Below are 144,179 nucleotides of genomic sequence, written 5' to 3' on the forward strand. Positions count from 1 at the left end.
AGTTTATGAGTTCTTTCTCATAAGGAAAATATTCAACACCTCGACCTAAGGCTTGATCGACCTTTCTGTCCTCGGACGTAAACCAAGATGAACGGCTTTGGCTCGATGAACGGCTTTGGCTCTAACCAAAGAGTTGTGAGCCATGGAGAACAATCGGCACGCGTCGCTAAGGATTGACAGCCCCAACAACTTACATTTCTGGCAATCCGCAGTCGCGATGACATCACATCCTGCGCCCCACTAGCGCACTTTGCAGCATACATGAATTAATACCCACGCCGCGGCCATACCACTGACCATTGTCTGGCCTTCATTGTTGGGAATTATGTCCTAAAGCCAATTTTTTAATTGTAAGAAATTGGTGTATGTATATGTTTTATTAAAATGAATAAAAATTTATTCTGGCATTTTTCTATTCATCACAAGTGTTACATCTTCAAATTGAACTCCTGTGCATTGTGATGAAGTTCTTAGGACTAATTTAGTGGATAAATGAGGTTTTATCGTTTAGTCCTTAAACCAGTTCGCAACTAAATGATGAGCTGTCAATTGGACGCTAGCTATGTTAAGTATAGATCGTTATGTGCCATTTAGTTGTTTGTCCTTTTAAACCAAGGAGTGTGGAGACACTATATGGCATACAGATGAGATGTAGGAGTACATCGTCACTGAACAGTGACTCATCTGCGTAGCACTCCACTGTCGGGAGTTAGCTAGCAAAACGTATGGGCATAAGTACCCCTTAGACCTGAGACTGTCACGATGACTTGCAAGCAACTCACTGTACTTTGGCACTAGACGACCTAAATTTCTAATTCAGAGATCGGAAGGATGCTGGGTGCAATCAAGTACTCGCGAAGTCTGTGTATGAGTCAAGATGGGATTGACCGCTCCAAATTATAAAAGTTGATGTCTGGCTGTATTTCAATTCAGTAAAACCTTGGCCAGGGTAAACCAAGTGATAGGTCACTTGATTTAATTATTTGAAATACACTATGGATGACCGGACCCAGAGTTTGACAGTCCACTCTGAGGTCATCTTGAGCATCGATGGTCATAGGGATGAATTATGCAATAACCATACGTCTAGATTCTTAAATGTTGCTTTGCATATTCAACCTATCCAGATGTCGGGTATCATTGCTAGATGGTCACCTCGATTAGTGCATGGAGTAGTCCATGTACTACCGGCTTAGTATTCGAATCTATCGGAGTCACGCACATTAGTCAAGCTAAGTAGGAAGGTCTTGACCCAATTTAATTAAGAATTAAATTGTGGGTCATTTGGAATTTGGTTCTATCTATATTCAGCTAGCACTGAACATGAGGTACATGCTAAATTTTATGGATGAACAACTAATTAAGTCTGTATACAGGGTCAATCAAGTTTCATTTAATGTAATTGAACTTGATCAGGACTCAATTATTGAAATTGGGTTTGATTGGGTCTCAATTAGAGTAATTGGGCTCGATCATGATTTAATTGGAATTTAATTTCGTATTTGTTTTGATCTAAGTCGGACTTCGATCGAGCCGAGACTGGACCCAATTGAACCTCCCATGAGTCGGACTCATGTGGAATTTTTTTTGGTCAAAAATCATTCAATTAGGCTATCACTTTGGTTTAAAACCAAGTAGGCTAACCCAATTGATTGAACTGCTGACCCAATCCCAATTTAAATAACCCATGGACCCGTGGACCCTTAAGCTCCCATGGACCCTTAAGCATCCCCTATGAGCCGGATAAAAGCTATGGACCCTTAAGAAGTGTCCTCTGAGCCGCGATGAGAGAAAGCCTGGCAGAAAATAGAGGACTTTCCGCCGATGCTTCAAAGCCACGCCATGTCTCCATCCGGACTCCATTTGGATTGCCGTTTGGACTAGAATGTCTGGTTTTGAACTGGCTACATTCTAGTTCAATTTGATTTTTGAAATACGACAGTTATTGGCAATAATCACTGTTTTTTTCCTACGGTTGTTTTTGAAACAAACGTTATGAAATTCATTCATATTAGAAAATGAATGAATACAATAACGCTCGGTCATTTATGCCTCTTAACTCCTCTCAACATTGGCCTATTTGTAGGCCACCATTTCCTCAAAGAAGGAGAAGAAGAGAGAATTTTTTTTCTTGGGAAGAAAACTCAGACAGAGAGAGGTAGTCTTGATTCAGTGAAGAAGAAGAAGAGACAGGAAGAAGTTCTCTCTCTGGTGGTACGGAGTCTGGCTCAAATCCGGCATTCTCTCCTTCCTTCCCTCTTCCTCTGTGGTTGGGATCAAACTCAGGCGTCACTGCTCTCGGGCGTGCCGCGAAGAAACGGGAGAGAAAAGAAAACAGTGATTTGCTGTTAGGGAAAAGAAAATGAAAGAGAAGAAAAGAAAAAGGGAGTTTCTTTTCTTCTAGGGTCCTTTTTGCAAAAGGTGTTTTGCACGAATATCAAAGTCATCCTACCTTCCTACGAAGCTCGACGTGCGTGCGAAGTAGAAGGCCTGCAGATCCAGGCCTCGCAGAGCTACCTTCAGGGATCCAGATCCAGATCCGGCATACCTCATCCAACTTCCGCTGCGGGATCGAGGTATGTTTTACATATTAGTATATTTAATATTTATAATTGTTATAAATAAAAATTTTAAAACTAATTTTTCATGCCCGAAATCCAATTTTATCGGACAACTCGAAAAATTCTCCCTTCATTCATTGCACGCCATGTTGGCTTAGGTAATGACAAATTGGCTTCCTTATATAAGGAGAGCAATCCGAGGGACCTTAAATGCGCAATAACATGCAATACGCTACTCTTCTCTTCGAGCCCTCACTCTACTCAAATCTCTTCATTTCATACTATTGCCTTGTTATTTTGACTTAGGCATTAGAAGGTCCCCTGCTAAAAATCCTTTTGCAAGTAGTCTTCTAGAAAGCCACCCAACAGAGGAGTCCAACGTCGAATGCCTTAACCAGCCTGTCTAACCCGTCTTCAGTCGACCGCAAGGTCGTCCGAGTTTCGCTCCTAACTTGGTCTGAATACGGTGACAATTGATTGGCACTAAAGGAAGGGCCCAACCCCTAGCTACATCAACCTCAATCGAAGGGAGAGACGACCAACATGAAGTAGCGAGGAACCCGTGGCATGTCACATGCTTCGCAACGCAGCGCTCTAACTTTCCGAAGGTCATTACAGAGCTTCGAACCTGCTCCATCGAAACAGACTCCCAAATTTGTTCCACTTGAATAGCCAATTGTGCCTGTAGACAAGGAGCAGTTCGACCTGTTCACTCAGTAAGTAGGAGAATTGCCCACAATGGTCCAATTCCTATAGCAGGTAGTAGCACAACCGAGGCTGGCCCAACTAGAATTCGACTAGCCCAACCCCCACTCTCATTCACCGACGCGCCACACACGTCCGGTCAGCCTTCGCCCCCCAAGATCGGGATCCTGAGTAGTCACATCAGAGTCGACACTCTTGTCGGAGCGCCCCCAACCGGAATGGGAGACAATGCACTCCAAGTCCTCATTCCGGCAGGGATTCCATCCAGGGCCTCTCGCCTGTTCAACTTGCGAAGCTCCCGCCCGAGCAGAGAGTTGACCTCAATAGAAAAACCGAGGAAATGAGCCAGCAAACTCAGCCCCTCAAAGGACATGCTTCAAGGGTGAGCAACGATCTCAACTTCTCCTTGGAGCTCCCTTCTCCTAGCAGATCATGCTCAAGTAGAGTCATATGAAGGCACCTCAGATCCCTAGGACCACCTTGAGAGCTTCAAAGCTCTCATGATGCTACACAGGGCTACCGACGTCGTGCTCTACAAGGTGTTCCCTGCGAACCTTTGCAAAGTGACTCGGTTCTGGTTCTCCAGGCTTTAGCCCGAGTCTATCCACTCTTTTCGGGCAACTCACTCAGCTCTTTGCGGCACACTTCATCTCCGGGCAAAGACGACGTCGCGGCTCGGACACACTGCTCAACATCAAGCAAAGGGAAAGAAAATCCCTCAAAGAATATGTCATCTGCTTTAATACGGTGACGCTGGAGGTTCACGACCTAGATCAGTCGCTCGCGATGTCTACAATGAAAAACGGCCTGCGGCCATCGAGCTTCCTCTTCTTTCGGGAGAAGCACTTTTTTGTTGACTTCACCGAAATATTGGCATGAGCTGACAAGTATGTCAACGTTGAGGAAGCCATGGCCTCCCGCCTCGAATCTACTGGTGAGAGACTCCCTTAGGGAATCAAAAGGGGACGCAAAGAGTGAAAAGAGCCGAGGAGTGTCTTGCCTTGACACGAGAGGAGCATGCAATGGCTCAAGAGCCCTCCTCGAAAGTTCGAGAGGTCCACCCCTCTCACCGCCCTGAGAACACAAGTCTTCATGGAAATTGAAGGCCAAGGCTACCTATACCCTCTCGTTCAATAAACCACTAGGACCATGACCATGACACTGAGAGTTTCTCTGGATTAGAGACGAGATTGAGCTACTCATCCAATGCAGGCAATTGCATCAGTACATCCATACTTGGCATGATCGAGAAGCATCTGCTTCCACTGGTCTGCCACCCTCGAAGCCAATCAATAATCGTTCGACAACAGACATCATCAACACCATCGTAGGTGGGCTTACGAAGACCCCCAAGTGCCTCAGATAGCCGAACTCCTAAAAAAAAAAGACGACCATAGAGCCGCCATAAATCGTGCGCGTAGATAGGTCATTCAGCCTTAGGGGCAGCAAAGTTGATCCCATGCTCAACGACCCTAGTGAGTATTCCCCCTGGTTCGAATCATCCGCCCTGAGTAGTGAAGCTAAGTATAAGGCGCTCATCATCAGACTCAAACCTTTGAAGAATCTTGAAATCCGACAATTGAGCATCTTCGGCATACAGGACTACGATGACCTCCGCGCCAGTTATTAGTAAGGCTCATTAAAGTTCGAACTTATTTTTAATAAAAATTCTCTCATTATGTTTATCTTTCAGATCGGACGACTATGCTAATTATACTCGACTTGGGACACCTTGGAGATTCTCGAACTCCAATAAAAGAGACACCCCGGGGACTTTTGGGGACTCCTTAAATCGAGCTCTCTCGAAATCCCTCCAAGACCCCAATCCAGAGAGGAAAGGAGGCATTGACCTCTCAAAGACTGAGCCACTCGGATTTTCTCTGGTAGTTAACCCCAGATATATCTCAGGGAGCATACTCTCGAGAAAATAAGACCGAGACCACTCGAATTTTCTCTAGTAGCCAACCCGAGAGATGCCTTGGGGAGCATACACCCGAGATGAGAAAATCGAGACTACTCGGATTTTTTCTAGTAGCCAACTCTAGAAATGCCTCGAAGAGCATACTCCAAAGATGAGAAGATCAAGCCCACTCGAATTTTCTCTGGTACTCAAACCCAAAGATGCCTTCGAGAGCGTACTCCGGAGACGTGCCAACCTTTCAAAGACTGAGCCCACTCAAATTTTCTCTAGAAGCCAAATCTAGAGATGCCTCGAAAAACATACTCCCGAGATAGGAAGACCGGTCATCGTGCCGTAGGCTCGGCAAGCGGCCTCCTCATGTCTATAATGACTTAAGCAGAAGAACTTGCGATCGCAAAATAGTGAAATGTGATCGTTTCAATTAGTTTGCTCTGGCAACTAAAATAATAAGCCCCAATTTTGGTTTCCGATAAGGTTAAAGTAAAGAAGAGGGACTGGAGGGACTCCTTTAAAGTGCAACCGATGGTAAGATATTTAGTATGCAGCATACTTACAATAAATAAATGATACAAGAAAGGGGGAGGGTTTTTATATTAAAAATACTTGTAAAACTTATAGGCACATATCAATATAGTTATGTTTGATGAAAAGATCAAGTGTGTCAACATATTAAAATAACTATAATGTACTACAGCCGAAAAAATAATTTATTGAGAAAAAGTATTTATAGAACTTATAGGCTTTTATTTTACTTTATTTTTTTTAATACAACAGTAGCTTACACTAATCTTGTATGAGTACAGTCAAGAAAGTCAAAAAAAAATTGACGAAGAGGAAAAAGAGCAGTCTCGTGATTCTCCCTAAGAATCCCATCCCAATGCTGAGCAACAAAAAAAAAGTGACCCAGTCAACCCTGTTCGGCTTCCAGTAGACATGAGTAGACCGAAAGGTGCTACAACCTCTCAATAACCTGTGTAAGTCCTGCAGCAGCAGTTGTCCAATGTAAGTCCTGTGCTAGCTTTGGATCCACTCGAACATGGCAGAATCCCTTTCAAAGTAGATGCCATCCACATCTAGGACTTTTATCAACATAGTTATATTCTTTAAACAGATCAAATTGACCGACGCTATTAAAACAATCATAAGGTCGATGATATTTTTTCTTTTTTCTCTTTCTAGAGATATCCAATATAATTAAAAATGTTTATGATTTTATACCTCCTAGTTATAATGTATGTGCAGACGCACATAGGTGTTAAAAATTTTAGATTTGGGATATATTAATTGAATCTTTATTTTATTAGTTCATATTTAATCATTTAAACATGTTATATTTTATATTTGTCTCTTGTCCGGAAGCGTCTCTCTTCTTCCTCCTTTGAAATTTTTTAAAGTTCAAATATCCTAATATACCTTTTCTAGAAGTTTATGAGTTCTTTCTCATGAGAAAAATATTGGATACCCCAACCTAAGGCTTGATCGACCTTCCTGTCCTCGGACGTAAACCCAAGCGATCGGCTTCGGCTCGATGAATGCCTTTGGCTCTGACTGAGGAGTCGTGAGCTGTGGAGAACAATCGACATGCGTCGCCAAGGGTTGACAGCCCCAACAACTCACATTTCTGGCAGTCCGCAGTCGTGACGACATCACATACTGCACCCTACTGGCGCACTTTACAGCACTCGTGAACTGACACCCATGCCGCAGCCGTACCACCGACCATTGTCTGGCCTTCATTGCATGCCATGTTGGCCTAGGTAATGACAAATTGGCTTCCTTATATAAGAAGAGCAATCTGGAGGACCTCAAGTATTCAATAAACATGCAATACGCTACTCTTCTTATAGAGCCCTCACTCTGCTCAAATCTCTCTATTTCATACTATTGTCTTCTTATTTTGACTTGGGCATTGGAGGGTCCCCCACCAGAAATCCTCCTGCAAGTAGACTTCTTTCAGACCACCCAACGGAGGAGTCCAGCATCGAATGCCTTAACCAGTCTGCTTAACCCGTCTGTAACCGACCTTAGGGTCGTCCGAGCTTCGCTCCTACCTCAGTCCGAATACGGTGGCAACTGATTGGCACTAAAGAAAGAGCCCAACCCCAAGCTACATCAACCTCAATCGAAGGGAGAGACGACTAGCATGAAGAAGCGGCATGTCAGGTGCTTCGCAACGCAACGCTCTGACTTTTTGAGGGTCATTACAGAGCTCCGAGCCTGTTCCATCGGAACAAGCTCCCAAACTTGTTCCACTGAAATAGCCCATTGCGTCTGTCGACAAGGAGCAGTTTGACCTGCTCACTCAGCAAGTAGGAGAATTGACCACAACGGTCCAAGTCTTATAGCAGATAGTAGTACAATCGAGGCCGGCCTGACTAGAATCTAGCTAGCCTAACTCCTACTCTCAGTCACCGACGCGCCACATACGTCCAGTCAACCTTCACCCCCAAGACTAGGATCATGAGCAGTAGCATCAAAGTTGACACTCTCGGTGGAGCACCCCTGATCGGAATAGGAGACCACACACTCCAAGTCCTCATTTTGGAGGGGATTCCATCCAGAGCCTCTCGCCTGTTCACCTTGCAAAGCCCCCGCTCGAGCGGAGAGTCGACCTCAATAGAAAAATTAAGGAAATGAGCCGGCAAACTCAGCCCCTCAAAGGACAGGCTTCAAGGGCGAGTAACGACCTCAACTTCTCTTCGAAGCCCCCTTCTTCCGGCAGATTATGGAGGAATCGATCCCATATCGGTTCAAGATGCCTCAAGTGGAGCCATATGACGACACCTCAGATCCCTTGGACCACCTCACGATGCTGTACGGAGCTACCAACATCGTGCTCTACAAGGCGTTCTCTGCGAACCTTTGCAAGGTGGCTCAGTTCTAGTTCTCCAAGCTTCGGCCCAAGTCTATCCACTCTTTTAGGCAGCTCACTTGTCTCTTTGCGACAAACTTCATCTCCAGCCAAAGACGACGTCGTGGCTCGGACACGTGGCTCAGACATGCTGCTAGGCATCAGGCAAAGAGAGAGAAAATTCCTTAGAGAATATGTCATCCTCTTTAATACGGCGACACTGGAGGTCCACGACCTGGATCAGTCAATTGCGATGTCTGCAATGAAAAGTGGCCTACGACCATTGAGCTTTCTCTTCTTCTTGGAGAAACGCTTTTTTTGTCGACTTCACCAAAATGCTAGCATGAGCCAACAAGTATGTCAATGCTGAGAAAGCCATAGCCTCCCGCCTTGAATTTACTAACGGGAGACTCCCCTAGGAACCAAAAGGACACGCGAAGAGCAAAAAGAGCCGAAGAGTGTCTTGCCTCGACATAAGAGGAGCATGCAATGGCTCAAGAGCCCTTTCCGAAAGTTCGAGAGATACACCTCTCTCACCGCCCCGAGGACACAAGTCCTCATGGAAATTGAAGTCCAAGGCTACCTACACCCTCTTGTTGGATAAACACTATGGCACTCAATAGGGACAAGAAGAAGTACTATCATTTTCACTAGGACCACGACCATGACACTGAGAGTGTTTCCGGCTCAGAGACAAGATTAAGGCACTCATCCAACACAGGCGATTGCGTCAGTATGACCATACTTGGCATGATCGAGAAACATCTGCTTCCTCTAGTCTGTCAACCCCGGAGCCGATCGATAATTGCCCGACAACAGACATCATCAACACCATCATAGATGGGCTTGTCGAGGCCCCTAAGTGCTTTAGTTAGCCGAACTCTTAAAAAAAAAAAAGACGACCATAGAGCCACCATAAATCATGCGCACAGATAGGTCATCGAGCTTTGGGGGCAGCAAAGCCGATACCATGCTCACCGACCCTGGTGAGTATGCCCTCTGGTTCGAATCATCTACCCTAAGTGGCAAAACTAAGTACAAGGTGCTCATCATCAGGCTCAAACCTTTGAAGAATCTCGAAATATGGTAATTGAGAATCTTCAGCATATAGGTTGGGAGACCTTGACAGCACCCCGATCCCATGGGCTTAGGACTACAATAACCTTCGCACCAATTATTAGTAAGGCTCATTAAATTCTGAACTTATTTTTAATAAAAATCCTCTTGTTGTGTTCATCTTTCAGATCGGACGACTATGCCAATTATACTTGACTTGGGACACCCCGGAGATTCTTGGGGACCAATAAAGAAGACACCCCGAGGATGCTTGGGGACTTCTTAAACCGAGCTCTCTCAGAATCCCTCCGAGACCCTAATCCGGAGAGGAAAGGAGGCGCCGACCTCCCAAAGACCGAGCCACTTGGATTTTTTCTAGTAGCCAACCACAGATATATCTCAGGGAGCATACTCTCGAGAAGAGAAAACTGAGACCACTCGAATTTTTTTTAGTAGCCAACCTTAGAGATGCTTTGGAAAGCATACTCCTGAGATGAAAAGACCGAGACTACTCGGATTTTCTTTAGTAGCCAACCCTAGAGATGCCTCAGAGAGCATACTCCAAAGATGATAAATCGAGCCCACTCAAATTTTCTCTGGTAGCCATATTCAAAGATGCCTCCGAAAGCATACTCCAGAGACGTGTCGACCTTCCGAAGATTGAGCCTACTCAAATTTTCTCTGGTAGCCAAACCTACAGATGCCTCGAGGACTCCCGAGATAGAAAGACCGGTCGCCGTGTCGTAGGCTTGGCGAGTCAATCGGACTCTTCATATCCATAATAACTCGAGCAGAAGAACCGGCGGCCGCGCTGAAGACTCGGCGAGTTAAGCAACCTCTTCAAGTCTATAATGATCCGAGTAGGAGAACTAACCGCTGCGTCAAAGGCTCGGCGAGTCAAACAACCTCTTTAGATCTATAATGGCCCAAGTAGGAGAACCAACTGCCACGCCGAAGACTCGGCGAGTCGAGCAACCTCTTCAAGTCCATAATGGCCCGAGCAAGAGAACTAGCCACCGTGTCGAAGGCTCGTCGAGTCAAGCGACCTCTTCAAGTCCATAATGGCTTGAGCAGGAGAATCGACTACCACGTCGAAAGCTCAACAAGTCAAACGACCTCTTCAAGTCTATAATGACCCGAGAAGGAGAATCGGCTGCCACGCTGAAAACTTGGTGAGTCTGCTGGCCTCTTTAGGTTGGCAATGGCTCAAGTAGGAGATCGGCCACCATGCTGGAGGCTCGACAACAAGCAAAAATCAAAGCCAGGTACTTTGAAAAAATTTTCTACTTTTATTATCTTCAGGTTTGTTTAGTAACGTTGGCAGAAATCGAGCAAAAAGAGTTACAGCAAAAGGTCGAAGCTAGGAACGACGACCTAGACTCAAACAAAGAGTAAATAATGACACAACGAATATCAAGACTAAGTCAGGTACTTAGAAAATCCTCGCTTTTTTAACTTGTATCCTTCTTCACTGACCCAACAGAGGCCAAACAAAAAGAAGGCACATCAAGCTCGGCTCACTCGAGCAAAAAGAAAAACAAGCAAAAATAATGAGGCGGAAGACTTCATTCTCACCCTCGCCCCCATTGGCGCCTTCATTATGGCAAACATCCCCTATGCCATCAGGGTCGCTGCCTTCACCGGCGTCGCCATCATTGACATCGAGGATGGAGAAGTCCATCCTCAGAAAAAGCTACTGAGCTTGAGGTCGGCATGCAGTCTCCAAAGGCGTCAGCCGCAGTCTCCAAGGTCTTCTCTCAGAACTCCTCTTAGATGCGGTACTCTTCGGTTGCTCCCACAACCTTTGCCTCAACGTGAAAGGCCTACTCCCTAGCCTTGGCAACCCGTCGGTCAGCCTTATTGGCTCGCTTCTCGGCCTCCTCGACCCATTGGCTGACCAGCTCGTTGCTCGGCTTCAGCATCTTAGGCCCTCTATTCAGCTTGGGCTAGCTTCGCGGAAAGGTCTACCGCTCTCTGATTAGCAGCTTTGAGCGCCTTTTTAGTTGCAGACAGCTAGGCTCCTTCGCCCCACGGTGTGAGGAGAGGCCTATTCTCATTAATGAGCAAGATGATGAAGCTCTAGTTGCTGGAGGCAGAGGATGAGTGGAGGTGTCTTGTTTAGTTTGTTTGGCCGTCGATTAGCCGCCTAGGTCTACGTAGTCGAAGCACCAACTTCCGCCGACTTGGACTCATCCTTAATCGGCTTGGCCTTCACCTCAGCTGTCATGGTCTTCGTCTCTCACAGCTCGACTCGCTCAAATGCCACTTTCCATTTCCTCTCGAGCGTTCAGATATGCTTCGTGAGCCTCTCGGCCAGCCACTCTGTCTCGTTGACCACATGGGCATGTTAAAAAGGGAAATAAGAGTCGGTAACCAAAGTGAGGAACCACACGAAGGTCTCGCCCTCGATTGAGGTAACTACTTAACTTTCATTGCCCAAACTAGAGTACTGTTTGGCCTCGGAAGTGGGGGGAGGGGGGGGCAAGTGATGAGAGAAAGACTAGATACCTCGACCTCGAGCCTGACCAACCTTCTTGTCCTCGAACATAAACTGAGGCGAATGACTTCGGTTCGATGAACGACTTCGGCTCCGACCGAAGTGTCGCTAGCCGTAGAAAACTATCGGTACACGTCGACAACAACCGACAGCCCTAACATCCGACAGCCCTGGCATTCTGCAATCGCAGCGGCATCACATTCTATAACCCACTAGCGCACTCTGCCGCCCACATGAACTGGCACCACTGCTGCGACCGTACCACCAGCTACTGTTTGGCCACCCTTACATGCCACATCGGCTTAAGTAATGACAAACTGACTTTCCTATATAAGAGAAGCAACTCAGGCCACCTCAAGTCGCAATATACACGTAATACACTACCCTTCTCATAGAGCCTGTACTCTACTGAAATATCTTCCTTCTATACAATTATCTTGTTTTTTTAACTTAAGCATCGGAGGATCCCCGCCAGAAATCTTCTGGCAAATAGACTTTTTACAAGCCACCCAGTGGAGGAGTCCAGCACCAAACATCTAAACCAGCCTGCTCAGTCCGTCTCTAGCCGACCTCAGGATCGTCCGAGCTGCGCTCCAACCTCAATGACGACGCTTTCGTTCTTCCAAAATCGGATTTTTCTATTTGTGGACTTTCGGTTGAAGTCGTACGTGATAAAGGACATCTACCAGAAGATCGATGAAATGGAGGAAAAAGCTTATCTTTCGTACGTGATACAGCTTTGTTCCCTTTGCCTTCTCCCTTTTTTTGTAATACTCATTAAATTTTAAATTGTAGCAAATGAAATATCCCACCATTTGATTCCAACAATTCAAAAACTGGTAAGAACATAGCCGGCATACCAGCAAGCAATTGCCTTCTCCTTTTCTTGTTGGTAGCGAGGGCGTGGCCATGGTGGTCATGGCCCTATTGGTGAACTATGAAGAAAGGGAAGAAAGGAGCCTCCATCAGGAGGGGGTGATAAGTTTCTTAATGTGTTTATGGTCAAAAATTTTGAAACCAACCCTGTTGTGGGGAGGGGAGGGGGCCTTGAATTTAGTCCCACATCGGCTAGTAGCGGAAAGGTTCCATGCCTTAAATGGGGGGTGGAAATCCTTTCCTCTCGAGGCGCCTTTTGAAGGGCAAACCCGTGAGGGCACCAATCTCCCCCCGTCAGCGCTGGACGCGCGGGCCGGAGCGCCCAAAGCGGACAATACCTCGGGAGGAACGTGGTCCTCTTTCTCTGCTAGCTTAATGTGGGCTATGCTGTTGCGCGAGGCTCCGGCAAAAGCGCCGTCCCCGCAACAGATGGCGCGCCAGGTAGGGGCGCCTCCTCCCTCCATTGACTACCCTTTAGGACTGTGGGGGCCCCCGACATTAAAAACCGGCAAGGAACCTTCCCGCTGGGGGGGCTATGTTGTGGGGAGGGGAGGGGGCCTTGAATTTAGTCCCACATCGGCTAGTAGCGGAAAGGTTCCATGCCTTAAATGGGGGGTGGAAATCCTTTCCTCTCGAGGCGTCTTTTGAAGGGCAAACCCGTGAGGGCACCAATCTCCCCCCGTCAGCGCTGGACGCGCGGGCCGGAGCACCCAAAGCGGACAATACCTCGGGAGGAACGTGGTCCTCTTTCTCTGCTAGCTTAATGTGGGCTATGCTGTTGCGCGAGGCTCCGGCCAAAGCACCGTCCCCGCAACAAACCCAATTTTCTATTATCTTAAGTTATAAAACCTCCCATTAATAGTTTCTTGAGCCAAATCGGATCGGTTTATTGTTCGTCAGGTTGAACTGATTCTATTTTTTCTTAATTAATCCTATTCAACAGATCCATAGTTGTTTCTATTCTGATTGGATATGATCCTAGATCATTGTTCATAACTTGCTGATATTGGTTGTTCCAGATCTCCTCTTTAGAGGGTGGCTCAAGTGGACCAATTTGACATGATCATTAAATCAAATTGGACTAATTTGATATAACATATTGCTACAAGGACCTACAATTAATTTTCATTATACTGAAACGACCTGTTTGTAATGTTTTCTATTTTCTGCATTTAAGCTTATTTAGGATATCATGTTATTTATTTTATCTCTCTCGTATTTTATGTTAGCTTTTCATCCAATTTAAGCCATTTAAAAGCTATAAGTTATAAAAAGGATTACCTAATATTTGTTAATGCTTAAATATCCCAGTGATATCCACTTGATTTTGTTCACTAGTCAATCAAAAATAATATTCAACCCACAAAAATAGAATATAATTATTAGGACTTTCACCATTAGAGCTAGTCCGCTGCGTCATATGCAGACCAATAAATGTTAAAGGCACACCGCACACCATAGTGCGACCTATTTCACCACATTTACAGATGATTATGCGTGATATGGTTATATCTACTTGCTTTTGCATAAGTCAGAAGAAGCATTTGATTACTTTAGATACTTTCTAGTAGAGGTTGAGAAATGAAAAAGGAGAAAATTGAAAGCTCTAAGCAGGGGCGGCTCAATGCATTTGGAGGCCTAAGGCGAACTTGCTAAAAAAGACCTTTTTTTATTTTTTATTTTAAATAATAATAAAAAATTAATAAGTGCAATATATTTTAGGAACCGTCTATTTACCAACCATTTGAAGTTACTAAGAAGGGTAGAAACTTATTTTTCTAATAAAAGCTTATGCTGTCACTAGTGTTGGCGCCATCCTCACTTCACACCTCAACTCCCACATACAGGCACAGAACAAAAAAATAACAGCAGCAGCAAGGACAATAATCTTCAATTAATAAGCTATCAGAGAAAATACATACCTTATCCTGTGCAAGCAAAGGAAGATGTAGAAGAATTTCAAGTGGCTCTGAATGCAATAAGCCAATAACAACAATATGACATATGAAAGAAACCCTATTTATATATAATTGTTCGGTAATCACAGATTCACTGAACTATTAGAAAATAAAAACAACAATCAACAAATACTTTCATGAAATAATTAGTGAATAGTGAATAGTGAATAGTGATTAGTCAATATAAAATATTAAAACTTACCCTTAGCCTAAGCCTGGGATTTGATTTTGGCTGCCTTTGCCCTTTGGGATTTGGGATTTGGGAATAGCCGAGCTGCCGAATGATGCTCCACTCCGAGTGGAGGACGGGAGTCGGGAGGTGCCGACGAGGCGACAAGGCCGGAGCCGCGGAGCGGCGGAGCCCGGAGGGCCGGAGGTCGGAGGAGCCGGAGGCCCGGAGCCGAGGACAGAGCCGAGGAGCTGGAGCCCGGAGGAGCCGAGGACGGCGAGCAGAGCTGGAGAGGAGATCCGGACTCCGGAGTCTGAAGCAGGGGCGGTCGAGGCGTCGAGCCTCAAGCCGTCGACGGTCGAGCCTCCCGGCTGTCGGTAAAGAAGGAAACTAGGGATTAGGGAAGGGCCGAACTGCCGAAGAACTGAAGTGAAGAAGCACTGAGGCCTGAGAGGAGATCGGGAGAGCCGGAGAGGAGAACGGAAGTCGGAAGGTACGCTCTGTTTTTTTTTTTTGTGTGCTTTGAAGGGTTCTGCGGCTTCTGGCTTCTACCGACTGCTTTGAGAGGAGAACGGAAGGTACGCCGTACGCCCCGGCGCCCCGCCCCACTCTGCCTGTCTCAGGAGTCAGGCCCCTAACGGATCATAGGCTCGTAGCCTGTCTCAGGCTCTCAGGAGGCAGCAGCAGAGGCATAGCCGTCGGCCCGCGCCCGTCGCCTCGTCGGAAAGATAGGGACTGTAGCAGGCCGCCGTCGCCCGTCAACCCTGCAGCCAGCTTTCGGATAGGACTCAAAAAAAAAAAAAAAAGACTCTTCACGAGTCGGGCGGGGGGCCTTCCATGAGCCGGGGGCCTTAGGCGACCGCCTCGGTCGCCTAAGGCTCGAGCCGGCACTGGCTCTAAACATTGATTATGGGTGCAAGAATTTGTTTGAGTAGTTTTAAGATGCTCTGTGAAAAAAAGGGTATTGAAAAGTATCCAAGATAACCCCAAGATCTCCCGTCTCTGGCTTTCGACCGCGTCGACCTGCGTTTGGCTCAACATCTCTCGCCCAGGACCCAGGTTTTATGGCTTGGCCAGGCCGGGATTGGGATAGAAATGGGTTAGCCCACGCTGCCAATAGTATGGCCAAGGCCCACGAGGGCCCAGCATGGCCTAGCTTCTTTAGCATATGAGACAAATATGAATTTCATTTAAATCCAGGGTTTGACATGAGGAAGAACAACACCCAAAGGCCTGTTTGGATAATCTAACAAAATTTGGAATGTGTTTTATGCTAGAATCATGAATTGCAAAATCCATTTGAGTATATAGCCCGTATCAACCCAACATTCCCCAATCCGGATTTTGTGAGAAGAAAAAAAAAATCACTTTATATCACAGCATAAGTTTTGAAATTCTTGTATTTTTGCGTGGAAGCTTGGTTTGTGAGAGATTTTTGTTCCCCATGTAAACATTGGTATTCGTGACAAAAGTTTCTACTTGGCCATCATTGAAATTCAATGCTTAATGTACAGCAAAAAAAATTGCTGTTGAAGCATTTTATTTATTAGATTATTATGTTGAGCATGCACGATATTACTAATACTATTATTAATGGCGGAAGTTTTTGTTAAAACCTCAATTTATGCAGAATTGAATTTCTATTCAGAAATTATTAAAATTCATTACTTAGTGTGCAATAAAAAATGGACTATTATAGCTTTTCATTCATTAATTCTTCACTATTTTGTCCCTGTGGACCTATGCACAATGCAAAAGCTTGTGCAATCCAAAATAGTCGCCCCATCAAAGACGAACGTCTATCTCTCATCTATGGCACGCAATGTTTGGCACTAAACATAATTCTATTTAGATTTTTGAGATAAACAACAGTCATTCATCTTTAAAATGGATAACATGATGGGTATTCAAGGTTGGACAGCCTTGTGCAAGGCAAAACACAAATCATAGATAATCCAAACTCACGGGCGATCACTTGCTCAAGCATAAATTCTTAAGCGTCACTCTTGTTAGGAAAAAAAGCACAATACCGCATATTGCTTTTTTTTGGTGTGGGCATGTAAAATATTAATCTTAGATAATGAACAAAAGCATTTATGATTTTATCTATCCAGCCACTTAAAGAAACCGCTAATTGCAATACTAAGGCCCCATTTGGGAGAGCTTTTGGAGGACTAAAAAGTACTTTCTAAACTTCCAAAAGTACTTTTGGATGAAAAAGGGTGTTTGGTAAAAATTCCGAAAAGCTGTTTTAGCTTTTCTAGAAAGTTAAAAACAGCTTCTTGGGAGAAGCTCAATTTTGAAGTTTTCCGAAAAAGTTGTTTTCAGCTTTATCGGAAAGCTATTTTTTACCAAAATACTCCTATTTAAAAGTTTTTTCTCCCAAAATACTCCATCCCCTCGCCTAATCCTCTTCCACCCATCCCCCTCCCTCCCTCTCTTCAATGCCAAAGTAATCCCTCCTCTCCCTCTCCCCGCCGCCACCCCCTGCCGCTCCCTCAGCTGCTCGAAGTCAAAGAGGCCATGAGAGTCGAGGGAAAGGACCGGCTCGCCCAATCCCTTCAAGCGGACCTTGATCTCGAAGGGGCCGTGGATGAGGATGGCCTCGAAGCTGTCGGACATGCAGAAGGAGGAGGAGGATCCGGTTGCGGAAGAGGAGAGGTGGAGGAGCCAGAGGCAGCGGATGTCGAGGTCGGGGAGGAGAACGTCGGAGACCTGGAATTGACAGCGGGGGGCGGAGGGGTCCTCATCGATCTGCAGGCAGAGGACGCCGCCCGGGTAGACGGATAGACAGAGGAGGGGACAGGGGGATCGCGGTCGAACTCGGGGTCGTCGCTAGTGGTGGTCTGGCGAAGGGGCTCGGATGGGAGGAGGGGAGCGGCCGTAGGCTCGGCTGCGGGCATCTCGCGACACCGCCGGCCTCGGCTAGCTTCTCCCGGCGTGTGTCTCCTCCGAGGAAAGGAAGGGGCCGGCCACGCTCGGGCCGGGCCCCTCCCGAGCTCCGATCGCCTCCTTGCCTCGTAGGAGAAGAGGGGAAAGGGAGAAAGAGTCGAGAGAAGAGAAAGAGGAGAAGGAAGGGAAGGTTCAGAAAGAAGAGAAGAAAAAGAAAAGAAAAAAAAAGAAAAGAAAGAAAAAGAAAAAAAGAAAAAAATAATTTGAGAAACGGTTCAAGAAACCTGAAAACATATTGTCTCTAAGTTTCAAGGAACATTCTTTCCAACAAAGATGACTATTCCATCAGTATGCCATAACTTGCACCAGAAGAACCAAATTTAAGAATTTCCAGCTATAATTTTCAAATATCAATAGTATTTGAACACACAAAAAATAACTGTAGTTTTCAACACCATGCAAGTGACATTCACACTCCAAATGACTTTGCCTTTTATGTTATATTATAAAAAATTAATTAACGCTAATAATTATAATATTTTATATATTTATTATTGTATTATACTATATATAATATTATATTACATTATATCATAATACATTAATATATTATGTTAAATAATTTAATATTATGTTATATTATGAAAAATTAATTTATACTAATAATTATAATATTTTATATCTTTATTATTGTATTATACTATAAATATAATATTATATTACATTATATTATAATACATTGATATGTTAAGTTAAATAATTTATTATTATATTTGTTGTGGTTCAAATTTGGCCCGAGGGTGACCACGCCGATGGAGTCGAGGGAGCTGCTATTAATTGGAAGGAGAGGATGCGAGCCACCTCCTACGCGACAGCCATAGACCTGCACAAAGCCTCACCGGGGTTTCCCTCTGACGATCAAATTAGAGTGCGATCAATTTGGTCCGGCCAAAAGGAGAGGTCCCTTAGAAGTTACCTGACCGAGCTATATATAGTCTCGGTGGAGTAGCTCAGGTGGCAGAGGCACTGTCAGCCCTCATTATGAGGAGGTGTGGCTCTGAGTCGGATGACACGCAGCTTAGACTGGCTGGTGGCATGTAGTACGGCCCATTCTTGAGAACGGTAGGGTGTTGGCAGTCACAACAGGGCATAGCCGAAGTAGTCAAGGTGTCGTCTGACTGTTGAAGGCCGGCTATGGAGACGTGGCATTGTAGTGTTGTAATGTACGGCCACGTAGGTGGATGTAGGCCCGCACAAGGGTGCGGTCGTTGGCTAGGCCTAACTCGTTGAGAGGTCACATCATGCGTTTGGCGAGGTCGGGTGTTGAAAGTAGCTCGACTTTCCGAGTTCATAAGTGTGCTCGGTGGAGCGCCCCGAGCTCGAAGGTCGGGGCGTACTGCTGAGGTAGGCGCCAAGAGCTTGGCCGGGGCGGGTCGGCGAATGTTTGGGGCACCTCGAGCTTGGTCGAGGGAGTCGGTGAATATCTGAAGATACCCCGAGCTTGGTCGAAGGAGTCGGCGAATATTTGAAGTTGGTGGAGCTTTTGATGAAGTTCCGAAGTCGAGCTAACTCTGGGCCGAAGTGAAGATTCAACCAATTGGCGTTGACGTTTACTGGGCTGCAACCGGGCGATTTTTTAGTTGTGGGCTGGACTATCCATTTTTCCCCCTATCAATATTAAATTATTATCCTATAGTGTACAATGTTATAGTACAATATTATAATAATATTATATTACATTACAATAATATTATACTATATTATATATTTATGTATTAATATATATTATATTTTATTATGTTCTATTGTATGATACTATGTAATGTCCTTTATGGCCATTTTGTATACAAAAGTATTTTCTCAGTTTATTTACGACATATGTTAAAGTGCCACAACTAGGGGTGGCAAACTATGACTCGACCCGCCAACCCGACCCGTGTTCCACCCGCCATAAACAGATTTGGGTTTGGCCTAAACAGGTTCGGGTCGTAAACAGGTTGACCCGTTTAACCTGTTTATTAATTGGGTCGGATACGGTCTGACCCATTTAACCCGTTTAACTCTTGGGCTGATAGAAGATAAAGGCCACAACCCACAAGCCCAGAGCCGGCCCAACTCCCCTCGGCCCGATTTCTCTACCTCGGCCCGATTTGGTTTTCTTTTTCAATTGCTCAGCCGCTCACCACGATTTGGCCATTTGGGGCTCTTAGGGACTAGGGTTTGTAACACACGCCGCCCGAGTTCTCTACTCTCTCGTCTCCCCTCTCCTCTCCTCCGCCCCCGCCCTAGCTCCCCCTTGCCGACTACTTCTACCTCCCAGTCGACGACCGCGACTACATCATGCCCCCCGATCGGCCGATCCCACTCTCACCTGGGACGAGATCATCGCGGTTACATCACCCCGTCGACGCCCCCCTCCTTCTTCCTCCTCGGCTAGGGTTTTCAGAACCCACAACTGGTGCCACCGGAAAGAATAGCTGCAGCTTCTTCCCAGAGCGAGGTAAACCGTAAACCCTAACCCCTGTTTCCTTTTACCCCATGATAACAAAATAAAAGAAAAGAAGAAGAGGAAGAAAAAGGGGGGAAGGAACCTACCTAGGGTCTCCGGCTGTGGATCCGGCGCCGCGCTTGATCACCGCCGTGGCCACAGTTGTCGACGGCCGCGCTAGGATTCTTCCTTCTCTCCTCTAAAAGGTTCTTTTCCTTCCCCTGTTGCGGGTAGGCAAGGCAGAGAGGGCTCTTCCTCCCCCCTCTGCTGAGGCCGTGAGTCACAAAATGTTGGCCCGTGACTTGGTCACAGATGGAGCCGCCGCAATGAGGTCCGGTAGAGGAGCCGTCAGCCCCTCCTAAACCTCATCAGATCTTCGGACACCAATTTCTGAACATCAAGGAGACTTCTCTCTCTCTCTCTCTCTCCGTCGAACCCCCTACCTCTCTCTCTCTCTTGCCGGAAGCAACCCCACCCAGCCACAGAGCCACTTTCCCATCCCTCTCTCTCCATTTGGTTAAACGGATCAGAGCAGCAAACCTGCCCTATTTAATCGACCAATTTATTAAACAGGTTAAACGGATCGGATCGGATTACCTGTTTAATAAACAGGTCGGATTCAAGTTGTAATTTCTAACATGTTTATTAAACAGGTCAGATTCAGATTAATACTTTTCTGATCTATTTAACATCTGACCCGACCCATTTCTGTCTGATCCGACTCAATTACCATCCCTATCCACAATACTTTAGAAATATAGTTACCAAAGAACAAACAGCTTTTTGCTTCCCCAAATGGAGCTTAAATTAGTAATCCAATCCAACCACAAAACAACACATATAAAAGCGCGAATATTGCATTCTTTTTTGATTTGCCTATCCTTATGCACGTTGCGCCATTAGTCTACCAACTAAACGGTAGATCTGATCCAACCAAAATCACACCTCATTGCCTAGCTTCGGTCCATCCATCATTGTCAATTAATGTTACTCTAGATATCCAAAAATCTCCCTCAGCTTACCGGCCCAAACCGGATGATCCGAATTTTGTCTTCCGCCTTAAACTTTCTAGATCAAACTCTTCTGCAATATTCTCTCCCAATTTTGATTTACCAGCTCTACTTTGTTCTCCAATTAATATTAAGACCCACCATTATATCAACAGATCGCCCGTCTACGCCATCCCATTCGAAATGGATGTCACTCTCTACAAAGCGACCGTCCACCCAGATGACTGGTCTTTAACCAAAGAATCCCATCCATAATCTTCCGCCAATATTCAAGCAAGTCCCTCTCCAACACTTCATAATCTAGCTTTCGCAGCGAAGTCTCATCCACATGCTCAACCTTTGTAATAATTTCCACAGAAGGAAAACGGCTTCCGCTATCAAACAACTTGAATCTGAAACCTAAATCTAACAATCCATGCACCCCATTCAGCTAAAATATTTTCCAAAATTCGGTGGCCTAACGCTAGTTCCAGCAACTATTATTAAACCATTAGTAGCCCCAACCAAACACATCGAAGACCCCGTCCATCCTACAAACAGACCCCACTCTTATCCACCACCACAACAAGAAACAAACTTGCAAATGAAAAGGAAAAGCAAAGAAAAGAAAATTTTTCCCCCACAATTTCTTTACATCACGCGTCTTCCGCGCCAGCCGTCGTCATCAAACTCCACATTCCAAGCCACCGCCGTTTGGCCTCACTCCGCCGGCGACGCCGGCGCCTCGTTCCGGAAGACCTTGGCGATCCTCTCAGTTGGGACCAGCGGCATGTACTGCGCCACCGAGTAACCCCGCTCCGCCGCGCACCCCACCGCCCGGTTGTACTTCTCCGACCAGTACGCCGCCGTGGGGACCACAATCTGCGCCACCTGGGGGAACAGCGGAAGCCGGTTCAGCGACAGCCACGCCGCCACCGCGTACCCCTCCGCTACCGGCTCGCACTTCTTGTACACCTCCCGGGCCGCCGGCTCGTAGCGCTTGCACGCCGCCCTCGCGATGCCGGCCGCCGTCGCCAGCACCCCGGACCGCTGGACCTCGCCGACTACGGAACGTGCCACAGCGGGGGCCTTCTGCGCCGCCGTGTACGCCGACTTCACCCGCGATGGCACGTGCCGCTCTAGCTCCTGCACCGAGACGTCCACCTGTCACGTGACAGCACGAACAAATATTAGACCGATGTCCTCACAGGAACATTCCGGAAAGCCCCCCCCGCTAACTGGCGCCGGCCGGATCCGAGGCGGCGGGCGATCGCCGCAGATCGGCGGATTTGGGTCACCGGAAGCTGCCGGGCGACGTATAATAGGGATCAAAAGAAACTGATATAGCTAACGTACGCCGGGAGAGGGAAAGAGGGAGTGGGATTTTGCTGACCTTGCGATCGACGAACTTGAGGAGCTCGACGGGGACGTCATGGAACTTATGGTAGACGGGACCGATGACGGTCTTGACGGTGCCCTCCACGGTCTGGACGCCGGGCTTCAGCGGGCCGGAGTTCTCCTTGGCGAAGTCGTAGAGGCTCGCCAAGTACATCACCGCCTGCATCGCCGCCACGTGCACGAAATCCAGGTACTTGAACTTGGGCTCCTCATGCTCCTGGCTCTGCATCACAAAACCCACCATGAAAACCCTAACCCTGACCGCCTCCAAGAAGATCCAAAGCTCAATTTCTCCAAAAAGAAAGCAAGCAACACTATAATTTGTGAGATCAGGGAAGAATTCCTTACGATCTCATCGGATTGGTGGCTGGCATCGGCCATCTTCCAGCGACTCGATCGATCCGGAAAGAAGAACCCTTGCTCCAAAACCTAGCGAGATAGAGAGAGACCAGCGAGAAATGGAGACGCGAATCGAAACGGAATCCACAAAATAGAAGGGTTGGTCGGGCAGTGATGCCCGACGGGAACCCCTTCTTATAGACGACGCTCTCTTTCTGACCGTTCGATCTACATCCCATCGGACGGCTGTGGATGGAAACCTCGTGCCAGCGACGTCGGTTGTTTCGAGAAAGTGACTTTATTTTGGGACTATCCGACGTGGCATAGTTTCAAGCCTCCAAGTTCGTCTAGGTCGAGGGTGGAGGACAGAATCAGGTAGTGCGCTAAAAGGGTCTGGAGTGCCCGGTCGTTCACACGTGTGGGGCTGAACCGTGTCGGTCACGTGAAGAGGCACCTGGTGGGCACACCGATTTAGGTGCCACGTCATTGCAGATCAGAGTGTTGTGGTGGGCCCACGTTGCCGTTGATCGTCGTGAAAACCTCTCGGGGAGCAAAACCGTGGGTTGGGAGAGAAGTTTCGCGAATGGCTTCTCTAGATATTTTCCTCTGAGCCGGCCTTGTGCACGGATGCCCTTACCTATTATATTATTACATTTACGTCCTCGACCACTAATACTAGGGACTGGCGCATCCGATCCATTTGCATGGTCCAACTCCTGTGAAGTCAGGAGGGAAAATATTCATTCACTTTAATAGTTCCAATCTGTTAAATATATTTTGATAATATTTTAGCAATAGGATTTCTTGCATGCATACCTTCTTACATATTCAAATTTATATTAATTTTTTTGAAAATTTGTATTTGTATTAATTTCTTCAAGTTGTCATTGAGGTGTAACTCTTAAGTCAAAAGGTGGTGGAGTGAACTTCGACGGTAGCGTCTTAGCAAGCGAAGATAGAAAAGGGACAAGATTTGTGATTCGGGACTACAGTTCCAGATTGATTGCAGCAGGCGAGCAGTGCACCAGCGATATAACTGCTATTGAAGCTGAGCTCAGGGCAGCATGAAAGGAGATTACCTATGCGAGGAGCGTCTTAGAGGCTGATTACATTATCCTGGAGGGAGACTTTTCGATGGTGATTGAGTGGATCCGGCAGGCTAAGCGGTAGGGCGGTGACCACCCATTATTCAGGGATATCTGGAGATTGATATCCGGTTGCATTTCTATTCAGGCTGCTCATGTGTATCGGGATGCGAACATGGCAGCTGACTAGGTTGCCTTCTTTGCTGCTCATCATTTGGGAGAGGTCTTGTGGACAGGGTCTAACTCTGTTCCTACACCTTTGTATCATTTTATTTCTCTTAATATTGCTGGTTGTATGGGAGGTCTGCAAAGAAAGGAATGGGCTTGAAGGCACGATGAAGAGACAGGGCAAAGAAGGAGAAAGGGAGGGGTCTCCCGAGGCAGCAAGGTGAGGGAGGGTGGAGTAAATATGGGACGTGGGGAGGAGAATAAAAAGAAGAGGGATTGCAGAGTAGGTGGCTTTTGGTGCGGAAGGGGGAGAGATGGTGAGCAATTTGGCCTACGGCTCGGCTCGTCAGTGGTCATTTTAGCCGCTAGTCGACTTGCAGCATTTTAAGTTTGATCTACAGATAAAGGTTCAGCTCTACCTGCAAACCTGTGATTAAGCTGCAGGCCTTTCAAAATAGCCCTGTTAGCTTGCACCATCGCTAGATCTTCAGAACATGTCGAATTGCTGCATAGCATACAACCTTATAATTTGAATTTTATTATGAGGGCAGAATTATTCTGTTTTTTTTTTTTATGTTTTAAAGAATGGTAACGGAAAAAGGTAATTGAGAGAAATGACTTCTCCTGCCATATGGTAGAATTCTATTCGATAGAAAAGGTGGAATAAAATTGTATCCTATCCCTCCTACTTATCCTATAACAAAGCGTAAGGCCAGATTGGGGTTGCCTCTAAAAGCACTTTAAGTACTACCAAATAATATATGAATATTTGGTTAAAATTTGAAACAATTTTTTAGTCTTCCTAATTTGGAGCTTCTCCCCGCAATATTTTTGAAGTCCATCGAAAAGCTATTTATTTGACCAATATACCTCCTAAATAAAAAATAATTAAATTGTTATTATTATGTGCAGATTAAAATAGAAATATAAGTTATAGCTAACAATACTTAGCAATATTATAATACAATACTATTATAATATTATACTAAAATAATAATATCACAATCATATATTATAGTATTATTATTTGAAGTAATATATTAATATAATTTATATTATAATATACTATCAAAATATTTCATTATTATTATAATATAATTTATACTATACTATAAATATTATATTACTTGTAATATAATAAAAAATAATCTACTAATATAATGCTAGTCCTACATATTTGTCATTAGTAATATAATATTATTATATTTCTATAATATTATACTTTTTTATTCATAATATTATACTATTTAAAATAAATAATTTGTATATTAAAAGTAATTTATAATAATATTTTTTAATAGTATAAAGAGTTAAAAAATGAAAGTACTTCACAAAATTTTTTATTATCATTTTCTCATATAAAAACTACTTTCTCAATTTAAATATCAAATAAATATTAAAATTTCCCAATTAAAAATATAGTTATCCAATACCGATCTATGTTATTACTCTCAAATGCAGCTCCGACCCCACATTTCCAGTACCAATCATACTAAAATTCAAACCTGTGGCATAAAAAGTCCCGCTCCTGGCAAAATCCATGAAGTAGCTTTCATAGTACGGCATAAAATAAAACGAAATGCTGATTTTTATTCCCAAAAAAGGGATGCTGCGTTGCTATGTAAATGAAAGTATTCTAATCTTTTTAACTGGTGCCTCTTGCTGATAACAATAGACCAAATAAGAGCGGCACTGAAGAGGTATAACAATATACCAATTTGTTCAAGTATGACCGTTTTGCCCATGTGTCTAGCTGGCAGCATTTTGTTTTCTTTTATTTTGAAAACGATGGTGGAAGTACCACGTCCAAATAGAACTCGGAACCCGCCCGAGAGGTGCATCAAAGCCCCATTAGCTGGTCTAACTATTCAACAATCAAGCCAAACAATAGAAAAACACAAGTTGCAGCACCTACTCTTCGGGTGGTTCAATTGCATGCAGAGAAACAAACCCCACATGCACTAATAACATGATCGTAGCACAGAATATTGATAAAAATTTTCCCGTAACCGCCAGAAAAAATCCATGAATTGATGAAGAGAGCAGAGCTTGCAGCTTATTCCACAAATTTTAAATTTTGATGCGGTAATCATGACTTTGTGTGAGAAGGTGGGGAAGCAGAATGTCCCCATCCAGCCGCTACCTCAGTAATACACAGTAGTCCAGAGTGAAAATATACAGAACAGCACTGTTGGCGACTAATGCAACAAATATTTTGGATGAAGTACATGATTTTACAAATATGATCTGCAGTCAACCACAGGCCTTCTCGGGGACCGGATGCTATTGATCTAAAACTTCTGAATTCTGTGACGACTGTATTGTCATGCCGGGGTCAGTCCCACCTTGAATTTGGGGGGAGACTTCCTGTTACAACATAAAAAAACATGGAAAATGAACATATTTTGCATTCATACTCCACCAAAATGTGTGAATAATTTTCAGGCTGCAGTAGACAAAACGGGGTTATATAGAGCTATGACCAGTCAATATTCCACCAGACCTCCAATACATGTACCAGCAAAGGCCCAAACTTGCTTTTCATAACCATACACAAATAAATCAAACAATAGCTTCCCATGAATACTTCCCCATAATCATGCAACCTGTTGCCATTAGCAATGTCTGGTGGTCTCGGAACTTGCTCGTGAAGGTATCACAGATCAAGGATCCAGAGAATTCTTACAATCAAGTGGAAAAAATGAATTTCCTCATGTCTTTTTCTTTCTAAGTCTAAAATATTAATATCAAGTCAATCTGCTATGGTTCCATCTACAACATCAAGTCAAATGATTTAACCAGCATTCAATAATACTATAATTCACTCTCCCCCACCCTCCATTCCCAGTAAGACATTACGAAAACTTACTTGTGGCTGTATAAGCTGTTGTTGTGCCTGCTGATCTTGCGGCAGCACATAGGGTTGTGGCTGGGACAACCGATAATAGGGTTCTTTTAGTTCAAGCTTGCATGAAGATGTCTGTAATATCCCTCCTTGATTGGCACCAGCACCCCACATTTTAGCTTTTCAAAATATTTCACCAAACACATCAGAATTCTCAGCAGATACCAACCAGCGCTAAAATATACAACCAACCATGCATGTTATGTAATTCAACCAACCTGACATGGTCAAGTAAATGGTATAGCTCTGAGCACTGTGAGCTACAAGGCGAAGCTGTCCTGTAATTTCTTGACCAGCCATGACATAAAGTGGCTGGGCGAGGACACATCGCAGCTGGTACCAGTGAGTTGTGGGGGCACCAGGAGCGGTAGTAAGCCATCTTTGAACAGAACTGCACGATACGATCATGTCATTTGCATAGATGCAAGAGGGAATAATAAGTAAACTATAATATATCATAATAACAAAAAATTTAACCTATATTTAGTTAAAACAGAATTCACGAATTCACGTTCTACCATTTTCATAACAACAAAACTTGTTGAAAGATGACACTATACATTCCTGCAAGTGAAATAGAAAAACTAAAAACTACCTTGGACTATGAGGACTAGATAAACTAAATTTTGATGTGAAGTTAGAAACACACTAAATGTAAATGATACTATACATTCGAGTATAATCCACCAGATGTGGCAAAACCTGCAAAACTATGGAAGGTAGATTTCAAGCAAGTATGCTAAAAGCCTAAGAAGGATATTGTCATATAATAGAAATGATGTCAGAAGGGTCAATACAAAAGGAAATGACCTAATAAAAGATATATTTAAGTTTGAAAAAATGAAAATGTTTCTATTGACAGGTTTTTTCTTTGGTAAAACGACACAAGAAGGCAAAAATTTAACTCAAAGGAGTTGGGCTTATAAACTTTGTTTAGTCAAAAGAGCTAAGCTTTGAAGAAAATGGCTTCATTTAACAAATCAATGTTAAATTCAATGTTTGCAAAAATGAATGGGACAATAGATATGAGTTGGTATATTTCAAGACTTCAAAGTTCTGCATGCAAATAAAAATGCAGCATGCCTGGGTTGTAACAATCTGAATCCATCAAATCTTGAGATTAAATGGCCAAGAACTCTATTAAATGTCCCCAAAACATTAGTTAACTGCATAGTCCATCACATAAAAAAGACCACTGAATATGTGGCACAAGCTATGAAAGCCAAAATACATTTATCAACCAACTCCAACCTGTAATAGACAAAACATGACCTTAGAGTACAAAAGATGACAAGCACATCTCACGTCAAAAACAAAGAGGTTACACGTATCCCTACTCACTGACCACCATGAGAAAGATAGAAATGGATGGGGGCTCTCCACCCATGAGCCATGACATCCCATTGAACATCATATTTTTCATGGTAGCTATTGTTATTCTACTTATTTCTCTTCTCTTCTCATTCAACTCTCTCTTTTTCACATTCACTTGTGTAAGTGTCGATGTGAAAGTTTGACTTGAACATTATAAAACATAATTTTAATTATACAAGTGATAATAATGCTCAGTAGCTGATTTGTACTAATTCTTGCATACACACCAGAACTAAATTTTAAAAAATAATGCACAAAAATATGAAGGATATAAGTAGATTTGATTAGGTTGGTCTGTTTCGATGTATTTTTATGGACACATGCCAATGGGACCCTAATCAAGCAGTTTTAAACATAATTAATAGCACTTATAATCAAATCAATGCCAATCAGAACTAAATGAGCCTTTGGTCATTTGTCATTTGGCCACAATAAGTGGACCTGTTGAGAAAGACAGCTAGAAACATTGCCTAGCTATGACCATGCTAACGGACACATGATTCCAACACTTCTACAGGATTTCAAGGGTTCATTCAGCTTAAACTATATTATTTTAGGTGTCTTTGAGGCACTACATCAAAGGTCCAGTACACCAGCTAGACAAAACCTGTGTCTTCGAAAATTTAGTGCCAATTATTTTGAGTAAATAAGAAGTTTCGAGCAGTATGCATGATAAGAAATGCTCCATAGAATAAGGGAGGTTAAAAGGAAGAAAAATAAAGACATGCTCAAGTACATATCTTTTAGAGTGTGCTACAACAGTCATCTTGTAGTTTAACAAAAAGGTGGAGCAACAGTTGATAAGCTAGAAACAGGTTTTCTGCTTAGCTTGAAACATAAATTCTTACCTTCCATTGAACAAAACATCAAACCAGCAAGCCAGTCCATTCACCCTAGTGCCAACAGATGCTATGAAATTCAGCGGAATATCAATCTCATATAGATCTTCTTCCTGTGTATTTAGGAATTATGTATAAAAAGCATGCTAATCAAGCCCCAAAAGGCCAAAACTAATTAGTTTATGAACACATAATCAAAATGAATGACAGAAATGTTAAATAATGGTATGAAAATTCTCCGAGAATACACAATAAAATTAATTGACAGGAATTATCAAGAAAAAAATTGGCAACTTTGATAAAACATAAAGATTGACATAAAGATAAGGGAAGTTCCCAAAAAATAAAAATATAATGTTCCAAGCAAATTATAAGAAATGTAGATTCACAGTTAACTATACCTTGATGCAAGTAAAATCTAGTGTATGGAAAATAGGCGGAGAAACCAACAACCTAGGATCAAAAGCATCCACCACAGGCTGCATAAAAGGGAAAATAAAAAGTTGTTGTAATTATGCAAGTTGCATTCTCATCAATAACAAATTGAAGAAGACATAAGCATAGAATTTATGTAGTAAGATACAACAAACATATCAAGATCAATATATGCAGACTGGAGAGCCCCTTAGATTCATTTGCACTAGTACTATGTATAGCAAGTTATCAAAAACCATATTAACGGGCACTGACAGGAAGCCCTTTAAGACAGGATGTGGGGGGAAGTTAATGAGCATGTTGATTCTGAATAATCATAAGTTATCGTGAAACAAACTACAACCAAAATGTTAAATTTTTCAATACATTTCGACAAAGATTAAAATACCAAGAACATGTCGGTCTACATTCCTCTGAGTTAATTGGAGCTACATCTTACATACAGATGATGCACATTCATTTTACTCTTCATTCGTTAACACTTAAAACAACTTAAAACTAATATCTTCTTGGCTAGCGGAGTTGCTTGCTTTATCAAACTAATAAATCTTTAGCTGAGTTGAAAAGGTAACATTAAAAAAAATGAAATGTTAATTTGGATTATTAGCCGACATTATTATTTAATTGTTGCTTAGAAAGTAATATTTTGATAGAAGCTATACACAACCAAGTATGAGTTAAACGTAGAAGTTTTTCATTAAACTTCTTGAAATGCTGATTGATTACTAATAGACAATTACACTCCATAATAAAAACAAAACAAATGCTTCATAATTAGAATGCCATGTTTAACCCAGCATAATATAGATGTAGCCTTTTTTTTTCTCTATACTCTCTTTTCTCCACAATTTTTTTCTAACATATGTGAAGTTTCTGATTTTTTCCTTCTATTTCAAAATGGGATGGACAATATGCAGAAAAATGATGCAGCCAAATCTTGTATGCTATAAATCTCATCGAATAAATTAAAATTGCAACAGGCACAAAACTAAATAGGAGAACACTAGAAAAATATTCTATAACGGTTTTGCACCAAATAGCATGGTCTAACTCAGATTCATTTGTCTAGGGAACAAAACCCAAATGATCTTGCTGCACATCCATGATCAAGAAAATGACCGCAAGGCCAGTTGAAGATGTGAGTTGGGACTTGCACAATGACAATTAGACACTTGACAGTTGGCATGGATTTCAACAGTCCAATTATTGCCAAGTGTAGATCCTCCAATGGTGCTCATATGGGGACAAGAATGGGTATGCAAAGCTGTCACTAAATGATCACGCCATGATGGTAAAGCAAATCGTAGATAATTACTCTCTGAATTTCCAGAAATTCCTAGAAGAGAATTTAGCAACAAAGTTTAACAATCAAGGGCACATTTTTATTTCAATGAACATAAACTGATAAGGGCAACAACCCAATATATATATATGAACAAGGCGCTCACCACAATGCCAAGCTTACGACAATGCAATGAAAAATAAAATGCAGAAAACACAAATATCTGTAAGAGAGAAAACTCTCACTAGTTGCTTGTTCAACCAGATTATCATCATTCGCACAGATTGATCTTGTTGATGCATCTATTAAACATCCGAATGTTACCATTTAGTCCACCCTCTAAAGAATTGGGCTGAGACAACGACATTGCAGAATTCACCTTTTTGTGTGTATGGGTGCAAACAAGCTGAACACGAGCGAATTTGACCTTGTTCAAGCTCCACTCAAGTTTATAAAGAGTTGGCAAGCTTGAGTCAGGCTGAGAAAACTGAGCTTGGCTTGATTAAGATCAGAAAAAAGAATTATCATATGTTTCTTCCCACATAATTGCCGCCTCATTTTACCAGTCCCTGCTCAGGGACCACTGCTGACCCCACTACTACCCACCTCTTTATCCTCTCCCTATCCCACTGGCATGACAACATCCGACTACCAACCCCATCAAGTGAGTTTGCATCTGGAGAAATTGAAGGGGTCTCGCTCTTGCCATGGTCATCCTTGGCCTCGTTCTCATTGTCCTCATCCTCGGTCTTGCCCTCTCTAACCTCCTTTTTCTCCTCCCTCTATCCCACAACCATAGCAGCATCTGACTACTAAAACCACCATCAAACCAAAGAGGCAATGGATGGCTGATGAGATTGAAACCAGAGATGTTTTTGAATAAGAGGTAAAGGAAAGGGAGTGGGAGCCAGTGAGGTTGGTAGCGATGGTCGCTGATGGGTGGACGTTGTGGAGGACAGGCATTGGTAGTGGTGCGAACAAGAATGAGCAGGGAGCCGTGGTCATTGATGGAGAAAGCCAAAAAGGGCAAGGATGGCGGCAAGGTGGGAGCGGAAGACTTCTAGGGCTTCCCTTATCACCCATCATTTATTAGCTGTTGAATTTTAATCCAACAGCTGAACAATTTAGTTAGTAAGCTATTGAATTGAAATTCAGCGGCTAGTATTTATTATTTATAAAAAATAATAAATATAATATATATTTATTAAATATTAATATATAAAAATGTTATATAGTACATACTTATTTATCACCTTCAAGCTAGCTTGTTAGCCAAAACCGAGTGAGCCGAACCCAGCTCGAGTTCGGCACATTTGCTAAACAAGCAAGTCGAGCTTGAGCTCAAGATTGAACTGAACATGAGTAGGCTAGCAAGAAGCTCACTCGGGCTACATATGTATTGACCTCTAATGTTGTACAAAGACTTAAGACACCTCCCCAATCAACATGAATTGGTTGATCATCTTGATTTACATTGTAATTCTCAGAAACGGATTACCTTCTTAGGCTTCTTAGACATTGGTTCTTGGCTCTCCGCCCAACTTTAGAAATCATCTTTGTATATTCGATGGTTCTTGACTATTAGATCACAGACACCGCATGCTAGTTTAGAAAAGATTGGCTTGTTTCACCAACCTCATGAAAATTTGATATTCATTAAGAAAGAATTAGCGCCGGCACTATTTGGCTTATTCCAAATTGTAATTTTTTCTTACAAAGGTCTATTCTAGTATACTTGTTACACATTATTGGGTACCAGCAACTTGTGATTATCCTGTAAGCATCCATTTTTAATCAACACTATTAAGATCTTAAGAAACATTACCCAACCAAACCGATTACTGTCTTTGCTGTTATTCGAGTACCCATGTGAAAAATTAGCACGTTTTCTTTATGCGTACTGAAAATGCTCTATCATCATTATGGTGACAAATAACAAGCTCTGCTAAAAACCTAGTGCACTAAACTCAAACAGTTATAATGCATTTTGCATTTTGCACCAATCAGAATTTATATGCTACTGATTTACTTACCATAAGCTCATAAGAGTAGCAGCCATCTAAAACCACTTTTACTTTGAATTAACAGCATATATATTTCAACAAAAAGCTTCTAAAACCCTACAAAGTTGGCTCTATATCAAGGCATGATTTCTTAGAGTTTGGCATCAATTCACAGTCAGTTCTCAACTTCCCATGAACTCTCTAAAAATGGTAGCCAAATTCCTTATCAATGCAATATTGGGCAAAGGAGGGCACAGCTACAGCACCTAAAGATTCAAACGCCAACCTATACAGTCTGCAACTTGAATTCATACAATCAGGAAGGCCTGAAAATTTCTCTACTATGGACAATGTCCAAATCATTTCACACAAGAAACTAGATCTGCCACTAGAAATTATATGACAGAGCTATATAAATGCAATATCCCTGAGCTGGAAGTTGGGACTAATAGCTGTAGCAGAATGGTCATCTCACATCGATGATGCTCAGTAATACCTACACAGTTTTTCAGGAGACCATTTCACCCCTTCATGTATAGCTGTGCTTTTACGCTACATAGTTTGATGATATCTTTGTAGAGCTCCAAATTTTCCTTAGCTGATTCGCCACAACTTAGAAGTTTCTTATTGAGACACATACTAATTCTTCATGTCAAATAATTTCATATGCAGACATCAATAGGGAATATTCCCAGCTGATGGTAAATGGCAAATCAAAGATTCACAAAATTATAAAATTAAAAGAAATCAAAAAATATAATAAGTAATATGTCGCATTCTACTAACTTTCAAGGTATGATTCTGAAAACTGTTGAATTTTTGATGCACTACAGCACATGACCAACCAAAATCGCACAAATTTTACCGGGCCAAGGATTTATATTACCAGCAAGAGAATAATGCAATGATCGAAAAAAAGAAAGAAGGTGCGACGAGTTTGTTAGATTATGCAAAAGTGGAGCACATATGTAAATGAATGGATTGACTCCTGCAAACAACTCCAATATCAACATCCTGTAAACATTTCTTTGGTACAGAATATTCTGAAAACATTGGAAGACCAGAAATCATTATCAAAATTGACATTGTGCTATCACTATCAAATTATTAATTAGAAGTTGCATCACCAAGTTCCAAGAGATAAGAAATGTCATTTCCATCACAAAAGGGAACCTAAAGATGTATGCAAATTGACGCTTACAGATCATATAAAGAAATAGCAAGACAAACCTGAGAGAAATATCCCTGAAAAGCAGATCCATGGAGAGGAGTAAGGTCAACACCGTAATAGTTCTGCTGCTGCCAAAAGAGGGCCTATGTATAAATACAATAACATGTTAGGTGGGTATCATGTCTGAGAACAACAAATTATATCATTATGGTAGAACAATAATGATTACTAAAATATTACGTGCGGCCAATACAATAAATGGACCAACTTCAACGTATACATACTGTGGCAAATCAAAATGCATATAACCATAACCTAATAGTAGTCCTAATAAAGATAAATAAATAAAATCAACTGGGAACATTAACGGTATCAACTACAACTAAGTGAGAACTTATATATGTCAACTGAATCAAGGTTTTATACTCATCACTATCAGTCATTAATCCTAATGAACTAAAGAATACAGATCACAAGCCTATGCTAGCAAAGGAATACATATATGCATATTGAGCAGCGAAGATAGGTAATTAAAGTTTGAATCTATACCTCTACCATACAAATATATATAAGAGGAAAAGCTAGATTGTTGACCAACAGTACAGCCTGATGTTTGCATGATGCCTCTATGTACACTTCATATTTTATTATACCCCTCACATGCATGTGCATTTCTATGGAAGGAAAAGGTATGTTGCTGACCAACGGTACAGCCTGATATTTTGCATAATGCCTCCAATCGAAACTTCATATTTTAGTAAATAGACACCTCATAAGAGAATTTATCCACATGTGCACATGCATGCATGCACACAAGTGCACGCACATGCGTACACGTGTGCACATACGCACACACGGAGAAAGAGAGAGATAGAGAGAGAAAGCAAAAGTCAAGAAAAATTTTTGATTCACCAAAGAAGAAAAAATTGCGATAGCATAAAATTAAAAAAGAAAGAATTAACTTGATGGATCAGAACCTCCATCAATCCTCTTTCATCTTGAATTTCTCAGGTGCAGAGCATAGTAGCAGGCATAATCCAGGCAAGTAAAGCAAAAGAAAGACGTAATAGATGAAAGTAAACTAATAACTCATCTAAGTTTCTATTGAGACGCCTAAAACTTAATGCATTGTGGCATCAGTTTTCGGCAACAACAAATCCAAAAAGTGGCTAGCTAGAGATTTCTGACCAAATACAACTTACAGCACCAAATATATCAGATGCATGGGTAATTTGTCAAATTTTTTATTCTACATTTTTATACAACATATGCTCTCATTGATGTCAATTGAAAAGATTTAGAAGCATTATACATGACCCAAAATACCTAGAGAAGAGGTAATCTTTCACATAACTTCGGCTATCCAAGATCTCATATGCATATATATATATATATATATATATGCAGACCGTCATCTGCTATCATCAAACTACAAATGAAAACTAAAATATACTACAATGTTAAAATTGGTTTTCAACCTTATTTTATTTCTCTTTTTTATTTTTTTTAGTTAAAACTATTGGACCTGGAGAAAAGATGGTAAAATAATAAAAACTGGTACTTATCTGGGTAGGCCAAAACAGAAAGCAATCTTGATGGGAAAGTGGACTTTCCTAAACAGGACCCACTTGTCCATGAAACACCTTGATGACATCAAAATAAGGATTTTGAATTCTTTCTATTCCTCTGGGAAGAAAACTAGCAAATAGCTCTTTCCATATTAATCTCATTACTCTAGAGAGATTTCTCAAGTTAGTGTAACCTTTTTTTAACCAATAGTCAAAAAATTGATGTCTTGCAACTCTTTGCATGTTTATCAGGAACATGAAGGAATTGCCATTATTTCTAGTAGTGAAATAAAGATATTTTCTACGTAAGATGTTTAAGTTACTTTGCAATAGAAAATATCAAAGAAAGATAGCTGAAGAAGATCAACCAAAACTATCTGAGCAACATAATTGGCCCATCACTTGGGATAGTCAGAGCTACTTGACAAGCATGATGTGCATGTCAAATAAAACAAAAATCATTGGCATTGATGCTTAAGTAGTATGATAGAGCAAGCCATTTAAGAGTTTGGATTGCTTAGACCATCAGCTTTCTCCAAGTTCAAGGAACAAAATTATGTTCTCTCTATTTCTCAGTTTATATGGTTCTGCTATTGATTCATTTCTTTCATCTTTTTTTCCCAAAAAAAAAAAAAAACTTGTTTGACAAATGATGCAATCGTGGCAGAAGCTGATAAGAGGTTTTGATAAGCCTAAAAGATTGTCATGGATATGGTTTACCATCAATGAATCCGGATGTTGAGTTAAGCATAAAAAATATAGAGAAAAATATGGAAAGCCACCTCATGGACTATGCTAACAAAGCTCATAATTTTCTGGAAGATTTCTAATTATTTAGTCAGTTACATGCTTGTGGCTGCTGCATCATCACGCTCTTAGTAACTAGGTATTGCCCCTGCTGTCTTGCACCTGCATCCTAGGTACCTTTTACCTTAATTTTCTTTGACATCTCTGCTTTTGACAATTCTACTAGAGGGCCCATGCAGGACCTTGGAAGCTTGCAACAGCATCTCGTCGTTAGCTTCTCTTTGATATTGGACCATTTCGTTAAGTTGGCATCTTATATTACCATTAACCAAAGAATATGTATATACCAACAATAATTTCCTCCAAGCATGTAAACATCAGGCCCAAGACCACATTTAACAGCCACAAAAACCAAAAAGAATTTCATGCGAATTCATAGAAAATTCCAACCTTAAAAAGATTCTCATAAGGTGTAGCATACTAGCGTGTATCATCATGATTAACTATGAGCAAAAGGGGGCATGATATTAATGAAGCACTGGCAACTATTTCCTCTGTAACATGAAGAATACGATACAATACAGACCTTGTTAAATGATATATTTGATGCAAGAAAGAGAAAGAAAAAAGAAATATTGTTAAAAACCTACCTTATTTGCAATTTCAACATAAAGATATTCATCACTAAATGGCGCCATGTGTATCCTATTGAAATAGTAAATTGAAGAGGTCAGATGTCAGTTCATAATAAAAGCAAGTAAAAGCATCAAACAAAGAGTTCAAAAAATGTTACAATCTAGTCGAACAACAACGAGCTATCATAACCATTAAACCCAGGCCCAACTATTTGGTAATATATACAAAGGCCCATGAGCTATTAAAATACAGCAGAAATTCAGAAGCCAGATTCTGATTAACTAAGAGTCTCTGAGGCTTCTTCAATGAAACTGTGAATGGCAGCCCAGGAAGATTGCACAGATATTTTCATGTGAGTGTTCATAGCTTAAGTTGTAGTTTCCGATTGACTAACGATCACCGATCAGTGCCAAGAATTAAGGAGAATGGTACAGAAACAGAGCAGAGCTGATATTACGAGAAAGAATGAAATGATTGGAATAAATGTGGATTTTTTTACTTTAAATTGCTTATTAATTTTTTTAATAGTAGTTATTTATAAGAATAATATCACATATAAAAATCCTAGACATGCATATGACCAATAGAATTTGGTAAAGCAATAAGGTGAAATGTTTTTGTGCACCATATTCTCCCCAGCAGATCAACAGATCTGAAATCACTGAAACTAGAGCCCTACATTTTAAACTAAGGAGTGCTTTGCCAGCTTGAAGAGGAAAAGAGAAAAGTAAAAGCCAAAGCATTTAGGACTGGAAATCATGTTTGACTCAATGTTCAACTCTGGAGATATAGAAGCATTATTGAGAACACCTTAGACATGTGCGCGCGTTCAAAAGATGTTCTAACATATCATTTGAACAGATAAAGCAATTATTATGGTGTTTTGAAGCTATTAATACCACAAAAAGGCATCTCTTTTGAAATGAAAGGGTTGTGGATTTGTTCTTGTTATCACAATCTTCAAGATCGAGACCTTGAACATCAATTAAGATTGATGGATAAGAGATACCACATAGTGACCAATTTTGTTATTTAGGATCTATTAAAAAAAATAATAGAGAGATAGATGAAAATATATGTAATAGAAATACAGCTGCCGAAATTAAGTGAAGAGGTGCATCTAGGATATTATGTGATAGGTGCAAACCTTAGAGCAGGGTTCGCCGGACCGACTGTACCGGCGTACCGGTGAGCACCGGCATCGGTACGGTTCCGGTTCGGTACCGGCTTGGAACTGGTACCGAACCAAAGCCGCGCGCACGGACGCATCAAATGCCACAGAGTGGCATTAAATGCCACTTTAATGCCCCCACGCGGGCTGGCAGCCCGCGTGGGCACGGTGCCCGCGCGGGGAACCGCACTTGGGAATCGACACAGTGCCCCGCGCGGGGAACCATGCTTGGGCGCGATTTCCTGCTAGAGAAACGCGCGCGATTCCTGCGCGGGGAAACGCGCACGGGGGCGCTCTTCCCCGCGCACCCACGCGCGGGGAAAGACCGGTTCGCACCGGTACCGGCACGAACGGCCCGATTCGCACCGGTCCAAGCACGGAACCAATCGATTCCGACCCAGTTTGGGTCGGAACCGTTTTTATATGCTATACCGTACCGGTGTCCGTCAGCACCGGTTCGGTACAGGCTGAACCGACCGGTTCCGGTCGGTTCAGCAGACCTTGCCTTAGAGACTTTAGGCAAACTTTATAGAACAATAGTAAAGCTTGCAATATTATATGGCTCAGAGTGTTGAACAATAAAAACATATATGAAAACAGATTGAATGTAGCCAGAAAAAGACTGTTAAAATGGATGTGTGGAATAATATATTAAGAAATGAATATATTAGAGGGTTGTAGGAGTTGTATAAATTAAGGACAAAATGATGGAAAATCGATTGAGAGGGTATGGACATGTACAATAAGAATATGATGAGGCTCCTATAAGTAGAGGTACTTTAGTTTGTGTTTAAGATTGTAAAAAAGAAGAGAAAGACTTAAATTAACACGGATGAACGTTGTGAGGAAGGAAAATGTAGAAATTTGGAGAAACATCAGAGGTGGCTCTAGAAAGGAATACTCAGCTAATGAGAATCAATACAGCCAATTCCAAATAAGCAGGAAAAGGCTAGATGATTACAATCGAGTCCTCAAGAGCGAGACCTTATGGACACCATTATCAGGGAGTACTACAAAAGGAGTGACAATTTGCTAATTTTAATAGATATTGAAAAGAAAACTTTGAAGAGAAAGAGAGCGAGAGAAAGCAATCAATTAACCACATTCTATGATCTCATAAAGAAATAATACAACCAGCATTAACAGAAAAAGATTTGGTCCATTCATGGACAAGGAAGTTCTCTAGCCTACCTGGCATTATGCAGCTTAATAGCTGAGCAACAAGATTTAATCTCCTTTACATAGCAATCATTAATAATATAACAGTTGATAAGAGTTGATTCAGGTTTTCAAATCATCTAGGTGAATGCCGAGACCTTTGACCATCTCATGTGAAGTGGCCAGCTCATGTGTACTTGCAAAGAGCAACAATATGGAGTAAATTCAGAAAGCAAAATATAATGTAGATGATTCAATGGTCAAAGAACTAGTAAAGCACTGAGATTGCAGTGGAAGTAATTGGACCAAGCATTAATTAATTGATTGATGATATCAAGTGGAATTTACTTGATGTTCATCATTTGACTGTCGAGAAAAAAGATGGTTAAAGGATATCAGAAATTTTTCTAAAAGATAAAAAATACTTAGGTAGTAGTTGGATACCTACAACTAGATGTAAGTGAACCACGGGTGGCATTTTTCCGGTGTTTTAATCATGATATGCGGTACCGCCACGAACCACCCTGATAACATGTCGGTTCGCCCTAAAAAATCAGTATAGGCACCAAGGAGGTGCAAATTGCTCCGAACCATTTGAATCAAGCGGTTCGGAGTGGAATCTGCGCGAACCGCTAGGTTCGCACCGATTCAATGTTGAATCAGCTCCCTTCCCTCCTATAATTGAAGAGAGAGGCCATGAGAAGCTTATGTTGCTTCTCACACCTCCCCACTTCAAAATCTACCCAATTTTCCCCCAAAAATAAAAAATAAACACCGATTCAACAATAAAATGCAAGATCCAAGCCTCTTTCAAGGTATTCCCGCACTCCCCTCTTTATTTCTTCATTTTTTTTTTCTTTTTAGGCCGCAAATCGTCAAGAAAAATAAAAAAATAGGCGTCATGCCAAAACTTTTAATTATGGCATTATTTCGTAATATGTTGTAGATCTATAAATAACCTACATAATGAAACTAAAATCTTTAATTTTTGTCAAATATATAATTTTTAAATAAGAAATAAATTTTTAGATTAAAAAGTTAAAAAATAAAATTCAAAAAATAATCATAAAAAAATTGAAGCTTGTTTAGGTGCATGCAAACACTCACAACCAAAATTTGGCGTCCATTTATTCAAGTTTGGATGCGATCATACGCATCGTAGCCTAGACCCTAATTTGAATAAAATAGACAAACAAGTAGCATTTGATGCATACCCACAGGCTGAGTAATGGGCCACAGTATAAGATGGCAGGAAGATCTTGATGGAGCAACGGCCACATATTTTATGGGCCCCCTTGTGTTGTGCATTGTATCGACCTCATGTTGATGGAAAATGGAAAGATTTGTAAAGTGCAGTAGACAGCAAACAACCCAGCCCATCACTAGATTTATTTATAACTACACATAGGTCCTATCACAAATGAGGACGTACACATGGAGAGGTCTCGAGTTTGCTACTAACTACGTTACACTTGATAGTCTCTTTAAGAAGAAAACATGCCTACATCAGATGTTTGTCAATAACGAGTGCCAAAAGAGTAGATTTGCGAGGGTCGGCAGTGAAGGGAGCCATGTCGAGAAGTTGGTAACGAGGCAGATGTTCTAATAGCGGACCAAGAAGATAGTAAAGACTATCAAGCTATTATACGAAGCAAAGTTTGCTGTCTCAGTACCAGACCCCGTACTAGTGCCACACTAGCACTATGTCGATACGGTACGGAGTCTTTTCGCCGTACCGAGTAACGGTACGCCTCCCATACCGTGTACCGGTATAGTACGTTACGTCTCATACCGTCCGATAAGAGCAGGTACAACGAACCACGATACAAAGTGCTTCAAATTGTAGACAGCAAGACGTACCCCAGATGGGCTTTCTATATCATATAATGGAGAGGTCAGAATCATATCAAAGAGGCAGATCCGAAGCATGCCCAAAAGTACATCAACATTGCTGAGCAAAATTGAAACTTTAAAATGCATAGAGTAGTAAGATCTAGTAGGTAGGCAAGAACGCTGAAAATTCGACAACTCCTGTACTTATAAAATGTTAAAAAACAATTACAAACTCTATCTGCAATTTACTACCTAAACCCAAAGTTCCAGTACACCATATCTGAAACCGATATGGATGAGGAACTTCGGGCGCCCTGCGTAATGTGATCTATAAGATAGAGCCTGATCTAGAAATCATGGCCCTACGTCTGCAAGAGATAAGTTAACTTAAATGGCATGCATAAATTAACTCGTGTCTTCAATCATTAACGTATTATAACATGTCTCTTTTCCACAGACAAATATTTAGGAAGGACACTGACAATTTGAGTCTTGGCAGCTATCGTACGTAAAAAAAAGTATGAATTCAAGTATAGTAGATATCAACGATAACTATTACTTGAGTTTTATAGTTACTAATATGATAATATCTTATATGTAATTTCCTTCAATACTTTTGAAGCTGAATGGTGGATCGATTTTAGTCTATCGGTAAGAAATCTTAAGTGTCTAGCCATCCGAATTCTCTCCTAGTCTCTCGAGTGGCAATTAGCACAACTGATCCACCTTCGCCCTCATCTATCATAAGCAGAGGAGCCATCTAACATAAAGGCACCTCAACGGCCTTGTATATATCCACTACAATCTGAGGTTGAGACTGAAGTGCACTCAAGAGAAAGTGGAACTGAAATACATGGATCCGACCCACAATGCTTTTGTTCAAGATGAGGTTGATCCCTGCTTATGGGCCAACAACAGAAGCCAAAGCTCAAGGAGCCAGAATCGCCTCCACAAGTGGCCAACTTCATAGCCAGTAAAGCTAGAATGAATGCAGAGCAATGCGCAGATCACAATATTCTACGAATGCTTCTAGCTGATCAGCCAAAAACACAGGAGTTAGTAGGGAGCCAATCATCACATGACCATGTCCAAGCATCCTACTAGAGATATAACTGAGTTGCTTGGACAAAGTCACTACGCTATCCGATTGACTCAGAAGGATAACATCCATCCTTCTAGAACAGTCAAGCAGACAAGCACGAAAAAAAAGCAGGCAGCTGCTTAATGTAGCCAAAAAAGAAAACGAAAGGCAGTTGCAGCCCCGATAGAGAATATGGAGTCAGTTTACTCAGATTCAAACACCAGATAGAGCAGTGATGGTTAGTTCAGGTGATCAGAGAGAATGAAAGATATGAGACAACCATTTATGTGACAGCTATAGAATGATCTTCGGGTCACCAATGAGTCTCAATGTACGCATGCCACGCAAAATAGAAGCCACGGTGCACGACCTAATAGGGCTCACGAGGATACAATTACATACAAAAAATAGGCTCCTCGAGGCCGTTCAGAAGGACACGATGCAACTGCAGATGACCTTGCGCATGGATTATTATCCATAGATGTATCAGATTCCAAGTCGTATGCTAGTTCCTATTATTTGCAACCACAAGCAGCTGAATATGGATATAGTATCTGAGCTATCGTCTTTCAATGCCTGCTACCCTATGCAGCCCGAAAAATCTTACTGGTCGAATTTTGTTGCCTGTATATTTGGATGGGCTACTTCACAGTCGTATCATCAGCTAGAAGACGCCCATCAGAGTCAGAGCTTCAATGAGAGATTTGAGACCGATTATAACCCAGAACGTGTACCTTATTAGAGCGTACATAACTACAATGCTGCTTAGTTAGTGATGTACCTTCTGATTATGCTAACAATTTCAATATCTACGAGAATGGCCTCTCGAAGATATTTTAGATATCGGTATGCATGTTGTACTTTAAATACATCTAATTGATTGTATCATTGTATGTTTTGTATTTCACTAATTGATTTTAGGATATTTCATATTGTTTCTAGCGTGTGAAGCCAAGATCGCTAACTTTTTTTCTTTAGATTTTGGTTTCAACCTGACGCTCACGCAAAAGCCTGAGGGTAGCAAACCCAATGACACAAATTGCCAAGTTTTGAGCAATGCCACGGTAACATAGAAAAATCACTCCAAAACATCAAGAAGCATTTAAGGTGTACCAAGGTGATAAAAACCCAAAAGGCATAATTCCTTCTCATTAAATCTTAAAAAAGTTGAAAAAACAAAAAAGGCATGTCGACTCAAAACCGGCACGCTACAACGTATCGTGTGTCAATGTGTCCGACTAGTATGGGCCTCAATACCAGTTCGGCTAACCTTGGTATCATATATTGATAAGAGAAGATATTGAGGCTCATACCAATACCAGTACCCTACCAAGTTGGTACGATATACCTCGTATGATCCCATCCGACTTGATACATAAATGGTGACGCATACCACAAAAAGGGAAAAAAACTAATCTTTGCCTAGTATTCTGTGTTCCCTTATTTATATTCGGCCCACCTAATGACTACAAAAAATTAAATTCTTTTAATTCACAGTCATTTGCACTCCCATTCAAAACCAGACTATGTCAGGTCCCCTTACAAGTTACAAGAGTTCGGCAAGGATCCATCACTCACCCAGAGAAGCTCAAAATATTGAGTAAAAGTGGAGCCTCCAAATTTTAGAATGTAAGATGTCTTAATATAAAGACAAGAATGACATTAACAAAGGACGACATGAAACAAGAAGACTGCAACTTTATGAAAACATTGTTAGGGGAAACAGGCATGACTCAAAGAAATATGCTCAATGTTTTGTACGATTCAAAGAATTATGTTCAATATTTTGCACTACTACATACACATATTGCAAATTACAGATCTCTAAGTTGAATTTCAAAACCATTATAACTTGCCAACTTGAGACTCATGTCAGAGTCTCTTTGTTACAATTCCATTGCTAAAATCTTTATGAAGAAACATAAGAATTGTTACACCAACAAGATTTACTGATGTATTGCATCATCTAGCAAGTTATCATAGTCTTGCATGAATTCTCTTAAAAAAGATATAAAAATGTACTATCTTATTATATCATAAAATGAAAAAATAGTTATATAATAAATCTAATGGAGAAAACAGCACCACACAGATGCCCCCAATATAATGCTACCATCCCTGGTGATAGAGGCATGACACCATAGAGGCACAAGCGTCTCCAAGAAAATATTAGTAGCAGTTTTGATAGTTGTACACACCTTCCAAGCGATGGAAACATTTTTCCACTGGGGCCAAGGAATCGGTCTCTTGCAATCACATATGACTCCAACATCCTTTCATTGACTAACAAGGTGCCTAAAAAATTTTTGATAGCATATTAATCTATTATTTACATTATTCAGAAAATCATTCCAAAGCAAGTTCTGTCAACATCAAATCCACCAACAGTACATCACCCAAACACAGCCACATACAATTATTAACAAGATTGCAGGGGGGAACAATATAGAAACCAAGAAAGTCAAGAAGGAAAAAATGGCCAAAAGACCTTACCAATTTAGGTTACTGTCTCCAATTTAGGTTATAACCAGAAACACCACAAAACAGCTACATTGAACTCAGATAGCAAAAGAAAATATACGTGTTGGAATCAACCAGGTTCTCACAAGGAAAACGTTTCATCTCACCCAAAAATTCCCTGAAAAAGCTACAACTTATGGTTTTTTATAAAGGACCCACATTTTCAGGTTTACAACTCTGGATAGGTTCTTGGAGAAATGTGTTAGAACTCCTTTCACAACTAGACATGTTTTCTAGATTCCATTTTTGCAAAATAAGATGGTTAAGAACAAAATCTAGGAAAATGACTAGTTATGATATAAGGTTATGTTCACTGTCAGCAAGGGGCATTTCATTTGAGGTCCAAGTGAGCCGGCGATAACTTCTTTCAAAGATTGAGTACACAGAATACCAACAGATGTGGTGACACGGAAGCATGTAGGTGAGGAACTAGGTGATAACTGATAAGAGTAATCATCCTGAAAAATTGTTATATCAGCAAAGAAAAAGGACCTTGGCTTTGGTGATCACCAATATTTACATATTCAAAAGCCAGCTATTGCCAATTAGTCTAGCAAGTCTTGTGGGAGAGTTGTTGCCGCCCAGACTCTTTTGATAATTTATTCATATACCACTTCGAAGAGCGAAAAATCACCCTACCGCATGAGCAGGGATGCAATTGATATCATGGACTTCCCTTCCTACAAAATAGTCTCTCTACTATCACACCCTCTCTTGCCCAACGTTCTTACATATGAAGTCAACAGTAATTATAGTGGGTTGATGTTGATTTGAATGCTTCAAAAAAAGATAGATATTTCTCATTTGATGAATCCCAAGATAGATATTTCTCATCTGATGAATCCCAAGATAGATAATTCTCATTTGATGAATTACATGGTGGTTATAAATTCCACCCATCCAAGTGGGATTAGGAATGCAAATGCAATAAATATTATATTGGGGAAAATTGGTTACCATTTATTTAAGAGACATACTCATGTTGCTTTGTATTAAAATGTGAATGCAGATGTATATAGTCAAAGCACGATGGAACTTTATAAGTCATTTTATGATGGTTGATACATTATATCCCACTAGAGTCAAGGATGTGCAATGCATATGCAAAAACCTCGACAAAGAGAGTCCCATAGTCCAATCAATAATATGACAAACATAAATTTAATTTTTTAGATATAATATACTTTTACTAATTTTTGATGTGGTATTTAAGTTGAATACACAAACTATCACAGGATATGATTACAAATGGCACATGCACCTATTACATGGGAGCACAACGGAGGGCCTGTTTGGGATCTCCCTGCATGATTAGGAGGGAGAGCCCAGGAACGAACATGGGCCGCAGGGAAGGAGGAAGAGGGAGAGCAGGAAAGAAAGAGCTCAGCGGTCGCGTGGACCGCTCCCAGCTGCACTGGCCTCCACGTTCTCACTTCCTCCCTCTCACACTCCCTCCCTTCACATGGCGCTCCAATCCAAGCCTATCCTGTCAGGTTTTGGCCAAACAGGCCCCAAATGCATGACAGAATTATTTTTGGATGCATAAATTGCAGTTGACTTTTAAAAAAGAGAAAAAATCTTGCAAAAAATACATATAAAAAACAGGGCCTTCTGTTTTCTAACAATGTCCAAATGATTAGAAGTTTATTATAAGGAATATTACGATATGAGAGACATGGTCCTTGTACATAAGATTAACCGGCTCTCCAGCTTGAATGAAGAGGCTTATAAATAGCTCAAGGATATAGAAGCAAATAAAGTAAACTAAAACAAAAAACAAAAAAAAAGTCAAAATGAAACCTGTAGACTGGGAGAACTTTTTTCCCTATCTTGAAATTATTTCCATAATTTAGCAATAAGTGAAACACTCCACCATAGCAAAGTTTTGCTGAATCTTATGTGTTCTTTGGGTCATGTTTCAGTAAACTTCTAAAGCTTTACTTCGGAGTCAGACGTCAAATGGCCAGACAGGGCTTCCAAACCAGCACCACAAAATAATAAACTAGAATCATGTTCAGGCAGTTCTTATTATGCACTTTATGCTATCATAATAGAAGGCAATATAGTAATAAAAAAAACTCACCCATTGGCTCAGAAATTAGAATATCTGCTTTCTCAGGCAGCTCCACTTCCTCAACTTTACCTTTGACAACCTGTCAATCATGAACCAAAGACCCACTACTGAACAAGCAAAGTTATAAGCGTATATTGCAAAAAAAAAAAACCAAATTTCCACTTATGCAGTCTAGCTTTAGTGAAAAAAATCCAACCGTGATCCGCTGTCCGAGCAACGGATTCCCAGAAACTAGCTTGCGCGCATATTCTGCCATTTCAGATGCCTCTACAGCATAGACATGCTTGGCACCAGCCTAAATGTTAAAATCAAGGTCAGAGATTATGAATACATATCCATCAAACTGAACACATTTATAAGAAGGTCCTGCATTCTTAGAATACTTTTAAAAACTTTATGCATAAAAATTTTGGAGGATACCTGAGCAGCAAATAATGAAAGGATGCCACTACCAGCACCAACATCAACAACCACACGACCATTAAAGTCTACACGATTCTCAATCACTGCAGCATAGTAGGTTCCTGAACTAAAAATAAAATCCTATGTCATTATCAGCTTCATAAAATTGCCCATTAATGTCCAGCTTTATATCTGGTAGAACTGCAGGAGGGAAATATTTTAGTAGTTTTAAACAAAATGTCACTAATTCATGCTAGCTCTTCAAAATCCACTGGCAAAATGTAAGTACAACAGATAAATGATAATAGTCTGATAGTATAACCTGTCCTCACATAATCTTGTAACATATTCTGCTGATGAAGCAGCTGACCATAGTAATGGAAATACATTTTCGCAGAAGTGGCCTCTATTTTGTGGTCAAATTTGCTTTTAGCAGCTATTAGGGATCCATTCTCCAAGGCTCCACCTGAAATTAAAATACACAAGCAGCCGCGATGAAACTAATGGTTATAGGTTTAGTCTCAATCCTCTTACACTAATGTACATGACCACTAGCTAAGATAAATTGTATCAGTTTGTGCAACCAAATGATCTAACTAAATGGTAGTGAATTAATAAAAGAGCAATAAAATTTAAGACTTAAAAAACAAAATTCACACCAGAAGATCCCCATATAAGTGAAAAGATATGACTTAAACTACATTCCATACAATAAAAACAGTAACCAAAAATAATGTCCCATCACTACTGTCAGCTGCTAACCAAAGAAGGAGCTCTTAAAATCAGCACTATAACAGCAAGCAGACATTGTCAGAAAAGGAAACAATCGAGAAAATTCAGGTACAAGATAAAATGCAGAAAAGGAACCGCAGGTCTATCACCTTTATAATCTTGATTCGACAAATGAAACTACAAATATATATACAATATCCAAAAAGATAGACGATAGGGGGGGAAAGAAAACGTAAGCTCATTCTAACTCATGACTAGTTGTGCGCAGAAGCCAAAAGAACTTAAAAAATGAGGCTGCTCTAACAACTACTTGAGATCTTGGTGAATAAGAAACACTGTCATGTTCATAGCTCTTTCACAAGATGAGTCTCCAAGGAAGACAGCGTGGGTAACAATGGAGGCCAACCAACTGGATTGGTAGCCTTACTGGCTCTCAGGCCTAAATAAAGCGGAATGGAGGAAAAGAATTCATGTAGCCGACCCAACTAGATCGGGTTTGAGGATTAGTTGAGTTGTAATGGTTGTAGTTGTGGTAGTAATGAACTCTTTTTTAATTCTCACTATTTTTATATATTGTAAAGGTTTTCGAGAAAAGAAGAAAATATTATAATCTATCACTCCATCCACGATCTCATCCAATCTAACCACCTCTACAATCTACGACTTAATTCCAATCTTGACGACATGCTTCAAACATTCTTCTGTACTTCACATTTAACACTAAGAAGCCGTACATTCTAAGCAAACATATACATAAATACTTCTCACTACATAGTTATGAGATGAGCTGTTAAAGGGAAACATCTAAAAGCAGTATCACAGTGACATTCTGGAATAGTAATAAATTATTCAACCATGTAAGCTTGAGAAAATGTTGTACCAGATCTTGGACTAACCACTCCATGCTTCAACTGCTCAAATGCTGAAAGGAAGGATTTGCTTTCATCTTCTGTTCTAAAACCAATCTTGATTGCACTTGAAAAAGGCTTCTGGATTGGAAATGTAGATTAAAGATTAAAAAAGTTGTCAAATATCTTGTACAAAGAATCCCTTTTTTTAAAAAAGAACAAGCTCAAGAAACTGTGAAAATTGACCATAAAATTTTGATTTCTTAGCTTGGTCCTAAAGAAAAGCACAAGCATAACAAATAGATATAAAAATTATGACGCATATCAGCTACACGGAACATAGCATACATCATATTACAGCCAAATCCTCGCCACTTCTAGCATACCCATATTCTATAACAAGGCATCCACAAGCTTTTGCTCATATATGGCTTGGCAAAAATGAAGCAAGTAATGTTTACAAAAATATTTCTAAAAGAAATATATACCCCAAATTAAAGCAGCACTAAAGCGTGAAAAAATAAGAATGGCATTGGAAACAGAATTAAAAATGGGCCCAAAATCTCTTAGTTAGGAGATGTAAACTACAATATCTACGTAAGATGCAAACTTACAGTTCTTAACAGACAAATTCATTAAATCTAGCAATCTCCATAGCCTATATAATGTATAACTAGTCCGTCACATTATGGGAAACCCCTTTACTAAGAACAACATTTCCAGGAATGAGCTTTCTGAAGTTTAAATTCCTTCAAAATTGCTTAAACCACCAAAGAATTGGAGATTATTACTCTCAATAACCATTTTTTACAACAAATTATCATAAAATTTGCCCAAATTACCATATAAGCACTCATGACAAAGAGTTCTAGTCTACCTCAGCAAAAAAGTCTCCTATGAATTGTTCCACCATGGGGAACTCACAGCACCCTAGAGCATCCAACGGAAATCAGTTCCAAGCAAGGCTGCATATTTCTAATGGCCTTAGTCCTTACGAAATAACAGGTAGGGCAACAATAGAACCCCTCGATGGTCCATGGAAAATTACTTATCGTGAATCGCACTCAAAATGTAGCTCTCCAGATGTATGCAAGCTTCAGGGCATTATGCTCCTGCTCGACATGGAAACTCAATTCAGAAGCACCAGTCTAAATAGCCAATATCTTAGAATAGTCAAAAGTTTATGCATTTCATCATCACCTGCCAGAAGATGATGAGCACAATGATAGGAGCACTTAAGTCTTCAAATAATTAATTTGTTTATGGCACTTTCTACCATAATTTCTCAAAATAGATATAGACCATTTGTTCTTCCTATTAAATTTTGCTATTATACCTGGAATACAATGTTTAAAAGAGAGAGAGAGAGAGAGAGAGAGAAATTAGAATAAAGAGAGGTTTCATCCATTAGCAAGCACTTTGGATATTTCAGCATCATGCTTTATTTTCATTCTACATTAATATAACTTCTAATCCATGAAGCATATCAAATGCATACAGTGACAAACAAATATCAAATAATCTATATACAAAACCCCACCGGTAGCAAATTAATACCCAAATGGTAAAGCATAAGGCATAAGCAGTTTCTCGGTGCTGCTATATCAGCAACTGGCTTACCAGTCAGACTTCAAACACTAACAAAACAAGGAAAGATTTATTCCCACATGTACAATCAAGACAAACCTCACCTTACATCAAATACTTTCTAAATACCATGCCCTCACGTATAATCAGCACTTTGTTTCAAAATTTCCATCTGCCCACCCACTCAATGGTTAATTGATTTGCCCCTCATTTCTTTACATGGATAATGGTAGCATTATAAACTAAATGAAGAAAGTAGCGTCTTTAAAAAAATAAATCTATTCTATATTAAAAAGTGAGAATTTTGAATTTTGAAGTATTGCAAAATTTTTCTAATCTTACTTTCTATCCCAACATAACCTCTCTCTTGAACTAATATCCCATCTAATATCCTAAAGGAATCAATTAATACCTTACAAGAATCTTCTTCATATTAAATTCCTTAAGCAAAATCTGACTAGGGCAAGCCTCTCTCTATCTAGCAACCTCTTTTGTTTTCCACAATGTGTTTCCTCCTTTAAGTATCATTCCTTATTTCCTCACTGAAATTTTCTCTGCGCCGATTCACTTTCTGTTATAGCCTCCGCTCGCACGTAAGGAGTAGTTCCCATCCATCTCTACCTATCTCTAATGAATCATGCATTTTTTTCTTTTTTGTTTCACCATTCTAATCTCTTGAATAGTACCCCTATCTAATATGTTTCCATCCTTTGGATCTCAAAAAGAACTATTTTCTGTATTTTATTATTTTTTATATTTATATAGAATCTTCTTCATTCTTTTCCTCTTTCTTATTGTGGTGCGCTGTTCAATCAACTGGTTTGTGGTTTATACATACCAACTTGATGATCAACAATAATCATTTATTGGGCAATGCATTCAAGCAGCTGAGCATTCCCATAGCAAGGTTTCTGTCTCCTCCGTAATCCCAATCCCAGCTGAGATATTAATTCGTATTGATATTGGGCATTCAGCTAACACGATACAAACATCCAAAAATATCACTAAACATAATATCAGGATACCAACTGAGATTTTTCATTGTTTTTTCCTCGACCGTGAACCGTCTTTTTAATTACCAAGCACTAAAATTAATGCCTTAAAAGTAGTTAATCTAGATAATCTCTATATTGGTGAATATTTCCAAATATTGGTTTCTATAAATCAGCCGTCCATCGTGATGGTCTAGATCTTGGGCAAATAAAAAAGCACTTGTCCTACAAAAGAAAGGCTATAAAACCTTGAAGAATGGGGCCAAACCTAGATTTCGCTATATCGGTGATCATTTCCAAATATTGGTTTCTATATATCAGCCATCCACCATGATGGTCGCGATCTTGGGCGGAAAAAGAAAAAAAAACTTGCCCCACAAAAGAAGCACCGTAAAATCTTGAAGAATGAGGCCAATTTCAGTTTTGAAAGCACCAAGAGTATACAGAAATAGAAAGTTATTAGCATTAATCCAACAAACCTCGTCTGCATCAGTGGCCCCTGATTCTTGGCTTACACACAACAATTCTGCGGAGCCCAGACGGAAGATCTGAAAAAACAGAGGTAAAAAAAAAAGAAAAGAAAACTTTCTGAGTATCAGCTGCATTACTCGAACCAAAAATCTACAGAGCCAATAGAGCTCCAGCCCATAGAAGAAAAAAAGAGGGAGTTCGACAGACAGCAACGAGAACCCAACTGCTGCCATTCTCCAACCCCAAGATTTCGATCAAAAGAAGCCAAAAAGGAAAAGGAACAATAAAATGGACCTGGGAGATGCGGAGATCGAGGTCAAGAACGGGGTCGGTCGAGCTCGGGTCCTGGAACCGCAGGCAGTGGCCGCCGGGCTGGGCGGCGGCGAAGGAGGCGGAGGCAGCGAGCGGCAGGGGGGCAGACGGAGAGGAGGAGACATGGGAGAGAGTGACGCTCGGGAACTCCAGCTGCCTCTGCTTCTGCCCTAAAGAAGCCTCCATTCCTTCGCCTCTCTTTTCCTCCTCCTTCGATGAGGGCTAGGGTTTTGGGGGTTTCGTTATGGATTAGGGTTTTAGGGGAGGATGGGATGGGATGGGATGGGATCGGGAGCCGCCAAGAAAGCGGTCGCTCTCTTTAAAAAGGCAGGCACTACACGTGCTCTCGCCCTCTCTCTCTCTCTCTCTCTCTCTCTCTCTCTCTGTATGGATGGCTTTGTTTGCGTGGCTGACGCTGGGTTCGCTGGTGAAGGCTTTGGTCGCTACCGGGCATAACGGTAGCAAAAGTGGTACATGGAAGCCATTGAGGTGGTAGCTCAGCAGAATTGTGCCTACTTCCATCGAGTTTGAAATATGTAAATATAGATTAAATTAAAAAATCGGATGCTTTTTGCTTGGACATAAAGTTTAAAAAGATTACTGATCCGCTGGTAGTCTCAGTGGTACCAGATGTGACGTACTCGTATGGAAGATTCATGCTGGAGCCTAAAAAGGTCATCGAGCCGGTTCCATGAGCAGGAAGGATATAAGTAAAATCGGCCGAGGTGTCATTTATGCCCGCATCGAACACGCTCCTGGTAGGATGGGGGCCCAATGAAGGCTGCTACGCGGGGGTGGGCTTGTCCCTCCTTCCACACTTTCTTATCCTTTTTCAGAAAAAAAAAAAAAAAAGCGATATATGGAATTATGGAACCCATCTGTTTAACCTCTCCCTCGAGTCATCACCGTCCATTTGAGATAGTACTGCTAATCAACGGCGGGTGAATGGGGGAACACGGGTGCTATCTTCCAGTTGCCGGAAGGAACCGAAACAGTGACTGTTTGGTTCACGAGCACAGGAGGGGATGAAAATATGGCCAATGAAAAAAAATAGTTTTCATAAAACTACGATAGTATTGTGCTTTGTATTTTATTTTGCATGCAACTAGTCATTTACATGTGATCTCTCCACATCAAGGTTGAATTGGAGAGGTCCAATCTTCTAACCGCACTGCCTTAACCATTCATGTGCATCTTATATCATCCATGTTTTCTAACCTGCACTTCTCCACCCCATATATTATCGATATTTGTTAAACTAAAAAAATAATGAATTAAATAAATAGATATCCAAACACCACGGCATATAATCTTTTACATGTTCAATCTTTCACAAATAGAGCTACTAAAGTAAAAGATGGAGAGGAGATTTGTGAAGAGCTGTACATTCAGGATAGATTTTATCATTACCTGCGTCTACTTGGATCTATGGTGGATCATATAAAATCCACCCTATTAAAGTCAGATATGGTCGGATGCCTAATGGGATGGAGTAAATTGCCTTCTCTAATACTGGCTTAATCATCAGAGACTCCATCAGGTTGACCCTACGAACCTTGCTGATGTATTATGTTTTTGTATTATATTTTTAATGCTATTTGATGTGCTTATGGCATGGCAATGGAAGCATGCCATCTTACCCCCCATTTTAAATAGCGATAGTTTTCAATTTTTTTATAAGACGGTCTCTTCACAGCCCCTCCTTTCTTTTTCTTTTTCTTTTTTTTTTTTGGTAAAGTCCCCTCCTTTCTTTCGCTCGTCAAAGACGTAATTTGAAAACAAAAAATTCACGCCATAAATCAATGATAGCTCAGCTTTGTACCAAAAAAGAAAGAAAAAGAAAAGAAAATTTGCATGACTTCCCACTTCAAAGAAATTTGACTAACTTGCGTAACTCCAAAGAAATTGGACTATGTTGTGTCCTTATATCTAGATCTCTAAAAATCCAGGAGATGTTACCGGATTAGGTGTACATTGAAGCATTTAGATGCATGTATTGGTTATCAACGGAGGAACCAATGTTAAAAAAGAAGAAATTAAAATGATGGGGAGGAACTGATCACATTACCCATGAGTTTTGGTGATAATAGACTTGGATGAGAAGTAGATTTATCTTATCTCTAAAGTTCAAGGTTTTGGATTCAGCATATTCCTTCGGCCTGAATTTTTTTTCCCTTTAATTGCACTCTTTATCATATTCTACGTCATCACTTGCACAGGTTATCCATTGCTAATTGGGACATCCAAACAGCTCCAACAAAAACATCTAAATCTGTTTAGAAAACCACGTACCTAAATATAAGGTAATCTTCAACCTATACTACAACTTTACTCAATGTCAATTCACTAAGTTGAATAAATTTTCTCGATAAAATTCACACTCAAATCGGTGCTCCAAGAAAAAAATAAAGGAAGGAAAGAGAATTGATCACGGAATCAGAAATAGTCTCCAATGAATTACTTGATGACAATAAAGATACCCTATTACCAAGAATGAAGGAAAAGATGCGTTGCAATTTCATTCTTCTCCCTTGAGGATCTTCTAAAACAATTTACTGACTTGGAAAAGATGCCATTAACCTTCGACAAGGGCTCGCTGAAGATCAATGGACATAACATAATTGCATGATTGAAGATGAAGTCTACTACTTAGATATTAATAAATAGGTTGAAGAGGGTATGGGACGTTATGTGGTAGATAGAAGAGAAGATTGATGAAATAAAATAAAATATCTTCAAATTGCATTTTAACAGTGTTGTTGATCTCGCACCTACAAAGACACCAACAAAGTAGCAGATTGGTTGGCCAAGAAGGGGGCGTAGATCTGAACAGTTTGAACACACCCATTCATTCCTAAGAAGTTAAGTAGTCAAGAAAAATAACGAAAGGTCACTTATAAGATGATGACTCTAGTATCAACAAGGATGCAAGAGGAGGTGATAAGATCACTATATTTAGTTACATCCCAATGATCCAATCCTACGATGTCCAATCAGCCCTTAAGGATAGATAGATTTTCAAGGTTACCCTAGATCAAGGATATTGGGTTGAAATTTAAGAACAAAATTGCTTCTCAATCCACAAAAAAAACTGACCCAACTCTCCTCCAATCCCTTCAACCCCAATTAAAACATATAAAAATATCAAAGATAGTTTTTATATTATATGACCAATGACCTTGAAATATCCAACAAGTTAATCATATATTTATGAGAATTTTTAATCATTGAAACATAGTATACCAAACATAACGATTTTTAATCATCGAAGATCAAATTATCCTAGCATAAGAATAACTTAGCTTCTAAAATCCTAAGGCTAGCAACTTACCATCCTCCATTCCCTTGATAGATGGTATAAGGAAAAGTTGACACAGTACCTTGCTTACTATTTTCTCCCTAGTATTCACATAGTTATTACTTCATGTTTCATCCTTAAAATGGCCCTCGGAACCAAGATTCATGAATAAAATGCTCTACCAACAGGGCCTACGTTAAATGGGGTATTTTTGTTGAAACCTAACTTTCCCTTGGAGAGTAAGTATAACATAAAGATAGAGTACAGCAGTCACAGGATCAGTATCTTCCCGTAACTTCTAGATCCATCTTATAAAAAAATAATTAAAAAAAAAACCTCTGTCCCTCACCATTACATATTTACATCATTCATGCCCCCACACAAATCTCTATGAAAAAAAAAAGTTCACTACTTTTTCTTCTACAAAGGTTTTTCCTTTTAAATTATCAGAGAAAAGAAACCATGGAAACACTATACTTTCCTTCTTTCCACCATATTTGTCCTTATTCTTCCTTCCACCTTTCCTTGAATGGTGAGAAGAAGACAGGGGCAAGCGGAATTCAATTAGAAAAAAAAGGACAAGATCCAAAGGCAACAAACTGTCCAAAATTCAAAACAACCTAGAATTTAATCATATGTTTTCAAAAAAAAGAAAACGGATCTCCGGAATTTCTCACCTTCTGTCTAAGAATCCAAGGGCACTTACCTGAAACTGTCATTTTTCTCAAAGATGGAATCTTTTTGCCTCGAACAAATGTAATAAAAAATATGCCATGTAGAATAACAATAACAACAACGTATCAATTTCCAAGTCGGCACTCAAAGGGAAAACAAAGGGGAAGGAGAGAAAAGAGAGAAGAGATCGAGGAGGAGGAGGTGGGGGGGGGGGGCGAGCCCGGCCCTAACGCCTGCACCGGGTGATGGCGGAGCATCCACGAGAGTAGGGGTTGGCGTGGGCGCCGGGGCGGCAGTTGTAGTAGGAGGCGCCGCGGCGAGAGCAGGGGACTCTATCGCGCCTCAGCGAGTCGTAGCTGATGTAGCGCGATGAGGCCAGGATCCGGCGGCTGATCTCCGAGTCGAGCTCGAACTCGTCGCCGGCGAGGCACTCCGCGATCGTCCCACGGCACGCCGTCCGCCCCGGGATCCACCCCAGCTCCGCCGCCACCGGCGAGGAGATCGCCTCCGAGGTGGCGGCGAGCAGGGCGATGAAGGCGGCGAGGAGGAGGAAGAAGAGGGAAAGAGAGCTTCTTCGCGTCGCCATTGGTGGTGCCTCGCTCTCTCAGCGTTGTATGCTTCGCGCTTTCTCTCTCTAGAGTGGAGATTTTGGGAAGAATTCAGATAGAAGGGATGCGGCAGGCAGAGGAGGGAGGGCGGAGCGATTTAAGATGGGAGGGGAACGAAACAGACCTCGGATTCGGATAAAATTACGATGGTGGCATTGACCGGAGGGCTTTATTACAGCGTTCTCTTTTCGAGTAGGGGGAGCGCCCCCGCGACTTCGTAGGGGCGTCCGTAAAATAAATTAGGTTTCTTTTTGATGAATACCTTTTAAAAATTTAAATTTACATAAATACTCTATTAAAACTTATATTTATTTTTATACCCTTATAAAATACTATTTTTATTAAAAAACCCACTTCTAATGCTATTAATAAAAACCATATTTATGTTGATTAAAAATAAAGTAAAATTTTAAAATTACTTTTTAGTCTCTCATTGCGATCGCCTTATAAATATTTTTTTTTTAACATCCATCTATATTTTGAATTTGAAACCGTTAATTTTTAACGGTGTTAGATGGCATAGGTACATATGCAAAAACAAGGATAAAAAGAGGACAAAATAGCAAAACAGGTGTTTTATGAGGATATGCATGCAAATATCTCTTTTGAAAGAGTATTCATGTAAAATTCAATATTTAGAAGAGTATTCATAAAAAAAAACAAATAAATTTATAGTTGGTTTTCAGCTTAGCAGCAGCAGCAGCAGGTTAGAATATAAATGTGACTCCCATGCCTTTTGAGCTAGAAGAGTAGCTTCATGTTCTTTGAGGCCCAACTATAGGAACATTAAGGTTGGTATTGTTATTTGATATGGCAAAATAGGTTTGAAATGTCATGAATTTCTAGTTTTTGCATGTCAACAAGTTAGGTTGACACAAGTTAATATTCAAATTAAACTGAGAAACTGTAAAGTTTGCATTCAGCTTATCTAGCAAGATTATTGAAAATGTCCAACTTGTATTACGAAGTGAGTATGGTGGAATTATTAGGCAAATCTTTACTATTGTATAAAAAGAAACTTCTGGTGACAGATATCCAGCCTAAAGGGCAAAAAAGCTCATGAAAAAAGTTATCCACTCTCTCGTTCCCGTAAAATTAGGATGCTTAGATTTCAAGAACTTAGCATCCAATTCTCTATCTCTACTAATCTAAATAACATGACCAAAAAAATCCAAGGCAGATTGCTAGTCTTTCTCGATATCCCCATCAAGCAATGTTTAGCAACCTATATATATCCATGGAGATTAAGACTCGCAAAAAAATAACCAACACTTTCTTAATAGCATACCTGTCTTGTGCCATGCATTATCCACGAAGATTTAATACAAAGCTCATTTTTTTTGTCATCAAATATTAAAACCATATCAATTATGGACCTCATTCAAAATGGCAAGCTGAAAAGTATTATTTGAGTTCTTTGATCCTATATAAGTATCCGAGATCTACCCAATGAATAACTAATATATGACTAAACACATAGTCTTCACATACTCTCCTTATTTAAGCTCTGACGTCACCACGATCGGTCCATAGTCAGCTCCAACGGATCTGTATTGCAGTATTTCTTAGTCCGCATATATTATGAATAAGGTCCGCTCTGATACCATTTGTAACAATTCAAGATCTTACTCAAAATGGCTAGACATAAAGGTATTATCTGGATTCTTTAATTCTATATAAGTACGAAGATCTGCTCAGTAAATGATCGATATGAAACTAAAAACATGTTAAGTGGTTAACTCATCATCTCTGGTGATTGGAACCAAAATCATTTTATTTAAATATTTTTTTTTGGGGGGTGCATAAAATTTTCCTCTCTTCATCACACGACGAGGATAAGGATGGGCTGGCTGGAAAGGAAGAGGCGTAACGTCGTAATTGGAAGCAAGGTTTGGATCCTTAGGTTGGTGGTCATGACATGCTTACCTTGACCCCAAGGGCAGTCCTATTCCTCCGTATCTTTCAACTACTTTTATTTCATGCACATTCATCTAGAATTTAATAATAGGAAGCAGGAAAAAAGATAAAGAGGACACATACAACAAGCTTTGCGCTAGCTTCCGTGCCATTCTGGGAGAATCCGCCATTGCAACCTGGCCATGGCGCCGTCACCGTTAATTGCCAGGCTAAGGCCAGGCCAAGTCTTTTAGGTGGCGATTAGTTTTGAAATAAATAAAGAATATATCTCCAAATTCTCACCGAACATTGAAGAATTAGAGCTCATACCGTAACAAAGCGGAATAGAGTTATACCATGGAATAAATATGGAATAAATTCGTCCCTCTTTCTTCCATTATCATTTGATCTGTATCCAATTGATATATGCTTAAAGAAGAAAGAAAGTAATGATCTTTTTTTCGATAAAATCCAAAATATTAAACTTCAAGTTGCTGAAAGACTTAAAGTATACGCGAACTTTTTCAAGACTCCGATGACACCCCATGCAACATATTTTGCGTCATCATTCATATGGGTCCAATGCACAAAACTGGTGGACCTTAACCAATCAAAATCATAACCATTGAAAAAAAGCTATCAAACTAATTTTTCATATCATGGCGGCCATCAATTTTTCTTCTTCTTTTTTTTTGGTACACTGGCAGCTCATCCTAATCTTGCGTGAGCATTGCCTACTAGTCAAGGAATAAAATACTCCACAGCGGTGGAGGGACGGGTACTAGAGGTGATCACGGGCCTTCTGGCCCGCCCAGCCCGCCCGGCCCGGCCCGAAAATTTTCGGGCTTGGGCATTGAAAAAGCGCCCATGGGTCGGGCCTGGGCAGGAAAAGCGGCCCGACCAAAAAAATCGGGCCGGGCCTGGAAACTTTTAAAAATGACCCGGTTCGGCCCGGCCCGACCATAAAACATTAATATAATATATTAAATTTTTTTTTTTTGAGAAACCCTAGACTAAAGTCCTAAACCAAACCCACCCACCCACCCCCCTCGCTGAGAGCCGCCGCACCCCTCCCCTTCCCTCGCAGAGAGCCGCCGCACCCCTCCCCCTCGCTGAGAGCCGCCGCACCCCCCCTCCCTCGCTGAGAGCCGCCGCACCCCCCTCCTTCCCTCGCTGAGAGCCGCCGCACCCCCCCTCCTTCCCTCGCTGAGAGCCGCCGCACCCCCCCTCCTTCCCTCGCTGAGAGCCGCCGCACCCCCCCCCTCGCTGAGAGCCGCCGCACCCCCCCTCCCTCGCTGAGAGCCACCGCACCAGGAGGAGCAGCGAGCGACGATAGCGGTCGACGACAACGACGAGGCGGTGATCGCCGCGCTCCGCGCCTCCCGCTCCAACATCGTCTCCATTCTCCGTGCCTCCGCCCGCAAGGACAAAGGCCTCGCCGCCGTGGACGCCCGCCTCTCCCTCGGCCTCGACTCCCTGGACGCGGTCACCGAGGCGGTGGCACCGCTCGCAGGCCATGGCCACCAAGGTCCTCCACGCCCGCATCAACCGCGTCGTCCCCCCTTATCTCGACTTCGTCGACTGCGTGGACCGCCTCCGCGAGACCATCGCCGCCGTGACGGCCGGGTGCGAGCCGGCAGTCCTCCTCCTCTTCGAGCTCGATCCCGGCTACGAGGTGCAGGATGGAAGAGAGAGAGAGAGAGAGAGAGAGAGGTGGGGGGGAGGGAGGTGGGTGTCGGGTCGGGCCTGTCGGGTCAGGTGTCGGGTCGGGCCTCTCGGGTCGGGCCCGTCGGGTCGGGCCTCTCGGGTCGGGCCTGGGACCAGATTTATAAGGTTGGGTCGGGCCTGGACAAAAATTTAAGCCCGACAGTCGGGCCGGGCCGGGTCTGGGCATAGCCATCGGGCCTAATTTCTGCTGTAGAGCCCGGCCCGAGCCCGGCCCGAGCCCGGTTTTGATCAGCTCTAACGGGTACACAACGGGTCCAGAAAAACTCTTCAGAATGATGAATAGCAAAAGAGGCGACCTAGTCAGCAGCTCTATTCGTCTCTCGGAACGCATGTCTAGCCTAGAAGACGTCACACTCCTACAATAACTATTAGAAGATGCTCTCTAGAAGCGGATGGTCAAAACCCCTAGCCTCTTCTGCAGAATCCACTCAACCACCTTTACTAAGTCTCTCTCCAAGATGATGCATTGGGCCTCCAAAACTCGCCTTGCATAGGAGACACTCTCCTATGCGGCCCTGAGTTCTGCTCCATAACAGATAGATGACTCCATTAGAAGCTAAGGAAGCACACAACTTAAGGCAACATGCCTACACCCGTATCTCGTGTATCCCAGCTCACGATTAGTTCAAAAGCCATGATGCAATGGAGCATTCTAAAAAGAAATGGGCGACATTGGGCTCCCCGATGGAATAAAGCCCGTTATGGGTGCCGTCACCGTTTGCCACGCCAGCGGAGCGACGCGGAAAGAATGACGCGCACGTCGGACGGCCCTGCTGGGCCCCACCGCCTGATAGGGCCGGCGATTCCGCGTCCAGCTTTCGGCAAGGCCAGTTGTCCTAAGTGTCAACGCTCTTCGCAATCTCCGCAGTTCCCAAACTGCCCCCAAAAAACTTTCTACTTGTCCTCATATTCCCACCCACGCCATCTCCATGCAGCCCACCAACTCCAAAAGCCGACAAGAGAAAACTGGAACAGCTCACAGTGATCTCATCCTCATAAGATTTTTCTTCTCTTTCTTGTTCATGAGAACTTCTCAGGTGAAGCAGCCCAATGCACCCATCCTCGTCACTTTACGAGCTCTCTCTCTCTCTCTCTCAAGTCTAACGGAGTTCTGAACCATTCAAGGCATAACTTCTGGCAAGAAAAAGATAAAAAAAGGTGGAGAAACTTGAGAGATCTGCAATGGCCACATGGAAGTCTGCAGAGAAGGGTCTATGGTTTGTTAAATTTAATGGAGTCTTGGGATTACGGCTTTGGGGTGGAAATTTATAATTTCTATGTTGGATCTATTTGTCCATCCTTGTAAAGAGAGATTAAGAGGACCATGTCCTTGGGGAGAGAACTTGACCTCTTTGGCTTGTTGCATTAAATGGATTCATTGGCTAGCTGAGAGGTTAAGTTGTGGGAGAATTTAGCTTCAAAGAGGTACGTAAACTTCAAGGTTAAACTAGCCCTTTAGAAGATATTGGGTCCAATTGGTACGTATAGTGCCATGCAAGGTGACAGCCCGAAGTGTTCGTAACAAATTAACTTCAATAGTGGGAGCAGGCAACTTACCGCACCATTTACGTACCCATGAACAGATGGAAAGGGGAATCTGAGTTTTGGATCCAGAACACTTAAATTGATAGTTAACAAGAAACACAAACACTTACATAAATATGTACATATATGTACATCTGTATATGTTTTTATATACATGAAATCCTTGAAAATGAATGTATTATAGAATGCCCCAAATACTGTCAAGTTTCATTTTAAACGACATATTTGGAGACTAATTATAAAAGATTTCTATAACCGAGCTACGGATCTTGCTCGCTAGGTCGTATTTATTAAATTTTCAATGAGGAAATGAGGACCCTAGGCCATGTTGTATATATGAATCGGTGGCTTCATCCGAATTACTGGCTCATCATTAAGAATTAATATATACGGCCCATCTAGTTTAGTGAAGGGGATTTCTTTATATGGCCTCGATTCATAAGCAAAACTTTGTTAAAAATATAAAACTATGTAATAAAAAGGTTTTTAAAAATGAATTATGTTTTGGTTACTTGATTTTAGTAAGTATTTGATTTTTGCTTTTGTGCAATTTGTTTAGACTCGTTTCTAAACTTGAGTTTGAACACTTATACTGCATAGTACATTTTGCTATGGCCTCCAATACAATCTATAGGATTTGAATTCCATGTCTTAGAGCAAGCTAGTTTGGACTAACATAGAGAATAAAACAATTAATATGTGCCTATAAATTTGTTGCAAAGTTTCACCAAGAGGCTATATTGCCATCAATTATCATGATTCCATCAAATTTTCAACTTAGAAAATGTTTGATCATAAGGAAAATTGTCTGAAAAACTTATTTTCTTGAAAAAAAAATAATTTACAATTTATTTTTCATAAGATTAATAAATTTAGAAAATTTATAACTAGTTTTCTCGAGAACCCTCTCCTGCATTTCATGGTTTGCCCCAATCAAACGTAACTTTATCACCTCTCAAAGTAGTTGAATCGAATCCATCTTTCACTCACCTCCAAATAATGAACCAGTGTTGGTACTAAAAAGGCAATTCGATGTTGGATCCACATATAGGACCCAAAGCTAAGGAGACAGTAAAAAAAATAACTCAGGCTTGAACTCTAGAGCCAAAATACATTTAGGGCATGCTTGATTGGAGAAAGTTGAACTCTAGAGTGGAAATGAAATGAGTGACTCCCAATTTAGTATTTTAGTTGAGGGGAGTCCCATTTCCATTCCGATTCTAGGAGAGTAGAAACGTGCCAATCCCTCAAAACTCAATCCCTACACTTTCATAGTATTCAAATTCTGTTCCAATTCTAATTACGAATCAAACATATCAAGTGATATAGCCATTCCGATTTCTATTCCAATCTATGCCGATTTCTATTCCAACTTTGATTCCAGTCGTGAAGCAAACATACCCTTGGGGGATGTTTGGTTAATAATCCGAATTAGAATTGAAATAATTGGAATAAGAATCGGAATGGTCATATTCCTTGATGCCTTTGGTTCGTGTCTGGAACCAAAATTGGAATTGGAATTGGATTTGAATACCGGGGGGGAGTTGGGAGAGGACCGGGGCATTCCATTTTTCTCTTGAAATCGAAACGGGAATGAGACTTTCTCCAACCAAACAGCCGAAATGGGAGTCAATTATTTTCCCTCCCATTTATATTCCAGAACCAACTCCCCCCTAACTAAATATGCTATTAGGTGTAACCTAAAAAATACACCGAGACACACTCTGAGAGAACTATAAAGGATGCTCCATGTCGCGAAGCATTGGTTGATTTTTATTGGGCCAAGCTGTTGATATACACAAATCTAATCTAATGTTTAGTCCTATCACCCATTCATCATCATCGATTCCTAGTTACTCTATATCTTCCTTAAGCATTCTAAGTTCCGTGCCCGCACCTTGAAAAAGAGTTTCGAGCATCTCTTTGGGGCTACTCATCCAATAGCAAAGGCTGACATCTTCTACCTCGGGATCTTATTTGCTCTCCCAAGTGCTTTAATGGCTTAGCTATTCAATCTTTGCATTCAAAACAGCAAATTCACCTAATTAAGAAAGCTGGTTGCCTAACTAGTGCTTAGGCCCTATTTGGGGGAGCTATTCGCAGTAGAGCTTTTAGAAGTAGAGTTTTCTGAAATAGAGCTTTTATAAAAAGCTGTTTGCTATTTGGTAACTATATTTCTAAAGTATTGTGCCACTTTAACATGTGTTTGGTAAACAAACTGAAAAAGTACTTTTGTATGATAAAATTACCATAAAGGACATTGCATAGTATTATACAACAGAGCATAATAAAACATAAAATGTATTAATACATAAATATACGATATAGTATAATATTACTATAATGTAAAATAATATTATTATAATATAGTAATATGACATTGTATAGCATAGCATAATAGTAATATAATTATTAGAATAAATTAATTTTTCATAATATAACATAATATTAAATTATTTAACATAACATATTAATGTATTATGATATAATGTAATATGATATTATATTTATAGTATAATACAATAATAAATGTATAAAATATTATAATTATTAGTATAAATTAATTTTCTATAATATAACATAATATTAAATTATTGAACATAACATATTGATGTATTATGATATAATGTAATATAATATTATATTTATAGTATAATACAATAATAAATGTATAAAATATTATAATTATTAGTATAAATTAATTTTTCATTATATAACATAATATTAAATTATTTAACATAACATATTAATATATTATGATGTAATGTATTATAATATTATATTTATAGTATAATACAATAATAAAGATATAAAATATTATAATTATTAGTATAAATTAATTTTTTACCCTCCAGATGACCATTTATCTTTCTAACAAATTTTCTAGCTAGATAATAAAATTGCTTAAATGATTACTAGATGTTTAGATGAGAATCACATAGATGAGAAACTGTTTAACATGTTCTATATACGCAATTTAATAAGGCTTGGAATACACTTCATATAGCTTGGCACACAGTTTAGTCTTCTTGGCATACAGTTAAGTCTTTCTGGCACACAGTTAAGTCTTCCTGGCACACAGTTAAGTCTTTCTGATACACAGTTAAGTAAGCTTCGATACAGTTAAATAAGGATTGAACATAGTTAATCTAGCCTGGTACACACATAATATATCTTAGTACATAGTTAATCAAGGCTTGCACATAGTTAATATCCATCCTCTCTAACTTTACCTTGTTCATACTTTTTTACATTGTTGATGTAGTAGCAACAAAAATACAAGCAACATTCATGTTTGGTCAAATACAAAAAAAAAAAAACATTTGGCTTTGCTATGCACTCAGAAGTCAACGAGCTATAAGTTGAGAAGTAATATGATCACGTAGAATATCCATCTCATGGTTACCCAATATTTGGCTTTGCTCTGCACTCAGTTCTTCTTATGGTTCATTAATTTCTAAACAATCAGAAGGGAGTAGTAGATCCTCATTATCATCATAAGGCTGAAACTCCAAATCTTTGATTGCATGATTTCTAATAAAATTATGAATAGCCATGGAAGCTACCACAATTTGGACTTGTTTACGATAAAAAAAGGTGGGCATGGTACTCAACATTCTCCATCTACTTTTTCAGCATCCGAATGTCCTCTCAATAGTGCATCTCAGGGAGGAATGTGCATGATTAAAGATTTCATACATACCCCTTGGTTGACTTTCATGTCGAAAATCTGGTGAATGATACCTCTTTCCTTTGTAAGGCCCCATATATCCTAACATGTGAGGATATCCTGCATCCACCAATAATATTTACCTATATATATATATGAGTTAGTATTTTACACTTATGCATGAAAGTTAAAAAAGTATACCTGTGATCATAATATATTTAATTAATATGCATATGTATATATTATAATATATTTAATTAAAATGCATATCTCTAGGTGGGTGTGGAAATTGGAGCTCTTCTCTGTGTATAGCATCTAAAAAAATACGAGTATCATGATCAGTACCTTCCCATCCAGTACAAACAAAAGTGAAACGCATGTCAAAATCACAATAAGCCATAACATTTTGTGTAGAAATTTCTTTTCGGCCAATATATGGTACTTATTTGGATGGAGAAATTTTTACTGGTATATGGGTGCTATCAATTGCTCCAATGCAGTCCTTAAAATAAGGCCACCAAAGACTATCATTGCGAATTTTACTTGAAATATTTTTGAACTCTTTATCCAGCGGGCCAATAATATCCTTGGACATTCTTAAAACAGCATTTAAAATATGGGTGAAATATCTACTAACTGTTTCTCCGGAATGTTGAAATCTTTCTTGAACCATCATATTTCCAAACCTATGTCCTAGAATCATCAAAAACATAGACACCAGCTCCTTAACAGAAATATATCTAGAATCTTTTAAATCATATTTGACTTTCAATTCCATGCACAGATTAATAAATATATGTTTTTCCATTCGAAATTATTGTCGGCATCTATATAGATTGCCATGTAAAATTTCTGATACAAACCTATATTCGGTTTGATAAGAGGTCCTACAAGGCTCCTTCTCAATATATTTTGTGTAATATTCAGTAACCATACCAACAGTTGTAGTTACTAGAACATAAAAATTATCATCATCAACTATCTCATTTTTACTGGAATAATTCTCCTCAGAACTATTCTCAATGCTGTCCATACCTATAGAAAATATATTGTGCAAAAAAACATCTGTAACAAATAAAACAAATGATATATAAACATATAATGTAAATAATACAAACAATATAAGAAAACACCAATGCATAACATCTATAATATCCAAAAAAATCAATAGCATCCATGATACATTATCCAAGAGATACCACAAATACATATAGTCTATCATCATTCTGTAATAGAAGTTCATAATTAAAACTACAAAATATATTGCCATAATAGTACGTCAACAACTACTTATATAAGTTTGACATTCGCTTTAGCCATTCAATATGAAGATAGATATCTTGGAGAGCCACAAACATCTCTCGATGTTCTCTTTTAAGGAGCACTTCAGCATCAATTAAAAGCAGTTCAGGTTGTGCTACCATCTCAGGCATCACACGCACTACGCCCATCACCTCATCGATACTACATCCAGGTTTATCAATCATCTTGGATGACACTATACTTCTCTTCTCCACTGCATCAATAAGACGACTCAATTGCTGAGATAGTTGTGCAGCACCCTCTACCTTTTTGCATTTCTTATCATGCAAAGTAGGGCTAACTCTCTTCTTTCCTCTCTCTTGGATAGCATCATATGCAAGGGTAGGGTTAACATTAACATTATTAGTGGGAACATCATCTTTGGTTAATGGACCAGCAAGGTATGTTGGCTCTTCTTAGACATTTGTTCTTCTTACAATGCAACAACAAAGACATGAAACATTTTGTCAATCATAAGTCATAATTTCATCCATAATCATAAAGCACCTTGTAAAGCATATCTAAATATGTACAATTTACATACATATAGATTACGTACATATATAACTTACTTTGTTATTTTCATTTTAACTCTTTTTTAACATATGGACCCCTAGAATCCTATATATTCATATATTAGTCCTATTGCTTGATGGGATTTGCTAGTATGTATTCAGTCAACAATCAATAGCAAGTGAAGTAATCAGTACAATGTGTTAGCAACATTGTTTAATTCGCCAAACACATGTTACATGTCAATAGCTGTATGACTACGGTCAATAACTAAGCTCCAAATTTTTTCTCAATCAAGTATGATAATAAACAAAATCTAGCAATGCAATCCACGCATAAACGAAAACAAATAATTTCTTGATTCGACATGTATATTGATTGTTTCCTAATAACTGAAGACCTTTATCAGTAAATATTATAAACCCGACAAAGTAGGGCATGGCCATATCCTCTCTTTCTATCTCTCTGTTATAAAAACAGAGAGAGAACTTTCTGTCTCTCTGTTACAGAGTGTAATAGAGTATAATAGAGAGAGAGAATATTGGTGAAAACAGAAATCAGCATTTTGCCCCATCAAACATGATAGCCAAAGGATACTAAAACACAACCAGTTTGGTATCATGGATATATTATTACCGGAGCATGATAAGATGGGTAAAACTTTCTATGATAGACTAAAGTCAGATGGATGACTAGATGATTCTAGAGTGGTATGTGATACAAATATGCTTAGGTAACATCAACATTGTACATTTCAAAACACTCGGCCAAAAGAAAGTACAAGCATGCAGAAGTATGCATAGAATGCTAAGTTGATGGTGGTAAAACTAGGAACGACAAGCTGCTGCAATAGTAGAAGCCTGTAAGTCACTATAGATGATTAAATATAATGAAGAATCAAATGAAGAGGTATGGGTATATGTAGCTAAAATCTGAGGAAGTCTCAACAAATAGAAGAGCTTAGATTACACAAAGGGTTGGGAACAGAAAGAAAAAAGATTAAAACATGGAAGCTAGCTGTAAACAATATCCGAAAAAGCTTGTGATTACAATAGATGTGATCCTGAATATAAATGATTTGCAAATATGGATTTGTAATGCAAATCTCAATTACACCCAAATAATTAGGTTTATTATGATATTCGATATGTATAGCACAAGTAGAGCATGAAGCAATATAAGTTCCATAAAATACAATTACATGAAAAATATATGGACATTTAATTAGAGTAAATAAAAATATTAACTGCAATAATGAGATGATGCAAATAAAGACTACTGGCGTTGGAATCACTAGCAGTGAATTTTGTTGAAGAATGACAATGTAAGTAGTAATTTGGATCTTTAAGTCAAAAGCATAAGCATAAAATATTTTGGCTAATTAAGGATAAAAGGAGTATTCTTACTTCTTAAAGCTTCAAAGTGCAACGAAGATTGCAAATTTCTGAGCCAGTAGGTGATAGTACATGGCAGAAGATGATCCAATCTTAAGTTAGAAGGCAACAATAATATTACCAAACCCCAAAGCACCGCTCACCATCAAAATTCTAAATACAAAACTATTGACAGCTGGCACGGTAGGAAAAATTCGGAAAAAACCACAGAGAGAACTCTCTCTCTCTCAGAGAGAGATCTCGCGGTCCATCGTGGACCGTGAGATCAGTAAGGGTACAGTGAGAGTTCACGGTCCATGGCAGAGAGAGATCCTCTCTCTGTAATGGAGAGAGGATCTCAGCAAGGGGAGGCACCATGGACCACGGTGCTGCGGTCCACGGTGTCACGGCTTGAGCCTGGACCGCAGGCATCGCGGTCCACGCTTAAGGAGGACCTCAGCGTGGACCGCGAGGTTGATGAAAACAAAAAAAAACCAAAAGATGGATTTTGGAAGGTACAAAGAAGAAATTAATTTTTTTTCTTTTAAAACATGGTTCAAAAGATGCATACAAAAATAGAAAAGAAAAACACCTTTTCTTGCGGAAGGGAGTCTAGCGGCTAGGATTTTTGGCTCCAGTAGATTTTTAGATTTATAAAGGGACAAAGTATGTAATTATTATATTTTATTATGAGTATTTTGGTTAAAAAAATAGCTTTCCGACAAAGCTCAAAATAGTTTTTTCGGAAAGCTCCAAAATGGAGCTTCTCCCAAAAAGCTGTTTTTAGCTTTTTGAAAAAGTTAAAATAGTTTTCCGAAATTTTTACCAAATACCCATTTTCTTCCAAAAGTACTTTTGGAAGGTCAGAAAGTGCTTTCTGGCCCTCCAAAAGCTCTCCAAAATAGGGCCTTAATCAACACTCTATGTGGGCACAGAATATAAGTTTCATGGCACATGAATGGACTATCATCAGCCTATCTAAATGTTCACCAATTTGGTGTCGGATTGTAGCTCAAGCATACCATATGCAGCATAATTTTATTTGGCATCTTAGAGATGGCACTTCGATGGATTTTTTAGAGGATCTGTGGGCCTACATTTATTAATATGGATGTTCCTCCACAGGGTGTGAAAGTGGCGGATTTTATAAATGCTGACCGCACTTGGGAAAAAAAAAGGTTAGCCACAATTTCCCCCACTAATGTTGTGACAAATACTTGCTTTCCTATAGATCAATTGTAACACAGAACTTCATCCAAAAAGACTAGTCGGAATGTATTATTTAGATTTCTTGATTATGTATAAGTATCTAAAATATATCCAGTGAATAATTGATGTGGGACTAAACACACGCCATACGCCTATTTAAGCCCTGACGTCCTATCAGATTAAGAATTTAAATCCATTCAAATTTAATAACAAGCACCATGAACATTTAATAAAAATAAATGGTCATATTAATATATCATTAACTTGAATCATGGCTCCAGCAGAAAACCCTAAACATCAATCCCTCAATCAAAAACTTCTCTTTGTTTTTTGGTGTCGCCGGGGACGGAGGCGTCTGGCGTTGAGGCATGACGGTCTGCATCATAGCCAGTATCTGTTCCATCTTGGCATTCAGATCAGCGATTTGGCGATCTTTTTCTTTGCCAGAGAACATTTTTGAGTTGTAGCCGCTTGGGTGAACTCTAAGACCTGTCGCTCGAAATCTTCCCGGGAATTTCAGATCCAAGGATGAGATGCATTCCCGGTTGGATGAGGAGGGGGGTTAGGGTTAACCCCAAAGGAGACTCTTTGGTCCAAGGGTTGGTCATAGGGTCCTACATTGGGTTGTGAATTATCCACTTAGTAACATCTTTGATTTTGTGGTCATAAAGTTTAATTATCCAGTTTATATCCATATTGACATCCATACTTTTGGTATCCGATTTGTATCCATATCTGTTTAAGACAAATATAGTTATGATTTTTTGCATCCGACTATCATCCGCATCTATATCTGTATTCATCAAACACAATATATATGAATATGAATATGCTAGCATCCGATCTATATCGATCCGATTCGAGCCCTACTATAGTGTCTTAAAAGTCAACTTTGATGGCTCAGTCAGAGGTGAGAAGGCTACGGTAGGGCATGTTATTAGGAATCATTATGGTTGGCTAATCATAGCAGTGGGTAAATTAATTCCTAAAATTTCAATACCATATGCAGAGCTTCTTGCAACATGGTATGACATTTATAAAGCCCTTCATGCTTACAAAGCACTTAAGGTGTGGGTTGAAGGGGATTCACCCACTACCATCTTCTTGATAAACTCCTTTTCATGTATATTGCATGCTAATCCACTCTTGAAGGATATTTGGCAACGGAAGTCTGTTGCTATCACTTTCTAGGCATCCCATGTGTTTCAACAAGCTAATTAAGTTGCCGATTGGGTTGTAGCTTAAGCAATCAACTATCAGGAGGTTTTGTATCAGGATTCTTCCTTTGTCCTATAGTATTTTGTTACTTGATGCATTCATTACAAGATACTAACTTTTTCTTCTATTCTTTAGGCCTCTGGTATACAAAAGCAATTTTTTTTAACATTAATACCCTTATAAAAATTTAAATTTATATGAATATTCTCTTAAATTTTATATTTATTTATATACCCTCATAAATCACTATTTTTGCACAAATGCTCTTACTATAACGATGCTTCTAACACCATCAATAAAAATCATATTAATTTTAATTAAAAATAAAATAAAATTTTAAAATTATTTTTTTATCCTCCATGACGATTGTCTTATAAATGTTTCTTTTTACACATCTATCCATTAAAAGTATTTACTTATTTTAATTTGAAACCGTTAATTTTTTACTGGCATTTGATGACGTGGGTATATATACAAAAATAAAAAAAAATAGCAAAACAAGTATTTTATGAGAATATATATATAAATATTAATTTTGGGTGAGTATTTATGCAAAATTTGATATTTAGTAAAAAAAATAAAAAAAAGAAAGGGAAAAAAAAGGGAGAATGGACTCGAGTCTCGGCCCAAAGCATTCGCTGCGCCCATCTCGCCTCGTGTGAAACTCTCCAGACTCGCACGAAACTAGGGTTCTTAGAGTATCACCCATATAAACGATTTCCAACGTATCTTCCTTCGCCCTTCCGCTCCGAGCGCTACCGCGTCACCCTCTTCACCCTCTTCTCCGGTACTCTTTATCTCAAACCCTAGCAATGATATCTCCTGTATTTGCGATTTAGGTTACAGATCCGCTCTTTCGCTATAACATTTTGATATCCGGTTAGTCTTAAACTTGTGAACGACCTAAAGTTACGTTTTTTCGATTTTCTCTTAATTTTTGGATTGCTTTTTGCGTCAAGTTAATGCTTGGGAGTTGAATTGGACTATAATCATCCATAAGTCACACGCGAAATGATAAAGAACCAGAGATTTCTAGATCCATATCTCTGTATTCTTTTAATTTGACGTTAGAGTTCTACTTTACCTTTTGTAATATTGCAAACTAGGATTAACTCGTGGCCTTAATGCGTTGGTAGCTTTTTATGCAATTCTATTGTTTTGATGTGAAACTGAACATATTGGATCTACAAACATTTGGTGTTTTTTGTAGTCCTTCCGAGTAATTTGTCTTGAGCTATAATAGGCAAAACTGGATTTTTAAGAGACCAGATATGGTGCGCAGTAATGCAACTCTTTGGATTTTATATGGTTGGAATACATGATTTCGTAACATAATTGAGCAGGGAGCATTATTGATCAATCTGCGTCGATTTTGACTCGGAATGTGTTGGCATGTATTCCTTCAGGAAATTTTTCATCATTGTTTGCACTTTGCACTGAGGTTTGCGGCCAATCAACTGACAAAATGCAGAACGAAGAGGGAAAGATGATGGATCTCTACATCCCCAGAAAATGGTACAGTTTGAGGGGTCCTTCAACTTTACCAATTTGGAATTTCTATTCTTTCATACTTATACATAATTGAAGATGAAGGTATTTATTTTGTTAATTTTTCCCCTAGCTGACCTCAAGTAGTTGGGTTAAGGGTTGCTTGGTGATTATGGTATTTTTCTAATGTCTTTCTATCTGTAAATCACTGTTCTTGCAGTTCTGCCACGAACAGGCTAATTACTGCGAAGGACCATGCCTCAGTCCAGATCAATATAGGGCACTTGGACGAGAATGGGGTGTACACTGGGCAGTTCACCACGTTTGCTCTCTCTGGTTTCATACGGGCTCAGGTATTTGCTCCTTTCCCTTGTGTATTTTATTGGTGTGCTATATGCTTTTAATTGCATTCATATTGGAAAATATTTTTTAATTGTTTTCGCACTTTAACAGCATATTGTTCTTGAGGGATGTGGGTCCATTTAGCTCAAATTCTTATGGAAGATTTGCAGGAGCATGTTAGTCTGTCTTCTGGTATCTGCCAAGAAAATCTATGAGTAGCATGGTTTCATCATACTTTGAGGTTCTTGACATAGCATAGATGCATAGCTCTATCATATGGAATGACCAAAACTCTTTCAGTCTGCCGGTAATTAGCAAGTTTTTGGAATTTCAATAGTTTTTCTTGGTTTATATAACTTAGTCAATCCCGTATCCTTTGGGAAACATGTTTGAGGTCTACAAGAGACATTTCACGGTCGGTCCAACTTCTGAAGTTTTAAGGTTAAGAATTAAAAGTAGTTAGAAGTTGCAAGTGTCATTTTTTGACGAAGTGATTTCATATTTTGTTGTATTTTGGGGATAAGAGTATTAGCTAGGTATTTCTCATGATGGTATTAGCAAGGATCTCTGAATGGCTAGAAGAAAAATTTACAAGCATACTACTTGAGCATTTTTGAGTATTGCATGAAGTATGAGTTCTTTTGTGGCGGATTTCACAATTCATTGTCTCAACTCTCATCTTACTCCATCCTTAAAAAGAAAAAATTCTAGTCTCGTAGACTATGCAGAGATTCTTACTTCACATGTTCTAATTATTCACCTTTGGCATCAAATCCTGTATCAGCCTATTAGGCATTTTAGGGTATCTCAGGGGAGTCATATCTTTCTGTCAACTCAATCAGCTGATATGGGCATCAAAGTAGATGTCATTTACCATTCTGTCAGACTATACAAACTTGTGATTATGTCTCATTCACTTCTAATATATCAGTTCTCCTTATCTCCTTCCTCTCCTCATTTCTCTATTTATTTTTTTTCTATAATTGATGATTTGCTGTCTCATTGCTCCATCATTGAGCTTACTGGACAATTAAAATAATGCCTAAAGGAGAAACACCTGAACATGCAATGGGCATGCCTCAAAGCACTGGCAGCAACTGAACCTTATCCAATCAATATGGTGCTGAGCATGGGCTGACCATGGAGCACCCCGGCGCTCGCGCCCAAAAAAGAACTGGACAAAATTTTACAAACACTGGATACTAACCTTTCATAATTTCTGCCATCATTTTTGATTAATGCTTGTTGATGGTTATAGATGAGCTTGTCTAGCATCCATAAATACATGGGAGTTTTAGGATGTGAAGGCTAGTCACTAAGTTAAACACCTTTTTTCTCTATCATGCACCCTGTACTGCATGTGTTACTAGTGGAAGAAGGAAAGTTTTGCTGCTAACTACTAAGTCCAGAACATACCTGCTTTACTCCATTACCTACTCCTATACCACTTCTGTTACTAGTATAGGATTTGAAGACTAGTCACTAAGTGCTAAACTTACTATTTTATATCATTCACTCCTGTTCTTTTGTTATCAAAGAAGAATTTTCATTCTGTAAAAGCCATCCTTACAATTGAAGCACTAGAAGATACTTAGTTTTGTCCATTATTTACTCCTGTAATAGTTAATGCCTCGCTCATTTTTACTACATTTTATCTTGATTCCTATGCTACTCTTGTTACTGGTGGAAGAAATTTTAGATTGTGAAGTTCAACGATTTCAACTACTAGAGCATACTTACTCTACCCTAACATTCACTTTTATACTACTTTTTGTTCCTCATACTTCATCTTTGAACTAATTAGTAGTAAGCAAGACCCAAAGTATGTCAAGCCTGACCTTTTGGTTCAAAGACTAGTCATTAATTCTGTCCGTTGTAACATAGATAACCTACTTTACTATATCCATTCTTTTACTATTTCTGTAGGTATTCTTATCTTCTCTATCTTTGCTTTGATTGATATTTTGACAATTCAGAATAAGCCAACCTGATCTTATGATCTATCATTGTTTATATCAAGGGTGCTTTTGAGAAGCTTTTGCACTACCTTCATCACTTTTTTTAACCCATAGTTGCATCTCATATTTCAAAGGGCATGTTTTGATTTTAATGGTACATGAGCAAGTTGGTCTATATTTTGAAACTATATCATTCTAGTCTTGCCTGACATCCACTGTCATATCTCCATTCATGTTTTGTCTATCCTTTTGTGCTTCCTGACAAACTCCAAGTCATACAATTCAACTGGATTTTTTGCATTTTCTATAAAATTTTCTCTTGTTTGCCTGTCATCTTTCACTCTCTGTGATGAGCACGTTTCCTTGTTTTTGTGATGCTATAATTCCTGATTTCGAAATAGCTGATTGTGTTATTCAGCAGTTAGTTTTTATTGTTCTAAAATTGTTATTTTTGTTTTTTATATTACTGTCTGGAGTCTAAACTATTTTAGATTTTACTTTTCCTAGCTATGTTATTTTGAAACTAACAAATTTCATTGTTAAAAATACACATATTATGAGAAGGACATCTGACAGTCTTCCATCTTTTGATGTAGTTGATGGTTGCAGTTTCTTCAGTCCTGAATTTTCACATAACTTTTCTAGTGGCAAATATTCTTTGAATTTTTTGATAGGTGCTGCCAAACTTTTGCTAGTGGCGTGTATTTTTTTTTTTTTTTTTAATTTACTTGATAGTCGCTAACGCCCTGGTACTCACTTTCCATTTTAGTTTACATATATCAATTCTATTGAATTCATCTAGTTCATGTAGCAAACAGCCAATCACAGCACCAGGAAAGGAGTTCCGGAGAGGGTATTACGATAGGTAGCCATATGTATTGCTTCCAGTTATTCATTTTTTTCCTCCTTAAATCCATTATTCAGAAACTGCTAAAAGTATTGGTGGAGACATATTTGAGAATATTTATAATTATGGTTATTAGTGGAGACACTTGCAAAACTTTTCATGTATTTTTGAGTCCATTCTGTGATATGCTTTACCATCGCTGTTTCTATTTCTTTGCTGGTTCTCGTGTCACTTTCTCTTGTACAAGTGGAATGCCATTCAAATCAAAGTCAGCTGTGGTGATGCAGTTATAGATGATGCTCATTCCATTTTGGTTTTTGACATGTTGTGTATTAGATGTTTTATCTCCCCATACACTTGGTGTATAAAACCTAATCTGCTCTTTGATCTTTGTGCTGGTCTTGCTGTTGCTTATTTTGCAGGGTGATGCGGATGGTGCTCTGGACAGGCTCTGGCAGAAGAAGAAAGCTGAAGTGCGGCAACAGTAGGAACTGTTCTGGATTTTGTTTGATTAGTAGTCCTCGATATGTTTTCTGTCATCAAGATTTTGTCCTGGCAAAAACATTTTTATCAGCTATTTGGCATGACTTAGTACCTAATTAGATTCAAGCCTTCCTTTGGGTACCTCAATTGAAACTTGGAGATCGAACTTCTTATTTCATATGTACTCTGTGCTGCCTTACCTTTTTGGATATGTTTGGTTCTACTTGTCGTTCCTCAGTTGATCTTCAAGTTTGTTATTCTTGAAGATGCTCTTCAATGCTTTCCTATGAAATCATGGATGTTTCTAATGATACAAGTGCTGTTCCCCTGTGACCGAGTATCGTTTGGTTTGTGAAAAAAAAGGAAGCGGAAAGTGTGGTCGACTCTTGTTTAGTTCGAGTTTTTAAAGAAGCGAAATAAAAAAGTAGCATTTTTATGAAAATGAGATTTTTATTTTTTATGAAAAAGATAAATCCAAGAGGGATACAGGAATTAGGATTTTTTTTTCAAGCTACCATTAAAGCTATTAAAATTCATGGACAAGGAATTGAGTAAATATTTCAAACCAAGTGAACTTATGGGTCAATTGGACCTGGCCATGCTTTGATTGAACAATTGTTCACTTGTTAGATAGGCTCGGCTAGATGATCAATCAATCTCCATTTGAAATTGAGTTTGAATTACCCGAAAATCATAAACAAACAAGCAAAGCTGGAATTTGAAAAATATAAACTTGGTGGAAGAATGAAATCATATTTAAATGGGTGATCTAATCCATGAATCTCATAGAATTTTCAGATTAATCGTATAGAAACGACCAATCAAGCCTTAAACATGATTTCAGGATGAACTTAATTTTGTCTCAAGCATAATTAAATCATCTTGGCTTGAGTTGGCCCAAGCACATTTGAATGTTGTCGCAAACTGTTTCTTGGTTTATAATTATATTAAGCACTCAACGGTTTTAGAAACGAGTTCGCGTGTTATTTGTAGTAGCTCGTCCTCTTTGCCCGAGAAAAGTTGTGCTAGATCACTTGGATCATGGTTTGCCATACTGCCCTATACCGATATAGAGCATACTGTACCATATCAGAAGAAAGCCGGTACAAAATATACTTTCAAGTCGGTATATGTGAGGACTCATGTAGATGTGTATTTAGTCCCATGTCGGTTATTTGCTGGATAGATCTTGGGTGCTTGTACAAAATTAAGGAACCCAAATTACATCTTTCGACTAGCCTTTTTAGATGAGATCCTAGGTTGTTACAAATGGTATCAGGTGACTCGGCCCATAACCCATATGGATTAGGGGACACTGCAGCATGGATCCATTAGAACTGGCCACAGGCCGATCGTGGTGCTTGGGATTAGATTTGAATGAATTTGAACCCTTAGCTTGACAAGGACATCAGGGCTTAAATGAAGGAGTATGTGAGGATCCGTGCGGACATATGTTTAGTCCCATATTGGTTATATGCTGGGTAAATCTTGGACACTTATACAAGATCAAAATACCCAAATAATATTTTTCAGCTAACTTTTTTGATGAGGTCTTGGGTTGTTATAGTACAAGCTTCGTACTTCCTGTACCAAGGTGTATTGCCCCTCACCGAGGTATACCGCTCCATACCGAGATGTACCGACCTGTATCGAGGCGTACCAAGGTGCATATTAGTCTGTATCAAGATATGTACCGGTCTATATCGAAGCATGATGGGATAAAAATAAAAAAAATAAAAATTTATTTTGATAATAAAAATATATTCGTATCATATTATTTTTATACAGCACCTGCTACTGAGATTGCGGATGTTGGCTCAGACAGTCCCCCCAGCAAACCAAACGAACCGGTTGAATCCTCGGTCGGGGTCACCCTCCGGACCGTCGCTATTTATCAGGGCAATCTCGTAGCGAGACCGTTGTCGTAAACCCTGGTGTTTATGTACTTGCTCTCCTCGAGTCGAACGAGAACTCCGCGCGACTTCGAGCTCTTCTAGCAGGAGGAGAAAACCGAGACCTCGCACAAAATGGTTCGGTTTCGTCCCTTCTTCCGATAGCAATGATGTTATCTGCGTTACTTGATGCAGTTTAATTTTATGATTGCGATCTTTTCTTCGCCATTTCTTTTGTTTCGATCTTGGGTTAGGGTTTGCAAGGCATCTCCACTCGATTTAAGGTTTTGTTTCCAGTGCTTGTTCAATGTTTGTGCGATCTAGCAGGCGATTGCGCGTTTTTAGGGTTTTCAGAAGCCAAAAAAAAAGAAAAGAAAACACCACTTTTTTTTTTTGGATAGAATGTTTTTGTGTTTTAGACTAGAAAAATAGGGTTGGATCTCCGTTAGTGTCTGTTCATGAAAATTATCATTGAAAATAAATCTCATGTAAAATTATCCTGTAAACTAAAGCAGAAAAACGGAGAGCTTTCTATTGCTGTTGTGAAATTGGTGTGTGCATTCAGCTTGGTGCATGATGTTTTTGGATATGGAACCTTATGGTTTATATTTAGCCAGCTTAAAATTTGGAAAAATGATGGAAGATTGGGAAAAAAGTTCCTTTTGTATACGTTACTTAAGATTTAAACAAAATGATGGACCTATGTTGATATTTTTCGAATATTGCACACCATAGGATACTGTTGTTCTGTTATGTTGTTTAGTTGATATCAAGCTGCTGCAAGCAAAACATTGACAATTGGGCTAAACAATTTTTGTTTTAGGTCTATCAAAATACGCTACATCTTGTTATATACCAAACAAATTATTATCTAGTATGCTTGACTTTGTTGAGCAATATGATAGCAGTGTTATCAAAAATTGTTGTTTTTGGTTTAACATTTTCTCCTGCAAACTTTATTTATTGTTTTTTTTTCAAAAACAAAGCTATGCAATAATAACTTTGCATGGCTTTTATAAATTGGAGAGTGTGTTTATTCTGTTACATAAATGTTACCCTGTACCGAGTTCAGTTCCCTTCCAATTTGAAATGTTTCCTTGTTCATTCGTTTTGAAGTATGAATCCCTTATCGGCATGATCTGCCGTACCGGTCCGTACCGGCCGGTACCGGATCAGCATGTAATCCGGTACCGGTAGTTTATTGTTGAAGAACTGGTACGGAACCGGTACGGGACCGGTTCGGACCGGTACGCCACCGGCACGGGACCAGTTTTGTACTGGTCCGGGCCGCCACCGGTACGCCGACCGGTACCGGTACGGTGGACCTTTCTTATCGGTTTTCCATATGATTTATCTGGATGAGCACTTCCAGATATTGGATCTAAACTTATTTTGTTGAATGACCAACATAGCGAATTCCGGGTGAGTCTTCTTCCTTTTCAACTAATAGATTCTGGAACTTTAACTTCCTTTTGAATGTTGTAGATAGGCGAGATGATGGCTCATTTTTCTAACTGCTGTTTTTAGCCCTTGGTTAGCCATATAAGCTTGCAATTGAAGATTTTTTGTTTTTATTCGTTTAATTGGATTCATCCCTCTCTTTTTGTTGTCTGAATATTGATTGAAACATGCAGTAATTTTTACAAGCAATATCGAAATTTTGTCCGTGTGCCATCAATCAATCAATTTTTCTATTGCTTTGTATATGCCATTTGAGCTACACCAGCTTGTTCTTAGAATGGAAGAAGATGGATTGTCCAGGGAAAATACCCTTTTTTGTCTAGTTTTACTTGCTGAGTTTTTTCACTTGATTTAGATTTATTTTTTAAAACATTTTTGTTTCCCTAGAATATTCTGATTTTAGATTGAGAAAATAAGGGTAGAACCTTTGTAAGTATCTGTTAATGCAGATTTGGCTATTTGTTTGATGCAATGAGTTTTTTGAGGATCCATATATTGCTGTTCATTCTAAACATCCTTGAGCATAAATTTAATGTGCAAGTATCTTCTAAACTAAAACAGAAAAAAAGAGGGAGCTTTTTGTGGCTCTTGTGAGATTGGATCATTACTATGTTCGTGCGTGATGTTGTTGTATACGTGACCCCATGCTTTTTATCTATCTTAAAATTTTGGAAAAAAAGATGATGGAAAAATTGAAAAATATACGTTCCCTTTGTATATGTTGTTTAGGATTTGGAAAAAAATTGACGGATCTCTCTTGTTATTGGTGTGAATTGTACACCCTAAGATGTTCTTGCTATTATATGTTGCCAAGCCTATACCAGACTTCTGCAAGCACAACTTTCACCTTTGGGCTAAGACAGATTTGTTTTAGGCCTGCCAGAATAGGTTATGGCTTGTTATACACCAATCAAATTATTATCAAGCGAGATTGACTTTTTTGAGCTATGATGGTAATGTGATCAACCAATTTTCCTGTCACTTGATATTTGCCTTTTAAGCTAGAACAGCTGGTTCTTAGAAATGGAAGATGGATGTTCCGATCAAATACCCTTTTCTTGTCTGGTTTTACTTGTAGCTTATTTTGTTTGCATGAAAGCTCAATGTAAAAGGTATGCTGTTATTTTATTTTCAATTTTCTACTTATAACTGCAATATATGTAGTAGAAAGTCTGGCACCTTTTCTCTTGCGGGTGCATCTACAAGCTCCCAGTCATTTCTGATGAGCAAACGTTCAATATCATAGTGCTAGTCCATTTTGAAGTGATAAATACAGTATATCTTTATCATTTTGCTTTTGGCCTAAGTCTATGCTTATTTTACTTCAGGCGAGGGGTTTGAAGAAGCATTTGAAGAGGCTTAATGCCCCAAAGCATTGGATGCTGGACAAGCTTGGTGGTGCCTTTGTAAGTCAACATGCATTCACCTCCCCTCCACCCCCCTCTCCTATTTCCAGCCCACGCTTCTTACCGTATAAAGGTGTTATGTGTTAGGCCCCGAAGCCATCTTCCGGTCCACACAAACCAAGGGAGTGTTTACCCCTCATTCTGATCTTAAGGAATAGGTTGAAGTATGCTCTTACTTATCGTGAAGTAATTCAATTCTGATGCAAAGACATGTCATGGTTGATGGAAAGGTCAGGACTGACAAGACCTACCCTGCTGGTTTCATGGGTATGCATATTGATCAGCCATAGTTCGTTATTCACTTTTCTATGGCACTGTTTAGGAATTATTAATCATATTTGTTATCTCTATGCTGTTCTATTCTGTAATTTGCAGTATGTTGTATCAATACCTAAGACTAATGAGAACTTTCGGCTCCTTTATGACACCAAGGGAAGCTTCCATCTCCACTCAATCAAGGATGAGGAGGCTAAGGTCTGTGTCTAAATATCTTTTCATGTTGATGTTTGCATCGATGCACCATAATGTATGATTGTTGAATTATCAAAAGAAATCACTATTTTGCTTCACTGCCTCCCCCCTGTGACCTGCCCTCTTTTTTTTTTTTCCTCCTCATAAGTTGCCTGTTCTAAAATCAACAAACATGCCTTTGCTTTCTCAAACACTATAACGTTTCGATGCAAATTGCTTTTTGATCAGCAATCGTTAGTCTTAAACTTTGCGACTACTATAATCTTTTCCTTTGCTTGGTTCTTTGCTGTTGAGATGGTTTAATTTGTGTTAATTTTTGACCAATCAATGCCTAACTGCTTATAAAACTATTCCACCCATGTAAAGTATATTTTACATGCTAGATACCATGCCCTTGATCTTCCTGAAATTACTGAGCAATGAATTGTCATAAAGATGCACTGGAAGTCTGTCTATCAATGTTCTGTTCAAATGAATTCATTTCAACACTTGGATCAATCTCAGACTACTCTTTGTATCTTTTAACACATTTAGCAAAAAGGTTTTTGTTGTACAGTGTCTTAAATACTCTTTGTTTTTGTTATCTTTCTGTTCAAGCTATGCAAGGTCCGGTCTGTTCAATTTGGTCAGAAAGGCATCCCTCATCTGAATACTTATGATGGTCATACAATTCGTTACCCAGACCCCCTTATTAGAGCCAACGACACCATTAAGCTTGATCTGGAGACTAACAAGATTGTAGATTTTATCAAGTTTGATGTTGGAAACGTTGTTATGGTGACTGGTGGAAGGAACAGGGGACGTGTTGGTGTTATCAAGAACAGGGAGAAGCACAAGGGCAGCTTTGAGACTATCCACCTGCAAGATGCACTTGGTCACGAGTTTGCAACTTGCCTTGGCAATGTCTTTACCATTGGCAAGGGGACAAAGCCATGGGTTTCTCTTCCCAAAGGCAAGTGTATCAAGCTCAGCATCATCGAGGAGGCAAGGAAGCAGCTTGCTGCCTCTGGTGCTGCTGCTACTGTCTGAGTATATAGCTTGCTTCCATATTTTGTCTGGGATATTCAGATGGGTTTCTTTGCGGATATGCAAGGAGGATGTTGCCCATCCCTCGAGCAAATTTTGATGGTGCCCACTCTGTTCAAGTTTTGTTCGCTTTAGAATAGGGATGTCAGACTTTTTGGTGATCTTAAATTTAATTAACAGCAAGATGTTTGCATGGTTTCTTGTTTACTCATTAATATATTTGATTAGATCTGTTCATATAATTGTTTTTATGACTATTCGAGTAGTTTCTTGCTTATCTTATTTGTTAGCAGTTCTGTGATGCTTAAATCTTAGCAGCAAATGTGCTGCTGCTGCTTTCTCATCTTTCTCATCTATTTTCATTCTGCCATTGTCTTGCTGTTGGTGCCCTTAGACCTTGCTGGTGTGGCTGCTTGTTGATGCGATCCTGGGAACAGGGAATTGTGGTGTTGGTAGGGGCCATGATGCCCTGAGTTCTCCGGTAAATCGGAGACCACTTCTTGATGGTGTGATTGTGATCGGTGGTCCAAGGCGCGGGGATAAGAGACGATATGGACTCGCGCGCAAGAGACAGAGCATGATGCACCATAAAGATGAACAGACTGTGTGGTAGGGATGAGACCACATTCACGTACTGCCAAAACTGCAGGCAGGGGAGTTGGAGGATGAAAGAAACCCGTGGTTTATCGTTCAGCAGGTGATAATTTTTTAAATATAATTATTTTTCTACTATACAGATGGATTTGTAGAAATATTGTTTTTAGGATATAAAGCTCACACTTTCTGTACTTCAGGCTGCACCCTAAGTATGCCCATATATTTACTAATTTTGTGTGTGAGAGAATGAGGTTGTAAGAAAGAAGAGAATGAAGAGTTGTCTGTATTATATATAAAAGTGAAAATATTAACTCTTTGTGAGAAAAATGTAGTCCAAGTTTAAAAATTTTAAATGAAGTGGCTCTTCGTTGAGAAAACCAAACGGTCAAAAATTTAAAGAAACAAGCATCTCTAATGGATAAGAAAATTAAGAAATATTTTGAAAACAATAAAACTCTTAACAGGGCCAGACATCTGAGAGAACACTAACAGACTAATGGAACCTAAGGCAAGGATTCATCCTGAACAGAGCATGACAAATGGCTCGCCAGAACCAGGAGCAAGATTGTGGTTGCAGCAACTGCAATGGTCGAGAATCACCGGTATGGTACCTGGCCGCGAGGGTTGCTTTTTTGTTTTTTTTGGGTACAACAGCAGCTTACATGTGTTGGGTGTGAGCACATCCCGCTAAATCAGAAAAGATAGGCTCGGACAAAGAAATCAGGACCAATGCAGGATCTGCCCAAGCAAAGCTCTCAGAGTGGTGGACCGCAAAGGAAGCTATCCAATCAGCGGCGCTATTCGTCTTCCTAAAGATGTGCGAAGCTTGAGATAGTCCACACTCTACTAGGAGACTACGAGTGTCTCGGAGCAGCGGTCTGGATTCGACATCACGACGCCGACTCCGGATCCACTCGATCACCGTGATCGGCAAGGGTTGCTCTTTTTTAATGGCTTCATTTCTTAGCCATTCTTTTTCCATGAGATGTGAGTGTTTCAAAGGAGTTGCATAAATGGATCGTGGTTGTCTTAACTCTAGTGATTTGCAATTGAAAATTTAGGGAAATGGGGCTTCTTGTTGAAAATTTATACCTTACATCTTTGAGGATAATACTTCATTAGGTAGTTACTTCTAGCAGGAAGTTCCACTGCTTATTATCCAAAATTCTTTAAAAAACTTTTTAAATTCTTATGTAGTAATTAGCTGTTTGGAAACTTCTACATTATTTAAAAACAAAATATTATGAAGAGGTGCATCGCTTCTAAACAAGGTACGTATGTATGCAATGTTTGGACTCTTGTAAATCCATCGGAACATGTAAAACAAAGAACAAATTCCTTTCTGATTCTGAGTTTCCTACTACACTTTATCTTTTCTAGTTACGTTTTTTGATATGCATTTTTTTTTGATTAGGCATTGCATCCTGAGATTAGCATTTCCAAGTTGCCATTGCATTTATAATAGGAAAATAACTATCTTCAAGAAAGTTTCTTGGAAATGCCTCCTCTTTTTTTTTTTTTTTTTTTCGCTTAAAGAAAAGGGGAAGGGGGGAGGAAGGGACAACTTGTTTGCCTACATTCTAAATTTCTGTCCATACCACAACACCATGGCTGGCTTGGGGGCAATGGGGTCGAGCCCGTGGCCAAGTTGTATAAGAACCAATCACATTCTATGTGTTCCAAGTTCAGTGCAAATTGTAACAGATCCACATTGTACGGAAGCACTGGGACCTGGATGATCGGAGGAAGGCAGAGGGTCTTTGGCTCTGCATGAGAGAAAGATAGGGAGGAAAATAGGAGAGAGGAGAAAGCCCTTTAAGCCATTATTAGATCGAAATCCTTCCAAAGAATGGGAGCTATAGGGTGGGCTTTATTTGTAGCCTTGAACTTTGGTTTTGTTCAAAACATAAGCTTAACAGAGCCCGTAGCTAAAGATATGGGTAATCTTATTGTTAATCTTGGCATGACAAAAGGAGAAGTTGGCATTACCACCTGAACTTCCAATCTAGATTTCACATATTCCAATTTTGGATTGAGTAATGGTCATGCAGTACCTCTATTCCTCACTCAGTTCCAGTCCAATGTGACAGTAGGAGATTGATGCAATTGATCATGGTTAGGCCATTTATTTGGGCAGCATGCAATTGCCACATTGTGAGTTGCACCAATTTCCTTAGGGAGGACTAAGTGGCGAACAGAGTGTTACAGCATAGCACCATTCTTATGGATTTGAACCCACGCCATTAGTACTAACATGCAGTAAATTTACCAACCATGTCAATTAGAACCTCAATTTTTTTTGTGAATTTCGAAGGTTTGTATTTTATAAAATTGTTGATATATCTGGATCCAAGGAAAATGGGCAGAGGTTTGTTTATTGATGAAAATTTGCATATCATGATGTTAGGAAATGACCGATGATAACAGGTTTTGCGGCGAAATTTTATAGACCAAAAGATCAAAGAAAACATCGGTGGACATTATGTGACGTTCGGTGTGTCAATATCATGATGTTAGGAAATGATCTCTACATTTTGAGACCTAGGATGGGTGTCATATTGCTCAGGGCTACAAGAAGATACTAATGGATGATAAATAGAAACTTGTGGTTCGGCTTAACTCATTCCTTACAAGTTTTTTATGAACTTCTACTACTTTCAAAGCACTTGGACGAACGATGAAGCCGAACATTATACCAGAATTCAAAATTTCTTTTTTAATACCGTTGATAGGAAAACATGCAGCTAAAGATCATACTTTCGAGTCCGGCAATTGCTGCAGCTAGAGTGTTCGATAACAATGGAGAATGTATTGCAGAAATTGCTGGAACTTTTGTCAACCTTCCATAAGTCTTTTATACTAGCGGTCGGCACATGAAATATATACGATGAAAGCGAACAACTAGTAGTTCAGTTGATTGGTACTCATCTCTCCAAGTGATAGGATCCTAAGTGATAGCCAATAATCGTCTTATTCTCAAAAAATAAATGCATATAATGGAAGACATGGATAACCAAAGAAATGTATTGCTCTTATCAAGATTTGCCATCTCGTCATCGGACCCTATATTGGTACCATCCCATTACGGTGTCGGTATATACGGTATGGTACGATACCGACTGGTATAGTAAACCTTGGTTATTATCATGTACTTCTTTATTTTCTCTTTCTTGAGTAAAATTAAACTAATTAAAAAAATAAAAACAACAATATTATATTTTTCCAACATCAACAACAACAACAATATTATTATTATATTATTATCTTTTATGTTATTATTATTATTATATTTCCCCAACAGTAACAATAACAACAATAATATTATTATGTTTTCCCCCCACAAAAGTACAAAAATATTTTGTATGATTATTGTTATTAAAAAGAAGAAGAATAAATAAAGTTGACATGTCGTATTGTGCATGACTAAAGGACAATTCAATAAGCTGTAGAGGTAGAAACTCAGATGCAACAAGATGGTCTAATTTGGTATTCATTTAACTTTATATTCACCATGTATGCTGCTGATTACATCATTCCACAAATCATGTTGCATAAATCTTTTTCCTTTTCATTATTGTGCTGTGGCTCTTCATGACTTGCAAATGCCATTTGGCATGGCTTATCTATATCAGATGTTTATTCTGAAAGAAGCTCGCTTTCATTTATTTTTTCGGCTTGGGTTATCTATATCTGATGATCACTTCTCTTGACTTGGCTATAGCGACGGATCAATAGACGAGTGTTTTTTTTTCCCCCTTCTTTCTTTCTTTCTTCTCTATGACTTGAGCCAAAGATGTTTCCGATGTCTTTTTTTGTGCTTTTGTCACACTCTCAAAGATATTTTTTTGGAACATAATACCCAAAGGCAATTCCGTATCCAAGAACTCTTTTGTTCTGGTCAGAGCTCCATAGTCCATATCTAAGCTGAAGAAAGAAAATGTAACACTTCGGTCAGATAATGATATATACATGACTTGTTTCTTCATATATCCTTGACATAGAATTTGTGTATTGAAGTATTTATGTGGAGTGTGGACTTGCCATCCTCCTGTCCCATTCCATCATTCAGACCATGCATCACATTCAATTATTCAATCCCCACTTGAATGCAAGAGAAGATAGTCATATGGTTGGATGTGTGAATCTGTTTTGCAGAAGTCGATGGCAGATCTAGTGGTGCCTGCACAAGAAATTCGAACCCTTATTTCTTAAAGAACTTGATCATAAATTGATCTTCCGAAGAACATCGAAAGAGTTATGATAATTAACAACCTTGTATATAACAGCATTAAATTTATTACTTCATCACAGTAGTCCGTTGTGAGTCCAATATATGCTTCATGCACTGCTGATGACTGATTTCATGCACTGTCTGATACCAGCCGCCATGCTTCCCCCTGCCCGGGGGCCCTTCACCTCAGTCCACTGTGATATTTTCGATGTATAATTTAATGATCTTTTGTTACACTGATTAAGGTCAAGCCTACATCGCGTGCATGCAGCCATGCACTCTATGTATGGACTTTGTCTGCATGAACTTGGCCTTTCAAAACATGGATGGCCTCTCAAAACCTTGCTTAATGTGCTCAAAGCAACCTTCCATGGTGATTGGTGGCCATGGTCATATTTTGTCTTATGGGATGATGCTTCTCTTCTTATTTGGCAGTTAAGCAGGCTTGGAAGCTATATATGACTGCTACGTATGGTGCCGAATATTTTGGCAGATGGTTACATCCTAACCACTGGTGCAAGTGGGTTCTACGTTTGATCAAAACGTGCACGCGAGGCATATGATTGGTGTTCACGTATGACCCATTGGTGCTGCATGAAATATTGAATGGGCTTTCAAGGGAGGCATGGTCCTTTTAACAATAGAAAGAATCATTAACAATGGCTCTGTGTGCCCCATCATCCACATGCATTGCTTCTCAATTAAGATTCCCAAGCACATCTAACTCTAGTTTCGCATCTTTTTGAAAGAAGCCATCGCTCTCACAATGCCATCATGCTTTCATGTCAGCCTTCTGCTTTTCCTTGAAGGCAATTACTAACATCCAGGTTATCTTGACACATGATCTAATGCCTCACGGTGCACCATCTCCTCTGCCGTTCGATTCAATCAACAACGCCCTTCATCGGCAAATTATTAGAAGAAATTAGATCATCTCAATCCAATGCAGGATATATATATATATATAAAACCAATTTTATAATCATGGATTCCTATATGACCAACTAAATAGCCACCTAAATGTTCCAGCAATGTAAGTGCTTCTGAGGAAAATTTAGATTGTGACAAGGAAAATGCTAAGCTCATCCTCGATTGCAAGCACCATATGTGAGTGAGAGGAATTATAGTCTGGTGATGCCATGATTGTTAATACATTTTTCTGGGGAATAATATGAATGTCGTTAGTATTGTTCCCCTCCCATATGGAAAGTTTTATAATGATGAAAAGCTAGGGTTGGTTTAGTGGGTCGTGGGACCAATCATAACAGGTAGATGGATAATATTCATAAGAACAACGAGAGAAATTATATCCTACACTAGGTGCACCACATCAGCAATGCACCACAAAAACAATCCTAGATGAGGTGAGGGGAGCAACAATCCGAGACGAGTGCACGATAAATAAGACATGCATAAACGACACAAGGTGATTGGCATGGTCCACCGCTGATGCGGTGCTCCAGGGGTAAGGCATAATTTCCTGAACAACAAAAAGGGAATAACGTCCCAATGGACACCATCACCATGGATGTGCAATTTCGTGGGCGCATCTAAGCATATATGCTCCTCCACATCCATAGAGAAAAGGCAACTTCGTAGCTTTGACAACCAAATAAGTTTCTCCTCAAAAAGAAGCAACCTTGGTCAATTGGATAGGATAGTCAAAAATAGACAGGTTCCCATACGAAAATGGATCCAGAAAGGCATATACATTACTTCTCATCTACTTATTTCTCAGTATAATTCAAATAACAAAAGGAGAAGAGACCCTCCCTGGGACCATAATGACAATGAACAAAGTACCACCCTCCCTTTACCTTGGCCTGCTGCACTTCAGGAAGGGGGTCTTGTGCTCTACTTTGGTGGTCAGTCTTTATAAAAGAAGGCTTTACGACTATGTACCCTACTGCTCCTCCAGATGGACATATGCTGTGTTGGGCCCATCACCTGAGGAAGCCTAGGTGGGGCCAGCACATCTCACCACATCTCTATGGGTCCAACTCTACTACCCACCCTACTCCCATTTTCTCACTCAAGGAGGGGTTTCAATATGGCTTGCCCAAAGGAATGTTATTACCTCTAAGTCCTGGTATCAACAATTTCTCACAAGCTGGTCGAACTCAGCCAACAAATGCAGCAAGCCTGGTCAACTAGGAGGAGGTCATACTCCCCTCTTAGGTTTAATAAAAGTACAAGCAAATTTGGTGTGTAATAATGCTACACCTTGTTCTAATTTTCTTTTGTTCTCTCTCTCTCTCTCTCTCTCTCTCTCTCTGTGTGTGTCTTTTTTTTAAAAAAAAAACTATCACAGTGTGCAAAGACCATGGTCCACCTTGCTAAAGACCCTAAGTCTCAGGTGTTTCATGTTTGCCTTCCTTCCATCAAAATAATTAGGCGAATATACATGGTACAACCAGGCATGAAGGGATCCAAATCCTCTTTACAGATGAAAAGCCCTGCAAGCAAACCAAGCAGCACGACATGACAATAGCCTTTCAACCTCCACCAAGAAATCACAATGAGAGCAGAGAGCCCTCATATCATATTAAAAGAAGAAAAATGAAAAAAAAAATGTTAAAAAAAAGGTCATGAAGAAGGAGAAAGAAGGAACTCATTTAGAGCCCTTGAACTTGACATGTTATTACTTGTTTAAAAAAAGGCCATGAAGAAGGAGAAAGAAGGAACTCATTTAGAGCCCTTGAACTTGACATGTTATTACTTGCCTATTGAGAGATTGATACCAACCTCTAATATAGCTTTACAACACAGAAGAGTTAACAAAACCAAGCCAACTCCAATGCCAACACTGCATCCATTATTCCACTCTTAGAAGAAGTATAAGCTTAACATCATCTCACAACGGATATATTCATTTAAATTCCAAGTGCTTTACCTAAAGCTAAAGATGGTAGTAGTACTGGTGCCTCCGGATTCCGGCCAGCCGCCGGCAGCTCTCCTCACATAAGATTGCAAGCATTTGGGTTCTCATCGCTGAACATGTTGTCGTAGGACCCCGGCGGCGGCGGCGGCGGCATCGATGAGCTCGGCTCCAGCGGACCGTAGTAAAACTCCGGCGGAGGAGGGTAGGGTGAGTACGAGTGTTCCTGAGAGACCGGTGGCATCGGGGCGGCGTACGCTTGGCTTGCGCTCCGATGCGCCGTGTTGTAGCTCATCACGTATGCTGGGTCATGATGGTATACCGGGTAATGGTACATGTGCTGCTGCTGCTGCTGCTGCTGCTGCTGCGGCGGCGGCGGCGGTGGCGGGGAGCTAATGCCGCCGGCGGCCCCCGAATTGTTGCCACCATCCTCTTTAGCTACAGATTCTCCGCCGCCGCCGCCGTTGTTATCGTTGTTCTTTCTCGGCGCTTTCTTTCCCTTCTTCTTGCCGCCGTCGCCGGCGGCCTTCTCGCCATTGGCAGGGCCGGCAGCCTTGTCTGGCGCCGAATTGGAGCCCTCGCCGGCGTTATTTTCATCGGATTTCGGTGGCTCCTTGTTGTCACTCTTGGAAGCTTCGCTGGTGGCTTTCTTGGGCTCGGCGGGCTTGCCGCCGGCGGCTTCTTCAGCTTTGTTGCCATCGCCGGCTTTGCGTTGTTCACTTTTGCTCGCGTCGGAAGAGGGCTTACCGGCGGTATTGAAGGCACCATCGGAGGATGATGCCTTGTCATCAGAGCTTTCACTGGGGCCTTTCGATTTGGAGTCGTCTTTGCTCTGCTTCTGATTCTTGCTGTTGTTGTTCCTGCTGGGATTTGGGTTGGTAGATTCCGTCTCGGGCCAGAGCTCGGCGTGCTTGTTCGACTTGATCAATTTCTTGATGAGCGTCTCGGCGTCTACGGTTCCCGTCACCGTCACTTTGTTTTGGGGAGCATCGATATCAATTGTATAAACACCTGAAACATTTAAGCAAACAAACAAACAATTAAGTGAAGACAATTTGTGGAAGAAAGGCAAAAGATTGGAAAGATCTAGGAGATACCATCAATCTTTTGGAGGATTTTCTTCACCTTCTTCTTGCATCCCTCGCAGTGGATTGATACCTTCAACACCCAACTCTGAACCACCGGAAAGAGTCCATATTGTTAAAGAAACAGAGATAAGAAGCGTCGTAGTTGCAGTAGTAACAAAATTACCTTGTATCTGAGGGGTTCGGATGCTGCTTCCTCTGATGCCATGAGTTTGGGGAGAAGGTTTGGCTGTCGGTGGGGAGAGATGAAGCCGGGAAAGAGAGAGATAGATTTGAAGAATCTAAAGGGACGAGAGAGGGAGAGAGAGAGGGGGGGATTAAAAAAGGGAGAAAGGTTTTGGGGAGTGGGTGATGGGATTAGTTGGTGGATTTGCGACAAAATGGGGCGCACACACGTGAAATATAATGGATGGAAGGGGGCCATTAAGGCCTGTCGTGTAATGGAAAAACCGGCCCCTGTTTTTGTACAGCCGCCAATAGACATTTCCAAAACACTGTATGTAATTGTTGGATGATGACCAAAATATGTTCAATACTTTGGATTATCTTGACATGGTTTATTGGTTGCTGATTTTATTTGATCTGCCAATTAATCAGCAAATAAGTGCTAGGGTTACTAGCACGGCTTTTGATATATCTTAGATATGATAACTCCGATCTAATTTAGAATCCTCACAAATACTCATCTTGGACATGTGGTTTAGCCTGCTAGGCTTGGGATCACCCACTGTACATATCTCAAAACATTTTAAACTTCATTATCTATCCACTTGTATAGATTTTAAAGCTAATGGTGGATGATGCGACGATGGAGGATGCAAACTAGGCATCTGGCTCTTCGTCCATGAGCCGAATTAATTAGTTACTAACTTTATTTCAAATGTGTTATTTGGGTGAATCTATCGTATTGGAAGATATCTTGTTTTTTTTTTCAACATTCCTTAGATGGATAATGCCATGGAAACAACTAATAAGTGTATATAAATTCTATACATAAAAAGAAGGTCAAGAGTGTTGTGAACAAGAAAGACATTACTCCACAATTATAGTTGTCAATTTTTTCATATCATCATACAAGGTGGATGGTTATAGTTGTGCAGAATTGGTATAAGCACTATAAGTTTAGGAAGTCTGATTGCACGATGTATCCTTTTATAGTTTTAAATAAAGAAAAATGATTAAAAGAGTGCTATTGGGAGATTAGTGTATATTTTCCATCTCGTGTTTTTGACCGTTTTGTATGACATGGATTGGAGATCATGCAATGTGCGTTAATTAGTTTTTAGCAAATTACGCATATGCTTTCTTTCAGAAACATTCTTATACTAGATTGGTCGCAATTTAAGATTAGATAGCTATTCTTTATAATAAAAAATATATAAAAGGAAAGGGTAGTTTTATTCTGCACAAAATATTATGTACGCCATGCAGCATTATCATATTAGATTGGTCGCAATTCGAGATTAGATAGCTATTCTTTATAATCAAAAATATATAAAACTAAAAGGTAGTCTTATATATCCTCCACAAAATATTATGTGTGCCATGTTATGTGTATAATTATGAGTCCTATCAACCTACCAAAGCATATAATGCCACTTGGTAACTTTTGAACATTAGGGGGTGACATTGCTCCCAACTCGTTCCTTATCAATAGGAAAAGAGAAAAGGCACCCATTGATGCATGCTTTCATCCCTTTTTTTTTTCTTTTTTTCTTTTCATATGGTTGGTCCTTGTGTTTTTCCCCCTCTCTCTCTAGAACATTCCCTAGAGAGAGAGAGAGAGGTACCAAAAGGTTTGGTGGGCAAGTAATTGTTGGGTTGGTACTTGTTTCTTTTCTTCTCTTTTTTCTCCTTAAAATTTCCAACGAAGTTGTGGAATATGCCTGCGGATGGGCATCTATCTATACGTGGGCCTCCCCTGAGCGCGGATGTGTTTGCATGCCAACGGCAAAGAGACGAGTGGCATCCTCTCCCGCCTCGTACTTCACCAGTCGCTAGCGTAAAAGGTTGCACCCTAAGGTGGGCTACGAGAATTTTCTTGAGTTTGGATTGATTAAGGTCTCTCTCTCTCTCTCTCTCTCTCTCTCTCTCTCTCTCTCTCTCAAATAATTCATTCATGCAGATAGACAACTGAGGGTGACAATCCGATCGGGTCGGATCGGATCAAAAATTTGCCAACCCAAATTCGATCTGTTTATTAACCGATCAAAGATTTAGATATAAATACAATCCGTTTATTAAATAGGTTATTGGATCTAACCTACATAATTCATTTATTAGATAGATCAAGTTAGGCAAAATGAATTAAAAATGTTAAAAGGGTTTTTAAGTTTTGACGGATTAAATAGATTTCATTGGGCTAAAGAGGTTAAATGAATTAGGTTAAATAGGATAGAAAAGAATTAAGCAGATTTTAACAAACTAATTTATGTCAAATCTGAATATATTTACAGTGGATTATATACGGTTTGGATTAACGGGTTAGATCATAAATTCATATTATTCTGAGCCACTTTAAGTTACCAACTCCATTTCTTCTCTTTGAAATGTTAGGTAGAATTACAGGAATGATATTAATAAACTTACAAGAGTAAACTACTAATACAACAAGTCCAGCATCTTATAATCCAGTCCTAGTAACACGTGGAAGTACCTAATGCTAGTGAAGGTCATAGTTTATGAAACCAAGACAAGAATAAACGGTGGGAGCTGACAGCATAATTTGACCAACAAAGCATGCTAAGTTGACGAAAATTTTTCATGCAACATAGTTACACAGGTGACATGTAACCTCTCGATTGATCCAGCGATTGACTGCTTGTAGTTAAAATCATACAACAAGTCTACAGATCGTAGAACTAAATAAATTAAATAAGTAGAAAAAAAAATTAATATATATCCACCAACTATCTTTAATTATAACCTAACCCTGGCAAATATTCAGAAAAACAGAAGCCAGCCTTGCGAGCGCAGCATTACGAAATTAAATAGATAGATTCTAAATACCAGAAACTATTAAAAAAGCAATGCTAAATTATTGGAGAGTGGTGGACGACTAACTGACAAATGACAATGCCCTAAATTATTTTTCAATCTTTTGCTTCGAAGAAGAATAAGATAATGACAGTATATTGTGAACTTCAAAGGATCAATGATCACATGCACTACCATTGCTACGACCTATTAAAAGAGAAGAAGAATGTACTTACTGGGGTCAATCGCAGAGGGAATCATGGCTATCACCCCTTCTACTCTTAGTCCTTCATTTAATCATTGTTATCACGCTTAACCACCACCAGCTAATAAAAAGAAATGTAGGAGGAAAGGAGAAAGAGAAGGCCGTGGTGTTGGAAGAGCTTTTGCTCCTCTCTCATTGCTGCTAAAAAGAGCTTTGTCTTGGAGGGCACTCGGAAAAGAAAGCCTGAGGTGACGCATTAATTGCTCTGGCAAAGCAAAAGATAGGGGGTGAGGCTGGAAAAGAGCGAGAAGAGGTGGATGGTTTCTTAAGGAGGTCTGCTGCCTCGTCATTCTCACCTTTAGGTGCTCAATTCATGCGTCCTTCCCTGAATGCTGTAACCAGGTAAACTATATGCAATAAAGACAAAACATATATATGGAATATTCTAACCCCTCAGAAGCTGTGCTCCTTGGTCGTATTATAATGGTATTCTTACTCCAACCTCATTTTTCACTCATGGGAGAATCTATTAAGATAACCAACTATAGAGTTGTTATCTCTCTCTCTCATACACACATACATATAAAGTTGTTATCATACTCAAATTCTATTATGATTAGATTTATATTTATACACTATACATCCTATTATATATAAGTAATTCATATACAAAATTAGAATTATAAAGATTTTATCTTTTTCGTTTCTTGTTTTTCTTTTTTTTAAAATAGTATTGGAGCAAGGTTTCGATCTTAGAACTTATGGGTTATGGGCCCATCATGCTTCTTGGCGAGCCAAAATCCAAACCTTTTCTTTGGTTTGATAAAAAAAGTTTCCTCCAAGAGAGATTTGTTGGGGATGATAGCCTTTTGTTTTTTGAAATACTTTGAGCAGCTTTTCAGTGTGGAGGGTTGACAAGGCATTCATCCTTGTCGTTGAATTGGGCTGGCCGTAATGGTGTGGTGGAGATGGTGGCTTGCAGCGATAGTCTCCCACTTGGGCTCCTTCTAGTGTTGCTATCTAACACCATCTACTAGCCTCTTGAAAATTCTTTGTCACTGTCTCTGTCACCATCTAGCCCCTCAATTTCTACAGTTTTATCAGCTATGCTTTTCTCTTCCATCACCTTATTCTTCTCCTTTGCCAAATTTCAAAGGCTGGCTCTTTCATCACTACCATTATCTGCCATTGTCCATCATGATTAGGGTTGGGATGTAAGCCCTCATGCTTTCCATCGGTCCAAATCCTTCACCTCCATTTCGTTGGTCCACTGCCTCCCTGCTATGTTCGCAATTAGGGCTTCAGTTTGAAGCCTCACGAGGAAGGCAAACCCTTCCGCCACTTGGCCGAAGCCATCCCATGTTCGGATCAAAGAAGGCCCCTGAAGGATTTGGATTTCATCTAGCTCCACTTGGATCCGTGTTCAGACCTATTTCCGAGTGACTGGATCGGATCTCGATGCAACATCCAATTCCATGTCAGCAATTGAGAAGCAACGTCAGCATTTGGTGCCACTTCATCATCACATTAGCAGACCTGACCATATCAACCGCCATGTTAGCACATGTGGAATTTTTTTGAAATGTGCCCAAACGGATTTCAACATGTTGATTTCGTTTTTGGTATCAGTTTATGATGATGATTCTATATTTGCAGCAGATTTCTTTATTGCTCTTTTGGGTTTCTAATTTTTGCTACAATTATGTCTACTAATGAGACTTGTTCTGAGATTTCCAGACCCTTTGAGATAGTCTTGAATGAGTCCAATTATGTTCGATGGTCTCCAGCCATGCGTAGCTTTCTCAAAGGCAAAAAGCTATGGTGATTTGTTACTGGAGATGTCAAACAATCTGCTAGATAATAAGGATGATACTACTTATTTTGATTGACTGAAAGATTGGGCCTGTAAAGACCATCAGAAAATCACATGGTTTAGAAATATATCTCTTCCATCTATCTATGAAGAATTTGGCCATTGAAATATTGCTAAAGAGATGTAGGACATGTTGGAGAGATGGTATATTATCACCGGTCTTACTCATAGATATCAGTTTCGAGGTGATTTTCATCGTATGTATCAAGAGTCTAGTTAGTTTACGCGAGATTTTTATGCTTAGATGCGCACTCTTTAGGATCAGATAACTCTTTCTAAGCCAGTAATGGACACTACTACTACTGATGATGAACTTCTCTCGCTCAGATGGTTGTTAGAAAATATAGGAGTTACTCATTATGGTGCTACTAGTATTTCATGTGATAATCAAAGTGCCATTTGAATTGTTCATATTGATGCTTTTTATGAGTGCACTAAATATATTGAAACATATTATCGTTTTGTTTGCCATCATATTTATCATGGTACTATTAATCTTTATTTTATTTTTTTTATTACTCAAATTACAGATATTTTTATTAAGGTCCATTCACACAGATTTTTTCGATCATTTGGTTTTCAAACTCAAACTAGCTTTTATCGTATCGTGTGTGTGAGTGAGTGAGTGAGAGAGAGAGAGAGAGAGAGAGAGAGGTGTTAATGTAACAAATCTGGGAGTTGTTACGGTATTTAAAATTTTTTTATAGAGTTATTATCGTACTCAAAAAATCTATTATATATATATATATTCTGTATATATTATTATATACAAGCAATCCATATATAAAATTAGAATTACAGATTTTTTTTTTTCTTTTCCATTTCTACTCGTACCAGGTTCAACTCAACCTGCAATGGTTGTGGCGACCGTGGTAACTTAATTGGGAAGTGACTCATCCACTCCCTTTGGCAGCAGTGGAGGGTGACTTGAGAGGAGGGATTTGTGGCGTCAGAAGGCAGTACACTGAAATGATATCTATGACTGTGGAGGTACACAGTATAGTAGTCTTGATCATATCTGGTGGAATGACTACCTTCTCATCTTCTGATCTGACGGTGGCCTCTCAGCGTCCTTTTCTTCTTCTTCTTCATTTTTTTTTTTTGTTGCCAAGGGCTCTCGGCGTCCTTTGAAAACGCAACTCTGGTCTACAAATATGATTCCGGGCTTGGGATTTGGGATAACATTCTAATCAGGGAGCGAATAATAAGCACTTCTGAAAAGCTTGCAACAAAATATAGCTGGTTGATGCGTGGGACTTCAACTCAAAAGGCAATTCCATGTAAAGGTGGTCCTCTCATGGCGGCAAACTCACGAATGACATGGAAAGGCCAGGCCTAGCTATGAAATGGGATCAAACCGGAAATCAAACAAGCAAAAGAAAGTTAAAGCTACCTTACAGCATGGAGGATCACACTCCACAGGATTCTAGAGTTTAGCTTTAAAGCTTACTTTCATGGAGAAAAAGAGGGGATTGCATACAAAGGAGGGCTTTCCTCTCAGACACAGCTTTATTCTTGACTCCAAAAGAATGCACAGATACAATCTTAGATACCAAAACTTTGTCACATGTTGTATACCAAGGCACTCAAAGACAGTGAAAACATCATGATCTTTCAGCAGTAGATTTGGAGCTCATCAAAGTATTTGGCAATTGGCAGTAGAGTTAAGTTTTCCATATTTCCAATCACACAGCAGAACCCACAAAGTTATTAGATGTGGTAAGAAGAGTCCTCCAGAGACTGGAGCTAAAGGCTCTAAAGTGGTTTCTCTTGCTTCCCAAAGCCACCTCGTTGCCAGCCCACCGAAGAGGACAGCCATCTTTTAGCAAAAAAAAAAAAAGAGGACAGCCATCACCATCACACGCGCATTGCCTTTTTGGGTATATATCGGGACACCGGTATCCATCCAGAATCCAAATCAGATACACGTCAGATACTTGCATACTCAGCAAGATTTATTATTTTTTATTTTTAAAAGTTGATAGAAAGTTGATTCTTCAAACAAGTAGTTTGACCTGTTATAATGATGTTTAAAATAAAAATTTATTCTTTTTGGAGGTTAACCAAATATGTTCATGCTAATATAATTTAACAAAGTATCATTTTTCTGAAAATTTTTAAGATAATTGAAATATTTGGATAAAAAACACACATACCACAAGATCTTAACAAATAATATTTTTGATATTTTCTTTATAAAATACTCAAATATATGTTAGTTAATATATTTTTTTTCTCTGGTTGATTAGATACTTGGACAAATGTCCGAATCCAATTTTTGAGTTCCAAACCACACAACACTGCTTCGCCACTTTTGTATACAACTAATTTTCTACCAATCCGGATCTTAAATTCTTAATTTTAGCAAAAGAAGATTTACATTTATTTGTCTCTAAACAATTTTGAGACTGCATTTGATTGGATGTTTTAGCTTACAACTTATGCCTTGGAGATGAATCCATTTTCTAATATCAAACTTTGCTATTTCCCCACGTTTTCTAAATTTATGAAGTTTATAGGAAATCTTGGGGTATCTTTTCCAATTTGTTAAGGAGTAATATACGTGACTTAGGAGGCAATTTGGCGTGCCCACCAAATGGACCATTTACGCTCCCCTTGTTCAAAAATTCCATGGCTGGTAATTTAACTCATATGATTGAAAGTTTGGCATCAGGTTAGAAGCTAAGATTTTCTCTAGTTCTAGTGGATCAAAAGTTATTTGAACCTATTACGAACATGTGAAAGTTTGTCTATTAAAGGTGGCAATTTATGATTCGACCAGTCAACCCGATCTGCGGATAAACTACTTTAAGCAAGTTTGGTTTAACATAAACGGATTTGGATCCTAAATGGGTCAATGCATCTAAACCTGTTTATCAAACAAATTGGATTCATGTTTAAATCTTTGACCCGTTTAATTCGTTTTGACTTGTTTAATAACTAAGTCGGATTATGACTTGACCTGCTTAACTTGTTTAAGTCTTGTTTGAAATATATATGTTTAACTTATTTATGATATGTTTAACCCGACTTGCTAAATCCATTTAAACTGTTTAAATCTATTTAACCCATTAAAAATCCATCCAGCCTATTTAATCCATTTAATAAATGGATTATGTGGATCCCGTCGGATTACCTATTTAATAAATAGGTTGAATTCATATTAAAATTTTGAATTGTTTAATAAAAAGATTGAATTTGCATTAATAAATTTTTAATCTATCCTGCATCTAATTTGATCCATATCGGATCTGACCTAATCTGGTCCGACTCGATTGCTACCTATAATCTGGAGAAGCAACAAAACCAGCAGCTCCTAAGTATTCACCATCAATTCTAGGACAACAGATTAGACCAAGGTTCCAATGACAACTGCTTCGGAGTTCCATTTAATTAAAAATCTTAGGAATAAATTAGACATTTAAAAGTTGGATGTTGGGGCTTAGTCAAAAGCTCAAACCATCGACAGTTTAAAAGGTTAAAGCACTAATGAATTTTTTTGTTTTAAACTATCCAAGATGTGATACACTTTATAATGTTACTTGCTCATGCATCTATCACGTAGGCTCGTTGCATGGATCATGTCACAGCCGCCTCATTTTCTTGACAATGAGCTTGTTCTCAAAAATAAAATATCAAAATAATATTTTGCAAATCTAAGAGATTTTTCTGTTAAAGACCAAAAAAAAAAAAAAATCAAACAAAAGGTTACACACACACATCAAACAAGCAAAGCAGGCAACACAATTTTGAACAATATTTTCTAGCGTATCAATTTTAATTATAAGAACCTTTTTCTCAGAAAAAAAGAGAATAAAAGGAAATACTATATACCAACCCAACACCTGGACCACCCAAATGAAGGTTTTAATAACTCTGTCATTTTGTTATATTCACACCTAGAGTTATGATAACTGACCATAACATAAATGAAATAATTTTGAATCTAGCTTTTGACTGTATATTCTAAATTAATACAGTCATCTGTAGTTATCATTATTAACAGTTATAATGGAAATAATAGATAATATTGTAATAAAGGTTTTATTTGGAAAATAACTTTGCGTAGATTGCTTTTATATTTTACATTCTTTGAAATCTTAATATAATAGTGACATTACTGACATCTAATTTTGTTAGTATCAAAAAATCAAATAATTAATGTTGCTTCTTTTCTATATTTTAGCTATTGAAACAAAGTAACAATTAAATATAATATATTTAATCCCTAAAACATTATAGCAAGCGACTAATTGCTTACATGTTTATCTAAGCTGGTTGGCATTGCTCTCCTATGAGAGAGTACCTTATCTCTTAATAAAAAACCCTCAAAAAACCAATTATTGTAAAACTACATAAAAATTCATCAGTTCTCCATGCTACGCCTACTCTTTTATGTAATGTGCATTATCTCTTCTTTTTCTAATTTTGCCTTCAGCTCCTCTTTTTTTTGTCCAAATTATCTTTCCTTTGTGGCAGATTAATAATTGCACTAGGGCATGAGGGAATAAAACCATGTATCTCTCTCTTTTTTTTTTTCAAAATAAGAAAGTCTTTTATGTTGGCCTTGCTCTTCTGTTCAAGCTTTGTTTTGTAGTTGGACTTTTTTTTTTCTCAAGTTAATTTCCACTATTTAAAGTTTTGGTATATCTGTGTGTAAAGTGGGTAATTGGACTGTTAATACTAGAGCTTTAAACTTTTTGAATAAAATTAAAGTTTTGGTATATCTGTGTGTAAAGTGGGTAATTGGACTGTTAATACTAGAGCTTTAAACTTTTTGAATAAAATGGGGCATATATGTCTCTCACACCTCAAATGGTTGCGTATAAGGTCACAATAAAAGCATACTAACTGGTGTATCAAATTTCTGATCATTAGGATGGTAATTTATTCCATCTCATCGGTACCCAACTTGATCCAGCCTTAATAAAGTAGGTTTTACCTGACTGATTTAGGGTTAGTGGCAGGTACAAATTGTGATTTTAAAACCTGAAGTGGATCCGGGACCAGTGAGAGCAGTGGTAAAATCTATCCTGAAACTGACCTAAACATATATAACTCTGCTAATCATCTCCTCACCCTTTGTCCTAGGCATTCTATTAGCTCATCTTGTGACTCTCCTCATTTGATCATCCCTCTCTGTCCAATTAAACCATAGACGCAATGCCGCACCCACTCTTCTCCTCCAAGCCGATTGGATGTTAGTTAGTTCGCCGCTCTCTATACGTCCAGATTTCTATCCACCAATTTGGTATCAATTCGATCCTTTATTTTTTTTTTATTTTGTTTTGCCTTCTATATGATGTTCGCATATTCTTGCTTTAGTTCCCATTAAACTTCTTGATATCGTTACAAATTCTTGCTTCAATTCTGGTGGATCTAAATTATTTCATTTTGTTCTTTTATCGATTTGTGACTTTATAAATATCAAAATTTAGTTTATTATGTTATATATTTTAGACTCTTATATTATTTAATATTATGTAAAGTACTTGATTTACTTTTATATTTTTGTTATTTGTTGGACTTAGATGCCAACAAAAAAAAATAATTAAAATTTTACTTGATCCAACCCATTCAACCTGTCCCGGCTAACTCTACATGACTCGATCTGCCCCAACTCGAGATAGGTAGAAGGCAAATATGAGTACATAATTTTTAATTATGAGATGGATATGTATACTAACCTGCTTCATCCGTACCCAACTAGTTGCCATCCCTATTATTTTCATCTTACCATACCATGAATTCATCAAACCACATGCTATGTTATTATCCAAATGTATAATAATAATAATAATAACAACCCTTCTCCATATCCTCTTTTGGTTGGATTACATTAATATGTGATGAAATGATACCCATCATATGAAATAACAAAATATCCAAAACAATCTAAATACCTATTAAAATATTTTAATTACTCTTATTTTAAATCATGATCAGTGATGACCTATTCCACTTGCCATGCAGCCCCAATCCGGGTAATATGATCATGTGCTAGATGTATCTGAGAGTCCAAAATTCCCAAACTCCATGTTTCCTCTAGATTTTTTGCTCTAAATTTTTTAATTTATTTACTTAAATAAATTTTATAGCTTTTTTTTTTGATACATTGGCAGCTCATATTAATCTCGTATGAGCATTGCCTACAGAATCAAAAGCCAAAGCGCTCCACAATGATGGAGGAACAGATATAGAGAAACTTCTCAGAGTAATGAGCAGCAAAGGAAGCGACTCAGTTAGCAGCTTTGTTCATCTTCCGAAATACATGCATAACCTGTAAGACATCGCACTCTTATAGTAAGTATCGGATGTTCCCTAAGATCGGATGGTTAATGACCCCCAGCCCCTCCTATAGAATTCTCTCAACCACTTTTTGTAGAATTCTCTCAACAACTTCTTGAGTCGACCTCGTAAGCTATAAATTTTATAGCTTTAAAAAAAAAAAGAAGGCAAAATTGTGATGGTATCATACATGCTATGCTCCTCGGCCTCATATCATATATGCTTCCATTCTCCTTCCCTCCCTCCCTCCGTTTTCAAACACCCATCCGCTCTCCTTCCACCCGGGCCGGGAGTCATGTTGGGGAGACGCCTCCTAAAGAAACAATTCCTCCATCTCTCCGGAGCTCCTCCCAGCTCTCCACTCCCATCCCTCTCCACCCCGGAAAACCACATCCCAGACCTCAATACCCTCCTCCTCCCCAGCCGCCGCCTCGCCACCGAGGCCGAGGCCGGCGCCGGCTCCGCCCCCCTCCCCTCCCACCTCCAAACCCAGCTGACCAAATTCTGCGGCCTCATGAAGCGTAAGCGATATGCGGCCGCCAAATCCCTCCTCAAATCCTTCGCCACCGCCGAAGACCTCGCCCGCCCGTTCTCCTCCGTGGCCTCCTCGGTGCAAACTTCGTGCGAGAGGGCCAAGATTTCCCCCGCCACGGTGCTCGACATGCTCTTCAGGGTCTACGCGGACGCCGGCGCGACAGGTCGAGCTCTCGAGACCTTCGAGCTCATCCTCGAAAGGTTCGGCTGGGTCGACGGGAGGTCCTGCGGCGTCTACCTCCAGGCGCTCCGGAAGTCCGGCCGGATGGACTCGGCTCTTGGTTTCTTCCGCCGAATGGTTGAATTGGATGGCGTTGATGTGTCAGCCTACTCGACTGCTATTGTAGTTGATGGATTGTGCAAAAATGGAAACTTTAAGGTTGCCAGGGAACTAGTCGACGAAATGTCCCAAAGAGGGATGGAACCGAATATCCTGTCTTATAATTCTCTGATCGAAGCCTATGCGAAAGAAAGGGATTTTGATTCGGTGAATGAGATACTTGGTCTTGTTGATAGGAGAGGCATTGCTCGTAGTGTCGGGACGTATACTGTTCTCGTTGATGCCTACTCCACTCGTGGAGATATCGACAAAGCTGAGAAGGCCTTTGAGGAGATGAATCAAAGAGCGCTGAGTGGGGATATTTATCTTTACACTTCGATGATCAACGGGAACTGCAGGGCTGGAAATATGAAGCAGGCATGTGCGCTTTTTGATGAATGCGTCGAGAGAGGCCTTGAGCCCAATGACCGGACCTATGGGGCACTGATCAATGGGTTTTGCAAGCTTGGAAAAATGACCGCTGCGGAGATGCTGATGGATGAAATGCAGCAAAAGGGAATCGATTTTAATCAGATCATATTCAATATGATGATTGATGGGTACTGCAAGAAAGGAATGTTGGATAAAGCTCTCAACTTGAAGGTTATCATGGAGAAGAAAGGAATCGAGCTCGATGTGTACACTTATAACACCATTGCTTGTGGGCTGTGTAGGGTGAACAGAAACAGTGACGCCAAGGAGCTTCTCCATGTCATGGTTGAAAGAGGGGTCACTCCAAACGCTGTAAGCTACACGACGTTGATTGACATACACTGCAAGGAAGGAGATATGGTTGAAGCAAGGAGGATGTTTCGGGAGATGGGGTGCAAAGTGGCAAGCCCTAGCGTTGTTAGCTACAATGTGATGATTGATGGGTACTGCAAGAAGGGCAGCATTAGGGAGGCTGAGAGGCTTAGGAAGGAGATGGAGAAGAAAGGGATGTTGGCTGATGTATACACGTATACATCACTGATTCACGGGCATTGTGTTACTGGGAAGGTACAGGTTGCAGTGAAGTTGTTCGAGGAGATGAAACAGATGGGTGTGGCAGCAAATGTAGTGACTTATACTGCACTGATCTCAGGATTGTCTAAAGAAGGGAGATCAGATGAGGCATTTAGGTTGTATGAGGAGATGTTAGAGGCAGGACTGACTCCGGATGATTCAGTCTATGCATCTCTTGTGGGAAGTCTTCATACAACAAATGAAAGTGAGACTTTCAGCTCGAGAAGAGTAACTTCATAGGGTATACAAATGAACCGTGATGATAAGCAGAAAACCCATAGTAACAAGCAAATTTTTCTATTTAAGGATGATATTAGTCGCCCCTGATCTGCTCATTTGTGAACCAGCTTATGATATGGAAGTTCAGCCCTCCTTCCAAGATAATGGACATGGACTTCAATTTTTTGATCAGTTTCTAGATACATGCACTCGGTCCAGATTAAGCACCATGTATGCAGCTTTGTGATCCTAAAACTCTTGAATTAAAAGGTTCTATCGATGGATTGTTTCGTCTTAAGCTTTATACAAATGGTAGCTTAAGAGATACAGGCCATAGAAAGTTCAGAGGTACAAATAGAAAATCAGGGTCATGTGAGTTGCCATTTACCCAATTGGAGATGCCCCCCCCATGTTTACCACCCGTAGGGATTTTGTTTAGAAGATTTTCATGATGGTCATGATTGAACTTGTTGTTTCGCCTGAAAGCAGGCAAAACAACTTGTTTTCTACTGGGAAGCTAGAAGCTGCACAAAGTGCGAAAACATAAGCTTGAGACTTGTTTTCTACTGTCGGTTATTTTGAGTTGAATATTATTTTTTTTATTGTATAAGGTCTCCTAGTGGGCCTGTTGTTTTATTTTAATGTGCTTGTTCTGTTTACCAACTGACAGTATGTATTAGCATCTGACTGGTATTTTGATTGACTGCTTTAGAGTTTGTAGGTATCTATGTTTTTCTTTTTTGTCTCAATATTACTGACAAATCTATTTACTTGAGATATCATTCAGCAAAGTGTTAACTAACTTCTGGAGTGCTATATCATTTAACTATTCCAGAATCCTAATACTTATCAATGAGTTAAAGTTTTCATGTTTTCTTGAATAATTTATTTGGTGTTTCCTTTGTAATCCATTGGTTCTCAGAGACTGCACTGTTCAAAGAAGAGATGCATTGGTTCAAATCAAATGCAATAGTTAAGAGTACTCTGCCTAACCTGTGGATGTATCAAAATCTGGAAGATGTAGAAAACTCATACATGGATTAGATTCATCTGACAGCTTAGCCAGGGTGGATCTCACTATCGCGAGAGACCCATTTGTCATCGATCTGGCCTCGGTACCTCCTATCTTTGCTTGATAAGAAATATAAAGATTGAATTGGTTGTCTTTAGTAAGGAGGCAAACATACTTGCACCCATCTGTAAAGCACAAGAGGCCATAGTTAGTACAGCAGAGGCTCTTTATATTAGTTGTATTGCGGCATTCTTTAAGCTATCAACCTTTTAGGTTGTCAGGTTATAGAAAAGATATAGATAAATATGTGATCTCCTTATGAAAAATGCTCCTAATAACAGATATTTTTTAAGAAACAATTGCTACCGATTTGTCAGTCTAATCTCTTGCTAAGTGGAGCACTAGTTTAATGGATGTCCTCTTTGCAGGCTGGAAGTTTCAAGCCAACTTCCAGTGTAGTTGTTTCTTAGGTCATCCTTCCCTCGCTGCTTTACCAAATCTATGGTTTTATGAGGAAGCTTTGCACTTGGCAACCCTGAAATAAATATTAGACTCCATAAAAGGGCTTTATACACCCTATGCTGGTGGCTGTGATATTGACGCCTGTCATTGATATCATCAAAATGTGCTATGCCATCTGTTCCCACATGATCCATTCTGTCAGCTAGGAATGGTCTGATGGCTGGACCATCCACAGTGGTGAACGGCATTTCTCTTGGTCTCCGTGTATGTTTAACAGCAAGAAATAATAGAAATGCATTCCTTGAAAGGGCAATTCAATTTGCCCTCAGACTAAGTCATGGTGGTCGGTTGGATCCAGGGCGAGGCGGTGGTGGCGATCTTTCACCCCCTCTTGCATGACATTAAGAGTTCGAGAGAGTGTACATACTTTATAGCCAAGCACACTACAGTGAGGCGAATGAAGCGCTGGAGAGTTTTTATGAACCACCACATCAGCTGTTCCGATCCTATCTCGTGATATTTTCTTTTTTAATTTTTTTGAATGTTTTCATATCAGGATTGTATGAGCCATCTGCCCTATCACACACAAAAAAAGAAGAGAAATTCACTTATAAGCATAGCACAATAGAATGATTTCTTCCATCTGTCCATTTAGGATATTTGTCTACTCTCTTATGAATGTCCAGCACCAGACATCAAGTATTTGATTTGCCTTCTTAACTTCAATTCACGTTTGCTGGATGGGATGAAGGAGTCAGCAAGCAGACATTCTACATAATTAGCAAGTTCTAGCCTGTTTGGCTGCACCGAAGTGGTCCAAGTTAGAAGTGGCCACTTCTGAAGAAGTGAGTTTTTAAAAAATCACACTTGCTAGACAGAGATTTCGAATGTTTGATTTGTCTAAGAAGTAAATGCTGGAGAAATGTAGTTCCAAGACTTCTGGGATTTGATGGTTGGAATCTGGGAAGTGGCTGGAGCAGGAATTTGCTTCCGACCAGTTAGTGTTGTTTGCTGAAGTTGGAAGTGCTAGGATGTAAGATTATCTCCGAACTTATGATGTATTATAATAAATTTATCCTTATCGTCCATAATAATATTATGAAAAGCTAATGTGATCCTATCCCTATATACTATTGGTTTTATATACAAAATACCAAATTATTATCTTTTTATCTCTATATTTTGAATTAAAGTTCCTTTTTATGGTCCTTTGGATTGGCTCCTGTATTTTGTGGGCTCAGCCTCGGCCGAACACTCACTGATTTGTCAGTTCTGCAACCTAATTTCCAGATTTTGTACAAAAAATTTTAGAAAACGAAAGTCGGTTATGATGTGCTATAAGACCATGCTCCAATAGCTTTTCCTTAAGAGTCGATCGCTTCTAGCCCTTCATTTGAAGGAGGTGAATCTGAGTTCTAGGGGTGTGTGTACATATATACTCTCTCTCTCTCTCGCTCTATGTATAATATGTGTGATGATGATGATGAAGAAATAGCACAAACAATTACCTCCAAGCATTTGGTTGTTAAATAAATGTAGAACGCTCGTGACGCTACTCACAAGAAACTAGCTATAATAATAAACCAACAATCGTAATAGACATATTCCTGCATGGTATTTCCTTTAATTTTTCTCTTGAAAATAACAGGGATTTACCACTAAACACGTCAAATAAATCATGCAAGCCGAACATGTATTAAACACTAGATCATTACCTGCCAGTGTTCCAACATAAAGCCTCATTCAAAAGGACGGATGCAACCACCAGGCTGCAGACCGCTTTGTACGTAGCCATGCTATCTGAAAGCCAGAAGGCTTGGATAATGATAATAAGACACTTCTGTGATAAATAGCTCGTTATATGATGAGTCTAAGATAAAACTAACAGTTTTCCATACATTGATCAGAAAGGTACATGATGTCCTATCACCATATCCTGTTACCATTAGCGTGCCAAAATATGCACATAACCGTAGAAAAATACCTTCTCACCCGGCCAAAAAAAAGGTATAGGAAAAGACATCTCTAATGAACAACAAACTTCACATATACTGACATATTCCTCCTCAACTTCAGAGAAATGCAAGACATAACCAGTTGATTAAGAACACTAGATTACGTTATTATGTCGCACTACTAGATTAATAATTTGCAGCTGCGATAACAAGGAATGATCCATTAGCACAGCCCATGTTATGCAAAAATAACATGATAGATGCTCAATACATTGCATGAACAATTCCACAGATTGAAAAATTTACATTGGCACATGCTTATACCTGCCATTCAAAGCTGGTGTTACAGAGTAGTTACAATGAGGCTTCGGAACTTAATGGGAGACGCATGCAACCAAGATGAATCTAGTAAAAGGTCCAACGTAATTGTTGGCCTTTCACATTGTAAATCCATACTAAAAAACATGTATTGTAATAAATTTGTCTGTGACTGTATGCAATGTATCACTCAAGTTCCTAGTAGCATCCCTCAGTGGTACAGCTGGTCATACACAAAGCACCATCTGTATTACTTACAACAAAACCATTTATTTATTAACCGAGTTAGGAGTTGCCTGAGGAAGGAGCTTCTGGTTTCTCCACGCCATCCTCCACCTTGAGATTTTTTGGTTCTTCAATTCGCTCAGGTGCATCTTGAATCTGCCAGGTAGACCGAGACTCTTATTTCCAATGAAAAAAGGGCAAAAAAAAGACCCACGTAAAACTCACCCAATCCATGAATAGATACATGATAATAACTCATAGTTCATGCTATACTTCAGTTGGACTGAAGGAGTTGGAAGTGGCAAAGTTACCCCTCCATCATACATCTAATACTGACCAAGATGATTTAGGCAGCAAAATAACTGGTATAATTCTACACTTTGAAGCAGCAATCAGCTCATTTTATAAATGAAATGATTAGAAATTACAAATTTCACCAAAAGAAACTGTAAGGCGAACTTTTTAAGTCATCAAATGACCTAGTTACCCCACTTTTCCATACTGATGCGTTTGTGACAATACAAACTTCGTATCAAGGCTGTTTTATGGCAAGCGAGAGATTTTTACTGAAACAGTGTAATGATATGAAACGGGATGAAGTAGCCTAAGAGGACAAGTAATTACAGGATGGCATGACTCACATACAACAAAACACACATCAATCAACTCATATGTACATGAATAATCAAAAATTACAAATTTCACAAAAGATAGTTTCAAAGGGTAATTATTTTAAGATATCAAACCACCTAGTTCGCTGACTATATTTTTTACTGATGCATCTGTGACAAGACACATTTACATGAGGCTCACTTCTGGCAAGTGATAAATTTCACTGAAATAATGTAATGATATAAATCAGGATAATTGAAACCCAAGGGAACAGGTCATTTCAGTATGGGACCAGCAAATGATTGTATAACGTATTTCAGTATGAGACTAACAAGTGATTATATAACAAGTGATTATACAATGTATTTCTGTGTGCAAACTAACAGCCTAAAAGCTGATCGTATCACAGTTGACATCAAATTTCAAAAAACCAAGTCTGTATGTTCTCAAACCTTTAGCTGTAATTTCAAATGGCTCCATAAAGCAAAGCGTCATGGAGAAATTAAAGTTTGAACAGCTCAAAAGAAAGGGCACAATGCTTACCACTAAGTTTTTGAGGTTCAGTGTGACATCATCTTGTTGCATTTGAAGAGTGGTCCTCAGTTCCGTGAATTCCTGAAGTCAACAGTATTAAAAAAATAAGTCTGTACACACTCATCCACACACTAAAAAAGAAAAAGGGAAGAAAGACAAAGGATTCAATCAACTTACCGATCTCAGCCGCTCAAGTTCAGTGTTCAGCACCTTTTTGAGCTCTGAAAGCTCCTGCATGCATTATCACAACTAAAATCAGATGAAAACATAACTAACCAAATCAGCACTGACTAAAATTGACAAAAAAGTGGGTACACTGGCTGACAGAATAGACAATGCTAAATAGAAATTACAAACAGTGACTGCTCTCACAGAGATCACAAGCAAACAAGACACCTGCAATGACAATATAATGACCTATATAAAGTATTTCCAATAATTCTGACACGACATATATCAGGAAAATAATCCTGTAGATAAGCTCTGAAAGCTTTGGATGCTGTGAACATCCATCATATAAAAGACTAAGCAATGAACCATCAATCCAATGCATACTAGTTAAAAAAACTTTATGTTAGCAACATGCAGTACATGTGCAAAAGAATTACAGGCACACCAGCTATCACAAAATGGAACAATGTTAACTCACTGGACCAACTTGGAAATTAATACTACCTACAAGAAGATTTAAATGCCCCTATCTTTTGCATTGCCAACTGAAATGATATATAGGAATATTTTAGCCCTTGAGGCATAAATGCATGACCATTTTGGCACAATCATGCTACCAATTGTTACATCAGTGACAAGGACCAAAATGCCCCCCATGCATCTCATCACATGAAGTGCAAAACAGGGGGATATTTGAGTCTTTTCCCCAATCGATCTAGTGGGAGTGATACAACCCTATCTGATAAGGTTAAGGTTGACAGGATTTGAGGCCAAATCCAGTCAGGTAAAATTTGAAGATGGAGGTTCTAACATGAGATACAAACCACCAAACATGATCTTTTGTTGCTAAACTATCTACAAGCCATAGATCATTTATTTTGGAGACCCTTGTCTATGCACTAGTCAACCCAAATGCAAAGTTTAAATATCATGGTGCAAATTTTGATTTGATTTACGAGTTAGAACCATCCAAAATAGTCAAAGTCCAGTCGATGCCTAGATCAAGTTCAAAAAGTTTGAATTCTTATTTTACATATTTTTGTGATGCACTCGGGATACTAGCTCTTTTTGTACAGTCCATCTTGGGACAACTTGATGCATAGTAAAAGAGTCCCTACAAATTAATTTTTGGTTCATGGGGCAGTTTAGAGTTAGAAGATCACATTTGATAGCTTACACCACCTTCATACTAGAATCCCTACATCTGAATTTGACCTGAAATCTAGTTGGCCTTGCCGTAGCCTGCCACATATTCTACATGCACATACATAAATACATACACACACAAGTATGTATGTATGTATCTTAAAAATGGAGTAGCTTTTCAGTAGATCAGGGCAACATTGGCACTTTGGCTCTAAAATAAATTCAATCCCCCTTAGCAGCATAAAGATTCAAAAATTACTAAATTAATATGGCCCTAGACAAATAACTCTGTAAAATCTAGGTTCGCACTTGTTTAAGGGTAAAGAGGCATGTGTCTAGGTGGCTGGGCCCCGATAAGCAACAAACTTTTAGGTACCAACCTTGCTGTGTAAGGGCACTTTGCTCGGCCTTATGTTAGTTCAGCATTTGCTAGATGAGTAGAGTTACACCTTCTTGAGGCACCCATTAAGGAACAGCACCACCTGCCCTGTCCCCTCAGACTGAGGCTTAAGAAGGAAAAGAGGGGGAAAAAAATCAAAGGATTCAGAAAGAGAATAAGAGAGGAGATGAGTTGACTGCTCAGTGGTGTGGAGGAAGGTTGGGAGAAGAAAAAGCAATGAGAAAGGCATGCAAAGCTGTCCCCACATCTTCTCTCTCATCAAGCAAAGAATGGTGAGATGTGGAAACCTATCTCGTTTTCTAATCCTTTTTTTTTAAAAAAAAAACTCATGGTTTCATTATGTGCAAGGTGCAGGCAACCAAAATAAGAGATGGGAGATCAAAACCATGGGACAAACTACTAGGGCTTGTCCATGGTATATCACACTGAATTTGGAATGACATTTTGTTATTCCTATGTGGATAAGAGAAAAGCCCACAAAGTGTCGTATCTAGGCAACAATGCCTAGGAATGTACCTTCCACATCAAGCCCTTCTTTGCATAAATGGGCCAAGACCAATACTAGGACAACAAACAAGTCTCTCTAAGAACTCTTAAGAAACAAGGTTAGTCCACCTGAAATTTATACCTACCAGAGGTGCATCATGCAGGCACGTGACCCTTTGCGCATCTGCAATTACTTAGGAAGTAACCATGTTTTCTAAATAGAGGTTGGTTCCTGTTATATTAATATTCTTTAGGCCAATTACTCATAAAAAAGGCACAAACAACAACATTGCAAATTTCCTTTGTCTATCTCCATGAACTTTTGTTCACGACAATTCCAACCTTGCTATCTACCGGCAAGTCAAAACAATCATGAATATAATTATCTGCATTTGTAACACATTCATCAAACCACTTGCCATCGCTAACATGAATAATGAATCACAACACACAAGTAACTTACATTCTCACATGTTATATGTGTGTTCTCCAAATATTTTCCTATGTAAACTCATATGGCCCACAAAGTATTATAGATGAGAAATATATGTTGATTGTAAGAATTCTTCTCTTACTGCATTGGTCATTACCATACTTATGAAGAATATTCAACAATGAGTGTAGAGTTGAAGCCTTGCAAACCACTACTTTGAAAAGCAGTTATGCAGCAGCATATGGGTCCATATGTGCATGCAGCCCCATGACAACCGTGCATTGGGTCTTGCCACTTTTGCATGCAGATCGAACACATGGCAGGTGTCAAGGTTTATGCTACACTCGAAGAAATTTAGGGAGCTTTTCCCCTTCATTTTGCTCTCCATTCAGCTGATAACAAAGAGAGGGAGATGGCATGGCCTTGTAGGAGGGTTTCAACTTTCAAGCAAGATTTCAAGCTCAGATTTAACTGCTTGTGGACAATAAATCATGAACTATCCTTCTTATCTTTCTCTCTTAAAAAATGAAAAAATCTGAAGACAAATTCATTGTATGCATCAGGAAAATATCATCTATCATCAGTGATTTATAAAGTAAGAAGTAAAAAAACAACCTGAATTAGGATATTTTTCACACAAATTAAACCTAATATATTTTTTCCGGAAATAACAGTAATAAAATTTAGAATTAAAAACGCTTTTTTTTTTGAAGCACAGAACAATATTTTTTGAATCTTCTTGACTAATAGCAAGAAAAAACTCACATCCTTGTATATCTTAACTTGTGTGTCCAACTTTGACCTCCAGTTTTGCATGTCCTGCATCAATGCATACCCTATTAGCAGAACAGCTCTCCTGTTACCCAAACCATAAGAGAGAGAGAGGCAGGAAGGGAGGGAGGGAGAGAAACCAACTTGTTTCAGTCCTTGAAGTCTGAGCAACAACTCCGACTGCGATTCATTCAATTCCTGGCCAGAGACCACATCAAATTAATAACCGACGGAAAGAAGCGCAATTGTTTCATTACATCCATATAAAACACCAACAGAAAGACACAAATTATTCAAAACGCACTGAAATTGTGTTTCCATCTCACCGTGATCCGATCCCCTAGCGGTTGAAACTGGACCTTCATCAGAGACCACAAGCAACAGATCCAAAGACCTAATTAGCTACCATAGAACATTTCATACCAGACCAAAATCCAAACAGAGATGAAAGATAGATCTGAAAGAACTCCAACTCCGGAATCATTCCAACAAATGGAATTCTTCCATGTGGATCAAAGCTAAGAGATTCTTGAAGCTTACAGGGGGCGACAGTCGAGGAGCCACGGCCGGCGGAGAATAAGCCGGATCCGGATCCGCATCCGCCATTAGGGCTCGTCTTCTAGGGTTATTTCTCTTGTTTCTCCTCTCTTTACTTACCGTGTGGAGCCTTGATCTTTCTTGCGAGCGATGAGGGACGGTGAGGAGACAAAAGAGTGGAAGGGGGCAAGTCCAGAATTGGAACCAAGCGGTTCGTTTTTTCAGTGTTTAATGTTTACTGGAAAAGCCCAATGGGCCAAATCAAACAACTATTAGGGCTAATAAGGCCTTGGCTCTATAAATCAGGCCTACGTCTGACCAAGTGGTTTTATTTATAGACAAATTATTCTAACAGTAAAAATGAGTTTTTTTTTCTTTGGGCAAAAGGGAGAGAAAATCTCTACATCCAAATGAAGGAAATGCTCCTATGCTAATTGAGTTGCCTTCCATGTTGCTCATCATTCGAAAGGGAGAACCTTGAGTCTGTTCCTCTCTCTCTTTGTCAACTTCTCCTTTCCGATCTTATTGGCTGTACTCATGCATGATCAGTATGAGTCACAGTTGTACTAAAAAAAAAAAAGGGCTCCCTACATATGCAATGATGAATTGAGCTAGAACAAGAGGAAAATCCTCGTGCCAGACTTGTAGACCTCGATCAAAGCTCGCACTCATGGGTACATTTTCAAATAGGTGACATTTGGGATATATGGATTGCACTTCAACTCTCATATATTTATGATAAGTCTAATTTAGACGATATGGCTTGATAGGAAACAAGCAATGAGCAATCTTAGGACATGTGCATTTATGTTTATCACTCTATTTGATTGGATCACCGGGAGCCCGGGGAGCTACGTTTCCGCTTCCATGCTATCATATGATGCCAACCAACCTGTTGATTGGTTAGTCATGAAATGTCTAAGAGCACAGTCGGATCTATGTTGAACTGCAGCTTTTCCTTCACCAATTCTTTCACTTTGGATATAATACCTTCTATTCTTCCTTTCCTAGAGATTTAAAGGGAGGTTTGACCTCCCAAAGTATCAAAACAAATAAAAAGTTGGCCAACAAATAAGCACATGAATTAGTTTTATAGGCAAAAGGGGACAATAAGGTGTTTAAATTAGTATTGGGTCTGATTGAATTAGGCCTGACTTGGCAATATAAGACTTGGGCCAGGCTGAGTTTCATAGCATCACTACAGGCTGAAAGTGTTGCAAAACCGAGACTAGGCCATGGTTTTAAACAGGCAGCTTGGCTGGCCTTAGAGGTGTAAATGAGCTGAGCGAGCTACTCAAGCTTGGCTTGGATATAGGTTTGACTCGACTCAACTATTATCAAGCTCGACTGGAGGAATACTCGACTCAAAAGCTCGGAAGCTTAATCAATTATATATTTTTTAACAATATTATATTATATTTATAATATATATTATTAATTTAATATTTTTTATAATATAATTTTTTATTTTAATTATATTTTTTTTAATTATGATCAAGGTTCGAATTAGAGCTTGAGTTTGGCTCTTTTGATATTCAAATCGAGCTGAGTTGATCTTGAGTAATGCTTTTTTTTTTGATTAAATTGAGTTCGAGTTTGGATATTAAGGTTCGATCGATCTTGAGTTGAGTTTCGAGCCTGAGTATTTTGAATTGAGTCGAGCTCAAGCCTCTAGTTAGTCCACTTAGCTCGGCTCATTTGCACCTTCAATTGCTATGTTGGCATGTTTGCTTGATGATATTATAGTGGATAACTAGTAGTTCACAAGGCACAAGGCCAACACAGGCAATATTTTAAGGCACGAACACTTTAGTGCAAGCATAGAGTTCTTGCTCATATAAAATAGAGATGAAAGCCTAACTCTGTCTTAGAGACATCGAACTATAAAAATTGGAAAAGATGTCGATGAGAAGTACTTTGAGTTTAAATAGAAACCCTAGCATATTAATCCAATGCACTACATGGCAAACAGAAACAAGCAAAATCACTTTAACATACAATTCGGCCGGCCTACCTACCTACCTAACCTTTAAACATTTAAGCTTCTTGGGTCACAGGTTAATTCCATCTTATTATTAACCTTAATAGCATGATGATAAGCTCTCTCGCACTTTAACTTCCGAAAGAAGCAACCTTTAGTTCATGCTTTAAGGTAGGCGTCGAAAAGCATACAAGAATAAAAAGATCCACACAGATTGATGAGTAGGGACATATAGGGGAATGATTCGTTGTTTGCCCACAAAGAGATTAAATTATATAAATCAGGAATAAGTTTTCATCATTAGCAACTAATGATGAGGCCGGAGGTTATATTTACGGTGGAATCTCCAAGTGAGTTGAGCATCTTGTGAAAGGGGAAGAGCCCTAGTTTTGGAAGGAACAAGTACCCCTTCTTTACAATGTGGGGAAATTATAAAATGGTTAAGTGGCAATGCAAATAAAATAGAGAGTGGATGCCCTTTTCATCAAGAAGTGTCTGCCCTACTTTCCCCTTCGTTATCTCTCAAAGCCTTGTCTCCTTTGGCGGGCTCCACTGGTTGGTAGAAAAGGCCTAATGAGGGCTAGCTAGTGCCCTTATGCCAACTAAACAAGATCAAAGTAATCCAAGATAATTATTGAGAAATGGGAATGGAGAAGGCCAATGTTTGTTAAGTACTTCAAATATATTATGGTGCCTTGAGAAGAATAAAGCCCTCAATAAAATCTAGGTACAATACCTTGAATGCATTTCTTGTTTCTTGTTTCTTCACATTGATTAAAGCCTAACCTGGCCCTACATATATTCATGCCAATTCTATGCCAAAACTCTAGGCATGACCCTTAATTAAGTTGTGCATTAATCTTGTTCTAAAACCTCATCTTATTAGGAGAGTTGTGACCATTGTGGCAATACCCAGTTCTTATTTTTCTGAGAAATATGACGGGCTCCTCCACCATAGGGTTCTAACCTCTGAACCCTGTGAAACTCTTTTTAGAGAGGCGTGCCTTCCAACTAAATTCTAGCAAGTTCACAATGCTTGATTCATGTTGCATTCTGGTCTCGTCGCTGAATCTAGTTGCACTTTCTGCCACGCTACATTTATTCTATAATTCAAACACCCTTTAGGTCAGTGAAGCTCTGTTTTGGATGTCCCCCGAGGAAGAAATGAAATATTGGATGCAGCCTCATTGCACTTGATCAATTTGCTCATGAATTTTGCTTTAATACCTATGCAAGATTCTAGCTTTGAAACAGTTAATGACTAAAGATTTAATAAAGTTTCGTTATGAGTTAAATTATGGATAGCAATTTACTCTGTTCCATTAGTATCCAAACTAATCCGACCTAAATGGGATGGATTTTATTCGACCTGCAATGGATTCAGAGCAAGTACGGACAATGGTAAAACTTGCTCCGAATCTGATTATATATATACACGAATTCTCCTTCCGAGGCAAAAAGAAGTTGATTTGTGTGTTAAAAAAAAAAAAAGGAATTTTGTAATTCTACCAGATCTAACCGTTCAACCTACTCTGTTTAACTCCACTAGCCTCATCCTACACTAGCCTGACCCATAACCCGATGTTGCCACCTCTAGAAAAGATGAGGGCTGGGTTGTCAATGATGAAAAGAGGCGACCATGGGAATCCACTTGTGTGGGAAAAAACGCAACTAGTCGTTCCAAGCTCCATGCTTGCATGAGATGATGAGATGATGCTTGTCTTCCCCTGTAGAGAGGTCCAAATGTCGTCAAGCTACTTCCCTTTGGAGAGGCAGTGGGAAGCCAATCTTTGGTGCAAAAAAGTTGGCGAGCATGGGTTCAGGCTGACAACGAAGAAAGTCGAAAATGTCCGCGGGCCAAAAGTTGGTGCATTGCATCTTATCCATTCATCAGTCACTTCACCTTCTCTTTCCATATCATTTGGACAGCTACGGCTGCATGGCAAACCCAGAACGTGACCTTTTTCTTTCGGCAAATACGTGTTCGAAAGGGAAGGCATCGTATTCTACAGAGAATGTCGCTCTTAATATCCAATTCTAATAAAGATTATTCCACGATTTAACTTAGCCGAAAAGAAGAGCAAGACAGCCAATGGTGGAAAAAAAAAATAGAGCTATAGAGAATCCACGGTATAGATTGTTTGGAGTTTAAATGTTATGCAGAATTTCAAATCATAACCGTGCTTGCATGAGCTAGAAACCAATGGAAATTTGCCACTCAATATACATGCTGTCGTATAGTAATTTGATACTTGAAAATTCCAGTCTCACTCGACTCATGTTAAATTTCTTATATTTCCATTCTCTAGATGCATATATATCGGCTAATCACCTGATACCTTCAAGAAGATTTGTATTGATGCTAACATGGCATATGGATATGTTATAAGTGGGGTTTGATAGGGCCTTCTTTCTGTGATAAGGCATTGACAACAGAGTAAAGAATCTTTGTCATATTTTCTGCATAAATATGTCCTGTTCTTTTTGAGAAAATATTCTGTTGTCCATTCTGATGATTCGCACTGATCAATAGTAAGAGATTAAGACATACATGTCACATAAAATTAGACTAGAAGGTTAGCTAGAGAGGACCCAAACTAGGATAAGGATCATTACTAGCTGGTGACATTTTCTTAGAGGGATAAGCTCATGAGAGGTAAAATTTCCATGGTTTATGATAAAGTAATTGATATTTGCATCATCTGCATATTTCTAAAGTACTTTATGTCCTGCTGATCATGCCATGATAAGGAAAAAACTTTTATCATATTAGTAGTCAAATCATGGTGGTTTGAATGGAACTGAGTTGCCAAGCCATTCTATGATGGTCCATGGTTAGGTTTAAGGTTTGGCACGTTAGGCAAGACATTTTCCTCCCGTCTAAAATGCTTTTGAGAAGGACCTTGTACTATTGGGAGGATGCCTGCCGTGTTCTTAAAACAAAAGTAAACAGAACAATGAGGAGCTACTGAAGGCAAAATTGCAAAGTTTGAGAGTCATATTTAGTTCGTTCAAATTTTAAGACTACTCTCTTCAATTAATCCTAAACATATTTCTCGAATTATATGCTAAGAAAGATCTGGAATGGCTCGAGGATTGTATCAAAGGATAGTTTATAAGCTTTTACTCTTCCTTGTGTTCTTAATTACCTGTCTGTTCATAATAGCAAATTCTCAAATTAAAACATCCTTCGCTAGTCACAAGAAAAAAAAAGGGTGGGCAGTGCATATGTGATGAAATCCAAGAAAGAAGTTTACTTTAGTGCATTAAAAGAGTTGATTTGCAAACCTTCCCTTCTAATCTTATCTTACGGATTGGAACTTGTACGCATTATCGAACTCTCTCATTCGTTTATTCTTGAATTAAAAAAATAAACAAAGAAAGCTCTCTCATTGGTTACAGGGTCTAAATCCATACTTTGTAGACTAATCTCAACAGGTACGGAGAACAACCAACTCTAATGTATTATCTTCCACTCCTCTCTTTACTTAGTGCTCATGGTTTGGAACTTAAATCCATTTAGAGGATTATTCTTAAGAAACCATCCCAAACTTAGTTAATTAAAAAAAAAAAAAAGAGAACATAGAGGAATTCTTTGATGCTCTGGGCAATCACTTTATAGAGTTGGAAATCTTGGTCTAAGGGTAGTGGGATTTGGATACCCTTCCCCATGGCACTGTCAGCGCCACCAGAAGGACAATGGATACGTGGCCACCATATCTTGCCGTCGACACTCTCTTGAGGACCTTGACCGATTAGGCCATTGCCTAGTGATGTGGATGGAAAGTAACCGTGTTTCTCTTCAAAGGTATTGTCTGCTCTGGAGGTTCGTGGATCGTAGCCTGCGGGGGTCCGCATAGGTACTACCCCTTTTTTGACAGGAGCCACCAGCCCCCCTTACGATTTTGTCCCAAAAGGGCCCTCTGAAGAGAAAGAGGGGAGCCCCCCCATTTAAGGCACAGCACTCTTCGTCATACAAGTAGTATGGGATTAAAGGGGTCTCCTCAGACCCCAACACGGCCCCCCTGACGGAGAGTGCTGTGAGTCCACCTTGCGGTTTTACAGGGTATAAGGTGGGCCCTTCTTCTAACGCCAACTGATGTGGATGGAAAGTAACCGTGTTTCTCTCTAGAGGTATTGTCCGCTCTGGAGGGTTCGTGGATCATAGCCTGTAGAGATCCGCGTAGGTACTATCCCTTTTTTGACAGGAGCCACTAGCCTCCCCTTACGGTTCTGTCACAAAAGGGCCCTCTGAAGAGAAAGAGGGGAGCCCCTCATTTAAGGCACAACACTCTTCGTCACACAAGTGGTATGGGATTAAAGGGGTCTTTCCAGACCCCAACACCTAGTATCCCTCCTGGTCCATCCATTTGTTCCCAATCAGCTACTTTAGGCCATTTTAACACTTCACCAGGGCTGGCTGATAAAGCCCCTCTTCTTTTTCTCCCCATGTTTCCATGCACTCCTAACAAGCCATGCATGTTTCCCATAGGACCTCCCTTGGAATGAATTAATGTTACATGTGGGTTGGTTAGCACCTTTTGTTTGCATGCAGTGTCTCCAGGTTTAAGACTAACATAACAGAAATACCGTGACCACTGCAGTTTATTTTCTATAGGATCACTGAATTAATGGAACAAACCATGCATGTTTCTTGTAGGGCTTTCTCAGACAGAATGTTACTCTTGGGTTGCTAAGCATCTTATTTGCATGTAATAATACAACAGAATAAATATTGGACGAGAAGCCCATAAATATTCCATTTCTACAGGATCTCACAATGCGACAACAGGACACACACATGAAACAAACAGCGGAAGAAACAAGGCAAAAGCCATGGAAAGATCAAGCTCACACCAATGATATCTGAACACTAAAGTGGAAGTCCATCGTTTAGGGAATAAATACTACATATCGATGACCCGGAAGGAGTCGCGATTCTTGACGACGATGTCATACATGTGCATGGACTTGAACTGGCTGAAATCCCTCGGGAGGGAGATGAGGTCGATGGACGAGCGCTTGTGGAACTGGAGGAGGTCGGGGTCTTCGTAGTATCGCTCCCACCCGAGGCTAGTGAGCTTGCGCTCAAGAGAGGCATAGGAGTTGATGACCTCATTTGTGGGAGTGTGAAGTAATACCTTCCGACGAACTGTAGAGGACTGCTCATTTGCAGGGTTCTCCACGAGCCTCACAACTCCATTTTTGAACACCCAGACTCCAGACATCTCTCTCTTGAGAACTGTTGGACTGCAGACAGGGAGAGGGAGAGCAAAAGAAGGTGATGGGTTGGAAATGAAGGGTTGATGGGGCGTATAAATAGACGATAAGTGGGGTAGATAGAAGAAACACATGCTTATATATTAGCCGTGGTAAAGATGTTGGCTTTGTGTGGGGTCTTAAGGATACAAAGATGCCACACGGGTGACACGTACTGCTACGATGGTGGATTGGAGAGAATCTAGCTAGGCTTCTAGAGGAATCTTTGATGAAATTTCCGTGAAGATTATAACAAGAAATTCTAGTGACTAGATTTTAACGAATGGTAACATCCAGAGATGTAGGCTTTTGGGTTTATCGATGACCAGTTTCTAACGTCAGAGAGGACACAAATTAGTGGCAGAATCCACTCAGCTCGCTGTCTTTATCTCGATGCAGGCTTAAGCATCCATGATGACGAGTACATCACGGTTGTGAACGCAGAACTTGTTTTCAGTGTCTACAATTTCTAAGTCAAGGATGCTGCACTCAGCTGTACTTTTTATCAGATTGGCAGAGAAATTGAGCAGTCTCTGATCTATGAAATCAGTTGCTCCTGGCATCAAAATTATTGTGGGATACAAGAAACGTATCACCTTCTCGTGTTACAAGGAGGACCCCCTTTTCTTTTTTTTCTAAGAAGTTGAATTTATTGTACCAATATATTATAAATACAACCATAAAAATCTAAAAATAAAATATTTAATAAAATAGAAGAAGAATCGTATGAAGCCGTCCATATATATCACCATTCAGTCTGTAGCACTATTAGTTTCCCCATAGACATATTCCTTTATCTTTTAGGAATACAACATGTGGATAGTTATAGTTGTGAACTGGCTTTGATTTTCTTGTCCCTAAATATTGCTTTTCTACTAGTTACCATGACTAGTCGAGCCTATATTCAAAAAAAAGAAAGCTTTTTGGAGAATAAGATTCTTAGATACCATGGCCTTTTTATTCTCCACTCTAGAAAAGATATTTTTGTTTTTTTAATGACTATGGGAGGATCCTTTGATAGATTTTCAGCTTTCTTTAGTCTTGTGTTAAGGATTAGTATACACACCGACTCGCCGACATTGGAATTTGGTAAATTTCTAAGGTAGGCAGCCTTGCCTAACTATTTTGACGCCATGGGAGCAGTCGGACGGAGACGAAGTCCTAGTTTGACGCAGCCAGATGTCTTTCCTATTATCACCTTTGCAAACAAAAAAAAATGAAATTGAGGAATTGGAGAGTGAACTTTTGCTCCATGTTACATTTGATTTGAAGCCTGATTCATCTATTACAGATTGTGGGATACATGTATACATGTGTGCATGTGTGCAAGTAAGTGAGATAGAGACATATAAATGGAGAACCCAAGAGTTTAAAATGATCCCTGTCAAAAAAACAATAATAATGAATTACATGTATAAAAGTACATATCAAAATTCATTAGGTTTTGATGTGTCTCAACCATATAATTAGATACAAAATTGTAGCACATCAATAAAAATTCTTATTCTGTGTTCATTTAATGCATCAATTAGATGCAAAGAAAGTATATATCTATGACCTTCTAAGCATTTAAACTGTCGTAAATCATAACCCAAAGATTAACTGGCTTCTTTTTAATGTAAAATATCTCAAATATATGAATCACAAATTCAATCTAGTCCTATATCAAGAGCCCTCGTGCTTTATCATGCTCATTTGATATTCAACAACTAAGCTTTCAGTACAATTAAAGCCACCAAGAGAATTTATAAGCTGCGAACGATAATTTATTTTGGATCAATGCTCCAAGCAATGACAAACATGAAACACTAAAGCATATGGAATCAACATCATACATCTTATATTTTCTTCCGGTTTCCATAGATGAGCATTTGTGATGCCGTCAAGCATCGATAGTAAGTTGTAGTTTAGAAATCATACCAAACAAAACATTCAGGGTGATCCCATAGTAGAGCTTCCCAACCAAGATCTTGTGTTAGCTCCTCTTTGCATGTATGCACATATTTCTTGGTATAGACTCAAATATAATGCTAATGCTTCTGTAATTAGGTCAAATTATATTCTATATTGTGTGTCGGTTCGTTTTTTTACTGTGGGCTAATTACCGAGACAAGTGCATGATAAATAGAGTCTATAGAAAAGAGACAAGCTTATTGGTCACGGCTATATATAGTGCATGCAGGGTAGGGTATAATTTCTCTACAATTATTAGATAGTAAAATATCCGATCTCTGCCCTGTGTGATGCGACCTCAGCAAGTGGGATTTGGATGGCTCTTCTCCACCACCACACGTGTCGCTCCCCACCAAAAGGCCATTGGATCGTTTCACATGGCTCTTTGCCCTCATGTCTCCTATCCCATATCTTTCCCGTCAAATCCCCTCATATCATTGGCCAGAAACCCATGCTCCATCTAATCCTCAAGACCCCATGAATAGACTAACCTTAGCCTTGAGAAAGAGGCTTTTTGTAACAAATATGTTCGTTGTTGTCCCTTTCCTACAACAGTCCACATGCTCACTATTCCATAGGCTACTGCATGCTTGTTCTCTCGTGCCATGTTACAAATACAAAAGGACAAGTTATGGCCCAAGAACTCCAATAGCACCACACAATGTAACCATGGATTACAGAACCAAAAGATGACAAAACTGACACTAAACGACCCATTAATTGTTTGGAGATTAATTAGCTCCTAATACAGCCATGATATATATATATATATATATATAAAAAAAATAAGCCAAGAGTGGAAAGCCATCTCTCTCTTTACACAATCTACACATCAATGACCCTAAATGATTCGCGATTCTTAACAATGATATCATACATGTGCATCGACTTGAATCGGCTGAAGTCCCTCAGAAGTGAGTCGAGATCAATACTTGAATTGGCTGAAGTCCCTTGTGGAATTGGATGAGGAGATTATGAGAGGTGATGATCTTGTTGGTAGGAGCATGGAGCAAGACTTTGCGGCGAAGTATCGATGACTGCTCATTGGCAGACATTCTTTCAGGTTTTCTTCTATCAATTGTATTGCTTATGTGAAGAGGGAGAGGCCAAGAGTTACAATATACCTCATGGATTTGAAAGAAGGGTTCATGGGGTATCATGTAGATGGTGTTTGGTTTAGAAAACAAGGAATAGAAGAGAAAAACATATGGGGTACTCTCAAGGAACATATTTGTGATAATGTTTTATCATTGATGTGCTTCTAAGTGGGGTCTTAACATATAAATATGCTACAAGGGTGTTGGGTGCCGAGTGCAGTTAGCCTCTATATAGGCAACTAATTAGGGCATGTATGGTTGGGAGGAGTTAGGCTTTGTAATAGGAATGGAAATTAGCGACTCCCATTCTAGTTGTTTGGTTACAGGGAGTCCAATTTTCCTTCCGATTTTAGAACAGAACATGAATGCTCCAATCCTCCAAAGCCTAATTCGGACTCTCTCTTAGTATTCGAATTTTATTTCGACTCTGATTTCAGTCACGAACCAAATGCATCGAGAAATTCAGCCATTCTGATTTCTATTACATTCTATTCTGATTGTGATTCTGATGTCAGTCGCAAACTAAACACACCCTTGATGTATGTGAATCATGATTCTATGAACAAGTTGGTGTCGAACTGCATGCAGATCATTCCTTAATTTAATGAAGTTACAATGTCATCATCAATGATCAGGGCTCGAACCAATATGAATCCTGAAAAATTCTGCAATCTATATCAGATAGTCATGGTTTCACAAGAAGCTTGAGATAGCAATCACATTCAATCTGCATTCCCCATACGTATTATGTTTTGACAGTCTCCAACTTTAAAGTGAATGATTTCATCAGCTATCAAGCATGTTAACACAACTTTATACTGTATTTTTTTGTCAAATTGTCGAAGAATTTGTTCCAAGAGTAAATGAAGGAGCATGGAGGCATCAGCATCCAAACAATAGCTGGCACAGCATGCTCCCCTCTTGCTTATGATTCAAAGAGCTTACCATTAATTTCTGCCTTCGTATAGCTAGTTAATATGTAACAAAACTTGGGTTTTCGGGTTTTCTCAGTGATGCACAAGCCCTATAGGGACATCAAAGCTCTCGTTGCTAATGGTCTTGTGGAGGTATTTCTTGGCCTTTCCTTTTTATCCAAAATTACATAAACAAGATGCTTGGTTATCATAAAATAAAGGTTCTTTATCCAAAAAAAAACAGAAGAAAAATTGATATAAAGGTTCACATTGGCTTTGCGTTTGGGCTTAGTACGTAGGAAACTTGAACAAAAAGACTCTCAAGTCTTTTGTTCAAGTTTTAGCACACATAAACATCTAATTTTGTAACTAGGACTTGCCTAACTACTCTCGTTCTTCTTATCATTTATCCAACTTAACTAACCTCTCTCACTCCTTCTTATCACCCTGAAACTTTTTTTCATTTAGGTTTCAGTGCTCGTAGCAGCACATATTCTTCACGAGATCTCAAGAAAATAAGTTAAGTAGCTGATGTCTAACCTTTTCAGTTGTTCCTCAATCAATCAATTTATCTGTTGCTAAGAGAAATACCACAGAGATATGGTGAATGAAATCACTCTCCAACTCGGTTTATATTTTCTGGTGAAAGGAGCGTCCTTTTTTGAACTTTTTTTAAGGTGCCTAATACATCGCTCAGGATGCCACCTCAAAGGCATGTACTAAAAGATTTTTTTTTTTTTTTGCAGGTTTCTTTCCTCATGTATCTGAGTCATTTTAGTATGATTCCTATTTCAATAATACACCAGTTTTCACAACACTCAAACTCTGACCCTTTTATTTTTTTGGTTCCTTTCACTCATGCGCAAGATTGTATCTGCTAGGACCATGGATCATCATATGGGCATGAAATTGGGAGTTTTGGGAAGTGGGTGTGCAAGGGATGTTTTAGCTTTAGCCTAATAAATCATATATGAAGTACCGGGACATTTTTCTTTACTTACTAACTTTATTAGCACCTGAGGGTTTTCTTTTCTAATGTAAAAAGTACAAGAGGGAAGATTTTTATCTTTACAGTGAGTTGCCTTGTGAGGATGTGTGTAGGCATATATTTAGTTTCAGATGGATCTTGGGTACCTGTCCTGGGTGAACTCTAAATAAAACCTTACGGCTAATCTTTTTAGATAGGTCTTGGATTAATCAAAAAAATATCAGAGCAGATCCGATCCATGGGCTCGTGTGAACTAGAAGATCCTATGTTATATGCTCATTTGGACTAACCACAATCTGATCGTGATATTTGTGAATTAATTTAAGTAGATTTGATCTTTAGTTTGGCAAAAATGTCATAACTTAAATAGGAGGAGTTTATAAGAATCCATATAGGCTTATATTTAGTTTCACATTGGTTATGCATTGGGTATGTCTTATCTTTCAGTTAGCTTTTTTGAATGAATTTTTGGATCATTATTATTTCCTAATTTACTAGTCTACCACTGAATTGGCCTCTACACTTGTTCGAAGGCAATTCACGGTGGCCTCAAAAGAATGGTTTATGTCTCCAATCCCCGGCCCTAGAAGTATATATAAAGTGGTAGAATCACTGTCCACTTTTATTTTATCTCAATGAAATTTTTCATGAGAATTTTTTTTTTTTCAAAGTAAATTTGCAAGCCACCTACCAATCAATTGGCATAATCTGGCTCACGAGAGATCGAGAGACTAGACCTTATTGTTATTAGAAAAATATAAAAAAAGAAAAAGAAACTTGCTAGCAAATTACTCTTCCACATATTAGAAGAAATGTCATCAGCCTGATTTAGATCTAGGAGAATTGTCGTTGTCCAATCATGCACCAAAAGTTTTCCAACTAAGTTGGCAAGCAAGTTGAAACTGAAAATTCTCATTCAGAAGAAAGAGAGGAAATGGTTTTGTTCCTCAATTGAAAACATGGAGAAGATCACCAACGACAAGAAAAGGTTGTGGTCCTTGAGCACGACCCGAACCCGATCTAGATTGGTAGATAGGGGATCACAAGAGTTGATGAGGGCATTGGGCTACATGCTTCTTTTTACTGACCAAATTCCTGCACTATCTTCATTGGTCCCTCTTTCCCACAGAATTTGGAGTTTTTCTTGCTCCCCTAGCTTATAATTTGAGTCCTTAGGCTGCTACTTTATGACCTCCCTATGTCTGACTTGGTGATTGATCCCATGGGGACAATATGATCCATACGTGATCGACATTTAAACAATATCAGCAAGATATTTCTGATGGAATTTTAAGATGTCGTCCTCCGGTTAAGGACCAGATCGAAGGCCACTCCTTGCAGACCACAAAAGATCTGAAAACCTTATAAGACTGAAGTGTTTTTATTTGTAACAAAATATTTGAATAAGTTTTGCGATATATTTACTTTTTTTTTGTGGCTAATTTTCAATGAAACGATTTTTTTTCCTCGTTAATCAAACTGAACAAAAAAAATCCTAGTTCATTTAGTGCATAAATACTAACATTGAGCAGGTATGCCATATATAAAGATATACAAAATGGACTTAGTCTAAAATTATGTTAGATCCCTTGGTATGAAATATGACATTCTTCCATGTACCCACTTATCATGTGTACGTGCACATTGATGCCACAATTGAGTCATGTTCTATGCCACCACCATACCTATGCGATCCTGTGTGTTATGAACCTTCCATGACAACTTATCATGACTTACATTTATTTATAGCCTCTTATAATGAGCATAAACTACAGCATTACAATCTAGCCTTTTCGATAAGATTAGCATACCACATGCTAAATCATGTCGCAGTATAGTAGTAATTGCGACAAACAACTAGGGAAACACACGAGTATAGATGCATTGCCCAGGCTATTGCCTGGTTTGCAATCTTAAATGAGAGCCACCTTGCAAGCTAAAATGTACAAGAGTTATAACAATGCTATCAGTAATACATGGCATTACCTTGTTATCAAGCTTTTAATAGAACAATTCAGTGTGTTTTCTGCATGTGTGATGCTCATGAAATTGGCCTCTGTGTGTGTGTGTGTGACTGTGTGAGAGAGAGAGATGACTCATGATTAGAAAGGAGCTGAAAAAAAATGGTTATGCCATCAGACATGGTTTCCTGTGAACCCATCTTGACATGGCACAAGGGAATTGGTGTTATTAACGAAGGTTTTGTTATATAATTGAAGAAAGTGATGGGTTATTTTCAGGATAAATTTATCATTTTGCTCAAGAGTTTTGCAAACTAATATGATTCTGGACGAATAACTCTAAAAATCAAAGTTAATACCACATATCCATTCCACCCCTCCCCCATTCCACTCATTGACCTTCCAGGAAAAATCACTAGGAAAAAAAAAAGATCCCTATTTAGCCCATGAATCATGCATCGACCCCGTATATAATTAATTAGGCTACCACATTGCAACATCAATCCATGCTTAGTTGGCTTTATAGACATTAAGTCCAAAAATTTTATGTAAGAACTACAAAAATAATGGATAAAATCTCTCTTTCTTTTTTCTTTTTTTTTTAGTGATCACAGCAAGATATATATGTTTCCATTAAGTGAACAAATAGTAATGATATTTTTACAAGAATCTAGAGAAGTAATGCACATAACAGAATCCAAAAAAGCAGATTTTCAAGCTTCTTCTGCAAGCTTTTTTATCTTAATTTTTTATTCTAATACCATACAAAGTTCTTCTTTATTATCTTTCCCTGTACAATTTTTTTATTGAAAGAATTTTTCTTTTTATACAAGCAAATCAGCACTGAACAAGGACAAGGGATGCCCTATTTAGATAGGGCAAGATACTACTTGTTTCTTCTCTTGCGGTGCCCTCTCTCTTCTTTTCTCAAAGCCATGATACCTACGGTTGTCATATCTATATGCTAAACTTTATAAAAGTAAGCATCCCTTAGGATTTGGAAAAGATGAGAGATTTGAAACCATGGAATATATATTACAAAAATCTATCTGGATTATGTTTGTGCTTAACAACTAAACCAAGGGATAGAAAACCATAAATAATTCCTATTATAGCTAAAGTTCAGCATGTTCTAGCACTAACTTTAGTTAAAAAAATATAGAAAAACCGTTAAAGGTTGTTATGGTGAGCTTGAATTGCGTTACAAGGAGAATAAAGTCCATGACATTGGGAATGTTGGATCAATTCCCTCACCAAAATGGCCAGGAGCATTTGTAAAGTTGTAGCTCATGTTTGGAAAAGGGGATCAATTCCGCTAGGTTAAACAAGATAAGAATCATTAAGGCGCTACGGCATGTGAATATCACATGGGAGCGTGCTTTGCATATACACGCTGCCCATCGATTCGTGTCAATTTTTCATTCGCATATAAAGATAGATGAAATAAGCATGCACTACAAACTAAAAATAGTAGGGTCGATGCCAAATCTAGCTTGCTTATTTGTCGGGGGACTAGGATTAGGGTTTGAACCATTACCTTCTGCTATTTGTCTAAAGCAACACGATCTTCCATATCATTAGCTAAGCGAACAAATAACACAAATTGCAAGCCTAATATCTGGAATCCAACCAGGGAGCTCTAGGAATTTGAGCATATGCTGCTCCATGATAGGTATGGTTATATACATGGTGGGGATTACAAAGAACTTGTGGCATGGAGCCTAAGTGGAGCTATGAGCTTCATGCTTATTTGTCGAAGGACTAGGATTAGGGTTTGAACCATAACTTTTTGCCATTTGTCTAAAGCAACACGATCTTCTATATAATTAGCTAAGCAAACAAATAACACAAATTGCAAGCCTAAGATCTGGAATCCAATCGGGGTTGCTCTAGAAATTTGAGCATATGCTGCTCCATGATAGGTGTGGTTATATACATGGTGGGGATTACACAGAACTTGTGGCATCGAGCCTAAGTAGAGCTGTGGCTTCATGCTTATTTGTTGTAGCAACTCAATAGCTAGAGAAGGAACACGAGAGTAAGTGGTTCATTAATTTCGAAGATTGTTTAATTAAGAAATTAAGATTGCTCATGAACTAAGTTTAATCCAAATTAATAATGGAGAAAAGCGGCATATATTCAAATTTCAAGAAAAACAAAGAAAACTTTATACCAGCATCTTGATAAATGATATCAATTAACAGATAAGCAACAACAAGCAACCCAAAATGCACCATGATACCAAAGGTTTTAAAAACTAAATGTCAACTCATTAGTTTAAGGTCCATTTTGTTGATAGTCATTGCAATTATTAATCTGGTGGTGGGGGGGGGGGAATGAGAAATATGAGGAAATTTTAAAACCGAACAAAGATATTTTGAATAAGTCTTAGAAAAGTAAAATCATTTTAAAAAATATAACAATATAACTGATATATGTTGTGGTGCTTACGCAAACAATGAATGTGGATCTGAGTAGCTTTTGAGTTTGAGCTTAAAAACCTCATGAGTAGCTTTTGAATTAGTATGGCATTTTAAAGCACTTGAGTTTGCTCACAACTAATTTGCGAACCAAAGCTTGCCCCAATGGTTATACCATTTTGCTTAGCAGCCGAAGATTTTATATTAAATTCTTCAATGATACATGCTCAAAAATCTGGATCTGGATAATGTTTCTCTCCCTTTCTTTCAGAAAAGAAAAAAAAGATAAATGAATTATTTTGATACTCTAAAAACCGCAAGTAGGTAATTCATTGTCAATAATGTTTTGAATATTTCATTTACAAATACAGACCAATTTGTTTTTTTTACTTTTTTTTGGCCCCCTCCACCCTCACTGCATTCAGATGTTTGAGCCAGATTGGATGGAGTCCTATCAAATCAATATGTTTAGAAGACTAATTCACCAAGAATTTCAGTTGATATATTCAAATCTTCATGATTTGGTAATTTTCTTGACCAATCTTACGATTGCTTGTCAGCTCAGTTGCTTGGCTGCTGAAACTGTGGCTCTGAGTCCACACTATAAAAGATTTTCAGATGACCAACCACAACACAAGCATGGGAGTTTAAGTCCCCAATGTTGCGCATTTCTGAAAGTTTTTTCTTTTCAAAATTGAAATTTTATCTTCTCAATTTCAGATTTTATTCTTCTTTCTCTTTAACTCTTCCTCTCACTTGATTATCCAAACTTTTTTTCTATCATCTCCGCGTGCTATTCATTTTCATCAACTGTTCCTCTTAAAATATTTAGGTTTTTTTTTTCGTTTTCTGATGTTACCTTCTTATTCTAATTTATTTCTTTCCTAATTTAATTATCTGCACTTACATTGTTTCAAAATGCTGCAGAAAGATGAGATGAGACGATATAGCTAATTTTCTCATGCACTTCCTTCTAACTCACCTAACAAGTGCTCTGATCTTCATAATTCAGATTGTTTCTTCTAAAAACTTTTCAGATATCTTGATGAAACCTAAACAAAAAATAGTAGAAGGTTTTCATCCTCCTTCCAGCATATTTTATCCATCAAGCAAATTGCACCTTACAAATACAAATCTGAATCCAACAAACCAAGTAGCAACAAGAGAGACCATATATAGAAATGTCCAGTTACTTTGATATTTAGGGTACCACAATTCATTTGACTAGAGATCAATGATATTCCCAAAATTTTGGGACATGTACATTATAAATGCAGACCTTCTTCCATCTTTCAAAAGATTCAAGCAACCAAACACTACAAAATGTGCCAAAGAAGTCCTTGATTGCATATTGCTACATGTTTCAATATTTATAGCTCCAACAGAAAGATCAATCTAGGGCTCCATGAGCACCAAGATCATCTCTTAGGACTCTATTTTCATAAACTATGGGTTGTTCAGTGGATAAGTTTTATTAAAACAGATACACAAAAAATTGATTAGTTTTACAAAAATATTTATTTGATTTTCTATAAAACCTATTTTGTCACAGCTAATGTCATAAAATCTAAAAGATGAGTATTATTAAAAACAAGTCTTTTCATGAATTCATAAGACAGCTGTCCACCAGTCGATAAATTTTATTAAATTGGATAATATTAAAAAAAGAGTTTTACAAAAATATTTATTTGATTGTTTTCCATTAAATCTACTGTGTCAAATTAATAAATCATAAAACCTGAAGAATGAGTATTATGAAAAAAATAAATCTTTTCATGTTTTCATAAGACTTGTTTGATTAAGAATCATATTTTATGGGTAGTTTGGCAACCAAGCAGCCCCTCTGAGTTTAAAGAAACCACCTCTATCATGCAGAGTATAGGAAATTTTGCTTAGCTTGCTGAAGGCAAAAACATGATAAACTTCTTTCCAATGATTATGCAATGAAGATATGAAGAAGTATTTTCATATTTCCCAAGGCCCTAGTGCATGATATGACATTCCATTAAGAACAGATATGCACACTATAACAAGATAGAAGTTTCTTCTGAGGGTGAAAAACTGTTTCTTCTCAACATTCCAAAACATCAACTGCTGCAGTACAGAGCTACATGGAAAGAAATTATAAGAAGAAAAGACATATTTGAACTCTCTCAATTTTTCATGCCTAAAACTTCCTCCAGCAATAGTTCTCATAAAAATGCATATTTTACTAGGAAAATGCACTATATACCATTATATGACTACAAATGGAACAGAATGGTGATCTTTGTCGCTTGGCGGCCAACATTATCTGCAAACTTGAGGAAGCCAGATTAGATAAAGGCACTAGATTTTAGGTATAAACAAGATTGAAAAGGAAAAACTAGCAGCAAAATCCAATGGTACATTAATAACATGATCAAGCGTAGACCACTAAACTCAAGACAATGTTTTCAACAAATGGGCAAAACCTTGTTAGGAAATAGGGCCAGTAACCTTCCACAAGCCTTTCCCCCAGGAAATGAGATAGCAAACTAATTTTTATCAACTAACGGCTGTTAATTGATGAAGCCTACTTAGAGTTCAATAGATTATGCCATCAATTTGCCCCCAAGATCACATGTAAGACCAATTGATAGCTCACTACCCTGCCAACCAGTTGTCAAGCTTAAAAGGCCTGTAACATCTTGGTAGTTGGGCACTTTATTTTCTGTCTAAAGATTCATAAAATTCCTTTCATGTCATCAAAAAGATTTTTTTCTACATACAAAAAGAAAGCAAGATAAGTAATCAATAGAATAATCCAAAGCTGCAAATATAATCATTTAAAGCTCAACCTCTTGGAGTGATTACAAGTGCTCGCCCCAACCAAACTTCAATGACTATTACAAGCACCTTCAGTTAACAAAGCCAGGCACCTATCATGGATCTATTTTGCATATAACAAGTTTTATAGCAGCAATGCTGTTGTTAGCTCAACTGGTTGGTGCCCCTCTGCTTAGGGCTTGCCCTTAGAAGAGGTCAAGCCCTTAGCAGAGGTCCAGGGTTCAAACTCTGGTGGCAGCACATAAATAATGTTCAATATGTTCATATTGATGGACAATAAATAGATTATCACAACAGCATTTGCCAATTTTGTGCGCCTGTTAGTGGGTGGAGGCTAAGGTTCTTTGAAATACAATACTTCAGCTTCAACCTCTGAACATATAACTTGCTTGAAAAATTTCCTTTTTAAACATCAGTCACAAAGATAGGGAGATATAAGGAAAGAGAAATGTGACTGCATAAAACTTTAGAAAAAACTTTTGTCACATATCTATAGTAATTTAGTCAGCAAAAAACATCTGATGAAGGGCAACTGTTGTAGGAAATTGTGAAATACAAATTTAGGACTGAAAATTCAGGAGTGGAGGAAGCGATTGATGAAATTCAATTCTTCAGAGTGACTGTGCTAGTTAATTAAGAAAATCATATAAAGGCTTTCGAGAGTCTAATTCCAATAAAGTTTCATCAGAGATTCGCTTGACATCACTTTCATGGGTAGCTAAGGAATTATATATTTCAACACTTTCACGTCTAAAATGAGGAAGTTGTTAAACTCTAAAATCTAAATGCATTATGTGATCCCTAAAATGAGGAAGTTGTTAAACTCTAAAATCTAAATGCATTATGTGATCCCTAGATTGTGTAAGAGTATCTAATTTTGTATTGTTGAACCACTGTGATATCATAGAGGCGTTCAAATAGTTAATATCTTTTTCAAGCATATCTACTGAAGCAGTACCTAAATCATGAATCAGAGAGTGATAGATGCATTGAAATTACAAAGGGCTTTATTTTGATTTGTTCAATCTTTGCACTTGAAAGAGATGAATAAAAAAAAAAGGGAAAATAATGCCTGTATATCAAGCGATAATCGACCAGAATCTCCAAAGAAGATCAACTGGGGCACTGAACCAAAATAATAATAAAATTGCTATCATCATTTAGAAAGATAACACCAAAAGCACCTTAATGAGACATGATGGACCTTGGAAAAGGTGTATTAAAAATGTTTTTTGCTTGATTTTTGCAGCAAAACGGCATGACATATCAGGAATTTCGAAGAACTCCATGCAGAAAATAAGGAGCCATTCTATCCAGCCACTTAATACTGCGATTGCAAGATTGGTATCTTTCTTTTGTGTGAATTATAGCGCGCGCGCGCCCAGAGAAAGAGAGAGATGTGGTTCTTCTTAGGTTTTATTTTCTGCTTAAGTAAAATCCTAAGCGGATGCATATCAGTAAATAAGGGATGGGAGATCTACTAAGACAGATCATTTCTTATCTGATATTCAAAATTGTAAATGCTTCTGTTTCTCTTGGTTATTTGTTCTTTCCTTGCTTTATCCCTCCATTATTGCTGTGAGCTCAGGCACATCAAAGCCATTATAAAGGTTCGAGCTCAGAAAAAGGTAGTTTTATAACACGACTATCATTAAATTTTTTTATTCTCAAAATGCTTGCCAAATTAAGTCCTGCTTGGCCGACTCCGACCGAATCCAGCATGACCAAATCCTAACAAAAAATGCTCTAGTTACTCGCCGCGGTCGATCGAGGGCAGGTCCCTGTCCATCTTGTCGATGTCGTGCCACAAAAAAAGAGTCGTCTTTTATTAGGAAAATCTTCCAATGTCGCCGCCCCAACGACGGCTGAACCTTCACAGGTGGTGAAATTGATGCGCAGGGTGTCATATTAACAAGACGAGATCTACTCGCCCTCTAAAACCAAAATCAAAATCCAGATCGAGAGAGAGAGAGAGAGAGAGAGGAAGAAGAAGATGGGGATGAAGCTATACGGGACGCCGCTGTCGACGAACACAACGAGGGCGAGAGCGCTGCTCAACGAGATGGGAATAGACTTCGAGCTCGTCCCCGTCAATCTCCGTGCCCGCGATCACAAGCTCCCCCGATCTCTCTCTTATTATTTTTTTTCTTCTTTTGAATCTTAACTGTTATTCTAATTCATATATCTTCTTTGCAGCCATTCGGTCAGGTTCCGGCGCTGCAGGATGGAGATATAATCCTTTTCGGTAATTATAAAATTATCGAGCCTTTTAAAATTTATTCAACCTGTTCTCATCGTTCGGCGAAATTGGATGGCCAGAATCGCGGGCGATAAACCGGTACATCGCGAGCAAGTACAAGGAGACCGGACCGGACCTGCTCCGGTCGGCGGGGGGGCCGGCGGAGGCGGCGGCGGTGGAGGTGTGGCTGGCGGTGGAGTCGCAGCAGTTCGGGCCGCCCGTCGAGGAGCTGGTGTTCGGGGCGGTGATCAACCCGCGGATCGGGGAGGCAACCGATCAGACGGCGGTGGAGCGGCAGGCGGAGAGGTTGGGGAGGGTGCTCGACGTGTACGAGGAGCGGCTCTCCAAGAATAAATATCTGGCGGGCGGTGAGTTCACATTGGCGGACCTGAACCACATGCCCTACACCTATTTCCTCCTGAGGACACCCCAGGCGGATCTGGTCACCCCCCGGCCGCATGTTCTGGCCTGGTGGGAGGATATCTCCTCGAGGCCCGCCTGGAAGAAGACCGCCGAGGTCATCCCCATATAAGAGCGAGAGATGGATCCTGACGCGTTTGATGTCTCCAATGTTTAGTAGTAGAATAAAATAGTTTATATGAACTAAATTATGCCATCACTAGCAGAATAACAACGGCCTGTTTGGCACCTTTCTGTTTTCTAATTTTGTCTCTCTATAAATTAGTAAAATTCTATATGGAAATGGATGAGATGTGCTCCTTGCTTCTTCTTTTTCTGCCTTCCAAATGCAATAGATACTTGCTTCCAACGAGGTTATTAAAAAAATAATTTGAAAAATTAAACTGGTTTCATCACAAAAAGCCTAGTGCAATAATAACAACTCAGTCCACCAAGATGGTAGCCCAGTTGGAACGGGGCGTTTACTTCCAACCAAGTGGTTACAGATTCGAAACGCGCGGGCGTCGATTAAATTTGGGGACCGAATGCTCCACGCCTGGACACGAGGTCTGGAAGTGCTACTGGTCGGCTGGTAGCCTGGGTGGTGCCAGGTGTGACGTACTCACACGGAGGGTCGGATCGGATAATCGAGCCGGCTCACGGGTGGAGAGAGTATAAGTAAAATAGGTCGGCGTGCCCAACACACGCCCCGGTTTGCACCCATCGAACATTCTCCTGGCGGGGTGGGGGTCCCAGTGGGGGCTGCTACGCGAGGTTGGGCTTGTCCCTTCCTCCCCCCTTCTCCTTTTTTTTTAGCAAAAAAAAAAAAATAACAACTCAAAATTTCATTCAAAAAGATTAATCAAAAAATATTAGTTAGTTTCTTTGATCTTGTATAAGTACCCAAAATTCATCTAGCAAATTATCGACACAAATTCTAGCATACTTCTTTCGTTTAAGCCTTGACGTCCTCCTTAAGCTAAGGATCCAAATCTATTCAAATCTAATCACAAACAGCACGATCTAGCATGATCTAACACATGTGCAAACAATACTAGAAAATGATAACAGTACTAAATAAACCCTAGTTTATTTTTCTGTTTTTGTTTTAAAAGTATAACTGGATTTTTTTTGCAAAATTAACTACTGAAACCTCTTTCTGATATTATCTTACATTTATTCCAAAATTGAAACTTCTAATTCTAGACATAACTACTTCGACGGACGGTCCATGCAGTAGAGATGCGAAAGAGCTAAACTTGAAAAAGCTGGATGTTAGATACCTAACATCATTTCAATGACTGACGATTTGATATTGGTTTCATAATATCAGTCCAATCATACAACATTTAGAGAAAAAATGGTTCATAGTTGTCGCCCGGCCTCTCCGCTTGCACCCATATTCTCAGCATCAAGGCACATAAAGAGCCTTACAAAGGGAATTTACCATGACAAACATGCTTCTCAGAAATGGTGATCAATCTATCTGACCATCCATCAGCAAACTATGATAGAGCGGCAGGTTGCATATGCAATACCAACATAATATTTCAGTTTAAGATATTTCTTCAGTTCGCTATAAAATCATTCGCAGTTCAAGCTTTAGTTTCTAGCCACCTGGACTATTGAGCCAAAGTTTTATCATAATTCCAACCAATCAGATTAGTAAAATATCTAGGCACAGGCTGAAACAACATGAAACCAGAAGCAGAGTATGTAGCACAACTGAAGGTAGGAGCAGGCCATCAGAAAATCATAACACATTACAAGGAAAAAGGGAAATTGAAATAAACACTACGTAATAGCAAAGGAATCGCCACAGCCTTTAATGAAGCAACTGTCCATCATGTCAATAGAGAGATTCAGGGAGAAAAAAAGACATTTATAAATATAGCATGGCAAACTATAATGTGCCCAGAAAATAGGACACACATAGATCTATCATGTGATATTCACACAAATAGTCACTTTGATATGAGTACATGGAAATATTTGCAAGCTGTTAACACTAAGATATGTACAGATTATTGCCCCCAAGAATATTTACCAATGATAGTGAACAGCAGTACAATCAGACATATAAAACTTTCCTTGCGCTAAAAGGTTTCCTCTGGTTTTAAGAAATTGTAACATTCCAGCTGTGTCATCTCTCCACCGTTCACTGGGTCAAATTGGCATCGGTAGAAACTGCACATTCAGGACAACATTAGGGTATGTTTAGAATAAAGACACAATGGCTTAAGAACAAAAACACATAAACCCACTCCTGGGCTATCATGATGCGCAGAGAGCAGAGAAACTAAATGTTCATAAACCCACTCTTGCGCACCAGCATGAGTCAGGAATGTCTTGAGGAAGGAATCATGCAATCCCAGAGCAAAAAAATTACATAACGCAACATTGCCATCATGTCAGGGTCACTTAAGAGGCAATAAATCATGTTTGTATCACTAATTTGTTTCAGTAAATATCCAAATGCAATAAATATATCAGTTGCAAATATCACCAAATTTCAAAAATTGAGAACTTTGTACCAAATATTGGGCAAAATTTGAAGTTTCAGCAGGAAGCCAATTGTTGGAGTTGACATTGCATACCTTCCGTCCATCCCAAGAATCACAATAGTGTTCTTTTGGTGTCCAAATGCAACATTATGTTGCAAACCTTCATGCAAGCGGTACTGGGCCACAGACCATTCTGAGTTGAAATACTTAGGCAGAACACCTAAGATGAAACCAAAAAGGCAACTTTAACTTAAACAGTCTACAAGGCAGCAGCTGATTGGGGGCAGCATGCTATTTTTCACACTAACAGCAAATTTTCTCATGTATAAATACCAACACAAATGATATCATATTTCCTTTGATTACAATGTTGAAATCCAAGTACACTGCAAACAGGTTCGAAAAATTTGCAACCTGCCCGGTTCGAACTCAAAATACGTAGCATTAACATGAACATTTGAATCAGATTTCTATGTCCAAATTCAACACCAGAAAAAGGATCATTAGCTTGACTCAATACAGATAGTTCATATAGGGTAGAAAAGAATCTGTTCACCCAGTTAATTACAAACTCCTGGTTATTAGCCGATTGAATCCATCTGGACCATTTGAAATAAGATCTCGTCTAAGACACGGTTGAACTTGATTGCCACCCACAAAAATAAAGCACTGCTCAGCAGTGAACCCAACCCCGGTCCCCGGTCCAGCACAAGGAACACTCAAGCAAACCAACATGATTACTGGTAGGGTGCTGACAAGCATTGGAAGATTTCCAAGGGCAGAACTTTGTATTTAAGCAAGACAATTGCAAGAAGTTAAGGAAAAACATGGGAGATTATATCTTGAAAAAAGATTAAAGTGGTTACAATAAAAGGAATGAATTTAAAAAAAATTAAAAAATAAATAACATGAAATATTCAAAATGATTATTGACAATTTCTGAGGCATATAGATGGACTGGAGCTGATGCAAGTATGATCCATTAACTAAAATCCGTGGTCCAATTTAATCTGATAATCTGGAGGATGGAAGCAAGATGAGCTTTATTATTTTTAATTTCTCCTATTTTAGGGGGCAGCAGGGTTTTTGTTTTTTTCTCGTTAAGGCATGGGGAACTCTAGCTAAGGATGCACATGAACCAAACTGATCAGAAACAACTCAGGCTCAGATCAATAATAGGGCTTAGTTGAGCTCCTTTGATTAAGAAGCAAGTCAAGACAAAGCTCAGGCCTCGTTTAAAGCTCAAGTTATAAGAAAATCATGCTTGAATAATATGGGTTTGTAAAAACAAACTTAACACTAGGCTTCTTCAAACTCGTCCAACAATGAAATGAACAGTGCTTTAACATTTATTAGCAAGCGTATCTCCAGCTTGGCTCACGTTTGATTACCACTTTCTTATAACAAGCAAGACTGAGCAGTCCGAAGCTCTGCTTGGCTTGGTGAATAAGAGGGTGGGATTGCTTGGAGGGCAAGAATGGGAGAAAGAGGGGCAAGGTGGGATCATGCAAGTGAAATATTTATACAAACTACGTAGGATTGTATTTTATATCATAGCATAGATAATTTTTATATTATTATATACTATTCGAGTTAGGTCCTTTAGGAAATCAGATTTGGATCTTTGTGGATTCCCGCGTCAAAAATAATTATCATATCAAATAGATCGTATTGGATCTCGATCAGATCATGTCAAAATCCAATCCATTGACACGCTTATCATCCATAGAAGTCAGCAAAATTTTCAACTGTACTTATTCATGAAGTCAAAATAAAATCTAGAGTAGAGTTAAGAGTAGTATTTTCCAGTAAAAAATTGAAAAGGAGATCATCAACAAGTTGACTGTTTACTATGACAAATGTCATATTACAGGTACATATTGACCTTTAATCTCCTTTACACTTATTAAAGGTGAACCAGTGACTTGTTTTCTTTTATTAAAATAAATTACTAGTCTATCTAGGCAGACAAAAATATTTTGATAAAAGCATTATACAATTAAAAAGGCTCTGGAAGGAAAGTATAGAATACCAGTGGTAAATACTAACAAAGACAAATTAGATGGAAAACCAACCATTATCACGAGATCTCATAAAGGTTTAAGAAATAAGTTGATATGTTTTCCTCTTGCATAAAGAAATATCCAGGTGCAATTACTAATTTTTACAAGTTAAATGTGGCTACCTTTAATGAATAAGATTTTTAACAAGTTGACCGTTTACTATGACAAATGTCACATTATAGGTACATATTGATCTTTAATCTCCTTTACTCTTATTAAAGATGAACCAGTGACTTGTTTCTCTTTTTTTTTGATGAAAAAAATTACTAGTCTATCGAGGCAGACAAAAATATTTTGATAAAAGCATTATACAGTTAAAAAGACTCTGGAAGGAAAGTATAGAATACCAGTGGTGAACACTAACAAAGACAAATTAGATAGAAAACCAACCATTATCATGAGATCTCATAAAAGTTTAAGAAATAAGTTCATATGATTTCCTCTTGCATAAAGAAATATCCAGGTGTGATTACTAATTTTTACAAGTTAAATGTGGTTACCTTTAATGAATAAGATTTTCAATGAGTTGACTGTTTACCATGACAAATGTCATATTATGGGTATATATTGATCTTTAATCTCCATTACAATTATTAAAGATGAACCGGCGACTTGTTTTTTTTTTTGATGAAAATAAATTACTAGTCTATCGAGGCAGACAAAAAATATTTTGATAAAAAGCATTATACAATTAAAAAGACTCTGGAAGGAAAGAATAGAATACCAGTGGTGAACACTAACAAAGACGAATTAGATGGAAAACCAACCATTATCACGAGATCTCATAAAAGTTCAAGAAGTAAGTTCATATGATTTCCTCTTGCATAAAGAAATATCCAGGCGTGATTACTAATTTTTACAAGTTAAATGTGGTTACCTTTAATGAAAGAGAGGGATGAAGTGATAGCTGGGGGATTTGGCTCTGGTGCAGGCCGGGGCCTATCATTTCCTGTCAATCCCAAATTAACCTTGAGGCTGAACACATGAACTGTTCCTTTGTCACTGGAGACTGCTAACCACTGCATATTAGCAGAGAAGGCCAGGCTGTAAATCTCTGCTCTATCAGCACCTCTTCTTACCTAGAAACAAAAGATCTCCCAATAACATCAGATTCAAAATCGCTAAATATAAAACAGAGAGGAGCTTTACTGAAAAAACAGCAGAACCTGGAAAGAAATCATAAAAAAAAATTAAAAAATATGCATGAACTGTAAAAGTATGCACAAATTATACAAGGTTTGTAAAAGCAAAGTCTAATACAGCTGCTAGTGTGATTTGGACACAGGTTCACACACAAAGTGGGGAGAAAACAGTAAAATAAGCAATTCTATTGTGGGAAAGAGCAACAACTCTCCTTCAAAATAACAACATTCAGTATTATAGGTACAACAAAGGTACAACTCAAGTCATGGAACATAGACAAAATTGTAGGAAGTAAGAGTTCTATTCATAGATTCATATTCTATTATAGGTTTTAAGAGAAATTTCTTTTAGTATACTTTCTTTGCAGACATTAAAACCAAAGAAAATAAACCTTGAGCCTTGAGATTATGCATGAAAATTTATTTGTATTTGTTATAGATGAAAGCTGAAAGCATAAAACAAACGGGTTTACTCCAAATTTGTTGTACGTCAGAGTTTTGATGTAACATTTGTTTCGACTTCAAATTTAGGAACTTAAAAGTAATTTGAGCATAAGTTTATTTGGATATCCTGCCAATCATAAAAAAACCAAATCATAATTTTTCAAGGGTGCGTGCAAAAAATGGTGGAAGCACAAGGATGAGGCGGCATATGAAGACAGGAATTCAGGTGATAAATTTGAATAGGTAAGTGCAATACCGTCTCAGGGTGACAATCACTTGATGGTTGCTTTCTCTAAAAGGTTGATCTCTCAACTCAAAACTTAGCCTCTTTTAGATCATTGTCACCACAATAAGGTTATATACCAGAAATAATCTGCCAAAGTCCATAAAATGGAAATCTTCATTCACTCAAAATAATTGCACTAATCTCTTAAAATAACTTTAAAGCTTACACCCTTCTAAAACTAAATCACAACGGGCCATGCTTCCCTTCTACTCCTACATCCACTATTCACATTATTCTTTTATATTGATGTGGGAATCTTGAATCACGTCACCTGGCGAGGAATGAATCAGTACAACAGCCAGCCAGCTTTTTCTTTTTTTTCTTTTCTTTGGTTCAAGATTCATTCAATAAAACAGATGGAAGGCATATTTAATTATAACTAACATAAACTTTTCTACATGACTAAAGGAGCAGGCTCAAGTCTAGCCATCTGATTGACCTATTTACTGAAGTCAAGCTCATGGTCTAATGCATCCTATATGAAAAACAACAAAATAATTAATTTGGAAGAAAATTAAGACACTAGAGTATTGGTCCTGATCTTGTACTCTAATAATGTACCTGATCTGGGTAAATTATAATGGCCATCTAAGTCAAATTAACCAAGTGGTCATTCTACCAGCAAGAAAAACCTCAGTCAATCAAGTCAAGAGAAATGAAAAAGTATGGGGGAAGGAATAGCATTCTAAAATATTAGCCGATGCAACCAAATGTGCAAACGAGGCCCAGTGACCCCACCTTATTGGGCCAATGTGGTCCTCAAATGCAGCCAAACATCGATCAAGTAGGATATTCGCAAGCCGTCATTAGGGCCCATGGGTTGGTTTTAAAAGCCTCAGCCCACTGCACTCCTGAATGCACTCTTCAAACTCCAGCATCTCCAAAGAGGGGAGGGAGAGGTGGGGGTTGAGGAAAAAAGGAAAGGGTGTTGGGGGGTGGGGTGCGGGGGCAGGCTATAGCTCATCCAACAATTAGTGTTAGTTAATCAATGGCCTACAGTGGATGGAAAATGGCATATATACTTTGGCAGCTAACACCAAAGGATTGAGTGTTGGTTTTTCTTCTCCCCCCTTGTTACCTTTCCTTCACCTCCTTTTCTCCCACTCTCTATCTCCTTTGCCCCCCATCTTCTTCGCAACTTGTTTTGCCTCTTCTTCATCTGCTTACCTTGCCCCCTTCTTCTGCTTCTCTCTCTTTCTCACTATCTCTCTCATATCTTCCATCTCTGTCTGTTCCCTCATCACCGGACGCCCAGCACCCTCTTTCCTCACCTTCCCCCACCCACCAAAAAAAAAAAAAACTTGATTTTCTATTGTTCATTTTCTACTTATTTATCTCTATTTTTTTAATTTATTTCACCTTTTTCCATAAATCTTATTATTTCTAAATATTTAGATGCCAATCTTATGTGTAATGTTGTTCCCTAGAGACACACATACTGCAACTGCCTCTTAAAAGTAGGGGAAAAAAATCCAAGAAATATAGCTATCCCACTCCTTCAATGTGCTTGCAATACAATTATCGCAAAATATATTTTAGGTCAAACTATCTAGAAAAATTAGAATGGAAAAAGACCAATATTTGGTTTCTCTTTTTGAATTTAAAATTGAACACCATCAAAGAGAAAAAGTGCAATAGCAAAGCCTTTTGTTACACACATACATATACAACATATATAGCAAGAGATTTGATGAAAATTCATTTTTCAATTTTTTTCATGCATCCATATAGGTGGTAGACTTGATGTACATCATTTTTTAGACTTCAATTTAATATGCAGGCACTGAGAAATCAGCCAAAGTAGTCATTACTACTTCCCAACTAGCACCATAGGAACGATTCACTATAACCAAATCAAATATTTATTAGCTTGAACTCCATGATACCTTTACCACATCCCTTGAAGAACCAACAATGAAGGTCAAATTTGAAAGCCTTGCAACATC

The 144,179-nt window shown here is 39.1% G+C and overlaps 11 protein-coding genes across 14 annotated transcripts in view; 4 read left to right on the top strand and 7 right to left on the bottom strand.

Moving 5' to 3' along the window:
- Nucleotides 1-21,428: 21,428 nt before the first annotated feature.
- LOC103704953 (stress-related protein) lies at nucleotides 21,429-22,899 on the bottom strand. Its single transcript, XM_008788494.4, has 3 exons — nucleotides 22,710-22,899; nucleotides 22,357-22,584; nucleotides 21,429-22,127 (listed from the first exon to the last, which is right to left on the bottom strand). Exons 1-3 carry the CDS (start codon nucleotides 22,740-22,742, stop codon nucleotides 21,684-21,686), a joined length of 705 nt encoding a protein of 234 aa, XP_008786716.1. The 5' UTR covers nucleotides 22,743-22,899; the 3' UTR covers nucleotides 21,429-21,683.
- A 3,046-nt stretch (nucleotides 22,900-25,945) lies between these two features.
- Nucleotides 25,946-52,475, bottom strand: LOC103704954 (probable histone-arginine methyltransferase CARM1). Of its 2 annotated transcripts, none has more exons than XM_026803821.2 (15): nucleotides 52,077-52,475; nucleotides 51,791-51,859; nucleotides 48,765-48,870; nucleotides 47,475-47,618; nucleotides 47,171-47,274; nucleotides 46,947-47,045; nucleotides 46,760-46,829; nucleotides 44,355-44,451; nucleotides 36,928-36,982; nucleotides 34,022-34,105; nucleotides 29,473-29,550; nucleotides 29,081-29,184; nucleotides 27,077-27,249; nucleotides 26,823-26,977; nucleotides 25,946-26,320 (listed from the first exon to the last, which is right to left on the bottom strand). In XM_026803821.2, exons 1-15 carry the CDS (start codon nucleotides 52,278-52,280, stop codon nucleotides 26,237-26,239), a joined length of 1,626 nt encoding a protein of 541 aa, XP_026659622.1. In that variant the 5' UTR covers nucleotides 52,281-52,475; the 3' UTR covers nucleotides 25,946-26,236. The 2 variants fall into 2 exon arrangements, with proteins under 2 accessions (XP_026659622.1, XP_008786717.1); XM_008788495.4 differs by having other exon boundaries at nucleotides 48,765-48,873; nucleotides 52,077-52,473.
- A 3,329-nt stretch (nucleotides 52,476-55,804) lies between these two features.
- LOC103704955 (protein RALF-like 33) lies at nucleotides 55,805-56,753 on the bottom strand. Its single transcript, XM_008788497.3, has one exon. It carries the CDS (start codon nucleotides 56,651-56,653, stop codon nucleotides 56,294-56,296), a length of 360 nt encoding a protein of 119 aa, XP_008786719.1. The 5' UTR covers nucleotides 56,654-56,753; the 3' UTR covers nucleotides 55,805-56,293.
- A 15,020-nt stretch (nucleotides 56,754-71,773) lies between these two features.
- LOC103715276 (40S ribosomal protein S21-like) lies at nucleotides 71,774-76,558 on the top strand. The gene is made up of 4 exons (XM_008802851.4): nucleotides 71,774-71,916; nucleotides 72,536-72,644; nucleotides 72,838-72,970; nucleotides 76,187-76,558. The coding sequence occupies exons 2-4, from the start codon at nucleotides 72,595-72,597 to the stop codon at nucleotides 76,250-76,252; spliced, it is 249 nt and encodes an 82-aa protein (XP_008801073.1). The 5' UTR covers nucleotides 71,774-71,916; nucleotides 72,536-72,594; the 3' UTR covers nucleotides 76,253-76,558.
- Nucleotides 76,559-78,159: 1,601 nt separating this feature from the next.
- LOC103715275 (40S ribosomal protein S4-like) lies at nucleotides 78,160-83,427 on the top strand. Its single transcript, XM_008802850.4, has 5 exons — nucleotides 78,160-78,277; nucleotides 80,929-81,006; nucleotides 81,094-81,273; nucleotides 81,382-81,480; nucleotides 82,075-83,427. Exons 3-5 carry the CDS (start codon nucleotides 81,217-81,219, stop codon nucleotides 82,504-82,506), a joined length of 588 nt encoding a protein of 195 aa, XP_008801072.1. The 5' UTR covers nucleotides 78,160-78,277; nucleotides 80,929-81,006; nucleotides 81,094-81,216; the 3' UTR covers nucleotides 82,507-83,427.
- A 6,497-nt stretch (nucleotides 83,428-89,924) lies between these two features.
- LOC103715274 (heavy metal-associated isoprenylated plant protein 35-like) lies at nucleotides 89,925-91,702 on the bottom strand. The gene is made up of 3 exons (XM_008802849.4): nucleotides 91,461-91,702; nucleotides 91,307-91,382; nucleotides 89,925-91,220 (listed from the first exon to the last, which is right to left on the bottom strand). Exons 1-3 carry the CDS (start codon nucleotides 91,500-91,502, stop codon nucleotides 90,289-90,291), a joined length of 1,050 nt encoding a protein of 349 aa, XP_008801071.3. The 5' UTR covers nucleotides 91,503-91,702; the 3' UTR covers nucleotides 89,925-90,288.
- Nucleotides 91,703-102,832: 11,130 nt separating this feature from the next.
- Nucleotides 102,833-105,417, top strand: LOC103715273 (pentatricopeptide repeat-containing protein At2g32630). Its single transcript, XM_008802847.4, has one exon. The coding sequence runs from the start codon at nucleotides 102,932-102,934 to the stop codon at nucleotides 104,732-104,734; it is 1,803 nt and encodes a 600-aa protein (XP_008801069.3). The 5' UTR covers nucleotides 102,833-102,931; the 3' UTR covers nucleotides 104,735-105,417.
- Nucleotides 105,418-108,386: 2,969 nt separating this feature from the next.
- On the bottom strand, nucleotides 108,387-113,992 carry LOC103715271. Of its 3 annotated transcripts, none has more exons than XM_008802845.3 (7): nucleotides 113,779-113,992; nucleotides 113,565-113,591; nucleotides 113,383-113,436; nucleotides 113,233-113,286; nucleotides 110,009-110,062; nucleotides 109,841-109,912; nucleotides 108,387-108,841 (listed from the first exon to the last, which is right to left on the bottom strand). In XM_008802845.3, the coding sequence occupies exons 1-7, from the start codon at nucleotides 113,842-113,844 to the stop codon at nucleotides 108,746-108,748; spliced, it is 423 nt and encodes a 140-aa protein (XP_008801067.2). In that variant the 5' UTR covers nucleotides 113,845-113,992; the 3' UTR covers nucleotides 108,387-108,745. The 3 variants fall into 3 exon arrangements, with proteins under 3 accessions (XP_008801067.2, XP_008801066.2, XP_008801068.1); XM_008802844.4 differs by having other exon boundaries at nucleotides 113,565-113,597; XM_008802846.3 differs by having other exon boundaries at nucleotides 113,565-113,632.
- Nucleotides 113,993-120,423: 6,431 nt separating this feature from the next.
- On the bottom strand, nucleotides 120,424-121,063 carry LOC103715270 (flowering-promoting factor 1-like protein 1). Its single transcript, XM_008802843.4, has one exon. It carries the CDS (start codon nucleotides 120,982-120,984, stop codon nucleotides 120,664-120,666), a length of 321 nt encoding a protein of 106 aa, XP_008801065.1. The 5' UTR covers nucleotides 120,985-121,063; the 3' UTR covers nucleotides 120,424-120,663.
- Nucleotides 121,064-135,316: 14,253 nt separating this feature from the next.
- LOC103715303 (glutathione S-transferase 3-like) lies at nucleotides 135,317-136,123 on the top strand (the record flags this gene model as incomplete). Its single annotated transcript, XM_026807768.2, has 2 exons — nucleotides 135,317-135,401; nucleotides 135,476-136,123. Coding segments are annotated over 2 exons (537 nt in total), but the record flags the coding sequence as incomplete, so codon positions are not given.
- Nucleotides 136,124-137,655: 1,532 nt separating this feature from the next.
- Nucleotides 137,656-144,179, bottom strand: part of LOC103715269 (autophagy-related protein 18a-like) — an 8,653-nt gene continuing 2,129 nt past the window's right edge. The window contains exons 2-4 of the mRNA XM_008802842.4: nucleotides 141,239-141,440; nucleotides 138,392-138,518; nucleotides 137,656-137,981 (exon numbers count right to left, since the gene is read on the bottom strand). Coding sequence (XP_008801064.1) covers nucleotides 137,891-137,981; nucleotides 138,392-138,518; nucleotides 141,239-141,440 — 420 coding nt within the window. The 3' untranslated portion in view covers nucleotides 137,656-137,890. The remainder of the gene's footprint in view (nucleotides 137,982-138,391; nucleotides 138,519-141,238; nucleotides 141,441-144,179) is intronic.

Source organism: Phoenix dactylifera, chromosome 3, assembly GCF_009389715.1.
Source record: "Phoenix dactylifera cultivar Barhee BC4 chromosome 3, palm_55x_up_171113_PBpolish2nd_filt_p, whole genome shotgun sequence".
Taxonomy (NCBI): domain Eukaryota; kingdom Viridiplantae; phylum Streptophyta; class Magnoliopsida; order Arecales; family Arecaceae; genus Phoenix; species Phoenix dactylifera.

What these genes read in the sequence shown, in the direction of transcription:
- LOC103715270 (XM_008802843.4), bottom strand. Translation starts at nt 120,984, where the DNA reads ATGTCTGGAGTCTGGGTGTTCAAAAATGGAGTTGTGAGGCTCGTGGAG.
- LOC103715275 (XM_008802850.4), top strand. Translation starts at nt 81,217, where the DNA reads ATGTCATGGTTGATGGAAAGGTCAGGACTGACAAGACCTACCCTGCTG. An exon ending in CTACCCTGCTGGTTTCATGG is followed by an intron (nt 81,274 to 81,381) that starts GTATGCATATTG and finishes TGTAATTTGCAG; the next exon opens with TATGTTGTATCAATACCTAA. An exon ending in TCAAGGATGAGGAGGCTAAG is followed by an intron (nt 81,481 to 82,074) that starts GTCTGTGTCTAA and finishes TTTCTGTTCAAG; the next exon opens with CTATGCAAGGTCCGGTCTGT.
- LOC103715276 (XM_008802851.4), top strand. Translation starts at nt 72,595, where the DNA reads ATGCAGAACGAAGAGGGAAAGATGATGGATCTCTACATCCCCAGAAAA. An exon ending in CTCTACATCCCCAGAAAATG is followed by an intron (nt 72,645 to 72,837) that starts GTACAGTTTGAG and finishes CTGTTCTTGCAG; the next exon opens with TTCTGCCACGAACAGGCTAA. An exon ending in CTGGTTTCATACGGGCTCAG is followed by an intron (nt 72,971 to 76,186) that starts GTATTTGCTCCT and finishes CTTATTTTGCAG; the next exon opens with GGTGATGCGGATGGTGCTCT.
- LOC103715273 (XM_008802847.4), top strand. Translation starts at nt 102,932, where the DNA reads ATGTTGGGGAGACGCCTCCTAAAGAAACAATTCCTCCATCTCTCCGGA.
- LOC103704955 (XM_008788497.3), bottom strand. Translation starts at nt 56,653, where the DNA reads ATGGCGACGCGAAGAAGCTCTCTTTCCCTCTTCTTCCTCCTCCTCGCC.
- LOC103704954 (XM_008788495.4), bottom strand. Translation starts at nt 52,280, where the DNA reads ATGGAGGCTTCTTTAGGGCAGAAGCAGAGGCAGCTGGAGTTCCCGAGC. An exon ending in TGCTCGGACAGCGGATCACG is followed by an intron (nt 46,830 to 46,946) that starts GTTGGATTTTTT and finishes CATGATTGACAG; the next exon opens with GTTGTCAAAGGTAAAGTTGA. An exon ending in TAGATTTTACTTGCATCAAG is followed by an intron (nt 29,185 to 29,472) that starts GTATAGTTAACT and finishes CTAAATACACAG; the next exon opens with GAAGAAGATCTATATGAGAT.
- LOC103715274 (XM_008802849.4), bottom strand. Translation starts at nt 91,502, where the DNA reads ATGGCATCAGAGGAAGCAGCATCCGAACCCCTCAGATACAAG. An exon ending in CCGAACCCCTCAGATACAAG is followed by an intron (nt 91,383 to 91,460) that starts GTAATTTTGTTA and finishes CCGGTGGTTCAG; the next exon opens with AGTTGGGTGTTGAAGGTATC. An exon ending in AATCCTCCAAAAGATTGATG is followed by an intron (nt 91,221 to 91,306) that starts GTATCTCCTAGA and finishes TAAATGTTTCAG; the next exon opens with GTGTTTATACAATTGATATC.
- LOC103715271 (XM_008802844.4), bottom strand. Translation starts at nt 113,844, where the DNA reads ATGGCGGATGCGGATCCGGATCCGGCTTATTCTCCGCCGGCCGTGGCT. An exon ending in CGCTAGGGGATCGGATCACG is followed by an intron (nt 113,437 to 113,564) that starts GTGAGATGGAAA and finishes GTCTCTGGCCAG; the next exon opens with GAATTGAATGAATCGCAGTC. An exon ending in AACTTGAGCGGCTGAGATCG is followed by an intron (nt 109,913 to 110,008) that starts GTAAGTTGATTG and finishes TGTTGACTTCAG; the next exon opens with GAATTCACGGAACTGAGGAC.
- LOC103704953 (XM_008788494.4), bottom strand. Translation starts at nt 22,742, where the DNA reads ATGGCCGATGCCAGCCACCAATCCGATGAGATC. An exon ending in GCCACCAATCCGATGAGATC is followed by an intron (nt 22,585 to 22,709) that starts GTAAGGAATTCT and finishes TTTGTGATGCAG; the next exon opens with AGCCAGGAGCATGAGGAGCC. An exon ending in TCAAGTTCGTCGATCGCAAG is followed by an intron (nt 22,128 to 22,356) that starts GTCAGCAAAATC and finishes GTCACGTGACAG; the next exon opens with GTGGACGTCTCGGTGCAGGA.